General features: G+C 31.7%; 12 protein-coding genes, 2 long non-coding RNA genes, 1 other non-coding gene and 2 pseudogenes across 17 annotated transcripts; 11 read left to right on the top strand and 6 right to left on the bottom strand.

Annotated features, from left to right (window-relative positions):
* Positions 1 to 11,059: 11,059 nt before the first annotated feature.
* LOC101208932 (peroxidase P7) lies at positions 11,060 to 13,147 on the bottom strand. The gene is made up of 3 exons (XM_004136784.3): positions 12,876 to 13,147; positions 12,222 to 12,413; positions 11,060 to 11,825 (listed from the first exon to the last, which is right to left on the bottom strand). The coding sequence occupies exons 1-3, from the start codon at positions 13,077 to 13,079 to the stop codon at positions 11,277 to 11,279; spliced, it is 945 nt and encodes a 314-aa protein (XP_004136832.1). The 5' UTR covers positions 13,080 to 13,147; the 3' UTR covers positions 11,060 to 11,276.
* A 10,545-nt stretch (positions 13,148 to 23,692) lies between these two features.
* LOC105436083 lies at positions 23,693 to 33,884 on the bottom strand. Its single transcript, XR_969996.2, has 4 exons — positions 33,477 to 33,884; positions 26,755 to 26,899; positions 24,336 to 24,408; positions 23,693 to 23,943 (listed from the first exon to the last, which is right to left on the bottom strand). It is a non-coding gene; the product is annotated as an uncharacterized LOC105436083 (long non-coding RNA).
* On the top strand, positions 28,311 to 31,198 carry LOC101218282 (F-box/LRR-repeat MAX2 homolog A). The gene has a single exon (XM_004136983.3). It carries the CDS (start codon positions 28,767 to 28,769, stop codon positions 30,912 to 30,914), a length of 2,148 nt encoding a protein of 715 aa, XP_004137031.1. The 5' UTR covers positions 28,311 to 28,766; the 3' UTR covers positions 30,915 to 31,198.
* A 6,361-nt stretch (positions 33,885 to 40,245) lies between the features above and the next one.
* LOC101218044 lies at positions 40,246 to 43,617 on the top strand. The gene is made up of 4 exons (XM_004136982.3): positions 40,246 to 40,460; positions 40,976 to 41,906; positions 41,996 to 43,198; positions 43,294 to 43,617. Exons 2-4 carry the CDS (start codon positions 40,986 to 40,988, stop codon positions 43,321 to 43,323), a joined length of 2,154 nt encoding a protein of 717 aa, XP_004137030.1. The 5' UTR covers positions 40,246 to 40,460; positions 40,976 to 40,985; the 3' UTR covers positions 43,324 to 43,617.
* A 1,050-nt stretch (positions 43,618 to 44,667) lies between these two features.
* Positions 44,668 to 49,232, top strand: LOC101217807 (trihelix transcription factor ASIL2). Its single transcript, XM_004136981.3, has 2 exons — positions 44,668 to 45,695; positions 48,757 to 49,232. The coding sequence occupies exons 1-2, from the start codon at positions 44,918 to 44,920 to the stop codon at positions 48,768 to 48,770; spliced, it is 792 nt and encodes a 263-aa protein (XP_004137029.2). The 5' UTR covers positions 44,668 to 44,917; the 3' UTR covers positions 48,771 to 49,232.
* Positions 49,233 to 52,033: 2,801 nt separating this feature from the next.
* LOC101208687 (protein LIGHT-DEPENDENT SHORT HYPOCOTYLS 10) lies at positions 52,034 to 55,269 on the bottom strand. The gene is made up of 2 exons (XM_004136783.3): positions 54,418 to 55,269; positions 52,034 to 52,430 (listed from the first exon to the last, which is right to left on the bottom strand). Exon 1 carries the CDS (start codon positions 55,033 to 55,035, stop codon positions 54,466 to 54,468), a length of 570 nt encoding a protein of 189 aa, XP_004136831.1. The 5' UTR covers positions 55,036 to 55,269; the 3' UTR covers positions 52,034 to 52,430; positions 54,418 to 54,465.
* Positions 55,270 to 62,279: 7,010 nt separating this feature from the next.
* On the top strand, positions 62,280 to 64,783 carry LOC116404996. Its single transcript, XR_004218041.1, has 2 exons — positions 62,280 to 62,408; positions 63,698 to 64,783. It is a non-coding gene; the product is annotated as an uncharacterized LOC116404996 (long non-coding RNA).
* A 6,917-nt stretch (positions 64,784 to 71,700) lies between these two features.
* On the top strand, positions 71,701 to 76,746 carry PPC2 (phosphoenolpyruvate carboxylase 2-like). 2 transcript variants are annotated; one of them, XM_011660231.2, is made up of 11 exons: positions 71,701 to 71,851; positions 71,982 to 72,177; positions 72,299 to 72,687; positions 72,851 to 72,935; positions 73,079 to 73,301; positions 73,524 to 73,627; positions 73,746 to 73,833; positions 74,071 to 74,225; positions 74,585 to 75,583; positions 75,730 to 76,116; positions 76,193 to 76,746. In XM_011660231.2, the coding sequence occupies exons 2-11, from the start codon at positions 72,007 to 72,009 to the stop codon at positions 76,487 to 76,489; spliced, it is 2,898 nt and encodes a 965-aa protein (XP_011658533.1). In that variant the 5' UTR covers positions 71,701 to 71,851; positions 71,982 to 72,006; the 3' UTR covers positions 76,490 to 76,746. The 2 variants fall into 2 exon arrangements, with proteins under 2 accessions (XP_011658533.1, NP_001267665.1); NM_001280736.1 differs by lacking the exon at positions 71,701 to 71,851 and having other exon boundaries at positions 72,007 to 72,177; positions 76,193 to 76,489.
* Positions 76,747 to 77,801: 1,055 nt separating this feature from the next.
* LOC101217569 (heavy metal-associated isoprenylated plant protein 28) lies at positions 77,802 to 78,681 on the top strand. Its single transcript, XM_004136980.3, has 3 exons — positions 77,802 to 77,908; positions 78,007 to 78,082; positions 78,166 to 78,681. The coding sequence occupies exons 1-3, from the start codon at positions 77,903 to 77,905 to the stop codon at positions 78,522 to 78,524; spliced, it is 441 nt and encodes a 146-aa protein (XP_004137028.1). The 5' UTR covers positions 77,802 to 77,902; the 3' UTR covers positions 78,525 to 78,681.
* Positions 78,682 to 79,158: 477 nt separating this feature from the next.
* Positions 79,159 to 82,667, top strand: LOC101208446 (14-3-3-like protein D). Its single transcript, XM_004136782.3, has 7 exons — positions 79,159 to 79,389; positions 79,956 to 80,262; positions 80,335 to 80,422; positions 81,027 to 81,136; positions 81,241 to 81,389; positions 82,116 to 82,171; positions 82,250 to 82,667. The coding sequence occupies exons 1-7, from the start codon at positions 79,317 to 79,319 to the stop codon at positions 82,250 to 82,252; spliced, it is 786 nt and encodes a 261-aa protein (XP_004136830.1). The 5' UTR covers positions 79,159 to 79,316; the 3' UTR covers positions 82,253 to 82,667.
* Positions 82,668 to 83,457: 790 nt separating this feature from the next.
* LOC101207959 (bifunctional riboflavin kinase/FMN phosphatase) lies at positions 83,458 to 88,918 on the top strand. Of its 2 annotated transcripts, none has more exons than XM_011660447.2 (11): positions 83,458 to 84,264; positions 84,372 to 84,468; positions 84,562 to 84,751; positions 84,837 to 84,967; positions 85,845 to 85,914; positions 86,874 to 86,939; positions 87,049 to 87,200; positions 87,293 to 87,370; positions 88,047 to 88,180; positions 88,322 to 88,414; positions 88,523 to 88,918. In XM_011660447.2, the coding sequence occupies exons 2-11, from the start codon at positions 84,405 to 84,407 to the stop codon at positions 88,655 to 88,657; spliced, it is 1,113 nt and encodes a 370-aa protein (XP_011658749.1). In that variant the 5' UTR covers positions 83,458 to 84,264; positions 84,372 to 84,404; the 3' UTR covers positions 88,658 to 88,918. The 2 variants fall into 2 exon arrangements, with proteins under 2 accessions (XP_011658749.1, XP_011658748.1); XM_011660446.2 differs by having other exon boundaries at positions 83,459 to 84,264; positions 84,385 to 84,468.
* Positions 88,919 to 89,870: 952 nt separating this feature from the next.
* On the top strand, positions 89,871 to 89,960 carry LOC116405336. The gene has a single exon (XR_004218539.1). It is a non-coding gene; the product is annotated as a small nucleolar RNA R32/R81/Z41 (small nucleolar RNA).
* Positions 89,961 to 103,677: 13,717 nt separating this feature from the next.
* LOC116405109 lies at positions 103,678 to 105,943 on the top strand (annotated as a pseudogene).
* A 1,710-nt stretch (positions 105,944 to 107,653) lies between these two features.
* Positions 107,654 to 108,648, bottom strand: LOC116405309 (60S ribosomal protein L21-1). The gene is made up of 2 exons (XM_031889394.1): positions 108,344 to 108,648; positions 107,654 to 108,112 (listed from the first exon to the last, which is right to left on the bottom strand). Exons 1-2 carry the CDS (start codon positions 108,578 to 108,580, stop codon positions 107,855 to 107,857), a joined length of 495 nt encoding a protein of 164 aa, XP_031745254.1. The 5' UTR covers positions 108,581 to 108,648; the 3' UTR covers positions 107,654 to 107,854.
* A 2,838-nt stretch (positions 108,649 to 111,486) lies between these two features.
* LOC101209578 (dirigent protein 22) lies at positions 111,487 to 112,351 on the top strand. Its single transcript, XM_004153907.3, has one exon. It carries the CDS (start codon positions 111,566 to 111,568, stop codon positions 112,145 to 112,147), a length of 582 nt encoding a protein of 193 aa, XP_004153955.1. The 5' UTR covers positions 111,487 to 111,565; the 3' UTR covers positions 112,148 to 112,351.
* Positions 112,352 to 113,982: 1,631 nt separating this feature from the next.
* Positions 113,983 to 114,854, bottom strand: LOC116405171 (annotated as a pseudogene).
* A 2,538-nt stretch (positions 114,855 to 117,392) lies between these two features.
* On the bottom strand, positions 117,393 to 118,416 carry LOC101208313 (60S ribosomal protein L21-1). The gene is made up of 2 exons (XM_004140385.3): positions 118,120 to 118,416; positions 117,393 to 117,888 (listed from the first exon to the last, which is right to left on the bottom strand). The coding sequence occupies exons 1-2, from the start codon at positions 118,354 to 118,356 to the stop codon at positions 117,631 to 117,633; spliced, it is 495 nt and encodes a 164-aa protein (XP_004140433.3). The 5' UTR covers positions 118,357 to 118,416; the 3' UTR covers positions 117,393 to 117,630.
* Positions 118,417 to 121,896: the final 3,480 nt, after the last annotated feature.

The following is a 121,896-nucleotide window of genomic DNA, read 5'->3' as shown; positions in this document are numbered from 1 at the left end:
ATGGTTTAATAATCAAAAAGAGGAACAGTTTATTTTATTGTTATTTTTGTAAAAAAATTTAATGAAGGTTTAGATTTACAGGGTATAAGGTTAAAGAGTATCGAATGCATCCTAATTTTTTTTTCTTTATTTGCAGTGTTACGTTGTCTTTTTTATAGAAAAATCAAAATCTAAAAAAACAAACTAATTAGGTAAAGACGATAAGGATGAGAGTATGGTTTCATTTTTTATCAATAAAATGTTGAAAGTTTGGTTTTTTCTTTTATTTTTTGGGTTAAATTGTAATTTGAATCCTATGATCGGAAGAAAATTAGACATAAAAATTAGAATTATGTCTGTATAATTTCTAATTAGAATTTAGTCATTACGTAACCTTTAAAAAATAGTTTTTTAAATGGTTTTACTATTTACGAATATTCTATCATAAACTATATATATATATATATGAAATTTTATTATACAATGAAACTAAGTTCAAATTTTCAAAATTATAATGGACTGTTTTTTTTTTTTTTCAAATTATATAGATCAAAATTACATTGTTTTTTCAATTTATAAGATGTATTTATATCATTTTCCAAAAAAGGAAAAAGGGTTTATTAAACAAATTTTTAAAACATAAAAAATATAATTTTGGTCTAGGTCCTAAAATCGTTTTTTTAAAAAAGTTGTTAAGAAAACAAATAAATACGAAGATATAAATTATTTAAAAAAATTCCCAATCATTTATAAAGTTTCAAATAATAAACTTATTTAACACTCATTCCATCTATTGATTAATTTGTTTTGTTATCAAATTTTAAAAGTGCTTTAAAAAATTAAGCAAATCTTTTAAAAACTAATTAAAAAAATATTTATAGTTTTAAAAATCTTGTTTTTTTTTTTTTTTAAGTTTTGGATGAAAATTCAAATGTTTTTTATTAGAAAAGAACAAAACTAAAATAACAAAGTTGGAGGAAAATAACAAAATCATTCCCAAACAAAGTCTAAAATTATTCTAAACTAAACAAAAGCTATGAAAACTAAAAAATAAAATAAAAAAGTTCATTCAATAATTTTTCGATGGAAAGTTTATTGGTTTATAATATATATTTACTTTTTCCCTCTGTTTAAAAGGAGAAATTTATGGCCCTATCATAATATACATCATATCAACCATATATCATGTCACATAATGAATTGAGGTATAGTTTTAAGTTTTATTTTCAATTAATTCTTATATTTCGAAAGTTTTATAATTCTACCCTGACTTTTTACACAAAAACTCAGTTCGTTTTAATTTATATTGATTTTTTTTTTAATATAAGTAATAAATATATTTTTTTTGATAATCTATTTATTTTTTAAAATTAATTTTATAAAAACAGGTTTGTTTGGTTCCATTTTTTGTTTTGTTTTTCTTAAATAATAAACTAATTTTTAAAATTACGAAGGAAAATTGAAAATGAAAAAAATTAAACTTAAATAAAAATACATTCGGTTTTTTTTAAAACAAAAAAACAAAATCAATTACCAAATAAATAAAAACTACAATTGAAATGATTATCTAAATGCCTAAATGATATTAATAGAATAACATTAGTTTCTACCAATTTTTGTATTAATATTAAAATTAATTTAAAACAATATTTCATAGTTGTTTTAAATTTAATCTTAGTCCATACATATTGTGAAAAACATTGTGAAATGGATAGAGTAGGAAAGATTTTATATAAATAATAGAAAAGGTAGGAGTAACCCCACACGTTAAGTTAAACCAAAACCTTACTTTTATGAATTAATTTGAGAGTGTTGAATTCAATAGGCTTTAGTGTTGGGTTAATGTCAAGCCCCTCATGCAAGTGTGTGCCTAACTTAGTCATTCAATCTTAGTCCATATATATTTTCAATATTCAATCTCTCTCACGATATTAAATTTAAATTTCATCAGCATATAAATATATATATTTTTAATCTATTTTTTATGAGTTCACCGTCTATAAAAAGCGAATAGACATTTTAATTGTACAGAGAGTAAACATTTTTTAAAGTTAGATGTGTGTAAAATAGATAATTTATTAGTTTGAATAATAAAGAAATGATGGGGGAAATGTGAAAAGGAAATTGATAAGAGTGGTGGTGTGCGGTGGCTCCCCAAGGAAAAAATGGGAGTTTGTCGTTTAGCATTGGACGCCAAAATTGATAGAATTTCCCTCAAACTTCTTCAAAACTAAGTTTGAACGGTTGCCTAATGACACTCGAATATTGGCACATGTTGACTTTTTTTTTTTTGTTTGCTTTATTTTTTCTTTATAAAGTTATTAAATTAAATATTAAAATAATAATAACAATTGGGCTACCATTAATCAGTGAATAAAAATCTCAAAATAATGAAAATGAAGCAGCCAGCTCAAAAATGTGGTATCACTGCCAAGTGGGGGTTGGCCAATGCCCAATTCAGATATAAACTCCCAATATTTTAATTACTATAATCTACTTTCTACACGGAGTATTCTTATAAGATGCAAACTATGTACATATTACTACACTTTATTAGATATGACGCTAACATAAGTCATAGCTCACAATAAATAATAGTGCTATAAAAAATATGAGATTTTCCCCATCTTAAGGTTAAATTTTAATATAATTAATCTCAAATCATGTATTAATCCACGTTTTTGTACTTCTCTAAGTATTTCTTTAAATATATAATAATATTCCATGTGCTTTATAACATTGGTATTCATCACATAAACTATTTACTTATTTTTCTAAGAAAAATATATTATTATACAATGTTGGATGGTTGAAATCATGACTTTTTTGTGGATCAAGAACGACATAGTAAGAACGTTGAGAGTTGGATGTTTGTGAGTTTATAGAGATCGGGTGGATATAAAGACTACGAAGTAATGAATTTTAGTAGTCCACTTCAAAAAGATGTATATATATTTCATTGCTCGTCCGAGTCTCCGTTCTCCATACTTTTGCAAGATTAAATGGATATGAGATATTTGTTTGTAAAGAGTGAGATTTTTTTTTTAATAAAAAGTAATCTAACAATTAACGTTAGTGTTCCCCTGCCTTGGAAAAAGTTCTCTAATACCATAAAAAATGATACTTACTTTTGTTCACACTATGATTTTATATTCATATATATGTATATATTGGGAGTGGATCCTTTATCATCTTTAAGAAGCCGCTAACATGAAAAATAATCAGTTGATAAAAACAATATACATACAACAACATTATTATTGAAACATATATAGACAACAACAAAAGTATATATGCTAAAAATATATAATATATGTTATTTCTTCAACCAATTAATGTCTTAATTAACATTTCAAACAACATATTTGAACAATTAAATGTGGACACAACATAGTCAAATTAAGATGTGGTATGATCTCCTAATTAATATATATAAGGTTTCCTAGTTTCTAACCTTCAATTTCCATTGGATACAAACTATTCTAATTAGAACATACAATATTAATACTACGTGCTATTTACTTCAAATAAATAAATTCATAGTATATATTATATGTTTCCATATATGTTTCCATTCCCTGGAAACATAAGTTTGCAATCATAGGGAAATGGCATATTCATCTTTAATTTGAGGGGTAATTTTAATTTTCCATTTATGATTCAATCAAAATGACGTCGTTCAAATCAAAGATTCCCAAACCAAAGAAAATATATAAATAATAATTATTTTGGTTTAATATATTATGAAATAAAACCATTATCTGTCTGACCTTTTCTGAGGCTTATTTAATGCTCATCAATTATTGGTAATATATAATTAGACAAAAAAAAAAATAATTAATTAATTACAATAGATATTAGATGGATGGGAATGGGATATTTACTATCCAAATGAAAATGAATGAATGAATAATAAATAAACAATGGTGTGAGATATAGATAAGTTAATTTATTTCCTTTAATATAATTTTTAATGTTTTGGTCAGAGAAATTATTAGTTGACCCATTCTTATTTTAAGTTTAGATTAAAAGGGAAAACTTTCACATTTGAGATGTTGAAAAAACTAACCAATCAAAGTCTGACTATTTATACATTATGCTTTTATATTTATGACATAGTTGATGTTCTTTTTGGGTTAGAATATTACAATTTTCTTTGGGTTATCGTGGAATTTAAGCCTATGTCTCTTTTTAAAAATTAACCAAAAGCGTACCCTTTTTTTATATTAAATAAAGTTAGAGGCATTTAGAAATACAGTATATCACTATAATTAAATTCAATTTATTTTAAAAAATATAATATCTCATGTAATTACCTATAAATGATATAATATTAAAAGTTTTATAATTACATACATTTTGTTAACATAAATCACACTCTTAAATAAATTAATATATAAAATAGTATACTACAAACTAAATATTAGTGGGTACAAATAGTTGTATGATTTATAAATGTATATATCGAATATAAATTTTAAACTATAAGACCAATTTATTTATAAACCCTAACAAATATATATAAGACCAAGTAAATATAAATTTTAAACTATAAGAATCAATTAATTTTTTTCCAAAGGTATATCATACTCATTCTCATTTAAGTATGGATACCATATATAAAAACTATATGACTTAAACGTCTAATTTTATATAAAATAGTGCTCTCAACCTAAAACACTGACTAAAACAAGTTCCTAAATTTTAGAATTGTTTAATAAAAATATGTATAGTAGATCTTAATAACTTACTTATTAGATTTAAGGTGGATTTTTATGTGTAATAAGACCACTCGCTATCACTATTCAATATTCTTTTAGAATAAGTATGATTAAAGTTGGAGATTCGATTTTTTAAATGAAGTATTCTATTTTGACAATAAAACTAAAGTGAAGATCGAAGAAAATACCGTTACCTACTGCTAAGCTATGTTCATTCTCAAAATTTTAAAGTATTAAATTAATTAATTAAACCTCCTCTCTCACATGATTAATGGTTCTAAATTATAGAAAAGAATAGAAGAGAAACAAAAAAAAAAAAAAGCATTAGCCTTCTCAAATGGGCTTTCTTGCGTACTACAAATTGGCTTGTGGTATGCAATGGGCTTTAATGGGCTCAACGAATATACTCTCCAAAAGTTGAAACATTACTTAAAAGTACTTGCGTGACCATTTTAAAATAATAATGAATTACATACGAATCATTTTTAAAAATAGTAAAATAAATTCAAATATTGACACCGAAAATCTTTTATAATTTTGAAAATTTTCCATGTCCAAAATTATAAAGAGTTTTTATTCAATGGATATTTTTTCAAATTTAGATGTCATATTGATTTTATTTTCCAGTGTAGGAAGTGGTTTTGTTATTCTAAATATAATCTAACGTAATTATTTATAACATGAATTCCATTTCATTGATGATTGTGAGTTGAAGTCTCACACTATCCTTCAAATATACCTAACTGTTATCCACCATTTTTTCCGAAACAAAATCATTTCAATTTTGACTCTATAAAGTTATTCATCATTTAACACCATTCTATACATTAAAAACAATATAATATTATACCCGACATACATTCAAACCTAAAGAAAATAATTATTTTCTTTCTTGATAAAATAAAAACGAAATATTTAAATTATAGATCTCCCCATCATTAAAAATACATATTTTATGTTAATTGAGTTATGTTCGCTCTGACAAGTTTAAGTTTATAGCTTTATGTATTAAAATTCATTCATTTACATGAGTACAAATATACAATAATCATAATTTATATGATATACATTACATCAAAACGTTAAACTTCTAAAAACTGATGGATATTTCTTTTTCAAACAAAAATAGTATTTTATCAGATTATAAGGATGACGTTACACTTGATCAAATTCATAAGATACGGTTTAGATTCATCCCAGGCCCATGAAATTAAATTGCTTGGACTTGGTTGAAAGTAAGAACTAAAATCTATCTGAAATTGGGTCCATTTGATGTTTGATGTTTAGATTTTGTTTTATTTCTTTATGAAAAATATATACTTAAACTCATTGTGAATTTCTCACATTCAAATTCATTCGTGACACTTTTGTCTGGAGCGAGTGTATTTTAAAACCATTTCTTTTCTTTCCTAACGAAAGAAATTAAGGTATAGAAAGATAAATGTAGTTCAGATTGTAACCATATGTTAAAATTGCTTTTTGTTGTTGCACTATAAAAACAAAATTGTGTGAATCACGTGCTACTTTTAATATTAGTGCGGGGGACCAATTGGAATCAATTCCAAAAAGTTTATGGCTTCTCATTGGTTGTACCCAAACTTTTAACAAAATAAACAAATAAATAACAACACAAAGTTGTTAGCAATTTAATTTTATATGTAAGTTGCTTTTCATTACGATTTTTATAAGGCCAAACAAAACCACCAAAACTAACCACACTCAAACCCCTAATCATATAAGACGAGAAACTTTATTAGAAACCATAGATTTCTCTTATTTTTCGAGAGATGTGACAAAAATAAACAATATTAATAGCGTTTGCAACATCAAAGACCTGCAAAAAAAAAAAAAAAAAAGTAGGATAGAGTTTAACAACTCTCCTATATAAAATCCAAAAGACTTCCTATAATTATCCCTGCATTATACGAAATGGAGCAAACTTAATTACACAAACTTTAGTAAAATGTACTAAATATAATTATTGTTTCAATCAAATACTCGAACTAAAAAATTATAACAATCAACTCAAATCTGTAGCAGTAAATATTATAGTTTTTAAAATTTTAAATTTAAATAACATTATGCAATACTTAGGTTTGATTGAAAATTTCTTATGGTTCACATATCTTGTAAATGCATGAGTGATTAGTTGATTAATAAAACACGTAAATGTGCTCAATCGAAACAGGTTTGTGGAAGGTTTCCCCTAAAGTTTCTAAATTATGCATAAAATAAATAACGATGGAATAAGTAGATACGTAACTATAAAATTAATGAAAAATATAAAATAATTATAAGATTGAAAGTAAAAAAAAAAAAACTATAATATTTTGTTTTTTTAAGAAACAAAAAATGATAAAAAGTAAATAGAAAGCAATGATTAAAATGGATGGGTACAAAATGATCACATGCATTTGCCCAATTGATTATAATTGGTAGAACGTGGAATTGACCAATTGGTTATAATAAATAAAATCGACATTATTAGGTGATGATAATTTCCACTTAAGTGGTGGAAAATTCATTGATAATTACAAAAAACTCCCTCATGCTTAATTCCCATTGACTATATATTATATGATACCCTCCAATGATTGTAGCTTTCAATGCAAAACATTAATAATTGATCAACAAACGTGCTTTATTATTATACCCCCAATAAGTGCTCCATTTCAGGGGTATTAATGTAATTATCCCAACCAACAACCATTTTTCTCTTTTATTTACTATATAAATACTTTGTCTCTATACCTTACCTCATTTTTATCCTTCCAAAATTTTAAAAATCATCTTTAGACTATTGTATTTGTTAGAATTTCACATATTCATTCAGGACAACTAGATAGTTTTAACTAAACTATTTTTTAGTTCAAATCTACTAGGAATCAATAAATAAAAAATCTAAAAAGTATAAGAATAGAAAATAAATAAAAGTATAGTTTTGAAAAATAATAACTAAAATAAATCAAACCTAAAAAAATAAAATAAAGAAACTAAAAGAAGTATTTAAATCATTATTTGAAAAAAGAAAAGTTCATTAATCTGTTTTAATCATTAAAGCTTCTTTTTCTAGCTTCTTCTTCCTTATCTATATAACTGTTTAGAAACTCCGTTCTCTCTCACCAACACAACAATGGCAGCCGAAGAAATCCTCCCACTTTTTGATCTCTTCTGGTTTCAACGGGCTATATTCTCCAGGAAACAGCATTTAAAAACCTGCTTTCAAAGTCCTGTAAAGCAAGTACTGAAGATGAGATCTCAAAGCGAGTATCTTCTAAACTCCAAGGATTTCCCACCACCCGAAACCGCCCTTAACTCCAACCAAAAGCTGGAAACCATTCTTTCGGGTAAGGTAACGGAATTTGGGGGAAACGAAGAAGGACAAGCGACGAAGAAGAAGAAGAAGAAGTTGGAAGGGAATGAAGATAAAATTAGAAGAAAGAAAAAGGGGAAAGGGCTGAGTAAGAGTTTATCAGACTTGGAATTTGAAGAGTTGAAAGGATTTATGGATTTGGGATTTGTGTTTAGTGAAGAGGATAAAAATGATTCAAATTTGGGTTCAATAATTCCAGGGTTACACAGATTAGGGCCCAAAAAAACAGAGGAAAAAAGGAGTGAAAATGGGGTTTTGAGAAGGCCATACTTATCTGAAGCTTGGAAAGCTATTGAAGAAGAAAATGAAAAAATGATTTTGATGAAATGGAGAGTTCCAAGTTTAGGAGCAACTGAAATGGATATCAAACACCATCTCAAATTCTGGGCTCATACCGTCGCTTCAACTGTCAGATAACACCAACTTTGTTGGTAACTTTTACTTTTTCTTTTGTTCCAATTTTTGTGAATGGTGTTATAAATAAATGACAAAATTTACGTTTTACAAATTTTATAATCGTGCTAATTTTAGTACAATAATTATATGGATAGTTGAATGAATGCCATGTGTGAATTTTTATTCAAAGTTAAAATTAAACTTTTTAAAGTTCGAAATACACTTCAAAGTTTAAGGATATTTTGTATATTTTAAACGATAGGAATGTATTCTTTCTTTGAAATTAAAAATTCAAATCTTCAAACTCCTACTTGCCATATTACAATAAACATTAAGTAGAATTTGGATTGTTAAAATCACTCAATTATTAAGCTTGACTTAATTGGCAAATGAGATTTATGGTATGAATCTCTCATCCCAACTGTATTAAAAAAATACATGAAAAATTCTTAATACTCTATGTATGAAAGAATTCTCTCCTTAATCCCGATCTTACACGAAATAATGAGGTTTGAATTTACACCCATGGTAAGAATTATGCAAGAAATTGGGTGTAGAATTTATGAATGGAAGGATGTACAGGGTGTGTACCCGTGGAGAATTTGAAGAATTTCTCTCAGAAATTGAAAAACTTCCTTCACAAAAGTTGAAGAGAATCGAGTACGAAAGGTTCTCGAGGGCTACTGGAGAAGAGCAAATTCAGGAAGGATTGCTTAGGCAGTTTTTCTTTTTTCTTTTTGGTTTAACAGAGCAATTGGATTTTCTGAAATTTGGGATTGCAGGAGGTAATTTGGGAACTCTGACCTATTGAGTAATTTAATTTAAAAGTAGTTAATGAGTTTTGTGGAAGAAATTTTTAGAGGTTTTGAGGTTGGATTGGATGAAATCGAAGCTTAACATCTTGAAAGAAGCTGCTGAAAAATAGAGACACTTGCGGAAAGTTGGTGGGCCGAAGGAAGAAGATGATGTATGATATCTTTTGCCCGTCGTTAAAAGATTTATTTATTTATAATTTTTTCAATTTATGTTTTTAAATTAATTTGAAGCTATTTTTTAAAGACTATTTTGGAACTATAAGATGTCTTACCTCAAAAAAATATACTTTAGAATAAATTTGGAAGATTTAAAATTGTTTTTGGGCTTATTTGAAATAATTTAAAGAATAAAAACTTAATTATGTTATTTTAGGGATTATTTAGAGGTTTAGGAATTGACGAGCTGTTTAAGCCCTTTTTGAACTGAATAATCATCAACCATAACTTAAATAGATCTATCTACACCTTAAAAGATATAACTTGAGGAGTCATCCAAGTTCATCACTGCATAGGAAATCATCAACCATGATATAAATGAATCTATTTGCATAATATAAGCACAATATTTAATTATATTGCAGAATATGACCTCCAAATTAATGGTCAAATCAAACCGAACAACGACGATCATATGTCTAACAAAGAATCTAACCAACACTCACAACTTTTCTCCAACGCACAATGAACATACATATCAACATTTAGATGAAGATCTAGAAGAACTATCTCTCAATTAATTTTCAAAATAAATCTTACTTGATATTCTAAATTGATTCACTTATAAAAGTTTATTCAATTATATTACAAAATTAAAACGTTAATCACACAATGTTCACATAAATTGATATATTTATAAAAATTAAAGGTTTAAGTTGACTCAATATAATATTAAAATTTAAAAGGGTAAAGGAACGTTTCTTTCCGCTAAAATATACGAAAGAACGTGAATTGAGTTAAGAAAATTCCAAATACAATTTAAACAAAAACCACTAAACTTTAGTCATGGATAGGAAGTCCTTTAGTTAAAGTTTTTAAAAAATTAATAATAAGTTTTGGTTGGTTCGATTATTTTTTTGTGAATCGATGAATCATATCGACCCATAATTTTTATTTTTATTTTTATTTTTTTTATCTCAACTCAATCCAAACACTATAGATTGAGTTTCAGTTGATTAGACTTTTCAGATTATCGATTTTCTTAACACCCCTATTCATTATGTCACCTACAAAAAATTATACATATCACTTAATAGTCGAATTATATTTTACTCGATATTAAATTTTCTTTTAAGAATTTTATAATTTTAATATTTTTTTATTTGATTAAAGGGATTATATTGCATGAAGATGACAACAGTAACCTCCACTGTATCTATGAACTATCCAATCTCTTATTTAATAAGAATGTGTGAGAGCAATAAGTATACAGTTTTCAAAGTGTTAGGAAAATTTGTATACAAACATATCCATTAAGGGAGTTTACTAACACATTTTGACCCATTAAAAATACTAATAATGATTAAGTCAAATTGATTAAAAATATAATTATAGTGTGATTACAATCAAAATTGACTCGTTCACATATGTATGTATATCGTATATGTACTTCATACAATAAAATTTGGTATTTGTATCGTATACATACGTCAAAATAATTAATTAATTTAAGAGGTTGTTAGCAAGAAAAGAAAATAGTAATAATAATAATAATAATAATGAAATTAAAGGGGTGACTTCAATATATAATTGAAGAGAGGAATGAATGAGTCAAAGACTATAAAACAAGATTAGATTTCATTACTTTTGGCATTTAATCCTTCAATTGGTAGAGAAATATTCTACAACATACGTAGAAACCAAAGAAAGTAACTCAAAATAAGTAAACTTTTTGTCCTATTTTTCTGTGTAAAAAGCATCTTTATTATTTTGTAATCAATTAACTATTATATAAATCTGATCTTACTCTTTAATTAATAATTCATTTAAGATTAATTAATTAACCACCCTACAATTTTTTCTTATCTCAGTGACTGTTCCACTTGGAGGACCAAGATTTCCCATTTTGATCATCGCCTTTATAAAATCCGATTTGAAGAGATTGGGATTTTTACTGTAGGTCGTAACCAACGCATCTTGTGAACCACCATTGAAGAGTTCTTGGTCCGAATGAAACAAACCACGCTTATTAGTTAAGTCAACGTAATATTTGTTGTCAAACATGGTATTGGTTGAGTCAAGAGGGGCTAAGTTGCTGTCACCACCGTTAAATGGGCAGTTGGCTTGCCTCTGGGTGGCGAAGGTGGCATCAATATTGGTTTCATTGTAGATGCGAGTTCGGAAGAATTGACATTGGCCCATGCCTATGGTGTGAGCACCCGAGAGGGTTGTCATTTCACGGGGGGTGAAGCCTTGAGCGTTAAACATTGATATTAGTGTTGAGAGGCTAGAGGATGGTCCTGGAAGGTTGTTGTTTGCTCCGCTCTCGCTCGCTGTCCTCGAGTCCTTTCGACCAAGTGGTACAGCCCAATTTGGTCCTCCAAGCTACAAATTAAATTTTGTAAGATGGATAAAAAACCGTTAATTGCGAGTTGTTACAAAATCACATTTCTAAAAAATTACAAACACATCTTCGTTTATAATAAATTGTTTTCGTCCGGCATTATTGACAAAATTATACAATTGTTTCTTTCTTTGTAGAATGTACAAAATAGTATTATTTTCTCTTATTCTATCCATATATTGCATGAAAAATAATAAAGAAAAGGTCAACAATATATTAAACATTTCAAAAAATATATAACTATTTATTTTATAAAAAATACTTTTTCAATTTAATAAACAAAAATAGTCGTAATCTTATCTTACATAAAACAGTTTGCTATATATATATATATAAAGGGTACGTTCAAAATTAAAAAATAAAGATATGAATAGTACCAAAACGACCCCATCACGCGTGGCTAGAGCAAGAATATCAGCACATGAAACTGTTGCATTGCAAGCAGCTTCCACTTGAGTTTTAATGTCGTCAATTACTTCGAACCCTCTAGCCGAGTTTCTATTTGGAAATGCATTTTTTTCACCTCTAGCTGTTGGAGTATCATCAAGCAGTATAGAAGCATCACAACCCTGTATTAAAAAAAGATATTAGGAATCCATACACTTTCAAGCACATGTGTCTGATTCATTTAACCTATTCTTTTTTATATATATAGTCTTATTTGTTTACAATTCTGTTATTCATTTTTATTTTAAAAATAGTACTTTTCCACTTATATATTTATTTGTATTTTTTATATGCTTGCTATCAATATTTTTATATCCAAACCCAAATTCAAAAATTAAGAAATTTGTATATGTTTTTTTTAAAAAAAATTCTTCCTTAAAAAGTTTAACTAAAAATTCAAATTATTATTATTTTTTAAAAAGTAAACTATAATAAGAAAGTTTCTTTTTAAAAAAACAACAAACCTAAATATGTACTACAAAAATAAAAACAAAATCTTGTCTTCACCATCCAAAATCACTAGTCAAAACAAACTCATAAAAAAAACACACACACACACAGAAATAGGGTTTTAATCGTCGTACATTAACGAAGCAATCGTGGAAGAACAAACGAAGGATGGAAGCTCCAATACGTTTTTCTTTGTTAACAGCTTTAGTCATACCAGCACGAACAATAGATTCAAGTCTAGGACAACTTTTGGAGTAGAAGCCAGAGGAGAGTTGCCCATTGACAGAAAAAGCTAAAAGAGAAAGAACAATGAAAAGATGAGAAATAATAGACGCCATCAGGGAACAAAGATGAAGAACAGAGAATATGTAATATAAGAAGAAGGTTAGAGTGTGAGGATTATTTGGTCTGAGAGTTCGATGTATTTATAGAGAGCAGAAATAATATTCAAATCTTGATACAAACTCATATTATTATTATATATGAGTATTATTTGAAAGAAAGAATATAGTGTGTGCATGTGAGGGAGAGAGAGAGAGATAATGTGGGATTGTAAAAGGGTATAAAAATTCAAAGTTTGCTGCTAATAAAAACGCGGTTTTCTCCACTTCATAAAATTTGTTTGGTTGTGAGGGAAATAGCAGAATTTTTGGAGGTGAAAAACTATGAGTATCATCAAATCAAACAATCCAAGTTGGAGTCTTGACTTTTTCATTTTTTCCTTTTAACAAAGAGAAAGGTTTGAGTAGGAAGACCCCCCCTATTTGCCCAATCATGTAGAAACCTAACCATATATTTGTCAACTCAAAAATATAATTCATATAACCTAAAATAAATAGAGCATTATTATATTATCATCGTGATCGTGAGTAACACTTCGTAGCAAAAGATTCTACCATGCACCTAAATCTATTGTTAATAAACTTTTGAAATTTTACTGTATTTACAAATTCTTTTTTATTGTGTCATATTCTCTTGTTTACCTATTTGGTAACATATTGAAGCCATGACCTTTCAACTGATTTATATCAATAGTACTGATAATAATAATAAAAGCTTATGGGATAAAAGTATAGTCTGTAGGTTCTTAACTGCACTTAATTACTTATAAGCTAAACAATATAAATAATTAAGTTTCCATTAGTGAAATCAAATAACAAATTTAACAAACACTTGATTTAAATTATACTGAATACACCTTTGGACTTTGGCATAACTCAGCATTCCATACAGTATTTACATTTTTTCAAATATATAGTTTCTACATGTTAACTTCGTAATGATAAATAATAAATCTAAAAATTAAGTTATACAAGCCTATCTAAATCGTGATTTAAAAGAAGAAGAAACAAAATAACAACTAAAATTATCAATAAATTATAATAAATATTCAGTGTACAAAATAGATTAAAAAATGCATAAATTAAATATTAGATAATAGCATTACCATTTTAATGTACCCTAAGTTAGATTTGTTGGGCATGGACTATGTGATCAAATTAGGCAAAACAAGATCCATTGGAGTAGAGTGTTCCATTAACTCCATGCCTTATTTGGCCACCAGAGAGTTTGTACAATATCAATTCTATAATTTATTAACTCTTTATAGTTCTATGATGAGTTAGCAACTTGAGTTTTTATCCCAAACGTCTCCGAATTCTATCATTATTTCACTTGTGAAAGGTTTACAAATCGATATGAACATAATTTAAAAATAAGTTGATGAAGTTTAAATTGATCATCCCATCTCAATTGTGTACCAAAGGACTAATGTGGCGCTAAATATATTTATTAGTGTCATGATGTGTTTGTATATATATATATGTTATAAGTATAATAAGCATAGTTTAGAATTAGAATGCATATCATTTTTTTACATCGAAAATTAAATACTAACATCTTTATTTGAACAGAGAGAACATTTATGTTTGTTTGAGTTTTCCATATTTTCGTATATATTTTAAACCTTTCATCTTTATACAATATCACACTAACTTAAAATTTAAGAAAACTTTTTTAAATGTACCAAAGTTATATTTAATTGACATTTTCTCAAAATCCTATCACAAAAGATGTTGAATCAATGTCGATCCACGTACATTTAATTTATATATATTTTTAAAAAAGATCATAACGATATTTGATTAGAGAATATTAGAGAATGATTAACACAAGGAAGAAAAGAATTTTGGAGAGAGAGAATGAGAGGTTTTAATTGGGTGTTACGTGTTGACTTAGCTTGTTTCATGCACAAAAAACAAATTAAGTATCAAAGAAAGTGGCATTTAGAAAAAAAAAATGTAGGGACAAAATGAATAGTTTTAGTTCATAGAATCATATCCAATATGGGGTGGATTTGGATTATTATTATCATAATGTTGAAATATTGCATTATTTCTTACATTCATCATGGTTGTTTGACATGGAACTTTGTACATTGAAACAAGATGAACAAGATCTCACTTTTTAGACAAAAAAAACATTGCATATTATGGTAAGAAAAAATAGAGATCGTCATTGGGATTTTAATATACATACACATATCATTAGACAAGAACCCAAAAAGGTTTTGGGTTGTATACACCAGAAAGATTGTTTTGAAAGCTGTAAAATGAAGTTGTTTAAGGTGTTGGAGTTAAAGTTGAGTTGTGAAGTTTAAAGGTAATATGTAATATGTTGAAATTAAAAAAAAAAATGTTTTTATGGTGCTAAGTGTTGTTGTAAGGTAGAGTTTTCCAATCAATGTAAAAAAGAGGAAAAGAACAAAATAATTTTTTTTTATAACTGTGAAAAATTATAATAATAAACACAGTTGAAGTTGAGTTATTTAATACATAACTCATTAAATCATTTTACCAAACCAAACTGCGAGATTTTAATCATAGCTGAAGGAATGGGCCAAAATTTGCATTTGTTTTTTTTCCTAGTGGAGAAAATAAATTAAAATTATTATTACAACACTTATTGAAATGTAAATTTTGTGTTAATTATTAATTAACAATTTTATAAGGTTTAAAAAACTTGATCTCATGAGTGAAAGATAAGTTTAACGTCGTATCATCTAACACTCATCTTTTACTTAATTATTTGTGAGATTGTTACATGAAGAAAACTTAACCAAATAGAAATTATATTATTAATGATATTATCTTAAAATATCGAGATTGACTCAAAAGTTTAAACTAACGGGTGAATAAAAATTCGAGATCATATTTTTTAATAGGTTATATAATTCAAATCCTCCTAGCTACTTCTATTGTATAAAAAAATTAACGTGTCAAAGGGAACATGATTGAATGTAGTAGACGTAGATGGAAAGAATAATGTTATTTCTGATCATTGATTGGAGATTAAGGCAAAGACTTTATAGATGATTAAATAATATATATATAACATGCATACAGAAATCACATTAAAGTGGACCAAAATGCTCCCCATGAACAAAAAAGAAAAGAAAAAAAGTCAAAAATTGAAGCAAAGTCTTATTCAAATTATATCCAATTAGTATAGAGTGATCAGTTTGTATTGTGTCATTTTCCTTTTAGAAACCAACTAATTAAAATTATGGATGGAATTGGAAAGTGACAATTATATATAATCAGCTCTATACAATCCAATTTGTACCTAATCCATGTCTTTAAAATAAGTTGTGACATAGCAAACTAATTAGGTAAAAGGATGATTCTTTTCCTTCATTCCATTTAATATGAAGAAAAGTTGAATCACAATTTTTTTTCTTTCAAGAAAAATTCAAATTTAAAATTAAGTTAGATTTCCTTCTTGCTTTCTTATCAAGATTCCATGGAAGAGTTGAATTCTAAACTAAATTATATATATATAAAAAAAATTTAAAACTATATTTTTTTAATCTTCAAAACTGGACTTGGTTTTAAAAAATATCAGTAAGAATTAATAGATTAACAAATTTAAAATGGAAATAATTAAATTTATATAATTTATTTTAAAACCTTAGAAAAACTACAAATCAAACTATGAAAACTCGTTGATTGTTAAAATTTAAGCTTACAAGGGTCAATTATAAGTTTATCAAAACTCAATTTAAAGAACTTAAAAAGGAAAAGAAAAATCTTCTATTTGTTCTTAAAATTAATGTGAGAACACAGTAGGATGAATTTGAATTTGAGAAGAAAACAACCTAAAATTAGGAATAAAATCTTTACCAAATAGATTTTGATACTCTACATTTCAATTTTGTATTAAGTTAGATCAGAAACAATGAAAGTTTGTAATTTAAAACCTTATTATTTATTGATTGACAAATTCATGGGAGATGGATAGTGGATCGATAAAATAATTGAAGATTAGAATTATATATATATATGAGATGAAATATGACATTTTCTTTCCATTTCAAATCAAGTGAGATAATTTATTTTTTTAGTCTTTATAAACTCTTTTTTGTCATTTGACCATGCAACCATTGAATCTTTGGTTCCAACGGAATATAAAAAGATAAAAAATTGTCAATTAAATTTAAAAATATGAAATATACGAGAAGGTTAAGAGACGTATAAATATTCATCAAAAATAAAAATACAAACTTATATCAAATTGAATTGTATTTGTAATGGTATTTTTTTTTAATATAAGCATGTAAATTTTAAAATTATCATAATTTTTTTTGAAAGGCAAAAGTTAAGAAAAAATGTTGGAATCAAATTAATATATAATTATGGTTTTAGATTTTCACCTTCTTGTCTTCTATTTTCCTTTTTCTCTGCTCATTTATTTACGTGATTTTGAATGAAATAATTATAAATTGGTAAGATATATTTATTTAAATTTTGAACATAGAGGACACATTATATATAGAAGCTTGACCAATTCAAGAAAGTATTTGTTATTGAATATTTCAAACCACACTTCGATAAATTAAAAGGAAATTATATTGAAATCTTGAGAGATCCATTATTATTATTTTTATCATTTAGATATCATAAACATATGAACATAAGAGGACGCATAAAAACAATATGATATTGGGAAATTTTTATGAATTTATTAGTTTTCATAGGTTTTATTTAAAAATAGATTAAAAACTACTTTGTGTTTTTAACTTTCTTTCACAAAACTAACCGTTTGTCTCTAGAGTGTGTAACAAATAAATAGTCTTTTATACTTTCAATTTTTTTGAACCTGGTGTCAAGTTTTATTGTTTAGGTGTAGATTTTGTATTCTATAAAATGGTTGAGTCTCTAATTAGTTTGTTGTTTCATAGGTGGAAGAAGTTTTGTTAATTTTTCATACTAATTCCTATGACTTTTGTTGATAGGAATTTTCGATATAGATTTTTTAAAAGATGGTTTTCCTCTTTTAATTTCTATCATTTGCAGTATTATACTTTTAAAGAAAGTTACGTCTCTATAGCAAAAAATAAGATATTTAAAATATGTCACACATCTTTTCCATCTTATACATATAATACATTTTAGTGTATGAAGTGTATCAATTATATATTAAAAGTGTATCAAATGTATTCATACTTTTTTAAATATATTTCATACGTTCATCTTGTATTTTTATTTTTATTTTTGGAAAAATAACAAGTCTCCATTATCAACCTAATTTTTAAAACTTATTTGGTTGAAACAATCAATCATAAATTTGATGGAATTAGGTAAATACTAATAATAATAATTTTTGCATGAAAAAAAGGACACCAATTTGAATATATTTTTACAAAGAAAAAATGCTAAACAACTAAAATATATGTTTGCATTATGGATGTAAGATTAAAAAAAGAAAAGAGAAGAAGAAAAAATTGGATAGCAACGTCAGAGTCAAAGGCGAAACCATTATGGGCCAAACGGGTTTAGGGCGGACGGCTTGTTGATGGTCGCACGATTTTCCGGCTGTACATCGGTTACGGTGCTTATGCAATGCAACCCCAATTCAAGCATTCCAATGGATGACACCAATTAATCTCTTCTTTTTAGAATACCCAAATCATATGGTCACATTGAATCCTTTTTTGGTCGAATCTAAATTGGAGTTCGGTCAAATTTAGTTCCTATCATACAAGTTTAATTTAAACTTTAAAAAACTTTTGGTTGGAGTATTTTCTACGTTAAAATCATGAGTACTTATCTTTAAAACTCATGTTTATATCCTTGTTTTTCACCTACAACGATTTTTTATTTCCTTTCATGACACTGAGTTTTCTCTTTTCTTGTTTTATTTTACATAAAATAGGTTAGTTAATTAATATTGAGTTTAAAAAATTAAAATATAATATTTATTTTAATAGATTATTAATAATCTATTAAAATATTTATCTAACTTATTTTACAACAAAAAATTATTTAATGAATACAATTATTTATTTACACAAATTATTAATTAATTTGATGACAATAGATTAACTGCATTTAATTGTTAAACTAAGATTAATTAAATTTAGTTTGTACAAAGATTTATTTTTAAATAATAATAGTTTATTACTTTATTGTATTTTTAATAATCAAGCAATTATTTCTTAAGATTAGTTTTACTTTATATTACTTGGTTCATTCAAAACATATAATATGTATAAGATCTTTTTTTAGTAATTCTTTGTTGATATATCATACTCCTATCTCATTTTTTCATATAATATATTGTATTAAAATATATTTTCTTATAGTATTTAATTAAAATTGAAATTGCTAACGATAAACTTAATTAATTATAACCATGATTCAATATTAGATTATAATTAATATTAATTTCATTAAATATCTTGATGGATTAATTGTAATTATCATTTTTCTAAAGAAATAGTTATCAATTAGTTAATTTTCAAGTATTTATAGTTAAAATGATTCCTGAATCCAAATGAATTAATTTTTAGCAACATATTTTTTAATTAATTAATCTATTAAATTTATATAAGTCTTTTTCTGTTTAACTTCATAAAATAAATTCAAACATACATTTTTTTCATAAATTTTTTATAGATTTTTCATCCACCACCAACCGCCAAACACAGTTATCTTTGATTTCCAAAGATCTTATTCTATGTATTCCATTCTTGGATATATTTTATTTCTAGTCATCTATACAACCTTAAATCAAACGACCTTTAATAGTTTAACCAATTCCAAAAGTAGATTTATTAAAAAAGAATTAGTTCAACAAACATGGGTAAAGATTTAATGACATGGTTGAAACTTCAACTTTGAGAGGAAGTAATAGATATTGAATAAGAGTTAAGATAAGTTTAATTTTGATAAATAGATTTTGGAGGAAATATTTTAAACCTCCTACAAAGGTTAACCTATGCTTTTGACTAGTTATACTTTAAATTCAAAATAACATTTTTGGAGTAGGGAAGTTTAAACCCTTGAATCCCTTATTTCATATTACACTAAATTGAAATAATAAATAAATAACTCATGAATGAGTCAGCCATCTAATTTAAATTAGATGTGCTGTACTCATTTTTAGTAGTTATGTTATAGCTAATTATATATATATATAATTCACTAAGTGAAGCCTCAATTTCAAAACCCCATATTGAAGAAAAACTCAACCATTGATATAGAGTATGGGGTGGATCTGTCCATGGACTTATCCCTTGAGTCCAACTAATTTAATTTTGGGCTTAGTTATGTTTCTACTTAAATAAATAAATTTATATATATATATATATATATATATATATATATATAAATTCCTCCTCTAAATAAATAGATGTATATATATGTAGCTATGTGCACATGAAAATCTATACGATACATGAATACTATAAATTAATAATCAAAGAGAGTTTAGCCCGAAAACAGGCCACTGGTTAAAATCTATTGTCCATTCATACTGAATAAAACTATTAAGTTACCCTTCTATGATCACTATTTAAATAATGAAAATCAGCTTAATAATTAAGGTTGGTTATCAAAAAAAAAGAAAAGAAAAAGGCTTCACAATTAATGGTGATTTGAGGTCTAAGTCCAGCAGAATCGACAGATATCTAAGCCCAAGCATAAAAGCAACTTTATTTGGGCCAATCAGTATGTTACGCGAAGAAATAAGAAGTGATAGTAGGGACTCTGGAGCAAGAAAGTCATTTCATATCTAGAAATATATTTAGGACGTTGCTGCACTTATTCTAATAAAGGTTTGTTGGGTGAAAAATATTCTCTTAAAAAATTAAATTATTAGTATTTTTATAATTAGAATCTATAGATAAATAATGGCAACTATAGAAAAAAACTATTCTTGGTTGCTGGTAAACTCCTGTCAAAGGGAGACTCTATCACTTATATACTCTATAGCTAAATCTAAATTTAACTCTATCTTCAAATTCTATTAGGACTATAAAAAAAAGGCTAATGTAACATAGGTGCAACCTAGACTAAGGTGCATTTAATTATTGGCCTTTCAAATTTGGGGTGTTACAAAAAAGATTAAATGGCCTTTGGAAGTAATTGATGGAGACATATGGTTGTGTCGTCCATCCCAATTTGCCAATAGATAAATATGTGTCGTTTTACTAGAATATACAATCTTTCTATTCTATTCTATTCAACCACCAAAATCCCAAATCCACAACAATTCTATACCAATCCATATAAAGTTGGGTCCCAAACAATTATAAGAACCTAATCCTAATAGAATCTCACGATCCTAAGGATAAGGTTGCAAAAATTTCTCCCAAGTACCAACTACCCATTCAAGTGATTGAATGAATGCCATTTTTCTAATATATTTCTGTCCCATTCATCGAGCCACACGTTTCATAAGATGATTTATTAAATAGTTAAAGCATAGTGGATAAGTATAATGAACTGTAAAGTGGTATAAAGGAAAAATTTAACTTTCTCAAAAACAAAAAGAGAGAGAGAGAGAGAAGGAAAGTTTTACCATTTCAAAGGGAAGCCACGTCAATCTGGCACATAGGTTTACGGCAAAGGGAAGCCATCAATCAGTGGTCAATTCTACTAAATAGGAAGCGAAGTCGAAGAACATTTTATCACTTCATGTACAGAAGTAAATATTTGAATACTATTTTTATATTTCTACTTTTTGTTTTGATTCATTGTTGTATTTGTATTGCCAAAACAATCATCTTAGTTTAATTATTTTCATCCTTAAAAAAGAATAAAAACGAATGTGAACTTTAATAAAATGAATTATAGATGAAAATATAAGAATCGTAATGAACATTTTTCGAGTAAATAACCGAACAGAATTTAAATCAAAGTATAAGGATGAAAGTAGTATGTAAATAAAAAAAAGTCTATCATTAAGATAAATTATAAAAAATGCAGCTAACTATAGGTATTAAACTTTTATAAATTTTAAAAATACACTCAAGCTTTACAAAACAGTTTAAAAGTATCCCACATTCAGTTTTGAATGTATAAAAAGTTTCAAAAATACCATTAAACTAAAAAAAAAAAGTTAAAAATCTACCCTCACAATTAGTATCAACCGAATTAGTTAACTTCTCGTTGCAAAATAACTCTAAATTAAAATATCTCTATCATTAGTATAGTGATAAATTTATTTGAAGTTAAAACATCAATTAAAAAAATTACATTGACCTTGTTTGAAGGTTTTGTTCAAACAAAAAAGATTTTATTAAATGAAAAGATACTACGTGACAATGAGATTCACAAACTCGAAGGGGCTCAAGTTCTTAAAAAGGGAGTCGTTGTTTTTGGAAAAATCTAGATAACAAATGAATAAATTTAGAGTTGGAAAATACTGCTTGTAGGCTAAGAAAAAACTCAAAATTCAAATCATTACCAAGCACCATGAATATAATTTGTTTTAAAATTCATTATTTTCAAACTCAACAAAACTTTAAATAAATTTATAGCTATACTTAGGAGCGTAAGTCCAACCCGAATCACCCGACAACTCGAATTATCCAACTGATATTATATGAATTGGGTTGGATTAGCTTAAAATGTGGATTAGGTTGGGTTGAAAGTTGAAAAATTCGATTTAATCCAACCCAACTCGATTTAATAATATATATATAAATCTCGAGTCATCTCAATGTCACTAAAACCCTAGATCCGATAACTAAAGAAAGAATTCTTTACTCTCGAGACATCATAGGAAACAATGTATGCAAATCCAACCAATTCGAACATATGAATTGGATTGAGAATATCTCCAATCCAACCTAACTCGTTTACATCTGTAGATATACTAAACATAGAGATTTTTATTTGAATTATTTTTGCAACAAAATATTAAGGATTTTAATTTATATATTAGTAGTGAGCATTTTAAATATTTTTGAAATTTTTTAGTAAAATTAAATGTAATTTGAAAATAAAATTTGAAGGTTATTCATCCGAAACTAACTATAAAGATATTTTAATTTTTTTTAAAAGTTGGAGTGTTAAAATGGAATACTTTTTACAAGTTCATGGACAGTTTCTATAATTGAGCACTTTATCATTATCATCGGGCATTACATATAAGGTGGAAAAAAACTCTATATTCCGTTCTAGGAACGACTAAAAATAATGAAATGATGAATATATTTAAACTCTTTTTTAAAAAACAAAACGAATATATTAAAACTCCATAAATTCAAATTTAACCATCATTAAATTTCCAGGATCTTCATAATAACAATTCAATTGATAATGACATCACTAAACCATGACTCAAGCTGAGGTGTAAAAATATCACATCAAGTTGGGTACACAAAATCCCAAAACCAATTGATCAGAGAGGTGTTACGTTAGAACCATATCATTTCCGTTACATTCAGTCGCACGACTTTCACCTGTGTATGTGTGTATAATGTTGTCCTATCTTATCTCACTAAACATCGACAAAAACAAGGAGAAAAACAAAAAAAGGCGTAGTTTCCACTTTCCATACTGATCTTATTCTTACTATAAGAGCTTTTGAAAATAAATATAATTAACTTGCGGATTCTAGCTAGTTAAATAATAAATTCATCCTAAAAATTGACGAGGGCATCAAGCATAAATAAATGCACTTTTCATGAATATATGAAGTAAAGAAAGTTTCATGTGCAGTAAATGTACAAAAAGAAAAGCAAATACGATTTGACAATAGAGAATGTAATCAGTGCTGTTTTGATAGGGATGAGTCAATTCTCAAGAAATAATTTTAAAATTAAAAATAAAAGTATCAAGCGTAGGGGGAAGCTTACCAACATAAAATAGATAATCCAATCCACAGAAAGATATGTAAGGCCCACACCTTTATCTGGAGTAGCACAAAACCAACTTAAGCAGTCAATTTTCGAAGCAATAAGGATGCCCACAAATCACTAACGTATACCACATATTATCAGTTGGATAACATAAAATAAAATTAAGAATCCAGCAATGACCACCCAACATGAAATTTATTCGAATGACCATCCAAATTTAGTCTACACTCTAAAAGCCAATCATTCAAATAACTTTTCCCTGTTATGGATGAGTATAGAATTCACTATTGCCTGTTAAAGATGCTTTATAAAGAGAACCTACTTTAGATGCTCGGCTCCTCCCAGGCCAAAAGCATTGCGGCAACAAAGCACCTTTTTAGTCCATATGATCTTTATATTACGCATTCCATCGGACATACATACAGATATTAACATAAGTCCGTACCTCAAACAAAATGCCTATCCAAGTGACCAAAGCCCAGCGAAGCATACATGTGTTGAAGAAGTTTCTTGAAGTTCTACGATATAATTTAAATTATTTATAAATTAGACTTTTCTAGAATTATCTTAAAACTATGTAAACAAAGAAGTGATCTAGAAATATTCTAAGCTTTTTTTTTTTGTAAGCTTCAAAGAATTCTAGAGAATTCCTCTCGATAAGAATCAAGTTACAAAAATATATCGTTTATTTAGAATTAATCCATCTCATGTTTAAAGTTGCTTATTCTCACCTAAGGATCTATTGTCTATATATAAATAGAAGATATATCCCTATTTGTAAATTAGGAAAGAAATGCAAGAAAAACTAGAGTTAGATAAATATAGGGTGAATAAAAATGAGTGAGGGTGAATATTAAAATGTTTTATGTAAAAAAATGTCCATGCTTGATTTGTTCCTCTCCCTTCTTTTGTGTCAATTTCTTCAGCATGTGAACATATTTGAAAGTAAAATGATAATTCTGTCCTACTATTACATGCATGATGCTAATTTAATAAAGTTTCACCCATGAGAGAACTGTAATTTAAAAATGATAACAATTAAAAAAAATCCAACATTTCATTACGTATTCAGCTACCAACAATTTTCAGCTAGATAAACAAGCAAAGTTGCCGCTTCAGTTTGTCCTCAAGCTGTTTATATCCTACTTTTCAGTAAGTGTAAACAATTATTGATTTTTAGTACAAGAACAATTACGACGATATATGAAAGAAAAAAAAAGTACCCTATTTTAAGAAAATCCACCAAAATTTTTATTTGTTCGTGATACCAGATGGAACATAGGCATTTTAGAAGAAATGGTGGGGGAGGGGAAAGACTATAGAGAGATGAGTAGAGGTGACAAACAGAGAATGTGCTCGCTGTCCAGAAATAAATCAATCAAAACTCATGAGGAAGTTTAAGACTGATTTGATGGCAACCATTGTGGGTCAAGAGATAGAGTAGAAAAAAATATGAATTCTAATTTTATCTCATCAACTAATATTTTTAAAGCTTATGTTAATTTTTAAGTTTTACAAAAAGGAAGCAAAATGTAAATAAATGGTCCTTGTAATTTTGCAAAAAAAAGTTCGGAATTTGAATAATCAATTTTTTCGGCTAAACCATGAAGATACCTTTCACCCCTTTGATTAAAAAATATCTCCATGCTTTCAAAAGTTAAACTATTATCCATATCTGTTTATCAATGTTTAGAAAATTGTCACTGAAGTAAAAATCTATCAGAATATTGAATGAAAATGAAATTTGACATTGACCTAGATTTTAGTCTTAGTTTTTGTTCCAAGTCATTATCACATATTTTCAAGTTTCAATACTCAAAAGTTAAAAAGTTAAGGGACATTCAGGACAGAAAATTGAGTCTTAAAGTCTAACAGAGAAAAAGACTAGAAGATTAAATCCAATAGAACGGTAAAATTAAATTATTTAATACCAGATTACGAAGCTCAATCAACTTATATATCCCTAACATATTAATTTTTCATGAATATGCTCTCAGACTTGCACAATGCACATTGTTAATATGTTATGCATAGACATCAATTTTCCGCAAATTTAGGGGAATAAGAACTCATGCTTCCAAATACGAGTCCCAACTGAGTTCGTTGATTCAAACTTTGAACCCAACAAGACTCTACTTGACCGCAATCTTGACAGTAATAAAATGACAGTAAAGAATTGGGAAACAGACAATTTACATGCTCGCGGATAAACGAGAAAAGAAAATCCAAATAACATAGCATCAGCAAATGGCTCATGTGCTCTGCTCTTGCACTTGGTTGACCTCCACGTACGGAATCAATTAATGTTGGAAGTTTCAAGGCTTCTTGATAGCAGAGAACTATATGGCGTCTAAATAGTGAAATTCCTCATTTTACATATTTTGCCGAAATACGCATGTAATGGTTACATTGTCCAGAGTACTCTTAAATTATGATTTATTTATATTCCAAACTTTCAAATGTTTCATTTCAACCTTAATTAAATTTTGAAGTATGGTTCAAAACCATCATTTTCGAGATTTTTACGGAAAAAATTTGCTGGCTTGGGTTAAGGTTAACAAATTTACACAAACACATGCTATCATCTACTTCCATTCAATCTCTTCGATTTTTTGTTATTCTATTTATGACTTTTTTGTTAACCAACCCTCAGATTTACTTCTGTATGTGTTTAAATAGTTCACTTAAGCTAGACATAAACGAACATAATATTTAAAAATTTAAAATTTCAAGCATTAAAATGATAATTTTCAAAGTGTAGGATAAAACAAAAACAACTATATAGTTCAAGATACTTTTGATAACTTAACCAAAGCTAATTGAACCGTAAGCTTCAAGTGAAAAGTAAGTTTTGAAGATGTTACCAAGTTGCAGAGCTTGATATTTATATATCAGATGCTTGCTGCCGCTGCCTGTTCCATACAATTGGCCATTGGCAGTAGAACAATCCAAATCCTAGAAGGCAATAGCTAACTTACAACCATCATGATTTTTCGAACAGGGCCCAACCTGGGTTTCAAATGAAATCAAGTAGTAGAAAGGAATGAAAAAAGGGTATCAAATTCAAAAGCAGTACTTGGAAGCGACTGTAGAATTCAAAGTTGCTGTCACAAGGAATAGAATGAGAAATTGGCAAGTAACGTTTTTCTAGGAAGAGTGACTTTTTCCTCTAAAATATATATAGGTTTGTGCACTAACAAAAACAAAAGGTGGTAATTGTATGAAACTTGAAAGTGGCGATTCTGACTGCGAAGGATCATAGACTTTAAGTTTCAGTTGATGGAGAGTTTAGAGCAACAGGCATAATTAACAACAGACTATTTGACAGGAAACTAAAAGATTTGTTACAAGATAAAAATGACTTAAAATATAATTAAATTTACATATTAACATTTTAAGTGAATTGGTATGAAATATGTTGATCAATAAATTTACGTGCTAAACTAAGTATTATAAATTGATTTTCATAGTGTATAATTAAATTATCTAAATTATAAAAATATTCCTGAATTTAACATTTTTAAAAAAATTTAAGATATTTTTTAAAATTTTTGAAAGCGTCGTGCACAAAACAGATTCCATTTAAAGCTAACAAAAAAAATATTTTTCAAAACTTTTAAAACCCATCTTAACGCGAATGCAAAGTTTAGGAATATTTTTTTGGAATCTAATCTTAAATTTATCTTTATCCATTAGTTTAAACTAAGAAGCATGAACACTCATACTTGGATAACATCTGGATACAACACAAACATGTGTCGGACACTTGAAGTGTCGAACACTTAGACACAACATAGATACATGCCGAACACTTGAACACTCTAATATCATGGATACCTATTGGATGCTTGCTAATCCAACAAATGTATTAACATGCATAGAACACTTATTGAGTTGACTAAAAAGACATGTATATAATAATAATAATAACTTTTGAACATGAAATACATCAAGCTAAGTCTTTTGAGCATGTAAATACATCAATTCATTTATTGTGAATTTTTTTTTACTATACAAATAAAAGGGGAGTTTGTAAAAATAGCAAAAAAATTATAATAATAGAATTCTCACTCTAACTTTCAAAATTGCAAAAATAACAAATTTAAAAGCAGATTATCATATGATTACTATCATATTTGCCAAATTTACAATATGCAAAAAAAAAAAAAGTGTTATGAAATGTTTTTATTCAACAAAATTTGTCATGTAATGTAATTTTCTAAAATAATATATATTTTAAAATTAAATATTTTAATAAACTTGTCATTGCTGTGTCCTATCCTAAAATTTTAAAATATGGTGTGTTGTTGTGTGCATGATGTGTAATCGTACGGGTGATTTAAGGTTACTTTGACAAAAAAAATATATAGATGAACGGAAATATGCAAAGAACATCACACAAGCACTAGCCCACAAGTCGACTAAAATGTAGGTTGTCGTAAAAATTAGAAATAACCTAGTAAGATTAAATTAAAATTCAAACAATTATTTGGTTTCAAGCTTCAAAGATCTGATTCGGGAGAGTCGGTGACAGGGAGGTCCCATCCAAACCTGGATACAGGGTAGACACAAGATAAAATGTACAAGTGGACGAGTTTACCCTCCATAGTGCACGCACGCGCCAGGAAAGATCGTGAGGAACCACTTCCTGATCCAGATACATCGTATTCACGTGGCTCTCTCCGTTGCTAAGACAAACCCACCAGTTCCGATTACTGTATCTTCCTGCTCGTCTCTCCTTCCAAACGAAGGAGTGGTAAAATTCACCAGGAAAGAAGAGACTTAATCAACCAAGAAGGGATGCTATGATAAGCGAACTGCAGCGATATCAGCGAGGAAGCCAAAAGCACGCGACCAGGAAAAACCATAGACAGAAATGGCCAGAACTTCCATAAATGACTTGCCGGACGTTCTCGTATCGAACATACTGGCGTTGGTCTCCGATACCCGGACGAGGAACTCTCTGTCTCTTGTATGCCGGAAATTCTTGTCTTTAGAGAGGGCGACGCGCTTTTCACTCTCACTGAGGGGAAACGCCCGAGACCTCTACGGAATTCCGACGTGCTTCAGATCTGTAACCCACTTAGACCTCTCTCTTCTCTCGCCGTGGGGACACGCGTTCCTCTGCTCGTCACCGGATCCTGATCTCCTCGCCCACCGCCTTCGCGGCCTGTTTCCATTAGTCACTTCTCTCACTGTCTATGCGCGAACCCCAACTACCCTTCAGATTCTCGCACGTCAATGGCCAGAGTTACGCCACGTTAAGTTGGTTCGGTGGCATCAACGGCCTCAATCCGCTCCTGGGGAGGACCTCGCCCCCATTTTCGAACATTGTCGATCTCTATCCACACTGGACCTATCGGAATTCTACTACTGGATCGAGGACATTCCTCCCGTTCTCGTGGCCAATCCTCTGACAGCCCGATCAATTTCGAAGCTAAATTTAATGACAACGTCTTTGACTGATGGTTTCAAATCGACGGATATAGAAACCATTACCGAGGCTTGCCCTAACCTCAGCCAGCTTCTCATGGCCTGCACGTTTGATCCCAGGTATTTCGGGTTTGTAGGAGATGAAACTTTGTCCGCTATAGCTACTAACTGTCCAAGACTTAGCCTTCTTCACCTCGCTGATACTTCGACTTTGGCGAGTGTCCGAGGAGACCCTTCCGCCGATGGTTTCACCCCAGAAGACGCAAGGATTAGCACAGCTACTCTGATTGAGCTATTTTCCGGGCTGCCATTGCTTGAGGACTTGGTTCTGGATGTTGCTAAAAATGTCAGGGATAGTGGACCGGCGCTAGAAGTCCTTAATACTAAGTGCCGAAGATTGAGGAGTCTTAAGCTTGGGCAGTTCCACGGAATTTGTATGGCAATCGACTCGCGGCTTGATGGGATTGCCCTTTGTCAAGGGCTTGAATCGCTGTCGATCACGAATTGTGCGGATTTGACAAATATGCGTTTGATAGAAGTTGGTAGGGGGTGTGTGAGGTTATCCAAATTTGAAGTGAAGGGATGCAAGAAAATTACAGTGAAGGGTTTGAGAACAATGGTGAGTTTGCTCAAGAGGACTCTTGTTGACGTAAAAATTTCTTGCTGTGAAAATCTTAATACCAAAGCGTCTTTGCGAGCTCTAGAGCCAATTCAAGATCGGATTAGTCGACTTCATGTTGATTGCGTATGGAAAGATGTAGAAGAATGCGAACTTGAATACGATACTGCAAGTAGTTCGAATATTGACCCCGACGAAGTTGATGAACTTACCCTGCCAAGCCATAATGCCGATACTAGTAGTTCAACGGATGGTCTCCTTGAGGATGGAAACTATGGTGGATATACAAGAAAAAGGAAGAGATCCAGGTACTCCACCGACGCTGATTGTTCCTTGTCCATACAATGCAGTGGTAATGATTTGTGGGGCAAGAGATGGGATCGTTTGGAGTACCTGTCTCTTTGGATTGGAGTTGGTGATTTTCTAAGTCCATTGGAAACAGTTGGTCTAGATGATTGCCCAGTTTTGCAAGAGATTCAGATCAAAGTCGAGGGAGACTGTCGAAGAAGGCACAAACCAATGGATACATTTGGTTTAAGCATCCTTGGGCAATATCCTCAGTTAGCAAAGATGAAGTTGGATTGCAGTGACACAACAGGCTATGCACTGACCTGCCCATCTGGCCAGATGGATCTCACCTTGTGGGAGAGATTCTTTCTGAATGGAATAGGTAGCCTAGGACTTACAGAGCTCGATTATTGGCCACCACAGGACCGGAGTTTCAATCAGAGGAGCCTATCGCATCCAGCCGCAGGGTTGTTAGCAGAATGTCTCACTCTGAGGAAGCTATTTATACACGGAACTGCTTATGAACACTTCATGAATTTTCTCCTTAACATTCCATATCTTCGAGACGTACAACTTAGGTTGGATTACTACCCTGCACCGGAGAATGATATGAGTACAGAGATGAGAGCTGGCTCTTGCAGTCGCTTTGAAGCTGCACTTAACAGCCGCCAAATCCCAGATTGAGATCAAATATAGCCGGCGCTTGTTCTAGTTAGGAGGCAACCGTATGGCTTTTGCTAGTTCCTATTTTAGGAATTAAGATACATCACTTTTTTTTTCTCATCACTGGTTACTTTGAGATTAGCTGTATCACTTTCACTTGTGATTTCACAATCTTTCATGGGAGGAATCCATTAAACTTAGTGCTAATGTAGATGTGTGAGAAATAAACAAACTCCTTAGTCCAAAGATGTTTACTTTTTAATTCTGCACCCATGAATAAGAGACAATAGATTTAAAAAGTGAAATGTTGAAACAGTTTCTGGATCTGAACTGGTTTAATATGTAGAAGCCTCTACCATAATCTCTGCAAAAACAAATCTACTGTAGGGGGTCAGAACGGGAATATCTACTCGCCTACAGCATTCTAGGATGTTGTTCTAGTTCTACAAAATAACAATTAGGATATGATCATGTAAAGACGAATTTATATATGTAAAGCCCGGCCGGAGATTCATTGTATAACATGACCTTACCAGCCTTTTGAGGCTTGATTAGTCTCTACCTTGAATCCTTAGTTGCCAGTAGACTAACATCCCTAGAATAGAGAACTTGGATGCTATTCTAATGCAAACCTGCTGGAAAAGTATTCTTCCTCAACTGGAAACAGCTCAAGACAACCATTCAACCATTTTGAAGTTCCACAAATGAGGAAATCTTCCTAAAGGTGTACGGACGAATGTTCAATCAACTCTAATATTCTTACTATTACCTGAATTTTAAAAAAGATAGACTTGGCTTTTTGTTACCCAAAATCTAGGGACCCACTTACAGAAATGGTAAAATCCAAGCGGACAAATACATATAGTATGAATGAATAAAAGAGTTGATTAACATTAAATATCTCAAAATCTTAGTATATAGACAGCGATTTACTTTACAGATCTTTCCCAAAATTCCTTCAGAAGTCGAGCAATCTGACGGTAGGAAAGCTAGTTGAACATCCTCTATTGGTCAGGCAAAAATGTGTCCATGAGTAGGAAATATTCTTAGAGATACATGCAATGCTCTACATTACTACTACTGCTTTCTAAAACTAGTAATGTTTGATTAAAAAACGAATAAAAAAAATTAGAGGACCCAACACTACAGAATAGAATAAAATTCAAATTAGTAATTGATATGAGCTAGTAATAAAAGCATTTTTCATTAGAAAAAAACAAAAAGAAAATTAACATAAGACTGCCCCGATCTCCATGCTACCATAATATTAGAATATTCATTAACTTGTTAATGTTGTCCTTATTGGACTAACATTTGGTGATGCATTTTTTATTTACTTATATTAATTAGTATTTCGAACTTAAGATCTTCAAAAGACGAAAATTCGTGCCATATCTTTTTTCCATCCTTTTCAATTCAATAATTGGTGCTGTCTTCCAAGTACGGTGTGGTAAAGGAGGAGATCAAAACTGTGAACCACTTGTGCAGTATCACCCTCTTTTACAGATTTGTGATTAACAAGTTCACAAGAGCAGTTAAATGGGCATCTCCCAAAAGATACGTGGCACTGGCACAAATCAAAAGAAAAGACAAGCTCCAACTGAAACAAACGGATGCTGCAAAAACTGAAGAGGGAAGAAAAATCTGATTGTTTAGCTAATGACGTGAACCAGAAGTACATGGTGTTGATTTTTCGCATTCCGGTAAGACTATGGATTCATTCTGACTCAGATAAAAGTTAAAATTATAGAAAGCAGAATGAACCAGTAAACGATTAAAGTAGGAGCCAACGGAAATTTTAAGTTACATCTACAACATCGAAACTATGAGTATGATGTATACCTAAAACTCAGCTATTGTATGGTTATCATTTAGACATCGCCCGGTCTATAAGAAATATCTGGAGAAAACAGCTATGACTTATGGTAAGGGAACTCGCTGTCAGAACGAATTGTGTTGGCGAGAAGCAGCACACATGAGACACCAAATCAGAGAAAACTTATATGGATAGAAGTGAAGATACAAGATGACTAGAATCCAGAGTCCAGAGTCTCTAGACAGATGGCATGCATCTAAATGGATGATTCTTATCACAAAACTCTTCAATGCTTTGATGGTCAGATAATCCCTGTGGAAAAACTTGTCTAAGTTTCAACATCTTTGCCACCAACAAACTTAGGGAAGTTCAGGTTAAAAAGATGATCCGAAAGCAGTAAACAACAAGCAAAAGATCAGAGAGCTCCAAGCATAAAAACAGCTTCAAATCGTCGGTGACATATGCTACGTTTAGACAAAACTTCAACTAAACACAGATTTCTTGGTTCACTGTGAGTATGTTTATAGTGGACCGATTATTTCCTAAAATTTGAATTCCAATGGTAACGATACAGTAATAAACAGCGAAAGTCACCAATGTTCAAACAAAAACATGAATGTCGATAAACCTCAATCTCATCAGATTTAGCTGACACTTCTCAATAACCATTGCTAACTAGCACGACCTTCAATTCTCTATAGCTAAAATTCGTAACCAATAATAAATTAAACGATTTGATTCTTCGAAGTAATAATAAAAACTCATACCTCCAGCCATGGTTAAGTTTCTGAAAAGTGCCGATTCAGAAGTTTGCCGCCAACAACTAATCATCAACGGATCGATACTTCTGAATCGAAATCCGCGTCGATCGTCAATCTTATCGCATCCCTTGGGATTACGATTGAACCGAAGATGAAGATGAAGATGAAGATGAAGATGAAGTTGCTGATCAGCGCCTATGGCAATTGGTAATGCTTTTTACTCGCAGAGTATGAGAGACGGAAAATACCGTTCGCGCTTTTTTTTTTCCTCCGCGTTACGAAAGTAATGTGCAAATATAAATTTGGGTTTTTTTTTTCTTTTTCAAATTATCTTTTATTATTTTTTTATGTCACAAGAAATTCAACCTTTAATTTCAATGTTTTGTTTTCATAAAAATTCTAATGTTGGAGTTGATAGTTTATGGATCTTGAGTTATTTTGTTATGGAAATTTTGGTTAAATTAATTGTTGATGTTTTTCTTTTTGTCAAAAAATAACTCTAATGGTATGGTCGTTTTTCACTTGTATTTAAAGATTCAAAGTTTCACAGACAAATTTTAGGTACACTAGTTGGAAATTGCTCCATGATGCTCACAAAAAAAAAGGTTAAAAGTTGGACGGTGAAAGTTTATCGAAAGCAATCACTATAGGTTGGTTGGTAACGATTATCGAGAAAATGGTCCCGCAAAGTTGAACGCCAATGGTTATTGAAAAACAAATGACATGCATCCTTGAAAAAAGTCACCGAAAGTTTGGTCGGCGTTAAGAATAAAAAATGTTGTTGGAAGTTGGCCGACAACGGTTGTTGAAAAGTGGTGACCAAAAAACAATGGCTAGAGTTTGTCGATGTTGGTTGTCAAAAAATGGTGGTCGAAGGTTGATCGGTGACAATCGCAGGAAAATGAGTCGACTGATGTCGGGCTCCTAAAATGGCGACTAAATGTTGGTTGGTAGCGGTAGTCGGAAAATGATGATAGGAGGCTTCGTTAGTATAGTTCTAGAAAAGGGTACCAAGAAGTTGTTCAATGACGATCATAAAAAAATATTGGTCATCAGAAGTTGGTTGTCAACGATTTTCAGAAAGTGGTAGTCTAAGGTTGATCGATGGCAATGTCGAAAATTGGTGACTGCAGGTTAGTGACATCAAATGTCATAATTTGGTCTACAACTGTCACAAAAAAACACTCGTCAATGGTGGATGGTAACTATTTACAGAAAGTGGTAGCAAAGAGGATTGTTTATAGGAGGTTAATGAGAAAATAATTGTTGAAAGTTGGTCATCGACACTATGAGGATAGTCAATAGTCGATAAATATTCTCAAACAATGTCCACTAGAAGTTGACCAATGGTAATTAACAAAAAATATTATCGAAAGTTGGTCAACAACTGTTGCTAGAAAGGGGATGCTCAAAAGACGATGACCACATATCACATATTATCGACTGTGGTTGTCGAAAAACAATTGCAAGAAGTTGGCAAATAGCCATCGTAAAGAGACGATAGCTAAAAGTTGGTCAGAGACATTGTCAAAAAGCAGATGAAACCCGTTTAAGATCAATCGATGGTCAAACAATAGTTGTTGAAAGTTGGTCGGTCATGGTAATTGCCAAAAGCATCTTGGAAGTTGGCTAGCAACAGTTGCTGGGACAAATGATTGTCGAAAGATAGTCATCGACAATGACTAAAGAAATGGTAGATTAATAAAAAACGATCACCATAAATGTTTGTCAGGATTGGCCAACAAAAATTGTCATTGATAGTTGTCAATGTTTTTTATACAAATTATAAGAGATTAGCTATTAAATACTGATAATTCATTTCTCAAAAAATTGGTTTTAAGTGTTTGTGGTAAACCAACTTATTTTATAAACTTGTCATTACAACTTATTTTTAATTTAATTAAACGATAATACACAATTCAACCACACCCTGAAATTTTCACATTGATCACTTTTTATGATTGCAAAAGCAAAATCCCAAATGAGACATAATAGGGAAATTAGACTAGAAGCAAGTTTTTAGTTTTTACTCTTTGTTTTAAAAAATAGAAAAAGCTTTAAAAACATGAGTGGAAAAGCAAAATCCCAAACCAGTATAAAAGAAAGGTGATGAGGAGCGCTAGCAAACATCGGGGTAGCAACTACATCATTTTCAGATATCAACTACACGATCAATTGAATGATGTTTCAACAAAAGAAATTGCCAAACGTTAATCCAAAGTTTTGCATTGTGGAGGAATATAATGGGAGTGATGGACAAGGGTTTGGAAGTATTAAGGAGATGAGATCAATAATATCAGTGACATTCGTTTATGATGTCAGAAAGTATTTGTTCTAATTTGTTCTTAATTTTTGTCAAATCATATGCAAATACAAGGTAATTGCTTTCACTAAATTTAACTACCATATTAGATTAGAAAGCAATCCATTAATTAATCAGTGCGTAATGTATCATTCTACCATTTTGATTACACTTACTTTCACCTTATACATGTATGATGCTGTTGTATGTTGTATTTTCTACTCCTAAGTACAACTATATGTATATAGTATGATTATGTTATGTTATGTTTTCTTTTCTTTCTTTTTTTTTTTTTTGCTAAAACAATGTATTACAATTATATATTTTTTTCAAATACACTGTATTTTCTAATTATAATGGGTAGCAACATTTTAAAAAAATTGCAAATATAGTCTTGACTTGGACTCTGAATAGCCTGGTAGCATGCATGCCAACCTCGAACGTTTGAGCTTGCCGTATGTCATGAGAGCATGTTTGTCCAAGGTGTCGTTGTTTGCCCCATGGCCATATGTTGAACATCCTGAAACCACCTTATCTTTATGCTTTGTACTTAGTTTAGTCATTCACTTTCATTTTGTCGTCGTTGACCTAGAGTGTGATGTTTCAACATTTTCATATGCAAGTTTGTTAGAGCTAAAAATGTTTAAAATGTACTATAGGGGAGACGTAGTTGTTCAATCTATGACCAAGTCTTGTTGTGCTCTTTGTATTCTAATTTTTTTTTTTTGTTTGCAATTAACGGTCTTCAATGTTTTATTTAACGAAGTTTTTAATGTATTTCTTTTTCACCTATCTTTTATAAAACTAATTTATCTCAAAACTTGAAGGGAGGCTACATTGTACTGCGAGTTTGTTCGCGATTTTCAGATTTCATACAGCTGACTTGTTCGTCGAGCTAGAACAGATGTCGCGCAATCACCCGTCACGTGCTTGAAAAGTTGCGATTGTGACACCACACACCCTATGGCTGCACACCTTGTGCGTGACGTGCATTAGATAACACTCCCATCTATGAACAAATATTATGAATATCACTCTTCTTTTGAGTTTTTTTTTTTTTTTAACATGAAAAGATGCATTTTTAGACCATAATTTACCCTATCTGACATTCTCTTATCGAGTGTCTTGGGCTTCAAAGGATGTTCCTTTTTCTTTTCTTCCCTTATGTTTTGGAGTTAGGGACTTGTTTGGTGGTAGTCGTGGGTTCAATTGAATTGTTTTTATGCATTTTTTAGTACGAATATTACTCTATTGATTTTCAAATCATATGATTAGATGATATGAGGTCTTTATGTATTGAAGGATATTTATTAACCAAGGAGCAAGAACTCTCTACTATCATGATTAAATTGTATCTCGATTAAACATTGATAGCATGAAATATTGTCTTTACCTTTTTATCCTCTTTCCCCATTTTCCTTTTTTTTTGTCTCCAGTAGACTTTACAAAACTTTTGTTAAGTTAAACCAACAATCAAACTGTATTTAAATTTTATGGGCTATCTTTGATCTTTCAAAATCTCAAAGGATAAATAGGTATCAACTCCAAGTTTTTATACCATAGGATAGTAGCGTAGAAGATTTGCAAGATTTGGCCAAACTAAAAAATAATAAAAAGAAAGAAAAGAAACGTAATACAAGAATTAAGACATCTAGTGATCTAAGCAAAGTTAGAGACTTTAAGTTTTCACCCTTAAATTATGTTTATATCTGCGAATAAACACATATTTTTGTATAATTCACAATGCTCATATTTTATAATGGAAAGGTTTGTGTACACTATTTTATTGACTCTATATTAAAAGTATTAAAAGAAAAAAAAAGTTGACTTTAGGATGTATAGGAATAAGATTCTCTTCTAAAATTGAAGTATCTTTAATAAAATAATTATCACCATATGCATAAAAAGTATAGTGATAAACTTAAAGTCAATGGATTTTTTTATGTCCATTTTGAGATGGTTATATAAGTTGTATAGTGTCAATCAGTTACCAAATTCCAATTTATGAATTTTGAATATTTTATAAGATAACAAAATTATACATATCAAATATTAAAATTTTCATCTCCATATTGAAAGATCATCTTAAGATAAATTAATAAATGGTTTATAATTACTACGATGTATTCAACCAAAATGTCACCCGTTTGGTATATTTTGGTTGTGAAAAATACATTATTGTTAGAGTTAATCATTTGCTATTATTTACTATTGGTTTATTTAACTATAATAGTTTACACACCAAACACATGTATCATTATAATCTAAACCAAAATATCCACATCTCAAATATAAATATCATAACTTAGAATTATAATAACTCACTTCTCGTTTTAAACGCTTTTAAAAGTGCAACTTGAAGATATTTTTCAAATATAGATTATAAAACAAAGAAGTTGAAAAGAAATGGGAATGTTTATAAATTCAAACTTTTAAAATTTAAATAACTATTAGGTCATGTGCTGATATGGACAAAAATGAAAATATCAAAATCCTCCCTGAAAACAAATCTTAATTTTGTATTTTAAGCATTAAAAAGAGATTGGAGCATGTAGTCTAAATATTAGATTAATGCAATACTTTATAAAAATCAATGTTTTGAATAAATTTTGGTGAAATAAAATCGTAGAGAAGGCTTGACTTTGGAGTATTTGGACTTGGTTCAAACTCCACACGAGCACATTACAAATTCCAAAGTTAGCATGTGAGAGTGACATATCAAACGCGTTTCTCCTTTTTATATAGTACGAATTAATTGTCCATCACATGATCATACTCCACATTCAGCAACTTGCTCTTAAATATCTTAAAATAAATATACACATATATATAGAATACCAAAATTATTTTGAGTAGGTTTCAATTATTGTTTGTATTATTTTAAACTATTCACTTGTATGGTTGATATTAAAAAACTTGGAGAATTGTTATGAATGAAAAGAAAGAAACTATTAAGAGTAAAAAGATTCACGTGACTGTTGTTAGTATAATAATTAGATTTAAAATATTAGTATATGTATATATAGCAACATTTTAAATCTTTTTATAAATATAATCTGTTAAATTCTAACAATTATAGAAATTTAGTACGGTTACTTTTTTATTTATATAACTTTTTAAAAATGTTGTTATATACTTCATTATTACTTCTAAATTTTATATCTATTCTAATTATTCAAACATTATATTATTTGAAACTAGAAAAAAAAATATTGTTATGCTATAGCAGGGAGAATTGTTCATACTTCATTTTTTTATTGCTTACCATCGTAACACTACAGTGGATTCTATAAAAATGAATTAATAGATTGTTTGGTGACATATAAAATTACAAACAATAGTTTTAGATGTATTATGACAATGCTAAAAGTGATTCTATTATAGATGATTAAGATCATTGTTAAATTTTATTTTATAGTAAAAAATATCATTAATTTTATTGTAATCAAACACTAGTGTCCTAAATAAAATTGTCATACACTAATTTGTCATCCCAAATTTACACTAAAGATATATAAGAGAAAAAGAAATCACTCTTAATACTATAACTAAATTACTTCGCTAAATGTTATCCGTCTCTATTTGAAAGACAATAACTAGATGCAACATATCTCATATCTCTCCACGAGATACAACAATTTTTTTTGTTCCCATGTATTTATATATGTAAACTGAAATTGAACATAGGTGTATGACAATATTTTGTAAAATTTAATTTGAAAATATGTGTTGAGCATTTATAAAATTGTGGTGGAACGTTTTAATTATATTTTGGCATTTGAAATATTATTGTATGATATTTATTATTATTATTTATTTTAAATGAAAACTATATTATAAATTATTTATTTAAAACATTATTAGATTTAGTTATTAGAAAAAATAAACATTGAATAATTTATTACCAAAAATCCTATTCTCACCTAAACTTAATAGAGAATTTGATAATGAATGAGGATATCAATACCTTAGATTAGAGGTGAGCAAATCAAACATAAAACTTACACAAATAACCAAAACAAAGAGTAAATATCAATCGGCTAATGACTATAGAAAATTACAAATTTTAAGTCGAACTGATTCAAATAAAATCGATCTGACAAAGGATGTGTAAACGATATTAGATATATATTTTATTTTACTTTACGAATAAAGGTGTGAATTTATTATGGTTGTAATATGAAGTAATATAAATTATATATAACTCAAAAGAAAAGAACAAACAAAAACAAAAGTTCAGTAAATGCGTAGCTTCGTAAGTTTTAAACAAACCGACAATATAACTTTGTAATTTTGTAATTTAACATTGAAAAGAGAACTTTCCCCTTACAAAAAAACCATACCTTTTATTTTCCTTTCCTTCTTTTACGAACAAACTGTCTTCTTCCATTAAATATGAGTAAATTCCACTCTGCCATGGTCATCCCCGGTAAGTTCCACACTGACCCACATACTGCTTTCTCTCTCTATATGTCCCTTTCTCTTTATTATCATCTCTTTAATTTTTAAATTTCCATGCATGGTTTGGTTCAGATTCTTGGACAAAAGTTCTCTCTCTCTCTGTCATTTCATTTCTTTCGCAATTACAGCTTGTATTCCTTCGCTGTCTACAAGGAGTAGTAGATCGAACTGGTTCTTGGGTCGGTGCAAACTTAAAAGAGGCTTCTCTATCTTTATCCGTAATTGCGGTTAGTTTCTTTTGCTATTCTTTAGCTTCTTTAATTCGAAATTTATGAACATAGTGTTGTGGGGGCTTGTTTGTTAACTGACGTTTTATGTTTTATGTTACTGTTCTTGTGCAAGGTGCATCTATTATCTAATTCCAATTGTGTATCTGATTTTTTATTGGATTTCATTTTCTGGGAGCGTGTTATTTTGATCATTAAGTTGGGTTTTTCGAATGGTGAGTTCAGAATGAATATAAGGTGTTTGGTGAACGGATTCTGTGAGTTCCAAGATTCATTGGAAGTGGGTATTTTATGGGTTCCTAATTAGTGATGGAAGTGCATCATACATCGTGTGAAATTTTGTTTAGAATCTCATTTTGGTCATTTAGATTATTGAGCTTAGGCAGAAACTTTACTTTCTCGTGTCTATTGATCAGTGGATCAAATAAAGATCTAAGCTGGGGTTGTTTTTGAGCACCTTCAACAGCCCTTTGTTACTTTGTGCAGTGTTTTAATATAACTGTGGTCTTCTTCAGGATCAACCTCATGATTTCATTAAGGAATTTGATGGAAGAGAAACAGCTGGATTTTAATCAACCTCTTCTTTCTGTGAGGCGTTTTACATCTACAGAAACATCATTCGAGACTAATGAAAAAACCAGACCCGAATCCAAAATTCCTCCTCTTCCTGTTTATAAATCAGAATTGAAATCTGGTCCAGTGAGGATTCCTGGAACTGTTCCTTTTTTGTGGGAGCGAACTCCAGGTAAACCCAAGGATGAAAGCAGTACAAATACTCAGATTTGCAAACGGCCTCCACTTGTCCCGAAACTCCCACCCGGAAGGGTCCAAAAAGTAAACCAAGAAGTTCATACTTCTGTAAATGCGTCATTAGATGAAAATGCCAGAGAAGAAGTTGAAGAGATGACCAGTTGTAAGTCAGGAAACGACGATGAAGAAGAAGAGGAGGAGGTTTACAGGGATGCAAATGATAGATTTTCTCGATCAGAATCCTTCTTCTTGAATTGTAGTATTAGTGGAGTGAGTGGATTAGATGATTCAGAAATTAAACCTTCAGAGGCCTCCTCTATGGATCCACATACTCGTGATTTCATGATGGACCGATTTTTGCCTGCAGCAAAGGCAATGGCATCAGAAACGCCTCCACATACTATTAGAAAACAAACTGTAAGCACCGAGCGGCCTAGGGAAGTTAAATTGGTGACAAATAGGGATAGGCAGAGTCGGCCAAACCTGCATGTTCAGACAAAACATGTAAAAGAAATATTCATGGAAGAAAGTGATGATGAAGATGATGATTATGATGAGTCTGGATACTCTTCCACTCAGGGATGTGGTTTTCTTCCTCGGTTTTGCTTAAAAGGTTCATTTGGTTTATTAAATCCAGTACCTGGAATGAGAATGCAAGCCACTTCGGTGCGAAGAATTCGTAATAGCTCAATTGGGGTATTGTCCTCTTCTCTTATTATTTTCATTTTCGTTGTAACCACCATGTCAAATTTCTAACTGTGCAATCTGTACTATTCGAAATCCAGTGTTCCAAGGATGCTGTAAATGAGAGACGACAAATTCATGGTCAAGGAATAACTAAGCAGCAGCTGGAAGAAAATGCAACTAAATCCAGCAAAAACCATGGCAAAAGTAATATTCAGGAAGGCGATGCATTTTCTTTATACAGGCATTTGCAGGATGAGGACATGTCCAACTACCCAAATGAACCTTCCCAAGCTGTACATGACAATGTAAATCCTTCTCTTGATTACGCTGGGAAGGCTACCAAATCTGTGACAAATGAATATAATGAATCACGTAGAAGAAGCCTAAATAGCTTTCAAGCATTACTGAGTGACGAGTCGGGTTCAGCCAGTCCTGTTGAGAAAACTCTCTACATAGATTCTGTTCACAAAATTAAATCTCCACATTCAAGTTCAAATTCTTTGGATGTGAAAGGGATAAGTTACAGTGGAGATATGATTGATGATACTTTTATTAAAAGCACCGAAATGAAAGAACTGTGTACACTGGATTCTGCAACCCTAGATGTCAAGAATATGAACACGGTAGGTGAAAAAAACATTCCGAGACCTGACAGTTTGAAATCTTTGGATTCCTGCTTGCAAACTTGTTCCGATATATCATTGTTTAAGGTTAAACTGGATACAAATTACTCCAGGCTCAAACCAGAACATACTCAGGATGCTGCAAAGTTGACAAGCTCACGATTTGCAAACAAGAAGTTTGATCTGGAAAACCAATTTCCCTTGAAACCAAGCAGCCGATGCGATTCCAATGATCTCACTAAAGATAACACTAGGAAACAACCTGAGAAGTCAAGTTATGAAGGGAATAACGTAACTTTTCCAGAATATGGTAAGAAGCACGAGTTGGATGATGAAAAGATTGGCCCTGTTGAGGCCTCCTCTGATCTGAGAACTTCTGAAGGTGCTACCAATGGAAAGGATTCAAGAAATGAATTTCCCAAGAGGGTCGGTAATGGAGATGGTTCTTGCAATGGCTATTCACAGTTAAGGCTGCCTTTTGCTCCACCTCCACCAAAATCTCCATCAGAATCTTGGTTGAAACGGACTTTGCCAACTTCTTCAAGAAACACATCGTTTTTGCAGTCTTCTTTTGCAATGCGAGTTAACCCCATTTCCGTGACTACGTCTCCCAATCACAATATGCATTCTACCGTTAGAAACCCTGATACCAACAACTTGCATCTACAGTTTTCAAAGGTAATGGAGTGACACTGTCTCTGATGTTTGATACTTATTTTTAGTTAGCTGCCTGAATCTTGTAATTATAATGCTCACAATTTTCTTTCCATCAGGAACTGCTGTCATCTATACCTGAAGTTTAGAATAATGGAAGATGATCTCCAAATTTCACTTGGCTGTGAGTATGCTTCACACCCAGCTGGGTTTTGATAAGTTTTAAGGTCCTGAAAATATCATCCTCACTTGAGGGTTATATTTTTCCTTTCTTTTTTTACATGCTTCCAGTATCGGTGTAAAAAATTACTGTAAATGGTCATTTGTAGACAAATCTGATCAGTTGCATGTTGTAAATGTTAGTCATTCCTGTAAAGAAACAATGATGATCCGTGATTTATATGGAAAATAAAGGAGCCATATATTACTTTTACAGATTACAATATAGTGCGAAATGTTTTATGAAGAACTTTTACTTACCCGCGTTCATGTGTTGCTGTCTTGTGTTTTTTCAAAACCTTGTTTCTCCAAATTCATTCATTTAGAGCTCCACTTGGTTCCATACCCAACAAAAGGTTAGCCATGTAGTCAATAAATGTTGACTCATGCACCAAAACAGTGGACTTTGGTTAGCTCGGTGGGTCAACAAAAGTTAATGGAAGAGGCAAAGGGCTTAACTGAAAGTATTGGCTGTTCAGTTTGAACACTCCAGATAGAAGGAATATACAGCTCTTATAACCAAACTACTGTACAGTAATCAGATATCAAGAACAGAGCAAAGATAAACAGATGAGAAAGAGAGAACACTTGAGTTTATATCGATTGCCATCAAGTTTGATCTAGGTTCACTGTTAGTCAATATCATTGAATAAGTTTCAGTAGCTCAATACAACAATGCAGTTGGCTTGGAGATGGATCAAAGATGAATTAGAAGCTTGAACTCTTCGAATACTCCATCAACAACCAGCTTGGACCAACTCAGAATTCTTCACTTTCACTCTCAAACATTTCCAAACCCTCAAAAGCTTCTCAAAGAGAATTTGTATGGATTCAACCTCTTCTTTTACGCGAAAGCTCTCCCGACACTCTTCTTATGTTGTTTGTTAGGGAATAATATTTTTTTCAACTATTTAACTCCTAACTCATGTTTATGGCATCAGAAGAGACACTTTTTCTTGTAGGGTAATCATATTGCTCTCAAATTATAAGGGCGCAATAAAGAAAACTCAATAAAAAAAAAAAGGGTAAAAGGTCAAGTGTAATATCGAAACAAAAGGAGTATCTTTTTATTCTATGAAATTTTAAGTTAGCTCATAATTAAATAAGAGCAAATTACAAAAACCACCTCTTAAAATCGAACTCAATTTGAAGGTAAAATTACAAATAACACTGGGTGATTTTTGTAAATTTTCCATTTAAATAATAATCCAAAAGTAAAGGAAGTGCAGCAACGAGTAAAAAATTCAAACATTAACTTGTAGCGCCGCGCGCTCGAGGCCAAAAGAAAAAACCAACCAAAGCAATGAGGAAGCGGAAGGGCAATCGCGCCAATGGATTGATCCAAGTGCCGCTTTAAACCAATTCCTTCGACACGTTCGCTTTCCACTACACTTCACCGCTTTCCTTTCTCTCCCCAAATATTACACTGCCTTGCCTTCCTTCCCGCATGCAAAACCCGCCGTAATCACCACCGCCGCCACGATTCCCCACCAGCCACAGTCCTCCCCTCTCCCCCTCCTTCTCATGCCTTCCACCGTTCCACTTCGCGAAGACTCTTGGACTTTCGACCATACTTCCACTCTCATCCATGCCTGGGGTCAACGTCATCTCGATTTGAACCGCGGCAGTCTTCGCCATAAACACTGGCAAGAGATCGCTGATGCTGTCAACTCCAGCCATGGCCACGACAGGAAGTTCTTTCGTACGGCTATTCAGTGTAAAAACCGTATCGATACGCTTAAGAGGAAGTACAAAATCGAGAAGGTGCGAATTCAAGAATCCGGTGGTAAGTACGTTTGCGCTTGGCCGTTTTTCTCATGCCTTGACGATCTTATAGGGAATAGCCACAAGGCTTCGACGTCGGTCTCCGTGTCTAACTCTCAATCCTCACCGGTTACGTCTCCGAAATTGTCGCTGTTCTCGAAGGTCCCGGTTGCTCCTCGATCCGTAACTAAGAAGCGTCGTTCGACTCACGTTTATAGGAGCTTTTGCGACTCCTACCTTCGTCGGGATGAGAACTTGAATGAGGATGAAGGAAAAGATGGCTTAGATTCTGATAATTCGCTCTCGGGTTCAAGTTTCAAGGACAGAGAGGTAGGTTATAGAAAACTGGCCGAGGCAATAAGGACGATTACTGATATTTATGAGAGAGTGGAGGCAGAAAAACAGAGGCAGGTGTTGGAATTGGAGATGCAACGGATGCAATTCATGAAGGATTTAGAGTATCAGAGAATGCAACTTCTTTTGGACATACACCTTAAGTTTCAAAAGATCAAACGCGCCAGGCGAGCTTCTGAGGCCGGTTAGTGCTTAGCTTCTAACTTCATTTGTCACTTTCTCTATCCCTTCTTGCTTTGTTTTGCTTTATTTCTTGTTGTCGTAGTAGCGAGGTAACTTTAGATTAAGATGATTTCCCATTAGGTTTGTTTCTTCTTATGTTTGCTCGAATTGCTATAGATTAGAAGTAGACGCACCCCATATTCGGATATATTTCTGATGAAAGAGCAGTATGTCTTCGGCGTATACTTGTAGAATACGAATAGGTGGATCAGATTATTTCGTGGCTGTATGGAGAAAGTGTTATAGGAGTAATAGTTGTTTGAATCAAAATTTCACATGATTGGTTAATGGGTTGGGAGGAAAATGAATCAAAATTTGGCATCACTTGCGCATAAACTCTGGGTTTGGCAGTGTTATGAGGTCGTACTAGGGAATGGAACTGTTGAGCCTTCTCAGGGTAAGCTGATTTTTTCGTGGAGGGAATATTTGTCTTCAATTTTACGGTTATATCATCTTGGTTCTCATGATTCGAACTGTTTGAGTCTCAAGCTTATATAAAAACCTTGATCATTGCTGTGAAAAATTTTCATGTAAGGTTTTGCGAGGCGCACTATAGAACTAGAAACTTATTGTTAGCGGTCAAATTAGTTCTTTATGCAAAACTGAAGGACCAAGTGACAATTAGAACATTCGAGATTAGATTAAAGATGAAACTGAAAGTTAATGGATCAAAGTAGGTTTTGAAGAGATTTAAACTCACGTTTCCACATCCCAGGGATGTAATGATGAATCTTTTAAGCATTCTCCTTTTCATTGTGTATTTAGGAAAATGAAGGTGTTTTATCAGAGCTCTGTTCGGTGATTCATGATTCCCCCAACATTTTCATTTTATCATCTAATGGCCTAGTAGTTAGAATAAATTTCATGTCCTTATAATGTGCCCACCACCCTCTTCTCTTTCCGCTAATTTTAATGGTGCATCCATAAAATCAATTATTTCTCTTTCCACGTGAGTGTCATGGGAGCTTAGCTGCTGGGAATAATCCACGGCTGCACAGTGGGAAGGAAGGATTCTTATGGTCTCTTGGGTTAGGAAATAGCTGAGAATGGGAGAGATAGAGTATATGTTAATACGGCCACGTTTCTCATTTTTACTAGACCGTTCCTTCACCCTGTAACTGACAAAAGGAGAAAGTGAGAGCTGTTCTTTCTGCCCAGCTTTGTCATTTTACCAATCTGGGAGTGTTAAGGGAGGACATATTGCATCTATGATCTAATGGCAACACTAGAGGGAGTTGAATAGGGTTGTCTACCAATTTTAATTTTGCAATGCAAATCAACAAGATAAACCTAACATGCAATCTAACAAATTGAAAATAAACTCAGTGCAAAAGTAAAGCAAGTGTAGGAAAAAGATGACACCGAACTTATAGTGGTTCGGCAATGTGCCTATGTCCACTCTCCAAGATTTTTGGTTTTTGAGAATATTCTCTTCCAGTGAGAACAAAACCTACACGACCCTCTTTTCTTTACCTAGGTTAAAGCGAAACCCGGATCCTTTTCAATCTAACCAATTTCTTTTTCACAAACCTTAATAAAAAAAATTCCAATAAAAAACTAAACAAAAAGCGATCCACCTCTAAATAGGTAAGATTCACAAGTTTTGCTTCACAACACTCCAACCAATTTTCTCTCAACAATTACGCTTACAAGAATTTGATAAGAATGAGAGAAATTTTAGCCTTTTGAGCACTTGGATGATGGATCAAAATTGAGTATAGTTTGCTGGAATTTTTCTCTTAATTTTCAAGAAAAGGTGGCTAGAAGAATGAATGAATGATTGATAATAAAAAGGGGGGTTTAACCTCAACCATTGGATCTAGGTTAAAATGATGGATGGTTAAGATTAAATGGGATAGAAAATAAGGGATGGAGTGTAGAGAGCTTCACGATTTTCACCTCTCTTTTTTTTCTTCTCTAAAATGAAAATCCACACGTTGCAAGTTTATGTGGTTCAATATTTTCTCTCTTTTTTCTCCTTTTCTTTTCATCTCTCTCCCACAACTCGCCACATTTCATCTTATCGGTGATCCATGTTTTCCACGTTATTGCCATGTCATTGACCACATCAAAGCTAATTTTACAATCTTGACCCCATCAAAATTAATTTCCAATCTACTTTTACTCATATTTTTGTCTGTAGAGCTTCGATTTGAAAAATTCAAGATGCATCGAAATCGTTTTTTGAACTCTACAAAATAATTACTTTAAAACACTAAAAATCATTAGTACCACAACTTACGTTTGTTATCATCAAAATATTTGGTTTGATTGAAGCCCTAAAGCTAACAACGGCGTGGAATGGAAACTTGTTTAGGAGTCTATAGACATATGTCAGGTTGATGATCTACCTTGATCAGAACTGGTAGGAAGAAATGATTTTGGTTTGGCTTCAGACTGAAATTTACTACCTGGCTTCATAGTTTTGACCTTTATGATGAAAACAAGAGAGAAACCACTGCATTTCAAGTTTTATGTGCTGTTCTTACATTGCAGGCGAGTTGCATCAAGCATGCAACAAGAACATTAGTAAAGACAAAGGGTTAAACATTAACTATCATGAAGCTGTATTAATAAAGCCCCACTTGCTCAATGTTTCAACTGCTCTTGGTTTCTCCTACTTCAAAAATTACATATTAAGTACTGATTTTTAAATTTTACTTCCGTTCAGTCTGTCAGATATCAGATGCAGAGGTCTTTTTTTTTTTTTTTTTTGTCGTGGACAACTAGTTCTTCCTTAGCTATACTTTGTGAAGAAGTTGAAATATTAACGATACTGCATCTCTCCTTCATTATAACAGAAGAGAAGAAGATTCTGACTCAGTTCATTTCTAATATGTTCTCTACTAAAAACAAGATTATGCATGTTATTGGTGAAAAGTCATATGAGTTTGTTGATTGCTTCTCCATGGATTTGGCAAAAGGGGGGGAAAAAGTTTCTCACGTGTTCTTGATTCATGACTTGCTTTTTAAATATCATACAAAGGGGTTAACTATCTCGTGCCTGTCCATTTTTGTTTCAGATTGTTACACGTAGCCAACGGACCATAGTAAAGACTTCTTCATTATTTGAAATAATGAAAGAAGTTGTTTTCATCTGAGGAAAATGAAAAACCCAAAGTAGTAAAGACGTCGATGTTTATTTCTTTTGTGAAAAACACACATGCACAGCACAGCCTTGATGCAGGTCATGATTTCAGCTTAGTTTCGGGCGGAGGATCTGGTGGTGCTGCCTGGCAATGGAATGAACAAGTTTTTGGATTAACCATCATTTCCTCCCTTTTTGTGAAGTTTCCAACAGTTTACGTTTCAGTAATTACTAATGTAATCACCTGCTTATTTTGTTCATCTGAATCAGCTACCCAAATATACACATATATATATATTCTATATATATATTCTATATTTCTCCCTACAAGTTCTGTGCATACTATATGTATTTTATATGTATCTATGTAGGTGTGTGTGTGTATATATATATATATATATATTTACAGTATGTGCATTTTTTTATATTTAATCTTATTGTGAATATCTATTTATATCCTCCATTCTGACTATTTTAGAAAATCATTTGTGCAAGACTTCTTGGTTTTTTAACATAGACAATAAAGGAATTTTAACTAAAAACCTAAATGTCGGTTTTACTAGGGTTTAAATTGATGTTAGCCTTTTATTGCACTTGCAAATGGATGGTATTATTGTAAATGTGGCAAATATTGTCATGTGGGAAAGTGGCATGTATTATGCCATAAATATTACGCTAGTTCCAATAGAGCCTTATATTTTTTAATCGTTGTCATAAATATTACACTAGTTCCCAATAGTCTTCTATTTTTTAATCGTTGAGTGAAGCTTGTTTTGGCTTTGAACTTTCAATTTTAGTTTTTATATTGTTAATTTTCTTTTAATGAAAATTGGTTCAATATGCGTGATAATTGTATATGTAGCACATGAAATTGGTTTGTATATGCAGCACATGAAATTTGGCAAGACTTAAAAAGTTCATGCTCAATTACCATTTGTTCTTCTGTTTGTAAAATTGAAAGCTATTACGAGAGTAGTTATTATAGATAGCTGTCATCACTGGTAGGTGTCGTCAACTAGTCACTAGTTGTCATCTTTGGTAGCTTTCGGTTTGAGTATTGTGTTACAATCTGAGAAATAATAATATTCATTCAAAGATATGCTTTGCATTTTTTTAAAAAAAATGGCTAGTTATTAAGTTAATATTTGCTACTTTTCCAAACTATTCTTTTGTGCTGTATGTTTTCAATTTTTTTTAAAAAAAAATTGTGCTATTTGATCTCCTTTAAAAATTAGTGCGCCAGTAATTGAAGTTATTGCATATTAGAAAAATAGGTTTTACTAAGTATTAGGAAGAAGATATCTGAAATTACTATGGATTTAGCTTAAATATTTTCTAATTTCCTTATTTATATAATATGAGTAATTATTTTAAATAGTAAAATTGTAATAGTTTTATCATTAAATATATTTATAAATTAGTTTATTTATTTTATTATATTTAAAAACAATTTTGTATTAATCAATTTCTGGAAACAAAAAGTTATATATTTTTTAGTTTTAATATTGAAAAAACTATTAAAATATAAACAATAAAATATATAAACTAATAGATTAAAGTAATTTTTGTAGGTTTAATCTTTAAAAAATAAAATATTCATCAAACATAGTATTAATTTTTAGTTTTTAGTTTTTAAAGATGAAGCATATAAACAGGTTAACGAAAAAATTAGGAAAAGGGATTGAACAATCAATTAATTTAATTTCCTGTAAATAAAATATCTCAAGATAAATGGATGATCTAGCTGGAATATTCAAATAAACATAGTGGTTATATATATATATATATATATATATATATAATAAACATATAGTGGATTAATGTATAGTAATTTGGAGTCGTTTTCAAAGAAAAGCCTAAATTGCTTTAGGCTTCCAAAGTCCAACTTGTTGGTTTCTATAGGCCACTCTCTCTTTTCCACAAAGCTTTATTATAGACGAGACACCAACATTTTTATTTCACTTTTTTTATTTTCTTTATTTTTAACACCACAACATTATTCTTCCTATTTAATTATCTGTCCAATAATTTTTTTAATTCAATCACGAATGATGAATGAAGATCAAATATTCTTTGATATCAAACAGATGTGTGCATTTCAATTACCACTCAACTAAACAATAAATTTTATTATTAAAATGATGGAAGCTAAATTTATTTGATTTCTATTTTTAATAATCGTGTTTATAAATACTGGTTTTGTTACCTACTTTTTAAAATGTTTAATTAACAAAGTTCTAACAAAGCTTTGGAACTATATATATGTCTGTATGTGTAAGAAATGGTTAAGACTTCTTTGAATACAAAGATTAATTTAACATTGGAATATTAGTTATTATTTTGGTTATTTTGATAGAAAATAATTTTATTAGCCTAGTTTTGGGTTGATTCTAAATGAAATAAGTGAGAGAAGTCATAAATCACCAATATCCAATTCTAAAATAATTCACTTAAGAATCATTATAAGGTTCAATTATTAGATACATATTGTTTTAAATCAGTCTAGCTATATATGCTACAATTTGGAAGTGTTATATTATTGATATGAATTGAAATTTTATGACATTAATGTCAATTGCAAAGGTAATTTTCTTAGAAGGCTAACCCTTGATAAAAGCATTTCTACCACTTTTTAGTAATATGCTTGTTTGATGTGTAATGTAATATAGTAATAAAAATGGAAAATTAGGTCAAGGAGTGTCCTTGATTTTTAAACATTTTAGTACAAGAAGAGTGAAAGAATTTGAATCACAAACCTTTTGGTAGTTTACATATTAGGTAAATCTCAGTTGAGTTATGTTTAATTTTGACTTAAATTTTTTATTTTGTATCAGATGATATATATAGATTCTTAAATTTTCAACGAATAAACTAAACACAATGTATTGAAAGTTCATGAACTCTACATGATACATAATTATCAAGTTTTAAAACCTTCGAAATTATGTCAAAACCCTATTTGATATAACATTGAAAATTCAATAACCAATTATAGACACATTCTTTAAAAAGTTCACATTAATCTCTATTAAACACTTTTGAAAGTTCAAGAATCAAATAGACATGTCAAAGTAAACTTAACTCAACGGTAATTAGTATAACCCTTCCTTCTTTTAAATAAGAGGTTTGATTTTCTATCTCCAAAGTCTTATAAACACAAACTTTAAAGAGTTGAATAACGTTATATTAACCTAATTTAAAGATTTTTGTGATGAGACCAACTAAAAGTACAGTACATATAATTCAAATATGGATGCTCATGCTAATTAAGCAATCTCTTAATAGCCATTACAAGTTGCATAGAAAGAGGCAAAAGAAAGCACAAATTAAAGGATATAAAATAGTACAAACCAAGCGTGCACACATATTACAAAGCTCAGCCAAATTTAAGTACACATTGAGAGTTTTGTGATATATCAAAAGCTGAAAATTGAAAAGGCACAAGGGGGAAATGAAAACTCTCTGATCATAGAGGTACTATTGGCTTTAATAGAATTTGATAGAGATTCTATCCCCCCATCCACAAAATATATTTTATATTTTATCTCATCAAAGTTCTTCTCTCAGTTCTTCACTTGTCCTTGGTCCCCTTCATCTAATATATATTCTCTGCAAATACAAAATATAATAATAATGTCTAGCTAGTTAGATACAATAGCTGAAAGGTTGAAAGAAAAAGTTGGTCATACCCCAAGAAAAACCAAATACAAAATTAAATCATTCTAAGCATGTTTTTAATAATTTAAATCAAAAGTGTAAAAAATCAAGAATATTACTTAAGATGATGAACATGGTCAGAAGACTATAATTATTCAAATCACTCATCCCTACACATGAAAAATGTGTCATGAAGCAAATGTGAAGATTATCATATGGCTAAATATATACTTGCAATAAACATATATCCTACCAACAACAAATAACCTAAACTAAAAGTGAATTGTAAACTAAATGATCATACTGATTCATTGACCTAATTCTCCCCTGCATTAATTAAGTGTTTAATAATGCTTCCAAGTCTCTTTTGCTTAACAACAATATTTCTATCACCATACAATTGACATCAAGTACATGGGATAACTTTAAAGTTAGAAATTCGATCTTCTTATCCGCATATAAACAATACAATATTTAAAATAAATATGAATAAATTTACTTTCTAATAAACAACCAACATATTTATGGTTATATATATACATATGCATGTGTAAGTATTACCTTGAAGATAACTCAATTTTAGTTAAGACATAAAAATTCTCGATTAAAGATAAATAAGAGACAAGAAAACAAATAAAAAGACACTTTAATTTGGTGGAAAACTTTAAATCCACTAAATTATAATTGAGTACATGAATGAAAAACCATTAATAGGGTTTGCATTGGAATTAAAATAAACCCTAGTTATAACCTAGTTGTTGTTTTTTAAAAACCAAATTTGTAGAAAGGATCCAAAGAAAATTAATTTAAAGGAAATTTTTGGGGAAATGAAAAGAAAAAAGAGGGAAATAAGGAATATCAAAAGACTTTCAAGTCCAAACATTTAGATGATGGAATATAAGTCAGTGACCCACAAAATCTAATATTGGACAAGAAGCAAATCTAGACATAGTACGAAGGTAAAACTTAAATTAAATAAAATTTCTATTCCATATGAGTTTCTTTTCAAACAACAACAGAAAAATAACACAATACAATTAGTGGTTTATTAATTTAACCATTAAAATAATAAATAATTGCCAACGTGAACTTATATCGGTAAGTTTTCCAGAACGCAAGAGGTCCCGAACTACTTAAAGAGACCTTTTCAAAATAATAATAATAAATAACAAGGTGGCTCATATAATGCAAATAATGGAGATTTGGTTGGGACAATAATCATAGATTTTAGAAATAGAAGAGATTACAAGAAGATTAACCAATTAAAGCCCTATAATAAAGCACAACTTGAAAATCACTATTGCAAAATTACATTAGAAGGACATGATTTTTGTCATAAGACCAAGAAAATTGACTTAATTAACTATTTTCTTAAAAAAAACATATCTCGAAGAAAAGATCACATTTTATTGAAGAAATTAAAAGAATCAAGTATATAATCACAATCCTCGATGAAAACACTAAGGTCTAGAAACGCATGAGTTTGCTTATCTATCGGAGAACTATCCAAATAACCTTAAATCACACTTTACTTTACCATTGATATATTATAACCTAAACTCTATGTCATAGACATATAAAGTTGTATGTAATCATATGTGGTTATTCAGATAGAGTACAGAACACATCCTAAAATCGATAAAAAAAAAAAATTGAAATAAACAATGATCATAAAGCCAACAATTTCAAGGATAATAACTCAACCTCAACTACTTTTATAATATAGATTATCACACATAATATCTTTTCCTAGCAAGATGTACTAGAGGATAAGAGGAATTAGAAGGTGTAGCTAGAAATATTAATTAGGTTAACACATTTATAAAACCTTCGTCATATCTTAAATCCAGAGTAAATTTTTATCAATTAACATCAACTCGCATGATCGAACAAAAAAAGATGTCACATAAGTATTTAATATAGAGTTAAATTTAATTACCATATATAAATACTTTTGGGAGAGGGAGATAGGGTTTGATAGAAGTGATCAAGGCACAAAGTGCATCATGGAGGTTGAGCTAGAATCTTGATCATCATGACCTCCTGATCCCTTGGTTTGACTAATAGTAGTCTTCTTCTTCTTCTTTTTGTAAGGAATTCCTCTTGCTTTAGCTTGACATTCCCTAACATCCCTAAGATAAACCCTAATTGCACCACTAGCAAAAGGATTAGTCTCTTGAGAACCACCATTTTCTTCATAAGCAGCTCTTAATCTCCCAATTAAAGCATCTAAACTTCCCCAAGCTTGTCTTAATGGACAAGTACAAGGGGCAGGTGGCTCAGGCTGTCCATAAAACATACAACCTTGAATATGAACTTTTGTTTTACCAAATTGATCAAGGTACCTTAAAAATTCCAATACTTGGTTGCAATTACAATGAGAAAGAGGAACTGGTGGCCTTTGATTCTTCAAATATTGGCAAAATGTGTTCCAATCTCTTCTTTTTTGTGATTCATATCTACTTGGGGTTGTTGATCCATGAGTACTTCCACCACCAGAACTTGATGAAGATCCTTCTGAAAAATCTTTGCTAATTGATGATCCTTCAATTGACATTTTTTTTCCCTTTCTTTCTTTTCCTTTTGGGTTTGTATTGGATCAAAATGATAGAACTTTATTTTGCTAAATAAGGCAAAATGTTTTTGAATGGGAAGGTGAAATGAATAGAGAAGAAGAGTGTGGGAGAGAGTGGAAGAAGATGCAAATCAAATCATGGAGCTATTGAATAGACATGTTATGGGCCACATTAACTTGCTTTCTTTTTTCTTTTCTTCACTCTCATTCATCTTTTTCTTCATATACTTCAATTTTGTATTTTGTTTTAATTTCCATTCTCTCTCTCTTATTATTCATATAGCTTTTGATATTTCAATTAGAAAAACTTGGTTATAACACATGTATGATAAACATTGAGATAGTCGCTCTTACCATTAATCAATTGACTCAAAAGCTTAAATTAGTAAGTAAAGACAAATTTAGACATATACATTAACTAACTGTTACAAATTAATTACAACAGGCAAATTTAAAATATTTTCATATATAACATAATACAAACGAAGTTGCAAGTATACAAAAATTTAGATCAAGTTTTCAAACACTATATCACTAATTAAATACTTGAGAATATATTTCAAACACGCCCATAATTAATTATTAACAATAAAGATATTAGGTTAATTGCAATTATTCATAAATTATATTAATAAATACAAAGATAGTAGAGCTTTTTATCCTCTAGGGAAACTAGACTCGTGGCATTCATATAATTAAATTTGGCACTAAATCAAATGGGTTTTATTTTCATTTTTTAACTTTTTAGTCTGGTAATACTAAATGTCCAAATTAATTCCTTAACCTATTGTTAATTAGTTGATGTCATAAACTTTTCAAAATGTTACAAAGCCTTTTTTCTATATATGAATTTGGACAGAATGTTCAGATTTGTTAATTGGCATGATTTGATAATTACATGTAAATATATTTTGCCAAATATTCTGAGAAATTTCTTTTATTTATAATTCTTAATTGGCATGATTTTGGGGGGAGAAAAAAGAAGCCAAAAATGGAGGGTCATGTTAAGATGGAAGAAAATTGAATGGGCAACCAATCTGATGAGGAGCCCACCATCAAAGATACTCTTTTCTCATCAAATTCTTTCAATGTTACGTTTAATTCATCATCAAATCTGAGCCCTCAAACATCTACCTGATGGTACCATTTTTTATATTCTCACCAAATTACCTCATCTCTCACCTCATCACACTCTCTGATCTTTCACTCTCTCTTCTACTCTTTATTTCTCGTACAATTATATATATAATTTGGTTATCTATTCTCTCACTTACAAACTATACACCAACCCCAACTCTGTTTGAATTATTTTTGTCTGAAACATAACTTCAACAGTGATTTTTAAAATCACCATCAAATATTTCTTGGGTTTGTCATCATACTGCTCTCTCACTAACGACATCTATATGTTTCTTCCTATCACTTTATGCTACCCTATCAAACCCTGTTTGTAGTATATTTATGGTAATTAAACGTTCTAACCTAAATACCTCTTCAAGGTTGTAATGATTTACTTCTTCAGTTTTTTAATATCTACTCCATCAATTTTAATATAAGGTAATGATTTGGTGTTTTTGAAATACGTTTTTAAGGGTTTAATTTAAAAAAATAAGTCGGTTTAGAAGAAAGTGAAGTGTTTGGCAACTACTCGATCAAACTAGTTTTTTTTTTTAAAGTATTTTGAACAATTACTTATATCAAAATATAGTTTAAATAAAAAAAACGAGTTCTTTTTTCTTTTAATAAAAACTTCTATTTCTTTAAGTTAACCGTAAAACATGAAACTTCAAGATTCAAAAAAACCGACTATAAGAAATTAGGTTACTTTTTTTAAAAAAAATACATGGACATTCCTTTAGCATCATCATCATTATCGCTTCATTAATATCAAGAAAAAGTGTACATGAAGAAAGAAAAGATAAAAAAAAATGGCTAGAGAATAGTCCAACAAACCCAAAGTTAGGTAATACAAAAGCATGAATGTTTAAAGCTATAGTACAAACATCGTAGTCAGAGAAAAGTTTAGCACTGCTACTCGAGAGTCTCGTGAGAGATTTAATGTCTTCCCATAATTCAAATCCTTCAACATTAGGCCACTTAACGTAGAACTTACCTATAGTTTTGAGAAAAACAATATGGACATGAACATTATTTGGTTGTGCTAACATTTTTTTTGGTTGTTTAAATAATATATAAGCAATCCGTATTATGTAAAGATTGTACTCTTCCATTATATAATTATTGTCTCTTTTCTTGTTAGAGTACGAGTGTGTTTCATTTTGTTTACTTTATGGCTCAACACTCTTATTCTACAAATACAAAACTGAGTTGTTTTTATTGACAAAGTCAATTTTTTAAGGGAAGATTACAATATATAATGAATATAAAATTTCAGTCTATCGTCATTATACATAATTTGTAACTATGATGCATCTTCTAACCTAATAAATCATAGAGAATAACTTTAAACCATAACATGATCTTTTACATAGCCTTTTTTTTTAAATAAAAGATATAAAACGAGGCAGTGCCCATGATCTCACCTATCATTGATCAATCTTCTTCATTTCCAAAGAAGATATGAATGTCAAATTGATGGAATCACAATAATCATGTAGACAAAGAAAAATAATTGAAAAAAGGTAGTCTTTAAGTTTGGATAATTATCTTGAGTTTGGTTCATGAGTTCTAGAAGTATAAATTTTTTATAAAAATAGACTCATTTATGTCACTAAAGTTTTAAAAATAAGTCTAACAAACAACTTTATACTTTTATTTTAAATAATTATATGACATTTTAATTAGAAGAATATATCCTCTCTATATAAACATAAAATTCTTTTAGGAACTCAATTAGTACATTTTGAAAACTTGGAGACTAAAATGGTCTATATATTTTTAAAACTTAGAGATTGAAACTTGAGAACTAAAAATGTAGTTTTTTTAAAAAATAAAAATATCTCAAAAGAACGTATTAAACCAGAACCGTACATGAAACTTAAGTCGATAGAATAGAGGCAGGGTGATAGATATATTATTTGGTAAGAGATTGGAGAGTAGAGGGAAGTATAATAATAGAGTGGAGAAGAGAGAGAGAGAAGTGAAAAAGAGTATTATTATTTGGGTGAAGAAAAGAAGGGAAGGATGAAACAAATATGAAGATTGTCGTGATGTAGTTTTTGGCCAATCATCAATCATCTTTCTCTCCCTTTGTTTCTCCTTCATGTGTCTTTGTTACGTCCACATTTTTGCCCCCAAACACATCAAAAATAATGCCCTCCCAATTTCACTGAATTATCACTCCAATTATTGTTTTAAAACAGTTCAAAACATTCTTCTCACTCACACAAACAAACCTTTCAATTATCGATCTTCCTATCAAACATACCTAACATCTAAAGAAACTAAGGCTAATTTAGGTTAATTTACTTTAAACTCGTTTAAGGTTCAAACTAAATAGTCTTGTACCATTATTAATTAGTTCTGATGTTAATTAATTAACATAACTTAGTCAAGTTTTAGGGTTTATATATTGATATTTTTCTAATTTCGTAATATTGTTTTGGTTTATGTACTTTATATTTTGTTTTATTTAATTAGTTCATCACCCATTTTAGTTCCTATAATTTCAATAAATCTTAAATGAATCAATGCAACAATTAGTTTTTTAAGAAAACAAAAATATTGTTAATGTATGACTATTTTTAAGTATGGATTTTGAAACCATTAATCACATGTCTTATTTAAATTTTTTACATTGAAATTAATAGTTATTATTTAATGAATTTTGAAGGACTAACGTTTAAGATTGTTGATCAAAATTATATTTTACCCTCATGCTCATTAATTATATACAACTTTTGATTTATAGTAAGTATGATATTTTAATTAATTAATTAATGTTATTAGAACTTCATATTTTTGTGATTGAAATTTGGACAAAAAAAAAGACTAAAGTTATTGATAGATTAGAAAACAATTTTTCTTTCAACGAGAATCCATGTTTTTGCATGATGATCATTTTGATCTTGTGGTTCTTTAGGAATCCAAAATTTCCTGTTCTAATAATCCTTTCTTGGATATAATTATAGTCACGTTGTCTTTTACTTGGAAATTAAATCATTCACTATTATTTTGCAAAACCCCCTTTTTTACCCAATAATCAACTCAATGGTTTTTCTTAAGTCTAAAAGTTAAGTTAGAATGACCAAAATCCAACCATTTAAAATATGTTTTCTCACATGTTAACTAATTCTTGGGTTTTTGGCAAAATAATACAAATGTACTTGTCCAACCCATCAAAATGGTTTAAAAAAACCATGAATTTGTTCAACATTGAAACAGTCTAAAAAAGTCGTAAGTTATAAAAAGATTACAGACTTTGGTTTTCAATTATCTTAATTAGAAGCACTTTAATTAAGGTTTAGTGTGAAAACTCTAATTAAATTCTTTTTGTAATCTCTAGTTGGAGGGTGGGTAAAGACCTAAAGAGCGTGGGCAGTTAAAAGTTTTGAGAGAGTGTTCTTGTAATTGGGGTTGTGAGAGATAAAATTATTATATGTGATTGTAGCAATTTTTCATGTGGTTTTTCTTCGAGTTGAAAGTTTTCCGCATAAATTTTTGTATTGATGATTTTTATTGCTTTCCCTTGATTTTCAATAATTTTTTGCTTTTTTCTTGCGGTAGAAGCGGGAGGTTTTTTTCCAGTAAAACTAGAATTTAAACCTACATTATATTACAAATTCTAACATGTATTGATATTTAGTTTGACTTTCTTTTTCTCGATTGATTCAAAATGTTTTAGTTCACTAAAGTTGGCTCTTATTCGTTGATAAATTTAATATTAGTTTTCAGTTATTACACTAAAACTTAAAGTGCTTCTAACCCAAGTCGTATCATTTTTTTAAAAATTAGTAGTTTTCAATAGGTTAATCTATTTTAAATGCTCGTACTCTAATAATCACCAAATCTTCATATGTATCGAGACGTCACCCGTATCTAGAATTTTTATTGATGTAATTAAGGTTACGTTTGAATTGATTATTGAAAAAATGTTTTTGAAAGAGATTTTTATTTCAACTTTTCTTTAATTATAAAAGTTGTCAATCATCTCAGTTTTTTTTTCCCTCAAATCAATACAGTTTTAAAATGAAATAAATACTTTAAAAAGCAAGCACACTGTTAAGTTCAAGATATTTGACTTAAATACCAATTATATGGGTATGGGTTCTAGCATGATACATATTATTTTGTCTACTCTTTAGGAATATAAACTCTTACAACTTGACTTTTTGTTTGTTTATTCAATATGATCAAAAGTTCTTTATACCAATAATACATATGTTGTTACCTTTCACTTGTATACCTAAATGATTCTCCAACAATATGTAACGGTTTTATTATGATCCATAGTTGATGAAAAGATATCAAATTTTATTAATATCATGTAATACAAATTCAACGAGGCACTAGTTAAAGTTGAGAGAATCCATGTATTTCTAAACCTAAGCTCCAAGATCATAAATAACATAAATACGTACGAAGAATATACAAATAATTTAGTTATATGCTTGATCATCATCCTTATCCGAAATAATTTAGTTAGGTGTAATTAGAAATAGAAAGATATAGATATATAGTACAATTTGGAGTAACCCTAGAAAATTGGAGAGGGGGTGTATGATACATATGGTACGTAGGGTTGTTTGAGAAAACCCTACAAAACGAAAGGGATTGATGGATTATTTGTATGAAAATGATATATCTTATGGAATTTTACTGATATTTCTTCTTTTGATCAATCATCCTGCAAAAGCCTCTTGTAATACTCATCAATGTCCTTTATATTTATATGTATGTAAGTCAATGTCCCATTATATTCACAAAACACCAATTCTCTCTACCTACAATATTTTTCACTAAAGTAATCATATTCTCTTTTTCTTTTTTCTTTTTTCCCACCTTTTCTTCTTTTCAGTAAATGGAGAATCGTTTTTAGTTTTCTCTCTTTAATCAAATTCAACTCATTTATATATATATATATTATATATATATATATATATATATATATATATATATATATATATATATATATATATATATATATATATATTCTTCGTACTATTTAGACTCCCTTTTATAACTATATAAATTATTATTAAATCTCATATATGATAGATTTTAATATAAATTTTATATAAGCAGTTTATTGAACTCGGAAATCTAAAGGAGAAAAGTAATTTTGAAAATTGAAAAATAAAATATTTGAATTCTTATAAAATCTAAAAACAAAATATACACGTCTTTTAGGATTTCAAAATTTAGAAAAATGCCACTATCACATAAAGAATTTGAGGTGAAAAAGAAAAATTATAAAACAAAGCGTGAACCAAATTTAAAGATAAATTATAACTCATAAATACTATTTCGTAGAAATAGATAAAAACAAATAGGCCTATTTAAATAAATAATTGTCCTATTTAAATTAAACCTATTTATATTATTTTTACCTCTAATTATTTTTAAATTTAGCTCCGAATTTAATCCTTTAAAAACAGAATTTTAAGTCTTACTTTTGACAAATTTGGAAAAAGAAGAAGAAGAAGAAAAACTGAATTTGGATAAAAGTATAATTTGGAGAAGCCGCCACTCTGAACAACGTTTTAAGCACTTCTCGTGCTTTCAACAATTCAATTAATCTGCAAAATAATAATTGAACAAATGCTTTAAGAAATTGATAAATTTTTACCCTAAATCACCAATTAGTCCATTAAAAAAAATTGGTGAGTCAATTACTCAACTTAATGTTGAAATAAATTAATAAAGCAAAAACACATTCACTCATCCCAACTTTCTAATGGTGTCACAAAATTGTTAAATGTCTATTAATGACATTTAATTAAAAATTGTATAGCGTAGTTTTAAAAACTTTTGAAAGTTAGATATGTTTTAACACAAAACACACCATATACCATATAGATGGATGTTCAAGTTTAAAGTTATTTTTTAAAAGCATTTTTAGAACACAAATACACAGTTTTGAATTATTTTGTATAAATTAAATAATAATAACAATGCGACAAATAAATCTTTGTCTTCTTATCAAATATAAATGAAAACCCTACAGAGTCATATAGGGTAAAAGTACCAACGATAATGTCGAAGAGAGAAGTTTATAGAAGACGTGCATGTCACGTATATATCAAATCAATATGTTGATATTGAATATGCATTAATTTCGAGTATAAACACTTTAAGAACAACCGAGATTGGTATAAAAAGCTATGATAAACTTTGTGAAAAAAAAAAAAGGCAAATAATGTTAGTGGTTCATGTTGCAAATCCCTTGAAGAAAGGTACCCTGCAGATTCTTCCTTATTTTACTCGATGGTATTTCCATTCATATTTTGAAGAACGATCGAATCTATATATACAATATATATATATGTGTGTGTATGTATAGGACTTTGTTTTCTTTCTTTCTTTTAAAAGGGTTTTGAAGGACAACAGAATTAGAATCTTATTTCCACAACAAATTAAATTAAAAAAAAATCTCTCCTTTCAAATAATTATGATAAAGAGCTTCTTCCCCAATCACAATTTCATGAAAGAAGTTGATGAAAATCTGTAAATTATGCAAAGTTGTGTCTGTGGTTTATCAATTAGGGGTGACACCAAAACGTGCCATATATAAACAATATTATGGAGTGGAAATTCATACGTCAGGTTATATTTAAATTATTGGTCCTTTTAACTTAAGTTGTATATCCTACTTAACCACTGTCGATGATCGGAGCTTATAATTAGAGATGTATTGTCCTGAATGATGTGGGTGTCTTTTGAAATTAAAATAAGTCGAGTCTAGGTTGGATGAAAGTTTAATCGTAGAACTCAATAATACTTAATATATGTTTATTATGTCATGAATCCTACAAATATTATTTTATTTATTTTTATTTAGTTTATAGATTTTAGGGTTTTAGATATCAATTAGTTTTGTATTTCTACTTAAGCTGATTAGTAGTAAGTGATTCATTATAAATCATAATGATTAGTGTTTTCCTTAGTTTTATGGATTTTTTTGTTCATGAGTATGGTTTTGTTAAATTGAAATATAAAGAGGAGTTGAGAATCACGTATGTTGATTGTTTTAGTCGGTTGGGAGCTCGTTAAATTTTTTGAAAAATTCTCTTCTAGTATTATAATTTCCTTCATTTCTTTCTATCATGGGTTGTGAAATTGCGTTTGTAAATTTTTTTAATAAAAAATATATCGACAACTTAAATTTTGAAGTGCAATATGATATTAAATATGCATATCAATCATCTGAAAAGATTGTCACTAATAATAATATTTTATCTCTATCTATCCTAATAGCATGAATTATTTATTTTTAGTATTACCGTGGAATTTGTGAATGAGCTCTTTAATTCAATATAAAATGATGAAATAAATTAAATTAAATACAAAGGTTAAGAAGATGGGATAGAGCAAGGTAAAGCAAAAAAAAATATATATATATATGTATATATGTGTGTGTAACAATTGCTAGGGTTTTGCATTTTCTTTAATTTCTCTCTTATTCTATTTCCCTTTTCTGTGAATGGTTGTGTTATTTCTTCTTTTTTTTTGTTTTTGTTTGAAGTGACGTAAACCAAACTACACAAAAACCTCCTCCAATACAAGATTTATTAACCATGGGAAAAAGCAAGACTCCCAAAAATCTCTCAATCTTTTGAAGAGAAAAACGATTCTACATAAAAGGAACCCCCAAAAATCAGTTAGATGCAGCACGAGTGATGTAATGGACAACTTGGTTCTATTTTCGATTACAATAAGAAAAAGAAATCGAGAAGGAAACAAAGAGAACCATACACGGCTTCCACTTCATCAATTGAATTTTTCAACTCGGTAAAATATTCTTCCTCGTGATTCAGACACTTAACAACTCGGTACGAGAGGCATCAAATATACTGTTGCAAGACAGCGATCTGTTCCAAGAGGTGTCCGTATTCAATTTCTAAAAGTTTCGACAAGGAGGGGTCCAGACACCATGACTCGCTCTGAGTTCTCAAACAAAGGAGGATACTTCTTGAAGCTCTCATCAAGGCCACCAATGTTGACATAGGTGTTAGATTCTCCAAAAAAAATTGGGCGATTGAAGGCCTCTCCTCACAAATTTTGATAGTATTTCTATAACTCGAGAGGATGGATAGGAAATTAAATAGGGTTATTGTCCTTAATTGAAATCCAATTGGGGTTGTTGGGCAGATATAAATAGGATGAAGTTTGGTGAAGGACACCCAACCCCACAAATCTCTGCCCTTTTCCTTTTCAAATTGATCTCTCTACCTTTCTCAACTAAGACACTTTAAATAATGAATCCTAACTTTTTGTTTTTCTCTTTCTTTTTCTCTTTCACCTCTCAACAAAAAAAAAAAACAAAAAATGCCCAACTTCCCCTCTCCTCCTTTCTCTTTTTCTAATCCTCCCTTCCAAATTCAACTTTTAAGTTAGGGTTCCATTCGAATGATGTATTTGAAGAGTAGTTGTCTCACATTTAAAAAAAAAAAGAGAAGAAGATATAATGTTTGTTGAGAGATTGCAGTGTTCTTCTAATTATTAAGGTCTACGAGGATTATTCTATGTAATTGTCACAATCTTTTACATAGTCAAGTTTTTCGTGTCCTTCGTTTTTTTCTCTAATTTAGTGCTTTTTCTCGCTCGTTAATTCTTGTGTTCTTAGTTTTCCTTCTTTTAATTTCTTAGTCATTTCTCTATCTATATCTCTTTATTTTTAAAATTTTGTGAATAGATGTGTATTTTTTTTTTTTTTTTTTTGTGTGCATGCACTTTTTAATTAAAGGTAAAAGTGCTAAAGTCTTTCCAATATAATTAAAAGAGAAAATAATCTTAGAATAATTTATATAAGGTTGAAAAATAAAAATATATATTTATAATTAGGTTGAAAAAGTGTAAATATTTTTGGAGGTGGTAAAATAAATAAATATATATATATATATATATAAGGTTGGTTCTCATACATCCAGAAACTATTACAAAAGTAGTTGCCCCTATTATACAATTTTTTACCCAAGAAAGTGGTGGTGACCAACAAAAAAAGGAAAAAGAGGCAATGCATCACTCTAATAATCCAAATCTAAATTTTGTCCTTTAATATTTAGACAAATTCAGGGCCATTTCAATCATGTCACTTGTTTGCAACTTTGGATACGATTGCACTCTATTTGATACAAAAGTAAAAATATATAATATCATATCATATTATATAATATGTCCTTTCTATGACAGTGATGGTAAAAACTTTTGGTCAGAGTAAATTAAAAGTTAAAATTAACTCTTTTTTCTTTTCTTTTCTTTTCCTTTCTTTTCCTTTCTTTTTAATGTTTGAAGTAGAGGTTTCATTATATTCGTACATGTGTTATTTTCTTGGAATTGGATTTTCCGACAAGTCGGGTTATGGGAGAGGAACGGAGAGGGCGACGACATGTCGATGATACTAGCAATGTGCTAAGTAAACAGAATAAAGATGGGTCAGCTTTACTTGTTGGGCTTTGTTATTATTTTGTTGGAGGCCCAAAAGTTTTCCTATGAGTTAGGTCCAAAGTAACTCTCTCTCTCTCTTACCTTGCTAATTATTTGTTTTCGGAATATCTTTTCTCTTTCGATCTTTATTTTTATTTCTTTTAATTAACCTTGCGCCTTTTTATATAGATTGAAAATTATAAATATCTTATTTTTTAATATTTTTTTAAGAGTTATTATAATAGATACTAATTTTAAAAATAATAATTAACTGTATATCAATCTTTTAAAATTTTTACAATATACCAAAGGCTATTAGTTCGTAATTGATGGTGTTTCACAAATTTTATTATATTTGGAATGTTTTAATTGTTGTTATATATATATATATATGAACATTTTGAATCTAATTGTTGTATTTGCAATTGTTTACTTCATGAAAATTAACACGCTTTAAGAAACGTGTGATTAAAGTTTGCTTTTAAGAATATATATACGGATCCTCAACTTAGTTCGATTTTGACGAGCTTTTTCAATCAAAAAATTTATTTAAATCCTCATTTTTTTTCTTCAACTACAATGTATGATGTCCGATTTTATATTAAAAAATCAAACCAAAATAGGGGAATGATTTGAATATATTCAATTTTTTTCTATTTTTTGTTGCACTCTTAACGCGTATCAAACTTGGAATTAGAATGAAACTTATAGATAGCTTAACTATCTAAAATTGTATATTACTAACTAATAAGTTAGAAGTTTGAATCCCTATGGTTCGTGTTCAATTAAAAAGGTTACATATAACTATGGACATACCACATAGTTTTTGTTTGGGTGAAATAGTACACATTTTAAAAGTTAATTAAAAAAAGAAAAAGGACTTTTATAATATAAAATAAACTTTAAAATCAAGTCACTAAAGATTTAAGCTTTTGTTATTTATTTATATTTTGTCTAATAATAATAACTAAAGGAAATAGAGATTGATTGTAAGTGTTAAAATATAGAACTCTCATACACTATTAAGTATTATTTCTTTTACTAAAAGTTAGATCAAAGCTACCCACCAAAATTTGTTATTTAGAATAATGATTCATTTTTATTATATGTATCAGAGATTCGAATACTCCCTCTCACATACATATCAACTACACACAATTTCCTATGGGCTTGATTTCATATTTATAAACCATAAGATTAGTTGATAATTGTAGTTATCTATAAAATATTAAGTTGACTATAAATAATTAATTAATTTATGAGCATATCTATGGTTTAAAAAAAATTTAAAAAATTATCTTAAATGGTAAATATAAGTAAAAATTTTATGAATTCATTCCGTATTTTATTGGTTCTATTAGTTATGTAAGATAAAATAATTTTTTTCGATATTTATAAATATTTACCATCTCTAAGAAAATATATAATTACTATTTTATAATGTATTTAAAATTCTATATTTTAAAATTTAAAATTCAAATAAACAATAAAATCATAGGAAAATATTGTTTTGAAAATAGATGCGATTTGTACCACAAGGTTCGAAAATAATTTTAAGAAACAATAAATCTAAAAATATAAAACAAAGTTTAGATTGGAACTAAAGGCATCTTAAACAGTTATAGGTGTTTCTTTTTAATTTGCTAAAAGAACAATCATGTATGATTTCAATTTTTTAAAAAAAGATTATAGATTAAACTAATGTAAATGGATGATTGTGTAGAATAAGCAATTTAAAAAGGGAGGTGGTATGTTGGCATTGGCAAGGCAGTCCAACCAAAACAAACCCATGGGCGCCGTTGGAATTTGGCCATCGGCAATTTGGCATTAAGTGAGTGGCGAACCCAAACGCCTATGCATGCGCATGGCCTTTTTTTGGCGCATGCTCTCTTCATCTCACTATCAGTATTATATTATTAACTTACACACACCTATTTATTATTTCCAACTTTTTATTTATATGTCAAAATTAACCTACCTCATTCCTTTTGATATATTCTTTAATTATCACTTGCTAACTTTTTGCTAAAAAGTTGTCTTCATTGATCAGTTTGTTCCAGCTCTGTGTAACACTTAGAGATTATCTGAAGTGAAAATAATCTTATCAATGGAGTAATGGAAGATGAAAAGAAAATGAGATCTTAAGATATGAAAACAACGAAGAAGATTATTAGATCGAAAACAACGATAAAAATTGAATGAGTTTTATATTACAAATTATGATCAAAACACAGTTTAAAACTTTTTTATTACATTACATTACAACTCTATATTCCTATTATAGCCCCGCCATCAAACGCTCCTTCAAATGTTTCTCTTATATATTAGTTGTCCATATTCTTTTAGTGTAAGAACATAACCAAAAAAGAAAGTGACGTAACAAGAACGAATGGTTCTTTTTTATTTCCTCTTAAATAGAAAATATACATCATATAAAATTTGTATACTCAATTTTCTAAAACGGAAACAATTTTTAAAACACAACTTCTTAAAAAATAATATAGACAAAAAACTTAGAAATAATAGATGAACATTATATTTATAAGTTTAAATTTTAAAAAAATAATAATATTAACTTTTTTTTTCTTGTTATCTACTCTTTTTTTTAATGTTTTAAAAAATAAATCAAAATTTGAAAACTTAAAAGAATTGGTTTAAATGTTAGTTTTGTTTATGAAATTTGACTAGATGAGAATTTGATTGAGCTGCAAAGTATATATACCTAACTAAATATTTCATTCTCTCCAAAGGAATCAACCCATGGTGGAAAATAAATAATATCCAAACTGTCAATGTCAGTTACTTTCATGTTATGAGCAATATTATAAACTATAGTTTTATATATTAACCATTAATTTAATTTAGACAGTCACTATAGACTAAACAATGACATTTAATAACTATTTAATAATTCAAGTTTAATTATCAAAACAATGAATAAATAAAATGATTATTGAATTAAAGATCTATGGGTTTGACTTGAAACTCAAGCTAGGAAAATAAGTCAGTCAACTTCTTACATATATGATAAGTTGTAATCATGTTTTATATTCTTATATTTAGAGGTTGAACTATTTAAATATTGTTAGCTTAATTACATTAGACGTATATTATAGATTAATCTTAATATTAGATTATATATGGAAGTGTATTAAAAGATTGATAATAACTATTGGATGATTACTGTCTTCCTCTACCAAAACTTCGTATATCTTTAGTGTGATAAGAATAATTGAGTACTTATTACTTTTTGTACATTGGAGACTATGACCGTATATTTGAAACTTTGAAAGTTCAAAATATTCTTAAAACAAAATTTAATGATTTTCATTTAAAACTAACTGTATATATAATTTTTAACTATTTTAAAAAATTTGGTAAAAAGATGTAAAGTTCATGAACGTTTTTTACAATTTAGTTTTTTAACATTTGTATGTTTAAAAAGTGAGAGATTAATGTTGCATTTAATAAATTTATTTGAAATATGGTCACAACTCTATACCATAGGAATTTCACTTTCCTTAGTATAGGTAAAATTCAAGTTATAGAAATAGCAAAGATTCATTAATTACGAGAATGATAACTCGTAAGACATAATGTGACGAAATGAGTAAATTAAAATTAAAATTACAAAAACTAAATTAAATATTTGAAACTATAAATACATAATTTCAACCACAAACCATATATTTTCCTCCAATTATCTTTAAACTAGAAAAAGCATTCTCTCATTTTCTTCATTTTTCTTTTCAAATTCATTATCATTTTGTTTAAAATGTGCTTTTTTTTTTAACCGAATTTTAAAACACATAAATGTTAAATTGATTAGTTGAACTTTGGTCACATCCATAAAATGAAAATTAAAATCTTTCATTACTTTTCTTACAAGTTCTAGTTTTTGTTTCAAAACCATCATATAGAACAACTTTAAGATGATGTTGAAATGATTCAAAATTGAGTTCATTCATTATATAAAAAGTGACATATTGGACTCTCATTAAATTTATATATACATATATACATAACAAATGATAAGAAAAATAAAATAAAATGTAGCAACAATGATTAAAATTTAAAGAAAATACACCAAAATTGGAAGCTTTATTTGAGGAAGTTGATAATGTAGAAAGCAAATGATGTCCATCAATTGAATATGCCTCTTCAGATGATTAAAAGCTAACTCCAACGTGAAAAAAAAAGGGAAAAAAATGAAAATGAGAGAAAATATAATTAAAAAGCAAAGAAGAAAATATTGGAGTGCCCCTTGACATGGTGGAAAGCCATTGGCTCTTTTTTGGATTTACATTCTCATCTTTAATCACCACATAAAATTACCAATAATAACTATTTTTGTATAACATAAATTAAATAAAAAAAAATCAATAATGTTTGCATTATTAATTTTTAGTTTGTTGTTTTCCAATATGCAAACAAATGAACTTATGAACATATAGTATTTCATTTTCAAATTACTATTCATTTTTCTTTCCTTTATTTTGACTATTAGCTATAAAGTTTTCATAACCTAATTTTGTTTTTTTGAAAATGTAATGTTTTACCAAGTACGTAGGTATATATATATATTTGAAAGGTCTATCAAAGAGTGATAGTGGATTTGAGTTATTGATAAAAGAATATGAGATGCCAAGAACATAAGGCATAGTTATAGTGAATATCATAGTATATGGGGAAAAAATATGGATATATGATATGATATCCTAAAGGCACCCACTTAAAAAAACTATGAAAAAAAAATATTCTCTCATTCTTTAACCAATAATAGGAAGAAAAAAGGAATTATAATGTAAAAGCTTTGTAATTTATGTACATCAAGGAATAGAATCAACCCTAGATGACATTAAGTATATGTAGAAGAATTTCCCTTTTTCTTCCACTATTTTTGGTTTAATGAAAGGATATCCAAATTTTGATGCTCATTTCATATATATATATATTAGAAATAAATGAATTAAACCTCTAAAAATTTTAGGTAGGTTGAATGATTTTTATTTTAACGATTTTAAAGTAAACTTGTTTGTTTATAATTTGAAATACAATACTCTTCCTAGGAGAGTATTCTAGTCTTTCATAATATTTATATTAATTTTAATTCAGAAAGGAATGAGGTTCAAGGTGTACATTTGTTTGGAGAAAAAATAAAACAAAATAAGCTAATTTGAACTTCATCGACAAGTTCTTGTATTTAAGACACCATTTTTAGTCCTAAGTTAACATTTCACTTTGATCTTATATTGTACAATTGTACTATTGTGTAAACCAAATTATGGTTTTTTTTAAAGAAAGTTTACTTGTGTATTTTGAAAACTTTATGTTTAGATTTTAAGAGGAAGGGATAACCATTTCACCAATAATAATTATTTGTAGTTTTAAAATAATACTTTAAAAATATCTTGATCGATATATTCTACAAACTTTCGATCTTAGAATTTGGTAAACAACAAATTTAGAACAAAATCAAATAATAATTGGAAAAAAAAACAAAAAGAATATATAGCTAAAAATAAAAAGGAAACAAAATTGAGGGTTAAAACTCAATCATATTACATAAAATATGAATATAATTTAGATTAGAATTATGGTAATTGATAGATTGATAAGAGCATTTATCTGTGGGAAGAATCCAACCATCGCGAATCCGCATATTCGCTTCCGTATTAAAAGCAAAATGCTACGTGGCATCATTCTACGCACATTCCCTAAACACAAAATTTTAACTTTATATTAAACTTATATGTATAATATATGGTTGAAAAGCCATGTCACCCTGTCACTTGTCACCCGTGGATTGTTTTGTGTTGACTGCCTTTACCAACAAAAACAAAGTTTTCTTTTACATCAATATTTTAATTCAACCATACCTCAATTTCACATTTGCACTCACAACTAAAATCATTTGAATAGCTTATTACTAGTTTCTTTCTTTTAATGAAAACTAAATTAGATATATTTATTTATATACTTTGTTTTGTTTTTATTTGAATAAAAATTAAAATTGTAGAAAATAAAAATAGTGGAGGTCGTTATTCGTGAATATATATAATTTTATAGAAAAAGAAGGAAAAAGGAATTTGTACGTCTATAAATTGGAAGCTATAGACAGGTGTCTCACTGGAAACTCTTTTTCGTCGCTTGATTTTCTTTGCTCGTGAAAAGAAAAGAAAAAAAGAAGAAGCATTTCCAACTTCTTCTTCTATCTTTCTCGTGTGATCTTCTTCTTTATTTTTCTTCTCAGGTAATGGATTTTCTTCCAATTTTATATTGTCGATCATCACGAGTTTTCACTTTTTCATTATTTGGTTGAGTTCAGTTCAGTTTTTGTATATCTGGCTCTTACTGATTTGTGGTTGAATTTGTGAATAAAGGGGGGGAGTAGGATAGAAGGAGGAGATGGCAGCTGTTAAGAACTTGGAGAAAATGGCTTCTATTGATGCTCAATTGAGGCTTCTTGCCCCAAGTAAGGTGTCGGAGGATGATAAGCTGGTGGAATATGATGCTTTGTTGTTGGATCGATTTCTTGATATTCTTCAGGATTTACATGGGGAGGATCTCAGAGAGACTGTAATATCTTCACTCATCACCTAATTTTTGGTTTATTGATTTTGATTGAATTTCATAATGAATTAGTTTATGCATTAATGGATATTTTATTTTATTATGTTTTTTTGATGTCGCGGAATAGGTTCAAGAGTGTTATGAGTTTGCAGCTGAGTATGAGAGAAAACGTGACCCAGAGAAATTGGAGGAACTTGGGAATGCTTTGACAAGTTTGGATCCTGGGGATTCTATTGTTGTAGCGAAATCTTTTTCCCATATGCTTAGTTTAGCTAATTTAGCTGAGGAAGTTCAGATTGCTTATAGGAGGAGGATAAAGTTGAAGAAAGGTGGCTTTGCTGATGAGGCCAATGCTACAACCGAATCAGATATTGAAGAAACCTTCAAGAGACTTTTGCAGTTGAACAAGTCTCCTCAAGAAGTATTTGATGCTTTGAAAAACCAGACTGTAGATTTGGTTTTTACTGCTCATCCTACTCAGTCTGTTCGTAGATCTTTGCTTCAAAAGCATGGCAGGTTCGTACCATGTTTAATCATTACTTGACTTGCTACAGAGAAAGGACTGTATCGTTATGTACTTTGCGACTGAGAGAGAACGAATTGTGTATTTTTAGAACAGGGAAAGGGGACATTGTTTTTTTTCTTCTAAGGTACCTCTTGGTTTTGTGTGTTTTTCCAGGATTAGAAATTGCTTGACTCAATTGTATGCAAAAGACATAACTCCTGATGACAAACAAGAACTTGATGAAGCTCTGCAAAGGGAGGTATGTTTTTGCTGTCACAGGGAGGTGCTTTTCTTTATATTTAGTAGTCATGGGTCAATGTAGATACTCAACGCTTCTGGATGTTGGCAGATGATCCCTTGAGGAAGTAATTTCTCGCATCTTATGTGTTTACTCTCATGCAGATTCAAGCTGCATTTCGTACGGATGAAATCCGACGAACTCCTCCAACGCCACAAGATGAAATGAGAGCTGGAATGAGCTACTTTCATGAGACAATCTGGAAAGGTGTACCGAAATTCTTGCGACGAGTGGATACTGCTTTGAAGAACATAGGAATTGATGAGCGTGTTCCTTATAATGCTCCTCTTATTCAGTTTTCATCCTGGATGGGTGGGGATCGAGATGGTATGTTTATCACAGCAAAAACTTGTATTTAGTCATCCTTTTTATGGACTATTCATTATGTAATAGTGCATAATGCATGCTGAATCATACCATTTTTCTGAGTTCTCTGCAATTGTTAGATTAAGAACGTCTGAATATGTTTCTCTACTCTCACATTTTCAGATATATGTGCCTCAATAAAAAAAAAGTGACAATAGTTTCTAATGCGGGTATTTGTTACAGGAAACCCCAGGGTTACACCAGAAGTAACGAGAGATGTTTGCTTATTAGCTAGAATGATGGCTGCTAACTTATATTTTTCCCAGATAGAGGATCTTATGTTTGAGGTATAGCAAGTAACATTTCAATTAAATTTCACAGTTTCAAGTTTTAGTGTGCTGAATTTCTTTACCATTATTTTTCACTTACATTCTGTTTTTTGTTTTTGATTCTTCTGTTTTTAAGTTATCTATGTGGAGATGTAGTAGTGAGTTACAGACCCGTGCTGAAGAACTTCATAGGTCCTCAAGAAAGGATGCAAAGCACTACATAGGTAAGTTGGATTTTGTTTTAAGATTGAAACACGTAATATGACTTTTATCTTTTGAAACTCTGAAAACTATGTTTCATACTTGATGAATTGTATTCCTTAATACTACTTAAGATATCAATATGCCAAAAGAATGACTACATTCTGTAATATTATTTCTTGGCATGGTTTTGATTGGACTGATATCCAACCTCATGAGTCCACTAACCTTGGGTGGCTTTTCACACTTTATGGGTGCAGAGTTTTGGAAACAAATTCCTCCAAATGAGCCCTACCGTGTTATTCTTGGTGATGTACGAGATAAGTTATACAATACACGTGAACGTGCTCGTCATTTATTATCCAGTGGAATGTCTGAGATTCCCGAAGATACAACTTTCACCGATGTTGAGCAGGTTTTTCCCAACATATATCCTTAGGTTCTATAGTACTCAAGCAGCTCGATTGACTTATAAATGCTAATTCAAATTGACATCTGCGATGAATTTATTTGAACTATTTAGGCTTCGTCTATAAGTTGAAATTTAGCTGGAGCTTTTGACCATCATAAATGTTCTTTACAAATTAAATGCACTTAACAGTAAAATTTGAAATGTGACTAAGAGTCTATTTGAAATGATTATAAAAGTGCTTAAAAAGAATTTTTAAATATTAGAATTGTGTTTTTAAATGCTTGAAAAGTCTAATAAAATAATTTTAGTGTTTTCTTTTTTTCCCATTTGCTAGGACTGACATACTTTCTTTTTTCTTATAGTTCCTCGAGCCTCTCGAACTTTGCTACAGGTCTCTTTGCGCTTGTGGCGATAGGCCAATTGCTGATGGGAGCCTTCTTGATTTCTTGCGGCAAGTTTCTACATTTGGGCTTTCACTTGTAAGACTGGATATCCGACAAGAATCAGAAAGACATGCCGATGTCATTGATACTATCACTAATTACCTAGGCATTGGTTCATACAAAGAATGGTCAGAAGAACAAAAGCAAGAATGGCTACTATCTGAACTCAGTGGCAAACGCCCTCTTTTCGGTCCTGATCTTCCAAAGACAGAAGAGACTTCTGATGTTCTTGACACATTTAGTGTCATTGCAGAGCTTCCTTCAGATAATTTTGGTGCCTACATTATCTCAATGGCAACAGCACCGTCTGATGTGCTTGCTGTTGAGCTCTTACAACGTGAATGTCATGTGCAGAAGCCATTGAGGGTTGTCCCATTATTCGAAAAACTTGCTGATCTTGAGGCCGCTCCCTCTGCAATGGCTCGTCTCTTTTCAATTGACTGGTACAGAAACCGAATTGATGGTAAGCAAGAAGTTATGATTGGGTACTCGGATTCAGGAAAGGATGCTGGTCGTCTCTCTGCAGCTTGGCAGCTATATAAGGCCCAAGAAGAGCTCATCCAAGTGGCAAAACAGTATGGAGTTAAGCTCACAATGTTCCATGGCCGTGGAGGAACTGTTGGCAGAGGAGGGGGGCCTACTCATCTTGCTATATTATCTCAACCTCCAGATACAATTCACGGTTCACTGCGTGTCACGGTTCAAGGTGAAGTTATTGAACAATCTTTTGGGGAGGAACACTTATGCTTTAGAACACTTCAACGTTTTACTGCTGCCACGCTCGAGCATGGTATGAATCCACCTGTTGCTCCGAAGCCAGAATGGCGTGCTCTCTTGGATGCAATGGCAGTTGTTGCTACAGAGAAATATCGCTCCATAGTTTTCCAAGAACCCCGTTTTGTTGAATACTTCCGCCTAGTAAGTGTTCTTATTCATACAATTGATTAATGGATTTAGAAGTGCAGGAGGATGATAAGCAATTATCCGTGACTATTAGATTGCAACAATCACAATCATTCTTCTGTTTAAAAAATTAACCAATTTTCATTTCTTTAAATATGTAGGCAACACCAGAGTTAGAATATGGTCGAATGAATATTGGAAGTCGTCCATCGAAGAGGAAGCCTAGTGGAGGAATTGAATCACTGCGTGCAATTCCATGGATTTTTGCTTGGACTCAGACAAGGTTTCATCTACCAGTTTGGCTTGGCTTTGGAGCAGCATTTAAATATGCTATTGAGAAGGATGTGAAGAATCTTCACATGTTGCAAGAGATGTACAGCCAATGGCCTTTCTTTAGAGTCACAATTGACTTGGTTGAAATGGTGTTCGCCAAAGGAGACCCTGGGATTGCTGCTCTGTACGATAAACTTCTTGTTTCCGAAGATCTATGGTCATTCGGAGAGCAATTGAGAGCTAACTATGAAGAAACTAAAAACCTTCTCCTTCAGGTACTGTACATATATGTTTTCTTCTAACACTGAAGCTTTTGCAAGCCAATTAAGCATTTTACTGTTAAATTTTCAGGTAGCTAAACACAAGGATCTTCTTGAAGGAGATCCCTACTTGAGGCAGCGACTCCGTCTTCGTGATTCTTACATAACCACCCTTAACGTTTGCCAAGCGTACACGTTGAAGCGAATCCGTGATCCAAACTACAACGTGAAAGTTAGACCTCACTTGTCAAAGGAATACCTTGAATCAAGCAAATCTGCTGCAGAACTTGTGAAGCTCAATCCTCAAAGTGAGTACGCCCCGGGTTTGGAAGACACCCTCATTTTAACGATGAAGGGTATTGCTGCTGGCATGCAGAACACTGGTTAAGATGAGGCTATGCCATGTGGATGCAATGTCTACGCCTGTTTTCCTCCATATACATAGATGTATATCGGTCGTGTTGCCATGCTCTTAGGCCACCCTCTAATCAGTCTCTTTTGTAGTAACTTATGTAATAAGGACTTCTGAGTTTATAATAGTTGGAAATGCATCAAGTATCAATCTTTTTCCTCATGTAATGTGTGTTTTGGCTCTTCCTTTTCCATAAATCCATTCACAATGCCAATTTCAAGTTTAGAGAATCATTGAATTCCAAAGATCTTTTCACATCCCAATGCAATAGTTCTTTCTCCTATTTTGTCGATGCTTCGTATTGACATAATAGTTCTCTCCTAAGAGTAGCTTTTAAAGATTAGGAGTGACTTCCATCGACCCAAAAAACAATTCTTTCCATCTCCTTAGTAACTTTCAAATTCAATAAAAATCTTCGGATTTAATTTATATGTCCTCAAATCTAATATCTCATAACCATTGGTTTTCAAGCAATTGCTATCAAAATTTGTGTTAGTTTTACAATGCCAACTCGATGTGACCCATGTAAATATAAAAATTTAAAGATATAACTTTTTTCGAGTGAAAGTATGATGATAGTTTGAAGGAATTGACAAGTTATATTGTATTAATTTCAATCAATTTTAATAATCAAGGAATAGAAATGCGATTTTTCTAAGGGAAAAATTGTAAACCAAAGAATGGCAACATGATCCACCAATGGCGCTGTGGCATGTTCATCCATTTGCTCATGTTATATTATATTCCAGCTTCAACATAACTTTCAAAAATATAATTTGATAAATAATAAATTAACAATATGCACCAAGTCAACTCATTGTTTATGAAAATTTTGAAGATTGAGTCGGTTTGATTATAAGCTAAACAAAAACTTGAATATGTGGTAAAACATAGAATTTAGTATCTAATTTTGAAATTAAATAATATTTAAATATATAGTAACATTTTAAAAAATTTATAAATACAATAAAAATTGATCTATAATAAATTTTAAAAGGAATAGGATCTAACACCCATAAATTTTTTAATTTAAATCATGGTATGTGATGTGAAATCTTAATTATTCGGATAATTCTTCTCAAAATGTTTTGAAATTTTTCTTAATTTTGAATCAACAACCCATTAAAGTCTCTCCCCCATAAAGGAAGTATATAAAAAATAAATAAAAAAGACTAAAAAATGTAAGGTCGGTGCATCGAATACACAAACTTAGAAAACAAAAAGAGAAATAAATAATGTGCATACTAAACAACCAACATTACCTTTATATATAAACCCAAGTTTTGGTTCTGTTTTCTCATACAAAATTCTTTTTCTACAACCTCCGAAGAGATATTTGAACATTTTAACTAAGTGATCATTTTCTTTCATTCCCCACTAAACCAAACTATGACGGTATATGCAAACCTTGGATCTCTCTCTCTCTTTTCTTACCAATTCTTTTCCTTATGTGTTTTTAAGTTATCACAGTCTAATCCTATTGATTTCTTTAGACTTTGGAGCTTCGAGTCCATATGGATTGTCCCGGTTGTGAAAGCAAAGTTCGAACTTCACTCCAAAATTTAAAAGGTACAACACTCTTTTATTTATATTTTGTTTTTACAAATATAAAAAATTGGTGTAATTAAAACGTTTGGTATGGTTGAACGTAGGTGTGGACAGCGTTGAAATCGACATGTCGTTACAGAAAGTGACGGTGATCGGGTGGGCGGAGCAAAAGAAAGTACTAAAAGTGGCCAGAAAAAACGGGCGTCGAGCGGAGCTTTGGCAGTTACCCTACAACCCAGAGCACGATAACTGCAGTGATCCCTATCCCCAACATCAGTTAAATGGGCCAATTCAAAACTTCTATGGGCCTCAGCCCACTTCCACTTACAACTATTATAAGCATGGGTACGATAGTCACGATCAGGCCCATCATCTGAATTACTCCACACATTCCAACATCTTCGGCCGCCAAACTGGCTCCGTTTTTAGCGACGAAAATGTCAATAATTGCTCTATTATGTAATATATTTCTTATAAACCTAAACATTAATCATCTATCCATTTAAATCTTGCATTTTATACTTTTTTTTCTTTCTTTGGTGTAAAATTTATAATTGTATTAATAAAGTTTAGAAGGTATCGATAAGGCATCAATGAAACTAGGTTGTGTTGTTAATGGACTCAAGAGTTAAATACCCACAAATGCACTAAAAATCTTTAGACATCATCTATTTCAAGAAGTGAAGAACACACTTTGAGGAGCATTAAAATGACGAAGAAAGAAGCAATCATTGGTGTGGGACAGTATTGAAATTCAAGGAAAGTAGGAGGGTCTATTGGAAAATGCATTTAGTTTATGAATAGGAATTAAATTGACTCTACAAAAAGTAAGAGCGTGGATGGAGAATTGGTGGACCGTGAAACGTGGCGAGAGATAATTGGTGAAAGAGAGAAAAGATTTTTCTCTTATAATTATTAGGAAAAAGAAATAATGATAGTATACGTGGCGCAGAATAATTGGAGAGAAATTTGGGGGAATTATCTGTAATACGCGGCTAATTTGGATGTCAATTTTGCAAAGACCAGAATCTTTTTGAACAGCGAAGAAGAACAAATATATACACATACGTAATAATAATAATAAATAAATAAATAAATATATAAGAGAAAAATTTGAAGGTTATATTGTAGTGATATTGTTGGTTTCTCCATTTCTGTGGGTCTGACTCTGCCTCTCTCTTTTCGAGCCAGAACCACCTAAAGGAAAACCCACACACTGTATAGCAAACCCTAATTCTTTGGTCACAGATCGTCCATGGCTTCCACTAAAGAACGCGACAACTTCGTTTACATCGCTAAGCTCGCTGAGCAGGCCGAGCGTTATGATGGTTTCCACCTCTTCCTTATTTTTTTTCTCTCATTTCTATTCTTATGCTTTTTTTTTTTTTGTTGTTTTACTTTTCACTCTCTCTTTGCTCAGATCGTATTTCTTTTGCTTATCTGCTATGTTTAATTTTGTGTTTATGCTTTTTTACTACGGATTTAAGTCACGATCGCTTGCCTTTTTGTGTACTATTTTCGGAAGTGTTGTTATGTTTATCCGTTTACACGATCTGTTTTAAATTTATGAAAATTTAGTTTGCTTATAATTTTGCTACATTTCTATTGTTTAGCTTCTCGAGTAGTATATATATATATTTTTCTTGATCCATTGATTTATACTGTTTTTCTGTCTGATCTGTTTTATTTAATGGAGAATACTCTTTTTTGGCGAAGCTTGGTACTTCATTTTCCACTCATACTTACACAGACTACTTGGTCATTGTTTTATCTGTAAGCACAAAGCAAATTGAAGTTTGTTCCTGTTCTGTCTTTGCTTGTCACACGACAAAACTGTGATTGTAGTTGCTTTTGGATGATAGATGGTGATTCTGATTAATTTTTTTTTTTAAAGAAATGGTGGATGCAATGAAGAATGTTGCAAAGCTGGATGTTGAATTGACAGTTGAGGAAAGAAACTTGCTTTCTGTTGGATACAAGAATGTGGTTGGTGCACGGAGAGCCTCGTGGAGGATATTATCATCAATAGAGCAGAAAGAAGAAGCTAAAGGAAATGAAACAAATGCTAAACGCATCAAAGAATACAGACAAAAGGTTGAATCAGAGCTCTCTGGTATTTGCAATGATATCATGATGGTGATTGACGAGCACCTGATTCCATCGGCTTCAGCTGGGGAATCAACAGTATTCTACTATAAGATGTGAGTCTGTCCGTTGATGGTTAGGTGCTTGACTACTGGACACTTGTGAAATTTAATCATCCTTCATTGCAGGAAAGGAGACTATTATCGTTACCTTGCAGAATTTAAATCTGGTAATGAGAAGAAAGATGCAGCTGATCAATCGATGAAAGCATATGAGGTGGGCATTCTTTTCTTCCCCTTCATTTTCATATGGATCAAGTGCTTCTAGCCTTCTGCTCTTTGTCTTGCTGTATTATTTTCTATTTATTGATCTGTCCGTGGTCTCTGTTTCTAAATTGTGTTGATTGTTTGTGTTGTCTCTTCTATTATACTGAAAAAGTGTTTTTTCTCTCTCTTTTTTTTTTGCTTTTACATGTTTGGGTCACTTCTGGTTTATCATGTAAGTATATGCATGCTCATTTTTGGAGATTACGACTATGTACGTTCTTCAGCAGGAGTCTGGATGATAATTGAGATAATTACATGCATTGATTTGCTTAAGAGGAAACTGGCATTCAAATTTGCTTTTGCTTGTGCTACCTACACTTTTCTGATTATAGAAGCAAATTCACCAACATATCTTCTCTTTTCCCGGGAAAAACTTGTTCAAAATAAGGTTTACAGGATGTTATTTGCCAGAAGGCTTTTAATTGGATTACTTGGAAGTTGGAATGATAGGCCTAAAATTTTGATTGAGAAGCTCTATTGAACTATATAACTCTCTTCTATCGATACATTTCCTGGCCTTTACATTTATTTTGCTTTCATCTGGTCTGTTACAGGCTGCAACCAGCTCAGCCGAATCTGAGTTACCCCCTACACATCCTATCCGCTTGGGGTTGGCATTAAATTTCTCTGTCTTCTATTATGAAATTTTGAATTCACCTGAAAGGTATGACTATTGTAATGCTAATATTACCAGTAAACTAGCAGAGATTGTCCCAATTGGAGCTTTAATTTCATCGATGTTTTATATTGTGTTCTTTTTCTGTTTAGGGCTTGCCACCTTGCAAAGCAAGCTTTTGATGAAGCCATTTCTGAACTTGACACCCTGAATGAAGAGTCATACAAAGATAGCACCTTAATCATGCAGCTTCTTAGGGACAACCTTACATTATGGACTTCTGACATCCCAGAAGATGGAGGTAAGGGTGAAAATCCATAAACTTAGCCAATACACAATTAAATGTTTCATTGTGTGGACTCTATCTGATTTCTATTCAATTTTATTGCCACAGCTGTATGGTTGTTATGCTTAAGCTACATTTGGTGTTCTCCACTCTTCATTTAGCTAACTAACAGTTATTGGATATTATACTCTGCACAACAGTTCATTTTGCTTGTTAACAAATGAATTTTAAATGTTGATTAGTTGATAGCTGTATATTTGTAATCTCTATGGTTGCTGATAAAATGTACCCACCTCTTTATTACATTGGCCTGCTCCATTGTTTATTAAATTTGCCCAATGTATTCTCATGTGGTTTTTTAGATAATCTTTGCATTGTATGCAAAAGAAAACTGGATAGGAAATAGGAAAAAAAGATGTGCTTGAAAGATAAAATATAATATATAACTATCGTGTGTATGTATGGCGTTTGTCTAGCCAGTTTATGGTCAGAGTTCTCTGTTTGTGTGGTTAAAGAGAACGTGTGTGTATATTTGCCTAAAGTTACATTCAGGATGTCCTCCGTTTGAATCAATTTCTTCTTCTACATACACTGTCTAGGGACGATAGCAATCACTTGGTCATTTATTAATTTCGTTAACATTTATTTTATCATAAAATTCACTATAAGCGATCCATTCACCATCTTATCAAATTTACTCTCTCCCTCTGTGTTTTAACATGTGATTCCTCATTGCTACAGATGATGCCCAAAAGATCAATGGAACTGCCAAGGTTCCCGGTGGTGACGATGCCGAGGTGAGTAGCTCAAAACTGTTGGTTTCAGTTAGTCAGTCACGTTTGATTTATACTTAAACCATTGTTCATCTGCTGCAGTGAAGCGGATAGCATCTTAAGTGGCACAAAATCTTGTACTCTGGAGATGATGGATGTGACTCGGATAAATCGCCCTTAGTGTTTAGCATAAGGAGGGTTCATTTTATTATCTTCCCTTTGTTCTTCTCTTCCCATTTTCTGATGCCCCATTATTGTGTGGTTTATTTTTGAGTATGATGTCTGGACTTGTTTGGTCTCTAATCTTTGCATTCCCACAAAGCTTTCCCTTCTCAGTGGATGGTCAATAGGTTGTAGGGGGAAACTACTTGAATTGTCAAATGTGTCTTTTATCCATCCTGTTTAGATGAAAAAATGCCATTGCCCAGATGGAGGGTTTCTATTGAAGCATTATATATATGTATATATATATAATGTTTTATGGTCAACTCTTATAAATATTTCTTTAGTACACTCTCAATTTTCTTTTGTTTTTCATCAAAACCGGGTCGGTATTCAGCTTTGGTAGAATATAAAAAAGAATGCATAACATATCATGCCATATTGACTAATGAGTTGTCTCTACTTTATGCAAAAAGCCACTCTAGGTTGATGTTGGAGCAAGAACTAGCTGTTGTCTCTACTAATAAATGAGAATTTGAGTAGAGGAAATGAGGACTAGTAGATGGAGGAATGCAAAAAATTCTTTCTCCAAAGCTTCAAGAGGGAAAAGCGTGTGCTGTATGAAATTTAAAAATGCTTTAGGAGTTATCTTGAGTAATAATGAAACATTTTCTAAAATGAATTATTTTGTACATGTTTGTGTTGTGATTTGATGGGGAGCAGGGATGTGAAAAATGATTAGAACATTCTTTACAGTACGTGAAGCAGGAGGGCACTATTTTGACTAATAGTGACAATATTTGCAAGATGCTTCCCATTCTTGTTGGTGCATCGAGTGGCACCATTTAGATTGGAATAAAATGTGGAATCATTCCTTTATGCTTTCTCATTCCACATGTTATTGGAATAAGCTTTTTTTTTTTTTTTTTCTAAATGCTCTTGATTTTCTATAACCCTTCAAGAGTTTACCTATGAGTTTATTCAATTTGTTAACTCCATTGCTAAATTCCTTTAGATTTAAGTGAAGTAGTTTTATGAAACTTCTTTTATTTAAAGATCGAACTAAAAACTTGAATTAATTAATATTTTCAATCACAGACAAAATTGTACTAGAACAAAAAAAAAGTTATGTTAGTTTAGGACATTTACACTTTTTTTAGTTCAACAATATTGGAATGAGAATTTGAATATCAAAACTTTGATTGAAGACTACGTAAAAGAATATACAACTAATTTGGAAAATGGTCATAAATAACATAGGAATATTTTGCCTTTAAAACTAGAATCTTTTTTTTAAAACTCCTACAAATATTTTTTTATCTTAGCCGAGGTCGACCACCAAAATTTGTACGAAAAGTTAAGCCTTTTCATTTTATCAATATCCATTGTTTTGAGTTTTCTAGGTGAAATCACATAGTAAACACCAAGATTCTCCTAATTTTTTTCAAGTATTATATAATCTTTCAAACTTTATAGCAAATCATATCTCCAGTTATATCAAATTTTCAGTTTTATTTCTAACAATTTTCCAACAAAAGTTTCGAAGAAAAAAAAGATTTTTATTTATTATTATCACTATGTTATTTTAAATGAAGCAAAGTACTGAATATGGAGGACACCGTGAACGCTGTGATCATTTTGATCCGAAGCAACTTTAACATTCTAATCTTCGAGAAAGCAGAAATTGTTAAAGCGAATTGATTCAAATCCAACAAAATTTCTGCAGTTGCCAAATATTAAGCATTATTCGCATCAAATTCAATCGTTGAAATCCACCATTTTCGTCTTTTTTTGTTCTTCAATCTCTACGAACAACAATCTGTCCTCTGCTAGCCTAGATGACTGGAAATATCCAATTCCACTCCCAGCTTGCCAAATTCGTCGTTTTTTCTCTCTCATCTTCAATCTATTTAGAATCCTTTACATTATTGATCGAACTCTGATTCCGATCATCGGTATTACTCCCTCCCCACTAGCTACTTTGTTTCTCAATTTTTATAATTGCGTTATACTTTTCATATCAATGCTTGCTTCTTCACTAATCTGTTTCATCCACTGATAGTTCTCAATTTCAGACTTATTACCTTCAGTTGCAATGAGTTTCGTTAATGGAGTTTCTGCTGTGATTCTCGATCTCGATGGAACCCTTTTGGACACTGGTATATAATTTTCTTCTTTGAATTTAGGTATTTATCTTTTTTCTTGCTATAGTTGTATGTGTATATGAAGTAACACTATTGTATTGTGTTCAGAGACGGCGACAAAAGATGTGTTGAAGGAATTTTTGGGAAAGTATGGGAAAGTTTGGGAGAAGAAGAGAGAAGAGGAGAAGAGATTGGGGATGACCCAGAAAGAATATGCAGCTGCAGTTGTTAGGGATTATGGCCTTCCATTGACACCAGATCAATTTATTCAAGAAATTACTCCTATGTACAGGGAAAAGTAAGATTCCTGGTCTTATGTTTTGTTTGTTCCTTTGATGGGCATCGTTCTTTTTTTTTTCATTTTATGTTGAAATACTCTTCAGGTGGCCTTCTGTTAAAGCACTTCCTGGTGCTGATCGTCTTATCAAACATCTTTACTCTCATAAGATCCCGTTCGGGCTCGCTTCAAATTCTTCAAGTGAATATATCCATGCTAAAATTTCTTGTATGAAAGGTAGTTTCTGCTTCATATGGCTAATTAATTCATTCATTTGTCTAATTGATAATTTGTAATCTCTAACTCCAGTTTCATGTTAAAAAACAAAAAAACCTTAAGGGCTGGGGAGAGAGCTCCCCCACCCAAGAAAGTAATTAACAAAAAGCTTTCCAATATAATTATTTTGATAAAGTTACTGTGGTGCAATGGATAACGGATCCCTTTAGAATTTAATTATCAGGGTATTAATTGAGGAGATCGTGCTATCCACCTCACAAAGCCAAAGGATTAATATATTTAGTGATGGTCCTTTTCTGATGCACATCTTTTGCTTGGTCTGGGGTTTAGCTTTAGCATACTCCTTTGTCTTCCTTTTCCAGTTATATGATATGATTAAGTTCCCCCCACTTTGTAGGGTCATATTCTTCTGATTCCTTTTCAGAAAAGCACATGTATATGTAACAAATGAAATTATTTTGTAACAGTTCTCACTCTTTTTGACATTCTTTTCTTTTGAGGTTGTCTGTGATGTGCGGAACATATCATGCTTATTTTGACTAATTATACCTAATGTCGTTTTACTTTTTTTTCTCAGTAATTGCATATCTTACAGCTTTCTTCAATCTTCAGCTATCATAACTCATTCTGAGATGGACTAATTTAGGAAGTAATAATGGCTTTCTAATTCCCTATTGGTCGTTGGAGTGAACAATATTCTAAGTGGAGTAGTGGGAGTTGCATTGATTGTTTGCTTTGACTTCTTTACTTTGATGGTCCTTTTTTGTCTTCATTTAAACTTCATGTTCTCTCGTAACATAACATTAGCATTTTCTTACTGGCCAGCTTGTTCCCATATTTTGGTTTCAAATTGCATGATATCTCTTCTTGTGTGCAGGTTGGAAGGACTGGTTTTCTGTGATTCTTGGTAGTGACCAGGTTATTGAAGGGAAACCTGCTCCTTATCTGTAAAGTCTTTTTCTTTTGCACGAACCATCTTAATGAAGAGAAAAAATTGTCTCATTCCATCTTTTAGCCATTTTCATGAGATAAACTGGTGTACACTAATCTCTCAAAGAATACTCAACTGCTCAATAATCTCAAAAGGAAGACTTCAGCCCTATTTATAGGAAAAAACTAAAGATTACAACCTAGCTTTACCCACATTACCGTAAGGGTAAAAGTTATAAAATGGAAGCTAAGACAGAGTATAACTCTTACCTAGAAGAAAATGGTTAAACAAAAGAGTAAAAATACTTAACTAAAGAAACTTAAAGAAGTGCCCAAGAACTCCCAAGAAATACAAGATTAAAAGGAAATACAACAAGATTGCCTAAAAGACATTACATCATGAACTCTGTTGAAAGTTTAAAAGCTTACATTTAGTCACGTGGAAATGGGAGTCTAGGAACATTTTTATGTCCAATTATTGCATTCTGGAATTCAAGTCATACATATTTAATACTTTCAATGTAAGTTAATAATAAGATTGTCTTGTGGATTATCGGTATCTTTGAAACCCAAATGCTAAAGGAAATGGTAACAATCAAATGAACATAGAATTTATCTTTGGCGCAATGAGTGATGGAATTAGCTAAATCCATGAAAAACGAAGGAAATGTCTGAAAATGAGAGAATAAAACTTTTAGTAAATTGCAAAAGAAAGTTGAAAATTGCTTCCAATCCATGCCTTTCGAAGCTTACTAAAGGAAAAAAAAAAGGTTAACTGACAAACTAACTAAACTTTAGTAATGTGTTAATCTAAAAAGGTATGCTAGACTTCTAGTTAGTTAGCTATGGCGAACTACTTCTCCTAATTAATTTTTCGACTAATTTCCTTCAATTGTTAAGTGTATGTGGTTGATGTCACTTAAATTACGTGTTATTCTTTGACTCTATCTTCCTCTAAACTGTTTTTTTTTTTTAGATTTGAAGAGGCAGCAAAGAGAATGGGTGTAGATGCTTCTCATTGTTTAGTTATTGAAGATTCCTTGTAAGTTCGAAGTTCCTTTTTACTATAACTTTTTTTATAGAGAAAATACATAGTGTGGCAACTGCATCTCCGCCTTTTGCCTTTCTCTAAACAAGACATATTCCAACAGGGTTGGCGTCAAAGCAGCTAAAGCTGCTAAGATGAAGGTTGTAGCTGTCCCATCCCGTGGGGGAATTGAGTGCTCTTCCTTAGCAGATGAAGTGCTCAATTCCTTATTAGAATTTCAGCCTGAGCTGTGGGGTCTTCCCTTATTTGAAGACTGTATGAATCTGTTTATTTTTCTTGTATTTTATTTTATCAATAGTCTTTTATTTTCTAATCACCGTCTCAGTTTTTTTACATGATAATTTCAGGGGTAGATGGAACCTTACAAATTGATCCAATATATGTGAGCTCTCAATACATTAATACGTCCATGAGTGAAATCTCAGGTTTGTGAGTCTGTATTTCTCTCATCTGGGCTGTAATGAATGCATAATCTAATGAATTATGATTGGGGATAATCTGTTTTACAGTCATTCAAGTTTCAATCTTCAAATATTGTACTTCCAATATTTGTTAGCATGTGTTTTCTATCCCAAAACTAATTGGTAAGGAGAAAAGTGGCTTCATCTATCTTTTATAAACATTGTGAATTTTCTCTACTTTTCCAATGTGAGATGCTTAACCTGCCTCCTCAAAATGGTGCCTCTTTGAGTTGACAATTTTTGGTTGGATCAAAGTTCAAACACAGTTTGGGAGATAGCATATAATTAGATGATATAAAGTTTTATCTCAAAATCAAAAGGTAAGGAAAACAGGAACTTCATCAATCTCATAAACTCTTTCAATGTAGGATCTTCAACTTCTAGTCTTCAGTATCTTGTGGACCATAATTTGCCCCTTGGAATGGAATGATGGCCATAACTTAAGTTCAGATATTATTTTCTGACCAATTTTATACCGCTTTTCAAGCTTTTGGGGTTTCTAAAAGAATTGGAATAAACTTATGCGACATCTGCTTTCTAAATTGCTTGGTTTGACCACGGGATCTGAAAAGTTGTTCATGTGGTTGATTTGATTTTTCAGAATGTTGTAGATCATGATGAGTTTAATGCATGGTTTCAGAGGATGCATCAATACCTGACCAAGTTTTTGGAACATTCTTCGGTTGGGCTGGCACTGGCACGGCCTGGACCATCAAGGTTGTGGTTAACATCGGATGGAATTGCAGTTCATGTACAAAAAAGAATAGGATCTGGGTACTTTACATTCCTCCATATTCAAAATTTATATCATTTCAAGTTTGAATTGGTTTTTGAGTTGCTTCCAATTACATATGATAACTCTATTCAATATTCAAGATTATCTAATGTTTTTTTTTTCTTTCTCATTTTTGGCAGAAACTATGGTCAGTTGATAGCTGTGATAGCAAAATATTTGAGCAGCAAATGCAATTCATGCTTGTTGGCTACATCTGCAGATTGAATGGCAAGGTAAATATTAGAACAAATCTATAACAACGAGTAATATAAGATTTGTAACCAACACAATTTTTATGTACATGTACCTCAAGCTTCAATTGATCAAACTTATGACTGTAGGATCTTACAAATATGGATGTGAGAGAGATTGAAGAGTTCAAGTATATTGCCAAGACGTCACTTGACCGAACTATGTTTGTCAGCCATTCTTGCACATCTCTTACTGTAGAAGGAACTTCTAGCATTAATGGATGATATAGTTTGTAATCTACCAGATATCACTATGTTTCTTTGAAGCCATCATTCTGGTTCATAGCTTATGTTCTTCATGTGGAGAAAACGCAGTTAGTTCGGAATCATGTATCATCACTGGCTCAAATGATGTTTATTGTTATCATTCCTTTCTTTTCCAAGTAGATACTATTCCGATTACAAAAAAATCAAGTGGACAAGATGAACAATTGGTATGGTTTCTTTAATTTAATCAGAGTAACCACTCTAATTTAATGTGATTTAGTGATTTTTGCATTTAAGTTGGTTTCATTACATGTATATAAAAAAGTATTTAAATAAATATAGCAAAAAAAATTATATTTTGTAAATATTTTTAGGTTAACTTTGATAAATTTAACAAATCATCACAAAGTCAATCATTTTACACATTTTCCTTTTCTTTTCAGTTTTTTTCTGCAATTTATCATCTTGGAAATCATGAATGTTGTTTTTAATCAAATTAGTGTAGCCAAATCTAATCGATCACGTAGCCAAATGATCGTGTATCAAATTTTTTTAAAATTTTCGAAATTGTTCTATGTGCAAATATTTGGATGGTTTATTATATATATTTTTACCAATTTTATTATTTACAATAATTTTCAAAAATAAATACACCACTTTCATTTCTATTATCAAATCTAAGAAATTACATCACTCTCACTTTTCTATTTTCTATAATATGTATAATACATCTAAGTCTTTGTTTTTTTTCTATTTACATCCCTTTTATTATCAAGTCTAAAAATATTGTAAAAGAACTTTTATTTTGAAAAATGGTTGACAAAATATTTATATCATATAACAAATTTCAAATTCCATCAATAAACATCCATAAATATTTTAATTTATTTTATTGTTTTTAAAAATATCTCGTTTTTCTTCTTTTTAAATAATAAATAGCACAAACATTTTGTGATAATTTATTAGGCCATAAAATAGCTTAGGCGAAAGGAAAGAAGAAAAAGAATAATATAAAAATTGTAGAGAATAGTGTTAAATCTGCAACCAAACATCAAATTAGGGCATCAAATTTCGTCGCTATATAAACCTCTTCCTTCTCCCCACTCCTCATTCTCCCTTTCGGCTATACGCACAATCTCTCTGTTATTTCAATTCCTTACCTTTTACATTTCTGTTGTCTTCAACTTCTCTTCTCTATTATTTTTCTTGTTTGATTTTATTTTGGGGATTCCGATGAAAATGATGAAGGAGAAAAAGATTGGATGATGACCCATGATCTCAAAAACATCCTCTATTTCGCTACGTTCTTTCTGATTCATCCTTTTATTTTTTTCCCCTTACGTTCTTTAAATCCTTCGGTTTTATGAATTTTTAGAATTTAGTTTGGTAACGTTCTTATTCTAGTTTGTTGTTTCCTTGGGTTTGAAGTGTTGATTTGTGTTTTTCAGATCGTTCAGGAACTTATTTGCGAAATGTTTGATTTAGAAACCATTGCTGAACACAAAACAGTAGTTTTTGGTTTTTTTATTTAAATTTCAGAAAATGGTAAATGAATTTCATGGTAACTTCCAAGATGGTAAATTATATTTGAAATTGAGATCAAATGATGGATATCAAGAGAGATGGACTTGTAAGGTAGACCTATGAGATAACATGTAAGCTGCTAGTGATGTTATTTGAAGGAAGATATGAGTAAACATTGAATTATATATTACATCTGCTTTGAACATGAAATCGCCCTAATTTCGCTGCAGATTGTAATTTAAATATAAAAAATTGTTCAAATCAAATGTGATAATAAGTTTTGTGTATTTATCATGACTTCATTCTTCTCTTTCTTTTGCATTAGGAGGTAAGGAGTTGAAATCTCGATGATCTAAAAAGATGTAAAATTAAATAAATAGATAACAAAAGAAAACAGAAATATACATATAAGTATTGGTCATTTACAAAGAAATTTGATTACTCCTATGAATTTAGTTGTAAAAATGGTGGGGTTAGTTTTAATAACTAAGAGGAATCAGTACAATTGCGAGAATCAAATATTTTAAAGTTTGGTGGGTTATCTTGTGAAAGACAATTTTGAAAAAGTGTATGAGTGATTAAAACATGGAAACTGATAAGAGTTAAAAGACAATCATTTCCAAGCAATCTTGAGGTTTTTGCATTTTTAAAACTAGAGGTTGCTTGGGTTGTAAGTGGTAACTTCATCATATGTGAAGAACCTATTATTAGGTTGTAAGTAGTAACTTGTTAAGATGTAAAGTTTGATGCTAATTGTAATAGGGTATAGCCTATCTTTCTCAAAACTTCCAATTTAGTCTAAAGAATCATATTGCCTATACCATACTTTTTCTTTTTAACCAATTCACACTTTATTATTACACACATAACATTTTCTGTGTTCCAAAATTACAAATTTCACTTTCATTAATTTTTTTTAAAATTTAAAACACAAAACCTGTTTTACATCTAATCATTGAGTTGAGTTGTACATTAGATAGCAATTGTGTATGTCAAATAGATATGTTTAGATTATTGATATTAGGACTCGTTTGATAACGTTTATGTTTCATTGTTTCACATTTTTAAAGAAACATAGTGTTATCTTTTTATCGTTTGCAAATTTTAAGAAACATTTATAAAAATTAGGTTCAATAGTTTCTCTTAGTTTCGTTCTCACTTTATACTATTTGTTTGAGATGGTTTAGTTCATTCTTTGTTGTAAAGGTATGTTTTGACTTGACATCATTTAAGACAAATGACTTGAGTTAGAGAGAAAATGCCAATAAAATTTGTGCACCCTACAAAAAGAATGCACATTATTAGAGTATTCATTTGAATCACTTCTGTAAGTGAGAATTAAAAAGTAGAAGAGTGAAGATAACTTAAAATGGAATGGATACATCAAAATAAACAAAAATTTAAAGTAAGAAAATAAAAAATGGAAGTAAAAGGATGCTGTTCGCACGAGATTTCCGGAGAAATTTAATTCGTGGACTTAAACTTGGGTTGATGTTGTATTTTTGTTGATTTGATGCGATGCGGTTCAATCTCTAGAATTTGATCCTCTGATTCTCTCTCAACTGTATGTCTACGCTTGATTTGGAGGAAGCGGAGCACGTGATGTTCTTGAAGTTTGTTGAACGTCTACGCTTGATTTGGAGAAGCGGAGCACGTGATGTTCTTCAAGTTGGTTGAATGCTTACGCTTGATTTGAGGAAGCGGAGCACGTGATGTTCTTGAAGTTGGAGTCTTGGAAGAAAGTTTGTATCTTCAAAAAGCTTTAATCTTCGAGGGTGGTCAACTTCAGAAGTTAGGGAGTCTTCTAGCTCTTGGAAGAATTCTCTTTTAGATCTTCTAGAGTCAAAATTTTCCAACCCCTGCAAATGAAGAGAATTCCTCTATTTATAGAGTTCACTGGTGGGCTTTATGGGTTTGAACTTGGTTGGTCCCACTTGGTTGGACCAGACCCCATGGGCTCAACCATATGGACTTAGGTTATATTTAGTCTTTGGGCTCAATTAAGCTTATTTTTTTTGCTTAATTGAACTAAAATGATTAACTTAATCCAACGATTAATATGAAAACATGTGGCATTATTAGAATGACCAATTTATTTATTTTAACTCTTTAATTTGGGGCATTTGTCAATTTTAATTAGTCCCAAATTTAATTATTTGTACTTTTCATCATTAACTTAATAAATGATGTGTGGCAACTTGTGATTGGTCTCAAAATTTCTTATTCAACAAATGCCCCCTTTTCGAGATTTATGCACGTATATGGGTGAATGAATCTCGGAAAAGATAAATTTGAAGTCAAAGTACGAGCCTTTTTTTTTTTTTTTTTTTTTACTCAATTCAGCATATCAAATTAATCAAACTATGAATTTAGTACGTGAGTTTGATTTAAATTTTAAAATAAGGGTTGGAATATGGCCAAACCTTAAAAAAAATTCAAAGTTTTATTTCCCACTTAATTTTATTTTGAGGGGAAAAAAAATTAATATGATGATTTTTTTTTTAAAGTAAAATTTGGAATATAACCAAAATTTTAATTTTGAAATAAGGATAAGGTTTCTACCGTACCTTAATTTATCTTGGGGATGCATAAGAATTTGGAATGACCAATTTTAATTTGAGATAAAAAAATCAGGTCCTCAATCTTAGGTAAAGTTGGATTTATGGCTCCGATTTAAATTCATGATAAAAAGGAGGTCATATATGCAAGTTAATTTAACTTGAATTTTGAAATTGAGAATATTTATATATATATATATATATGTATATATTTTTAAAAATGTTGAAATTTTTAAATATTTTAAATATCTCAATAAAAGTTAAACTTGAGATTTATCCAAAAAAAAAAAAATAATTTAAAATAAAATAAGATAATTGGATTATCTTTTCTTTATATATATATATTTTTTTAAAAATCATTCCTATTCCTTTTAGGAATTGGATTTGTTTTTTTTTTAAAAAAAATAATTAAATATCATTCCTAATCCTTTTAGGAATTGGATTTGTTGGGCTTATAAATAGACTCATACCCTACTCACTTATACCTCATCCAACGCTTATTCCTCATCAAATCGGCAGAAAGGTATAGAAAACTTTTCTTCTCCCTTTCTCTTTTTTTTTTTTCTCTTTTTTTTTTTGTGTGTGGTGTGTTTTTTTTTTTTCTGTTTTGTTTTGTTTTTTTGTTTGTTTTTTTTTTTTTTGTATTTTTGTTTTTGTTTTTGTTTTTTTTTTTTGCAGGAATGACTTTGTCGAGCTTCTTCTAGGGACGATCGGGCTTCTGCCGTCAGATCTATCGCCCTAGTAGGAGAGATCGACTCTGTCATCGTCGGGCTTCGATCTTCGTTTGCAGAAATGACTTTGTTGAGCTTCTTCTAGGGACGATCGGGCTTTTGCCGTCAGATCTATCGCCCTAGTTGGAGAGATCGACTCTGTCATCGTCGGGCTTCAATCTTCGTTTGCAGAAATGACTTTGTTGAGCTTCTTCTAGGGACGATCGGACTTTTGCCGTCAGATCTATCGCCCTAGTAGGAGAGATCGACTCTGTCATCGTCGGGCTTCGATCTTCGTTTGCAGAAATGACTTTGTTGAGCTTCTTCTAGGGACAATCGGGCTTTTGCCGTCAGATCTATCGCCCTAGTAGGAAAGATGGACTCTGTCATCGTCGGGCTTCAATCTTCGTTTGCAGAAATGACTTTGTTGAGCTTCTTCTAGGGACAATCGGGCTTTTGCCGTCAGATCTATCGCCCTAGTAGGAAAGATTGACTCTGTCATCGTCGGGCTTCAATCTTCGTTTGCAGAAATGACTTTGTTGAGCTTCTTCTAGGGACGATCGGGCTTTTGCCGTCAGATCTATCGCCCTAGTAGGAGAGATCGACTCTGTCATCGTCGGGCTTCGATCTTCGTTATCACCAATTGAGCTTCTTCGTTTTTTTTTTTCTTCTTCTTCTTATTCTTCTTTCTTTTTGTTTTTTCTTCTTTTGCTTCTTTCTTTTTTGTTTTCTTCTTCTTCTTCTTTCTTTTGTTTTTTTTTTTGTTTTTCTTTCTTTTTGTTTTGTTTTTCTTTTTCTTCTTTCTTTTTGCTTTTTTTTTTTCTTTCTTCTTCCTTCTTTCTTCTTCATCATTTTCTTCTTTCTTCTTCTTGCTTCTCCTTTTTTTTTTCTTTCTTTCTTGGTTTGTGTACTAGGGAGAAGATGAAGATGAATCATCTAGCTTGCGACACCTTAGAGCTGATGAAAATGAATTCCATCGGCCGGGTTGCGACACCTGTTAGATGATAAAGATGAATACTCTCAGCTACGACATATAGGAGAAGATGAAGATGAATCCTCTCGGCTATGACATATGGGAGGAGATGAAGATGAATTCTCTTCAGTTGCAGCACTTGGAAGAAGATGAAGATAAATCCTCTCGGCTATGACATATGGGAGAAGATGAAGATGAATCCTCTCGGCTATGACATATGAGAGAAGATGAATCATTTTCGATTGCAGCACTTGGGAGAAGATGAAGATGAATCTTCTCAGCTATGACATATAAGAGAAGATGAAGATGAATCATCTTTGATTGTAGCACCTAGAAGAAGATGAAGGTGAATCCTTCCGGCTACGACATATGAAAGAAGATGAAGATGAATTCTCTTTGGTTGCAACTCCTAAAAGAAGATGAAGATGAATCTTCTTTGGTTGCGACACCTGAAAGAAGATGAAGGTGAATCTTCTCGGTTGCGACTCTTAGGAGAAGATGAAGATGAATCTTCTCAGTTGCAATTCCAATGAGAAGATGAAGATGAATCCTCTCGGTTGTAGCACCTAGAAGAAGATGAAGGTGAATCCTTCCGGCTACGTCATATGAAAGAAGATGAAGATGAATCCTCTTTGGTTGCAGCACCTGGAAGAAGATAAAGATGAATCTTCTTTGGTTGCGACACCTGAAAGAAGATGAAGGTGAATCTTCTCAGTTGCAATTCTTAGGAGAAGATGAAGATGAATCCTCTCGGTTGCAACACATAGGAGAAGACAAAGATGAATCCTCTCACTTGCGACACCTTAGAGCAGATGAAGATGAATCATCTTCGGTTGTTACACCTGAGAGAAGATGAAAATGAATCTTCTTGATTGCGACTCCTAGGTGAAGATGAAGATGAATCATCTCGGTTGTAACACATGGAGGAAGACAAAGATGAATCCTCTCACTTGCGACACCTTAGAGCAGATGAAGATGAATCATCTTCGATTGCAAAACTTAGAAGAAGATGAAGATGAATCCTCTTCGGTTGCAATAAGCTGAAGATGAAGCAGAGGTTAAAGCTTTAGCATTGCATGCATCTTCTTCAAGAGGCAGAAACGATGTTACACTGTCGTTTTCATCTTGGAGAGGCGAAGGCAGAGCTGCCCGATCGTCGTCCTATCAAAGTTGTACCATCGTTATCCTCTCAAAGAGCTGGAGCTGCAGCATCGATGAAGCCTTCAAACTTGAATATAAGGAATCATCAATGAAACTTTTATGCTTGAATTTGAGGGATCATTAATGATGCCTTTGAGCTTGATTTTGAGATTCTTTTTTTTTTCTTTTTACATGCACTCAACTTGTACATAGTCTTTGCACGGAGTTTGTACATCTTCAATTTATTTCATCTCATTGTTACTAAAGATGAACATCTTGAATTTAGGGATTTGCCCCCAATTTGTTATGATTCCTTAGTAGAGATGAACACCCTTTGAAGAAAAGAATTAACTCACGACGTAGTTCAAGGTTTTTTTTTTTTTTTTTTTTATAATGGTGGACTGAACTTAAAGTTTTCTTTAAGTTGCCTACGTACCCTTTATAATGTAGGGATCAAGTCATAACGTAGTTCAACTTTTTTTTTTTTGCTGGACTGGGCTTAAGGTTTTCCTTAAGCTGCCTACGTACCCTTTATAATATAGGGATCAAGTCATAACGTAGTTCAACTTTTTTTTTTTTTTTGCTGGACTGGGCTTAAGGTTTTCCTTAAGCTGCCTACGTACCCTTTATAATATAGGGATCAAGTCATAACGTAGTTCAACTTTTTTTTTTTTGCTGGACTGGGCTTAAGGTTTTCCTTAAGCTGCCTACGTACCCTTTATAATATAGGGATCAAGTCATAACGTAGTTCAACTTTTTTTTTTTTTTTTTTTTTTTACCTAACAAAATTAAGCATAAAATTTTTTAAGAAATTTACCATTGATTGGGCCAATTCGTAGTCCGTCTTGATCAACGATCTTGTATGCGCCATTTGTATAAACTTCTTTAACAATGTAAGGTCCATCCCATTTAGGTGTGAACTTATTTCCTGTATGCCTTGTTGTGATGATCGGTCTCCTTACGGCAAGTACTAGATCACCGACTTGAAAGGAGCGAGGTTTAACGTGTTTATCAAAAGCTTTGGACATTCTCGCTTGATAACATTCCAATGCTTGCTGAGCCTCTAATCGCTTTTCGTCAAGTGCTTCTAATTCTTGAAGACGTAACTTCACATTATCTTCGGTAGTCAATCCCTCTTGTACTGCCATTCTTAGTGACGGAATTTCCCTTTCGAGAGGAAGGACAGCCTCCACACCGTAAACAAGCGAATATGGTGTAACCCCTGTAGGGGTGCGATGAGTCGTCCGATAAGCCCATAATGCCTCGCCGATCTTTTCTTGCCAATCCCTCTTTGACTTGGAGACAATTTTCTTTAAAAGATTACACAATGTTTTGTTGAATGCTTCTGCTAGTCCATTCGCAGCTGCGTTGTACATGGATGACTTATATTGCTTGAATTTGAATTTTTCACATAACTTGTCCATCATACTATTGGAGAATTGCTTTCCATTATCCGTCACGATTCGATGTGGAATACCGTATCGATAGATGATGTGTGTTCGAATAAAGTCTGCCACGTTCTCCTTCTTGGCTTCTCTCAATGAAATGGCCTCAGCCCACCTTGAAAAATAGTCTGTTGCTGCTAGGATATAAGAATGTCCTGCTGATGATTTTGGTGTAATGGGGCCAACCAGATCGAGTCCCCAAGCCTCAAAAGGCCAAGAAGCCACAGTTGGATGAAGAGGTTCTGGAGGTTGGTGTATGAAGTTTGCATGGTATTGACAAGGCTCACACTTCTTCACATAGTCTATTGAATCTTGGATCATCTTAGGCCAGTAGTAGCCCATTCTTCTTAGCTGGAATTGAAGCTTTGGTCCCGATTGATGTGCTCCACAAACACCTGCATGTACTTCCTTTAGAGCTTTTACCGAATCTTCCTTTCCGAGACATCGAAGGAAGAGCCCTTCAAGAGAACGGCGATATAAAGTTCCCTTGTAATAAATGAAGTGTGCTGCCCTTCTTCGTATCTCAATTTTATGACGAGAATCCTTTGGAAGCTTTCCATGTTCAAGATACTCTATGATGGGTTGACGCCAATCTTCTTCATCAATCAAATAGGATGTTGCCATGTTCACTTCCTGACATTCAGGCCTAACTGGGGGTATAATCCATCGTTGACAAAGTGGTATGTTCAGAGTTACATCATCTGGCATGGTCAAGGCCGTGGCTAAATTTGCCAATGCATCCGCTCTCTTATTTTCTACTCTAGGGACATGTTCTAACATCACATTATCAAACTTTTCCATCAATTGTCGAGCATAAGCAAAATATGGCTTCAAGTCTTCATGTTTTCACGTCATATTGAAGCGAGAGTTGATTGATTATCAATTTTGAATCACCATAGACCTCTATGAATGACACTCCGATTTCTAATGCTATTTGAAGGCCAATTATCAAAGCCTGATATTCAGCCACATTGTTTGAACACAATTCGGAAAGTGCAAAGCTATAAGGCAACATATGCTTCTCAGGAGAAATGAGGACAATGCCTGCCCCCGCACCACTTCTTCGAGCTGCACCATCGAAGTACATAGTCCAAGGTTCCATAACTTCTGTGAAGAAAACCTCATCGTCTGGTAGGTCATCACATAACTTCCAATCCGAAGGAATTGGGTGGTCTGCTAAAAAGTCTGCTAGCGCTTGTCCTTTTATCGCCTTTTGGGGAATATAGACAATGTCATATTGTTGGAGTAGAACCGCCCATTTGGCTAAGCGTCCAGCGATGATTGGCCTGGATAGAACATACTTTATAGGGTCTGCTTTTGCCACTAGATGAACCGTGAAGGCCTGCATATAATGCCTCAACTTATCAATGGCAAAGAAAAGTGCAAGACACATCTTTTCGATAGGAGAATAGTTAACTTCAGCCCCAATTAATGTTCTGCTTAGATAGTAGAGAGAACGCTCCTTTCCCTTTACCTCTTCTTGTGCCAGTAATGCTCCTAAGGACCTTTCTTGTGCAGCAATGTACAATATTAGTGGTTTGTCAGGTACTGGAGCTCCCAGCACTGGGGGAGTAAGCAAGTATTTCTTTATGCTATCAAAAGCGTTCTGACAAGCTTCATCCCACACAAAATTTTCTCCTTTTCTCATCAACTTTTGAAAAGGTTGACACCGACCGGCCAAGTTAGAGATGAACCTTCGGATGTAAGCCAATCTTCCTTGGAGACTTCTTAGGTCATGCAAACTTTTAGGTCTTGACATCTTCTGAATGGCATCAATCTTGGACTGGTCTATTTTCGATCCCTCGATGCCTTACAATGAAGCCAAGAAATTTTCCTGAAGTTACACCAAACGCACACTTGAGAGGGTTCATCCTTAGCTGATATTTTCGCAAGCGATCAAACACGACTTTTAGATCCTTCAAATGGTCTTGTCGTCTCTTTGTTTTGACTACAAGATCATCAACATAACATTCAACATACCTGTGCAACATATCATCAAACACTTTTCTGCATGGCACGTTGATAAGTAGCGCCGGCATTTTTCAATCCAAAGGGCATCACCTTGTAACAGTATATTCCCTTTGGAAGTTCTGAAAGCTGTCATTTCTTCATCTGAGAGGGCCATCCGTATTTTTGATTATATCCAGAACGACCCATCCATAAACGACAACGCCTCGTGTCCAGTAGTTGCATCAAACCATGGATTTCGGTGATGGGCAAAGGGAAAATCATCTTTTAGGGCATGCATTATTCAGGATCGCGAAAGTCTACACAAACGCGAAGTTGTCCATTTTTTTTTCTAACAGGGACAATGTTTGCTATCCACGTTGGATATTTGACCTCGCGAATGAATCCTGCTTCGATCAACTTGTTGACTTCCACCTCGATTTGAGGGATAAGCTCCGGTCGAAAACGTCGTTGTGCTTGTTTAATCGGTCGATATCCGGGTTTAATTGCAAGATGATGGACTGCTACTTTTGGGTCAAGTCCTGGCATCTCCTTGTACGACCACGCAAAGATGTCCCTGTATTCGGTGAGCAAACTCATATATTTATCCACCTCTTCATTAGAGAGGGACGCACTAATGAAAGTCGGACGTGGTTCCTCTATTGTACCAAGGTTCACCTCTTTTAGCTCGTCTACAGTAGATTGACCACCATCCTCTAAACTTTGTGGGGCATTTTCTGCGTCTTCTTCATGAGTTCCAGTCTCTGATTCCTCAATAATGGTGATGTGATGACATGAAGTTTCACCTTCCCCTTGTTCCGACCCTTCTTTTTCAGGATTCGTTAGTATAACATCATGTCTTTTTACCTTTAACGAACCTTGACTTGTATTGAGAGTAACAAAAGTTTTTCTTTTCATGCGAGAAGGAACGTTGCTATGAATTTCTCCATTTTCCTTTGTCTCGCAAGGAAACTTCTTACTACGATAATTATCGACATCTGTATGCTTAATTCGACGCCAAACTTTCACACGAGACATTGGTTCCTTCTTCTTTGTATCTATGTTGGAATCAATGTTGTCGTGTGATCCTTTATCCCCGAGATGATTAAAAATCGGAGCACGGGGTGCTTGTACATTTTTCTTTTTAGACACACCTAGCCTTTCAAAGGCTGATGGTCTTGTAGTTGTCAAGGCATGGCATGTGCTTTCTTCCTTTATGGGAGTCGTAGTTAGCCTTCGAAAGACCGAATGTCTCTCAAGGTTTGGTACTGACTGGAGCCTTTCTCTTTCTGCCTCTGTCATGCTTAGCCTTTCAAATACTACGGGACGTGCAACAGATGGTCTAATTCGATCAAATACTGAGATTCTCTGATTATCACCTTCTTTTACGTCAGTATTGTCATCCTCCTCTATAGTTATATGATTGATGTCAACCACTTTTTCCTTCCCCTTTTTAGTTATACGGATCGGTTCTGGCGACTTGTATCCGAGTCCTTTTCTCGACACGGGTATAGAATGTCCTTCCCGTAGAAGCTTCTTTTGAGTTGAGGAGAGCTCAGGTCGGTCATGAATTTCCAAGCTTTTAAACTCGGTGTGAGCTGTGAAGTCATAACCTGCTTTCGCCATCAATTTGTAAGCCCTTGGGGTCGAATCCGTCTTTCGTTCGCCTTTGGGGCAAGTTTGCTTCCACCAGATCTACCTTTACCTCCTTGCTTCGCTATCTTAGTTAGTGGTGTAGTGAAGCTTTCTTTTATGATTTCGATGTCCCAACTTTCAAACCTTTTGGAGACTCCATGAATGGTGATTCGCCTTTCTTGCGCCTTGACAGAGGGACATAACGCAAAACTGGTGTGTTTGCAGCATTTTCATCTTCAAGATCATACCCTTTGTGTTGCGAGTGTATGCTTCACCCTTTCCAGAGTTAAAGGTTCTCGCACTTTCATGTGGTTCTGTGGTTGCGAGTGATTTCAGTTGTGAATTATCTTCTCCTTTTGTAAGAGGGGTTTCTGCAGGCAAAACTTCTAAAATATTATTATTCTTTGAATAAAACTTTGCATCTGCGAAGTGAGACTCAGCTTCTGAGAATGGATTAGAGTCGGCTTCAACCTTCTTTACACCGTCCTGATAAAATTTGAAGCACTGATGCAGTGTTGAAGTTACTACTCCGTTTCCATGAATCCAAGGACGCCCTAGTAACAACTTGTAAGTAGTCCTTGAGTCTATGACATGAAACAATGCACTGGCCTTTAGGTCGCCAATTATGAGTTCTAACCGTATCATGCCTATTGCTCTTTGGCTACCTTGGTTAAAACCTTGAATTACTAGCTTGCTATTTGAGAGCTCGTCCATCAAGATGCCTAATTGCCACATAGTCGACTTTGGCATTATGTTGACAGCTGAGCCATTATCAATGAGGATTCGATCGACTCTCTGTTCTCGAACGTATCCAGAAACATACAAAGGTCTATTATGAAGTTTAGATCCCAACAACAAATCCTCATCTGAGAAGTCTATAGACATACAATAAGAACCACTCTCATATGTCATAGTCGGAGTACTCGAACTTGATGCTCTTGAATTTAGCAATGCATCAATAAGGATGGTTTTGGTCTCTTGAGGAAGTGATAATAGATCCTCTACATTAAACCTTGAAAGGTCTTTTGATACTCCCTCTCCTTCTAGTGATCTTGGAGGGATTATTTCTTCCTCCGTTGTGTTGATAGCATGACACGCAACGACTTCTGGGTCTTCATCCTGATGATCACAAAGGAAGCTTTTTGGAAGGAAGTCTGCCAAGGTCACTAAGCGTTGAGGTCGAGAGAAATTCATGTCTTCATTATGTACGAGCTTAAGCTTATGAGTCTTCTTCTTTTTCTTATTCTTTTGAGTCTTATTTCCTCTTCTATAGTTTTGGTAAGAGCGAGACTCTCTTTGGGTCGGGATCGACTGTCTTTTCTTTCGGTGGGTCACCACTATCCACCCTTCATCGTCTTCTTCTTCGATTGGTCTTTTCTCTCCTTGAGGATCCTCGTATGAGATTTCCTGAAAGAATTGGACAACTATAGGCTCAAAGGTCCCGAACTGGACCAAGCTTTTCCTTTGCTCAAAAATCAATCTCGACGAAGAAGCCTCAGACATTATCGTCACTTCAGCGTGGTTTGTTTGAGCTACTTCCTCCAAATCTAGCTCAATCCTTTTCTCACGAGCCAACCTTAGAATTAGCTCCTTCAGCACGAAGCATTTCTCTACTGGATGACTGATGACCCGATGATACTTGCAGTAATTGGGATCATCTACCTTTCCTGCTTGCTCAGGTCGTTTACATTCTGGCAGCTGGATCAGCTGCTTCTCTAGTAGTTGCTCTAGCATGTCAGCGATATCTGAATCAGGAAATGGGTAAACTTTTTCCTGCCTTTCTTTTAAAGTCAGACGTCGCCTTTCGCTTCCATCATCCTTCTTTTCAACCCTCGCTTCCTTTCCTTTGGAGAATTTCAGCGGGGTTGTGTTTACGACCATAGATTCTTTCGAGGTGCTTTTCACTATCTTTTCAGCACCTTTCATCTCTTTCTTATCTTTCTTTACTTCAGGAACAAGAAAATCTTTAGTTCCTCTACTGGCGATGCTCAACTCCATATCATGAGCTCGAGTTGCCAGTTCTTCAAATGTGCGGGGCTTTATTCCCTGCAAAATGTAGAGGAGTCCCCAGTGCATGCCTTGGGTGCACATTTCTACAGCCGACAGTTCGGTGAGCCGATCTTTACAGTCAAGACTTAGAGCTCTCCATCTATTGATGTAGTCGATGACTGGTTCTCCCTTTCTTTGTTTCGTATTTGTAAGCTCCATCATGCTTACAGTACGCCTGGTGCTGTAGAAGCGATTGAGAAACTCCTTTTCTAGTTGTTCCCAACTCTCAATGCTTTCTGGCTCCAGATCAGTATACCATTCAAAAGCATTTCCTTTCAAGCTTCGAACAAATTGTCTGACTAGTTGATCTCCTCTTGATCCTGCATTCTCACATGTTTCGACGAAGTGAGCAACGTGCTGTTTTGGATTGCCCTTTCCGTCAAACTGCTGGAATTTTGGAGGCTGATATCCAAGCGGCATTCTCAAGTTGTCGATTCTTTTGGTGTATGGTTTAGAGTACATGAAAGAAGTCTGAGATGGGCCTCCATATTGTGCTCTGATGGAGCTTGTGATCATATCTTGTAATTGTTGAACCGAGAGAGAAGCCACAGAAGTTGATTGTTGTTGTGGCTGATTTTCTTGTACCACGTTCTTCCCTTTGTCATCAACTTTAACGACAGGAGTTTGACTCGATTCAGCAGTTTCACGAGTCTGCATCTGCTCCTTTAAAGCTGCAATTTCGTGGTCTCGTTCATCAACAACCTTCATCAGGAGATTAATTTTTCTCTCCATCTCCGCCATGGCAGTCTCGACTGCTACATCAGCCATCATGACGGACATCACATCTGGGTGTGCTTCTTTCAGTGACCTGCTAGAGGCAGAATCATAAGCATTATATAGAGGATTTTCCTTGATGACAATTCCAGCTTTAGGAGATTCCATCAATTGCTTCAGGATGCTCTGCGCGATGGCGGAACCTTGGTCTTGCCCTTGGATGATCCCCTTGGAACGACTACGGGTGATAGGTCCCGTGTAGGTGTCGCTTGCAGCTGAAGATTTGGATGCAGCTTTCTTTGATGCCATTGATTTGCTTGTAGATCTAGATGATGAGAGAGAGATGAGAGGTAGAGATGGTCCCACCGGGCGTGCCAATTTGTTCGCACGAGATTTCCGGAGAAATTTAATTCGTGGACTTGAACTTGGGTTGATGTTGTATTTTTGTTGATTTGATGCGATGCGGTTCAATCTCTAGAATTTGATCCTCTGATTCTCTCTCAACTGTATGTCTACGCTTGATTTGGAGGAAGCGGAGCACGTGATGTTCTTGAAGTTTGTTGAACGTCTACGCTTGATTTGGAGAAGCGGAGCACGTGATGTTCTTGAAGTTTGTTGAACGTCTACGCTTGATTTGGAGAAGCGGAGCACGTGATTTTCTTCAAGTTGGTTGAATGCTTACGCTTGATTTGAGGAAGCGGAGCACGTGATGTTCTTGAAGTTTGTTGAACGTCTACGCTTGATTTGGAGAAGCGGAGCACGTGATGTTCTTGAAGTTTGTTGAACGTCTACGCTTGATTTGGAGAAGCGGAGCACGTGATTTTCTTCAAGTTGGTTGAATGCTTACGCTTGATTTGAGGAAGCGGAGCACGTGATGTTCTTGAAGTTGGAGTCTTGGAAGAAAGTTTGTATCTTCAAAACAGCTTCAATCTTCGAGTGGTCAACTTCAGAAGTTAGGGAGTCTTCTAGCTTTTGGAAGAATTCTCTCTGGATCTTCTAGAGTCAAAATTTTCCAACCCCTGCAAATGAGGAGAATTCCTCTATTTATAGAGTTCACTGGTGGGCTTTATGGGTTTGAACTTGGTTGGTCCATGGACCAGACCCATGGGCTCAACCATATGGACTTAGGTTATATTTAGTCTTTGGGCTCAATTAAGCTTTTTTTTTGGCTTAATTGAACTAAAATGATTAACTTAATCCAACGATTAATATGAAAACATGTGGCATTATTAGAATGACCAATTTATTTATTTTAACTCTTTAATTTGGGGCATGTGTCAATTTTAATTAGTCCCAAATTTAATTATTTGTACTTTTCATCATTAACTTAATAAATGATGTGGCAACTTGTGATTGGTCTCAAAATTTCTTATTCAACACGCATATCCTAATTTTAATTCACGCTTCGTGTTTGTTTACTTCTTGAATTTCAAAAGAAGCTAGGTGACATATTATTAAATCTCCATCAACATCACATATTTTTATCATATTTTCATATTTTTTCCAAGTTTAACATTGACATAAAAGATGAATTGATATTCTATTATATCATAGTAAAACATAAAATAAAAAATTTAGAAAATCAAAATCATGTTGTGCAAAGGAGAGAAATAAGTTTAGTTTTTAAAGTTACTAAGTAGAATTAGAAAATTTCAATAAGAAGGCATTTTATTTCTTGAAGTAAATCAAACGTTTCAACAAAGATTTATAAGTTTCGAAGGCAATGTCTTTCTTGTTTGCTTCTATAATGAAATAGTGATAAATAAATGAAGAACTGAGAACAAATAACTCTATATCTTTTAAAAATAATTTTAATATATTTTGTAAATATAAAAAATCCTATTATTTCTTTTTGTTGTTTTCCTTTAGAAGTCGAACCACAAAGGACCCATCCACCTACGCCAATACCTTTTACTTTTCTTCTCGCCGTTTATATCAAACACAATTCATTATTAATGAAATTCCACCGTTTTAAATACTTTCAAATTCCTCCACTCCCATGGCTCCAATTCTCATCCCCATGCCCTCACCGCCGTCGCAGCTGCCACTTTTTTCTCTCTCTTCCTTACCTCCCTCCTCGCCGCATCCGACACCGTTCTGTCACCGGAAAAGCTCGGCATTCGCGCGGGAGAAGCTGAGTCATCTCCACTTTTACTTCCATGACATCGTCAGCGGCCGGAACCCCACGGCGCTGATTGTCGTTCCACCGCCGTCGTCCAATGCCTCACGGACTCTGTTTGGCGCTGTGGTGATGACGGATGATCCGCTGACTGAACGGCCGGAAATTGGGTCAAAATTGCTGGGAAAAGCTCAAGGATTTTACGCGGGGGCGTCGAAAACGGAATTTGGGCTCTTAATGGTAATGAATTTCGCGTTTGTGGAAGGGAAATATAATGGGAGTTATTTGAGCATCTTGGGGCGGAATACGATTATGTCCGCCGTGAGAGAGAGATGCCAGTGGTCGGCGGCGGCGGGCTTTTCCGATTTGCTCGTGGGTATGCTCTGGCGAAGACTCATGCCCTGAATTTCAGCTCCGGCGATGCCGTAGTGGAGTATAACGTCTATGTCTTTCACTACTAAACAAAGGATTTTCCCTCTTCTTCTTCTTTTTTTTGAGACAAATTTGGGAATTTTTTCCTTTTTCCTCTCTTTTTCTTTAATAAAGTTTATGTGGTGACCATATATTAAAGTGAACCTTAGGCTTAAGTTCAAAATATTGTTTGAGGTGGTTCACAAAATTTAAATTAAATAATAGATTTAAATTTATAGATTGGTATCTAAACTTTATTCTATTTTAGTTTTTCTATTATTTTAATTATCGTTCCGATCACCATTATTTATTGGTCATGATGGAAAATTGTATGGAGCAGCATATAAACTAATGGAATATAAAGAACATATTGGTCATGATGGAAAATTGTATGGAGCAGCAATCTTTTATAACTAATGGAATATAAAGAACATCCGTGTGGATACAACCCAACCAAAATCAAAACAAAAAGAATGAGTCATGAGTAATTGTTGTTACTTAAAGTGATCATACTATTTCTATTTAGTATTATCACCATAAAGTTTGAATTAAGAGTTATTCAAAAGTTCAGGATGTACATTTCTAATCTCATCTAAGACCACAAGTGTTTAAAGTCGAAAAAAGGGAATGTGTTTTCTAATAATCACCAAACTTCCGAACTTCATATTAGATAGAAACCAAGGCATACCATACATCACTAATTAGTCTGCACCGACATTTTCTTTCAAACTCTCATATGCAGAATCGAATGTCCAATCACATTTTTAACCACTTGAATGAGTTTTTTCGAAGCTAAATTACTATGACAAAACTCCAATGAATACACTTGAAAATCGAAAAACCCTTCACTATTTCTAGCCAATTTTATCATATAAAATGTTTGATCTTTGGAATATGAGACATACAAAGACCGTTCAATCATTTTGAAACAGAAGATTAAAACTAGCCAACATATTCAAAAGAGAGTCAATAACTCGAGCCGATCATAATTACAGATTGAAAATTCCCAAATTTTTGTGCTACTAACTTAAATGGAGAAATCACATCATCATTTAAAATCACATAACTTACAGGACAATCAATTTTCTACATGCCAATGGCCTGAATGGTTATGAATTTTGTGATATTACAGTCACCACCACATGTGTCGGCAATTTATGGCAAATAAAACTACAAGAACTAGTTAGAATTCAAATCTCTATCTCAATAACGAAAATGTTATTAAATTTGACACAAAAATAAAATAACACTTTCAAAAGGGTAGGTTTTAAAATTCCAAATTATTTGATAGTTGATTACGAAATGAACCTTATTTATAAAACATAAATAAAACAATTAAAAATTCCACATACATATTAAGGTTCTCTCAAATATAATCAATCAAGAACATCTGTTCCATACAATTATAAATGGTGTAACATATTACAATTGGATAAAATCTACAACATGAACTTATAATGGTCAAAGGATGTTCGAGAGTTACCAACCTTAATACTCCACTTTTCACTAAAAATCATTAGTTTACTATCATATACTCAAGCGAACTCCTCGTAGTTTTATTCACCGATAACAATATTTGGGAACATAAACCAAACAATAAGCAACCAAAACACAATTGATTGACATATCAAATAAATTTCAGTGATAAACATTCTGTCATTAGTAATATCAAAAAAGTAAGAATGTTTGAAACTCAAATTAGTTTTAAAAACTCTTTTTGTTATCAAAATTGGATGGTGATTAAGAATAGAAAGATTAGTTAGTTTAAGAAATATGGGTTCAATGGAAATAATCGAAACAAGAACATCTTTGAATAAACTAAAACTACAGGGTGACGAAAACTAGAAACTAAGAAACAATTCAATTCTATAAGTTCTGTTTCCAAAATTTAGAAGCATAATCTGAGAAAATTGTACCATTAGAGCAGTTGCAAAGATCAAACAAAAATAAGACTCACAAAACAAGGCAAAAGTTCAAAGAGATGAAAATTCTAATAGCCACCTTTGAGATCATTAACCACATCGTATGGAATGGGAGTCACAGTCTCCATCAGAGCTCCTTCAACCATGAACCCTGGTTTGGGGCCTTCCGGTTGCCTCTTGGTGCAGATGACTGCGCCTTTGGCCTTGGCTTCAGCCTTCAGCTCATCATTCTTCACCTTCCTCAAGCGAAATTCCTCCGTGCATCGAGAAGGCTGCACGTGCTCCACTCTCACATGAATTCTTTTCTTAATAATTCTGTTCCCGACCTACAAAAAATTCATTCCCAAAATCACAAGTTTAATACTAAAAAAAAAAAAAAGCAGATTCCAGAACCCATCAAACTAGAACATACATTAAGATTCACAAGTTTAATAAGAAAAACAGAGTCCGAAAACTAATTAAGATTCTATCAAAACCAAACACAATCTATTACCCTAAATCACCAGATTCATATACATTCTAAAAACTATAACAGATTTTAAAAAAGAATCCCGAACCTGTTTGTTGATCTCGACACCGATGGCGCGCTTTGTGACATTCCATACCTGACCTGTGCGACCATGGTAAAATTTATGAGGCATACCCTTGTGGACGGCGCCGTTCACCTTGATATCCACATAATCACCGATTTTGTACGTCCTCAAGTAGGTAGTCAAAGCAATGTAACCCTTCTTCCTGAAAGGCCTGGCGAAGAGGTCTCTGGTACGTGATCGAAGTCCATGGCCGGCCGGCATGATTGGAGCAGGAACTTTCTCTCACACTCTCTCACAAAATGAAGAAACCCTAATTGCGAGGGCTAGGTTTTTTATTGGCTTCTTTAATGGGCCGGATAAATTAAACTGGGCCCAGATAGAAAGCACAAAATGTAATCTGTTAGCAAATTTACGAATAGTCATATAACTATATTTTTAAAAAATCATAAATATAGTGACTAATATTTGATTACTATCATTTCGAACTTAACATATTATGTTATATTTTTAAAAATTATATTATTATAAACTTAATTATTTTAAATCTAATGGCTACATTTATAACTATTTTTGTAGTTTTTCCTCCAGAAAATAAAAATGGTCAAAAAAATTATTATCATGGTGTAGAGTTTAATTTTAATTTTAATTGAAACACAATACTGTGTTTTGAATATATTTTTAAGTATTTGATACAAAAATTAAGTCATTTTAAAAAAAAAAATTGATGTTTCGATAATTTTCCAAATAGTTTTTAGGTTCTAGATCTATAATTTAACTATTGTTAGACAAGTTCAAGTACTCACTAAATTTGGAAGGTTAAATTTTATCATTGGATTGTCATTCTTACCTTCATTTAAATTCTCTGACAATTCACTCAAAGGTGAGTATTTAGCTATTTTTTCTTAATTAATAATTAAAAAAAATTATTAAATAAGAATAAAATATCTCATAAACCTTCTTTTTGAATTAGCGAAGAAATAAAGATTTTTCCAAAAGAAAACCACGAACTTCATTCCTACAATTTTTTACGTCCCTTGAAAACCATGAATTGAGTTAGATAGAATACTCCAATTGCTAATAGCAAGAACTGAATTGAATTAAACTCTAAATCATCGATCAACAAACGTTCATGAACTACTCAAGACCGAACCAATTAAACAAACACAACATAGAGTTCAATTATAACTCTACACGATCAAAAAACCTAGAAGCACCCATTAAATTATGTGTTCTCAAAGCAAATAAAATCGAAGATCGGAACGATGGCAACTCACCACAGCAGTAACACCGTGGAGAACAGGATTGATGGCCCATTCACTTTTATCCTGAATCAAAACACAGTAAAACTCAAACATGAATCCCAAAACTAAAAAACTTAAGTAGTAGAAGGTGCTTAATAGAAGAAGAAGAAGAGACAAATACAGGGTCGGGTTTAAGAAGAGAAAAACAGCGAGGGCAACGAGGCGATCCGAGCCCTGGATTCATAGTGGGTTCATGGTAGAGATTGCCTCTTCTTAGCTTCTGTTCGTAAACTTCTCTAGTACCCATGTCTAGACTGAAGCTCGCACTGAAGATCTTTGTTCGGCAACGAATTCGCGGGTTCCGTCTCTTCAGTTTGCAGTTCTGACGAGAAACGGAAATTGAGTTAAACCAAACGACGAAGATCCGGGTATAATTGACCATTCATTTTCAAAGGGTTTTTAACCTAAAAAAAAGATTTAATCACAAATTTTGATCCATTGACCTCAGAAAAATATTTGTTTTTCAAATAATTTGTTTTTATTTTCTAAAATAAATTACTTTTTATTTTAGTTTCTATTTCTGAAAAAATTAATCATAGAGTATACTTTTTTAAAAAAGTTCTCATATTCTTAATCAAAATTTTTAAACAAAAATAAATTTTTAAAAAAAAACAATCTTACCTAAATTTGAGTTGGATAAATAAATAAATTTACGAATAAAAGTAGTATTTATAAACTTAATTTTTAAAAAAAATCGATACTCTTCATTTTTAATCTTATAGATCTTCAAAAGTTATTTAAGATTTTTCGAGTCTACTGCCCATTTTTAATTCAAATCTTAACTTTATATTATTAAAAGTTTGTTATAAACTATCGGAATCCTCCAAGTCTCCCTTGCTTCAAATTTGTATAAAAGTTTGTTATAAACTATTGGAATCCCTCCAAGTCTCCTTGGTTTTTTTAGTGTGAATTACTCAAGAGAGGTTTAAAAAATATATGATTTTTTAAATTTTTGAAGAGCTTAACTCAATTGCAATATGTGGATTGAAGATCAAGAAATTTTGTGTTCTAGATCTTAGATCCAATTTGTATTATAAAAATTGTTTCTAAATTTATCATTTCAATTCATCGTTAATGTATTAATGCATTGCTCTTAATAAATAATTGAGTAAAAACTAAGTATTTGAAACATAGAGCATCCTACCTACTATAGTATAATTTACATCTAAATCTACCAAATTGGTTAATATACAATGGAAGAAGGATAAATAAATTATTTGTTTGATGCCTTTTCATAATTATGAAAATTAAAACATAAAATTGTTTTTAAATGTTACCAATGGAGTAGCTGGAAAAAGTAGCATTTATTTATTATTTCAAAAAATTGATAAAAACGCATATCCTAATTTTAATTCACGCTTCGTGTTTGTTTACTTCTTGAATTTCAAAAGAAGCTAGGTGACATATTATTAAATCTCCATCAACATCACAATATTTTTATCATATTTTCATATTTTTCCAAGTTTAACATTGACATAAAAGATGAATTGATATTCTATTATATCATAGTAAAACATAAAATAAAAAATTTAGAAAATCAAAATCATGTTGTGCAAAGGAGAGAAATAAGTTTAGTTTTTAAAGTTACTAGAATTAGAAAATTTCAATAAGAAGGCATTTTATTTCTTGAAGTAAATCAAACGTTTCAACAAAGATTTATATAGTTTCGAAGGCAATGTCTTTTGTTTGCTTCTATAATGAAATAGTGATAAATAAATGAAGAACTGAGAACAAATAACTCTATATCTTTTAAAAATTTTAATATATTTTGTAAATATAAAAAATCCTATTATTTCTTTTGTTGTTTTCCTTTAGAAGTCGAACCACAAAGGACCCATCCACCTACGCCAATACCTTTTACTTTTCTTCTCGCCGTTTATATCAAACACAATTCATTATTAATGAAATTCCACCGTTTTAAATACTTTCAAATTCCTCCACTCCCATGGCTCCAATTCTCATCCCCATGCCCTCCACCGCCGTCGCAGCTGCCACTTTTTTCTCTCTCTTCCTTACCTCCCTCCTCGCCGCATCCGACACCGTTCTGTCACCGGAAAAGCTCGGCATTCGGCGGCGGGAGAAGCTGAGTCATCTCCACTTTTACTTCCATGACATCGTCAGCGGCCGGAACCCCACGGCGCTGATTGTCGTTCCACCGCCGTCGTCCAATGCCTCACGGACTCTGTTTGGCGCTGTGGTGATGACGGATGATCCGCTGACTGAACGGCCGGAAATTGGGTCAAAATTGCTGGGAAAAGCTCAAGGATTTTACGCGGGGGCGTCGAAAACGGAATTTGGGCTCTTAATGGTAATGAATTTCGCGTTTGTGGAAGGGAAATATAATGGGAGTTATTTGAGCATCTTGGGGCGGAATACGATTATGTCCGCCGTGAGAGAGATGCCAGTGGTCGGCGGCGGCGGGCTTTTCCGATTTGCTCGTGGGTATGCTCTGGCGAAGACTCATGCCCTGAATTTCAGCTCCGGCGATGCCGTAGTGGAGTATAACGTCTATGTCTTTCACTACTAAACAAAGGATTTTCCCTCTTCTTCTTCTTTTTTTTGAGAAAAAGTATTTGGGAATTTTTCCTTTTTCCTCTCTTTTTCTTTAATAAAGTTTATGTGGTGACCATATATTAAAGTGAACCTTAGGCTTAAGTTCAAAATATTGTTTGAGGTGGTTCACAAAATTTAAATTAAATAATAGATTTAAATTTATAGATTGGTATCTAAACTTTATTCTATTTTAGTTTTTCTATTATTTTAATTATCGTTCCGATCACCATTATTTATTGGTCATGATGGAAAATTGTATGGAGCAGCAATCTTTTATAACTAATGGAATATAAAGAACATATTGGTCATGATGGAAAATTGTATGGAGCAGCAATCTTTTATAACTAATGGAATATAAAGAACATCCGTGTGGATACAACCCAACCAAAATCAAAACAAAAGAATGAGTCATGAGTAATTGTTGTTACTTAAAGTGATCATACTATTTCTATTTAGTATTATCACCATAAAGTTTGAATTAAGAGTTATTCAAAAGTTCAGGATGTACATTTCTAATCTCATCTAAGACCACAAGTGTTTAAAGTCGAAAAAAGGGAATGTGTTTTCTAATAATCACCAAACTTCCGAACTTCATATTAGATAGAAACCAAGGCATACCATACATCACTAATTAGTCTGCACCGACATTTTCTTTCAAACTCTCATATGCAGAATCGAATGTCCAATCACATTTTTAACCACTTGAATGAGTTTTTTCGAAGCTAAATTACTATGACAAAACTCCAATGAATACACTTGAAAATCGAAAAACCCTTCACTATTTCTAGCCAATTTTATCATATAAAATGTTTGATCTTTGGAATATGAGACATACAAAGACCGTTCAATCATTTTGAAACAGAAGATTAAAACTAGCCACATATTCAAAAGAGAGTCAATAACTCGAGCCGATCATAATTACAGATTGAAAATTCCCAAATTTTTGCTGCTACTAACTTAAATGGAGAAATCACATCATCATTTAAAAATCACATAACTTACAGGACAATCAATTTTCTACATGCCAATGGCCTGAATGGTTATGAATTTTTGATATTACAGTCACCACCACATGTGTCGGCAATTTATGGCAAATAAACTACAAGAACTAGTTAGAATTCAAATCTCTATCTCAATAACGAAAATGTTATTAAATTTGACACAAAAATAAAATAACACTTTCAAAAGGGTAGGTTTTAAAATTCCAAATTATTTGATAGTTGATTACGAAATGAACCTTATTTATAAAACATAAATAAAACAATTAAAAATTCCACATACATATTAAGGTTCTCTCAAATATAATCAATCAAGAACATCTGTTCCATACAATTATAAATGGTGTAACATATTACAATTGGATAAAATCTACAACAATGAACTTATTATAATGGTCAAAGGATGTTCGAGAGTTACCAACCTTAATACTCCACTTTTTCACTAAAAATCATTAGTTTACTATCATATACTCAAGCGAACTCCTCGTAGTTTTATTCACCGATAACAATATTTGGGAACATAAACCAAACAATAAGCAACCAAAACACAATTGATTGACATATCAAATAAATTTCAGTGATAAACATTCTGTCATTAGTAATATCAAAAAAGTAAGAATGTTTGAAACTCAAATTAGTTTTAAAAACTCTTTTTGTTATCAAAATTGGATGGTGATTAAGAATAGAAAGATTAGTTAGTTTAAGAAATATGGGTTCAATGGAAATAATCGAAACAAGAACATCTTTGAATAACTAAAACTACAGGGTGACGAAAACTAGAAACTAAGAAACAATTCAATTCTATAAGTTCGTTTCCAAAATTTAGAAGCATAATCTGAGAAAATTGTACCATTAGAGCAGTTGCAAAGATCAAACAAAAATAAGACTCACAAAACAAGGCAAAAGTTCAAAGAGATGAAAATTCTAATAGCCACCTTTGAGATCATTAACCACATCGTATGGAATGGGAGTCACAGTCTCCATCAGAGCTCCTTCAACCATGAACCCTGGTTTGGGGCCTTCCGGTTGCCTCTTGGTGCAGATGACTGCGCCTTTGGCCTTGGCCTGGTCAGCCTTCAGCTCATCATTCTTCACCTTCCTCAGCGAAATTCCTCCGTGCATCGAGAAGGCTGCACGTGCTCCACTCTCACATGAATTCTTTTCTTAATAATTCTGTTCCCGACCTACAAAAAATTCATTCCAAAATCACAAGTTTAATACTTAAAAAAAAAAAAAGCAGATTCCAGAACCCATCAAACTAGAACATACATTAAGATTCACAAGTTTAATAAGAAAAACAGAGTCCGAAAACTAATTAAGATTCTATCAAAACCAAACACAATCTATTACCCTAAATCACCAGATTCATATACATTCTAAAAACTATAACAGATTTTAAAAAAGAATCCCGAACCTGTTTGTTGATCTCGACACCGATGGCGCGCTTTGTGACATTCCATACCTGACCTGTGCGACCATGGTAAAATTTATGAGGCATACCCTTGTGGACGGCGCCGTTCACCTTGATATCCACATAATCACCGATTTTGTACGTCCTCAAGTAGGTAGTCAAAGCAATGTAACCCTTCTTCCTGAAAGGCCTGGCGAAGAGGTCTCTGGTACGTGATCGAAGTCCATGGCCGGCCGGCATGATTGGAGCAGAACTTTCTCTCACACTCTCTCACAAAATGAAGAAACCCTAATTGCAGGGCTAGGTTTTTTATTGGCTTCTTTAATGGGCCGGATAAATTAAACTGGGCCCAGATAGAAAGCACAAAATGTAATCTGTTAGCAAATTTACGAATAGTCATATAACTATATTTTTAAAAAATCATAAATATAGTGACTAATATTTGATTACTATCATTTCGAACTTAACATATTATGTTATATTTTTAAAAATTATATTATTAAAACTTAATTATTTTAAATCTAATGGCTACATTTATAACTATTTTTGTAGTTTTTCCTCAGAAAATAAAAATGGTCAAAAAAATTATTATCATGGTGTAGAGTTTAATTTTAATTTAATTGAAACACAATACTGTGTTTTAAATATATTTTTAAGTATTTGATAGAAAAATTAAGTCATTTTAAAAAAAATTGTGTTTCGATAATTTTCCAAATAGTTTTAGGTTCTAGAATTTAATTTACGATTGTTAGACAAGTTCAAGTACTCACTAAATTTGGAAGGTTAAATTTTATCATTGGATTGTCATTCTTACCTTCATTTAAATTCTCTGACAATTCACTCAAAGGTGAGTATTTAGCTATTTTTTCTTAATATAATAAAAAAAATATTAAATAAGAATAAAATATCTCATAAACCTTCTTTTGAATTAGCGAAGAAATAAAGATTTTTCCAAAAGAAAACCACGAACTTCATTCCTACAATTTTTTACGTCCCTTGAAAACCATGAATTGAGTTAGATAGAATACTCCAATTGCTAATAGCAAGAACTGAATTGAATTAAACTCCTAAATCATCGATCAACAAACGTTCATGAACTACTCAAGACCGAACCAATTAAACAAACACAACATAGAGTTCAATTATAACTCTACACGATCAAAAAACCTAGAAGCACCCATTAAATTATGTGTTCTCAAAGCAAATAAAATCGAAGATCGGAACGATGGCAACTCACCACAGCAGTAACACCGTGGAGAACAGGATTGATGGCCCATTCACTTTTATCCTGAATCAAAACACAGTAAAACTCAAACATGAATCCCAAAACTAAAAAACTTAAGTAGTAGAAGGTGCTTAATAGAAGAAGAAGAAGAGACAAATACGTCGGGTTTAAGAAGAGAAAAACAGCGAGGGCAACGAGGCGATCCGAGCCCTGGATTCATAGTGGGTTCATGGTAGAGATTGCCTCTTCTTAGCTTCTGTTCGTAAACTTCTCTAGTACCCATGTCTAGACTGAAGCTCGCACTGAAGATCTTTGTTCGGCAACGAATTCGCGGGTTCCGTCTTCAGTTTGCAGTTCTGACGAGAAACGGGAAATTGAGTTAAACCCAACGACGACGAAGATCCGGGGGTATAATTGACTATTCATTTTCAAAGGGCTTTTAACCTAAAAAAAAGATTTAATCACAAATTTTGATCCATTGACCTTAGAAAAATATTTGTTTTTCAAAGAATTTGTTTTTATTTTCAAAATAAATTACTTTTTATTTTAGTTTCTATTTCTAAAAAAAAAATTAATCATAGACTATACTTTTTACATTTTTAGAAAAGTTCTCATATTCTTAATCAAAATTTTTAAACAAAAATAATTTTTAAAAAAAACACAATCTTAACTTTTAAAAACCAAATCGATACTCTTCATTTTTAATTTTATAGATCTTCAAAAGTTATTTAAAATTTATCGAGTCTACTGCTAATTTTTAATTCAAATCTTAACTTTATATTATTAAAAGTTTGTTATAAACTATTGGAATCCTAAGTCTCCCTTGCTTCAAATTTGTATAAAAGTTTGTTATAAACTATTGGAATCCCTCCAAGTCTCCTTTGCATCAAATTTGTGGTTTTCTTAGTGTGAATTACTCAAGAGAGGTTTAAAAAATATATGATTTTCTAAATTTTTGAAGAGCTTAATTCAATTGCAATATGTGGATTGAAGATCAAGAAATTTTGTGTTCTAGATCTTAGATCCAATTTGTATTAAAAAAAATGTTTCTAAATTTATCATTTCAATTCATCGTTAATGTATTAATATATTGCTCTTAATAAATAATTGAGTAAAAGACTAAGTATTTGAAACATAGAGCATCCTACCTACGTATAATTTACATCCAAATCGACTAAATTTTAATATACAATGGAAGAAGGATAAATAAATTATTTGTTTGATGCCTTTCATAATTATGAAAATTAAAACATAAAATTGTTTTTAAATGTTACCATAGAGTAGTTGGAAAAAGTAGCATTTTACTTATTATTTTAAAAAATCGATAAAAATGCATATCCTAATTTTAATTCACGCTTAGTCTTTGTTTACTTCTTGAATTTCAAAAGGAGTTAGGTGACATATTATTAAATCTCCATCAACATCACAATATTTTATCATATTTTCATATTTTTTCCAAGTTTAACATTGACATAAAAGATGAATTGATATTCTATTCTATTATTTTATTTCTTGAAGTAAATCAAACGTTTCAACAAAGATTTATACGTTTCCAAGTCAATGTCTTTCTTGTTTGCTTCTCTAATAATGAAATAGTGATAAATAACTGAAGAACCTCTAAAGTGAGAACAAATAACTCTATATCTTTTTAAAAATAATTTTACTATATTTCCTATTACTCTTTTGTTGTTTTCCTTTAGAAGTCGAACCACAAAGGACCCATCCACCTACGCCAGTACCATTAGAGCAGTTGCGCAGCAAAGATCAAACAAAAATAAGACTCACAAAACAAGGCAAAGCAAAAGTTCAGATAGGTGAAAATTCTAATAGCCACCTTTAAGATCATTAACCACATCGTATGGAATGGGAGTCACAGTCTCCATTAGAGCTCCTTCAACCATGAACCCTGGTTTGGGGCCTTCCGGTTGCCTCTTAGTGCAGATGACTGTGCCTTTGGCCTTGGCTTCAGCCTTCAGCTCGTCATTCTTCACCTTCCTCAAGCGAAATTCCTCGGTGCATCGAGAAGGCTGCATGTGCTCCACTCTCACATGAATTCTTTTCTTAATAATTCTGTTCCCGACCTACAAAAAATTCATTCCGAAAATCACAAGTTTAATACTTAAAAAAAAAAAAAGCAGATTCCAGAACCCATCAAACTAGAACATACATTAAGATTCACAAGTTTAATAAGAAAAACAGAGTCCGAAAACTAATTAAGATTCTATCAAAACCAAACACGATCTATTACCCTAAATCACCAGATTCACATACATTCTAAAAACTATAACAGATTTTAAAAAAGAATCCCGAACCTGCTTGTTGATCTCGACACCGATGGCGCGCTTTGTGACATTCCATACCTGACCTGTGCGACCATGGTAAAATTTATGAGGCATACCCTTGTGGACGGCGCCGTTCACCTTGATATCCACATAATCACCGATTTTGTACGTCCTCAAGTAGGTAGTCAAAGCAATGTAACCCTTCTTCCTGAAAGGCCTGGCGAAGAGGTCTCTGGTACGTGATCGAAGTCCATGGCCGGCCGGCATGATTGGAGCAGGAACTTTCTCTCACACTCTCTCACAAAATGAAGAAACCCTAATTCCCAGGCTAGGTTTTTTATTGGCTTCTTTAATGGGCCGGATAAATTAAACTGGGCCCAGATAGAAAGCACAAAATGTAATCTGTTAGCAAATTTACGAATAGTCATATAACTATATTTTTAAAAAATCATAAATATAGTGACTAATATTTGATTACTATCATTTCGAATTTAACATATTATGTTATATTTTTAAAAATTATATTATTAAAAATTTAATTATTTTAAATCTAATGGCTACATTTATAACTATTTTTGTAGTTTTTCCTCTAGAAAATAAAAATGGTCAAAAAAATTATTATCATGGTGTAGAGTTTAATTTTAATTTAAATTGAAACACAATACTGTCTTTTAAATATATTTTTAAGTATTTGATAGAAAAATTAAGTCATTTTTTTTAAAAAAAAATTAGTGTTTCGATAATTTTCAAAATAGTTTTGAGGTTCTAGAAGTGTAATTTAACGATTGTTAGACAAGTTCAAGTACTCACTAAATTTGGAAGGTTAAATTTTATCATTGGATTGTCATTCTTACCTTCATTTAAATTCTCTGACAATTCACTCAAATGTGAGTATTTAGCTATTTTTTCTTAATTAATAATTAAAAATAATTATTAAATAAAAAAAATATCTCATAAACCTTCTTTTTGCATAATGTAAAATTGGCAAAGATGAACACTATAAAAGAAGGCTTTCACAATAAAATAAAATAACATACCTTTTTAGTGTTTTTTTTTTCTCAAACTCAAACCAAAACGAAAAAAAACGAAACAAACATTTACCGACGAGGGACGAAGGATAGCTCACAAGTGTCGACTGCGACAGCAAGCGACAGATAATAGACAACAAGTGGTGGTGAACCTTAAGGGAGAGAGACACGTCTGAGGAAAAAAATAAGAAAAGAAATTTTAAAGGGAACTCTCCATGACATGCATAGCGACATTGAGAGAAGTTTAAAATTTAAAAAAGATGCAAACTTCTCCTGACGCCATCATGCATGGAGAGCCTTTAATTAGAGGGTATGGACAGACATTTATTAACGAATAGAATATGCCTCTCCTACACATATTGGTGTATTATGGAGTCTCAGTCAACTTGTATATATAAAGGTATAGAAAGATTAGATGAAACACCTAGTAATGATCATTTCCATTAATCAAATAGTAGTAATCTATTTTATGAAGACAGTGAAAAAGTTGGGGATGTTGCACGATTTACAAGCAACGATTGAACATGAACAACAAACGGCAAAGAAAGGTTTTGAGAATGGCATGCCATTAAATAGTGGTGGTGTAGAAGAGGAGGTGGTGATATGTTGCACAAAATGGGAAGATCCTCATATTGATCGTTCCAAGACAAGATAAGTTGATCTTTCCATACACTGGAAGATAAGTTGATCTTTCCACACACTGTTCGCTTCAGTTGTACCATTGGCTCGCGTTGTGCTAACGCTAGACACTTTTCCTGATTGCTTTCTTAAGTGGACCGATGTTACCCCATATTACATCGAACTCGTGAAGGACTCTATACGAGTAAGTTTTAAAATTAAGCGTTCATATAAGTTAATGACCTATCGCGTACATATATATAATCTTAATATACTTTCCTTTTGTAGCAATTTTTCGAGGATTTCACATATCCAACACCTAATCCGTTAGTTGAGCATCAGGTTCTCACCACCTAGAAAGAGTTTAGGGAAAAGAGTTTAGGGGCAGAACCCTCGTCATTTAAAAAAGTTTAGTGATCCTGAATAGGCACAAGCCAACCCACCCGCGATTGAAGAATCGTGTGTTGGATATGTGACAATTTTAAATGACTTAAAACTTACAAATGTTCTCAAACGAAAGTTTATATTTTTAATGTTCTTTAATGTTCCATTTTTATCTTATTTACATCTACAATCATCAAAGAATAGGGCTACTATAGCAAAGCAGCCCTACAGTCACAATAGTAGCGCTCACTGATCGAGTGAAGATGTAAGAGAGTAGATGCTCGTGTAAGTTTTCTGCTATGCTTGTTGTCTTCATTTTGTTTTTACATTTTGTTTACACACAATTTACTTATTATTCAATTAAATTTTATGGCAGAATCAAATACTTGTTATCTAGTCCCAACCCACGAATATGCAAAGCCAATTTTGGATAGACGACTAGGCTACTCAAAGGCCAAAGTTCTAACACGCCATTGATAGTTCTTCCTCAACTGCATTAGCTCATGAGCGAGAAATGCACGCCAATGAGATTGACAAGCTATTCAAGAATTAGAAGAACAAAATAGATTGTGGCAGAATCAAAGTCATTGAAAGAATACATAAATGATGAAGGATGATTGCAAAAACTCTCATCAACCTTGATTCGTTCATTTACTGTAAGTAATTTTGATATATATCCATACTTTAATTTCATGTCAATAATTATTTGAAAACATAAACCAAACAAATTGACATATCAAATGAAGTCCAAAGAAATTTTAGTGATAAAATGACTAATGTTTGTAAACATTTAATTTAGGCTATAATTTGCCCTAATTCCAACTCAAAACATTCTCTATCATGGGTAATATCAAAGTTTGGAAAACTCTCCTTTGTTATTGAAATAAAAACGCTAATCAGATTAAGAAATATGAATATGTGAAAACAATGGAAAGAAATTAGATGGTGATTAAGAAATATGAATATATGAAAACAATGGAAAGAATAACCTAAGGCAACAAAATTTACTTTTAATAAGCTAAAACTACACTTCCTTATGCTAATGGCCAAAACTAGAAACTAAGAAACAATTTAATTCCATAAGTTTCGTATCCAAAATTTAGAAGCATAATATGATAAAATTGTACTATTCAAGCAGTTCAAATATCAAACAAAAATGAAACTACAAAACAAGGCAAAAGTTCAAAGAGGATAAAATTTCAATAGCCACCCTTGAGATCATTAACCACATTGTAGGGAATGGGAGTCACAGTTTCCATTAAAGCTCCTTCAACCATGAACCCTGGTTTGGGGCCTTCCGGTTGCCTCTTAGTGCAGATGACTGTGCCTTTGGCCTTGGCTTCAGCCTTCAGCTCGTCATTCTTCACCTTCCTCAAGCGAAATTCCTCGGTGCATCGAGAAGGCTGCACGTGCTCAACTCTCACATGAATTCTTTTTTTAATAATTTTGTTCCCAACCTACAAAATTCATCCCGAAAATCACACATTTAATTTATATATATAAAGCAAAGTCCAAAACAGAATGAAACTTTCTCTCATCATATTCCAAAACCCATCGTACGATAGAAAATGTTTTTCTCTATGGTTTCATCTATCAACTTGAGCTGGATTGAGTTGGTTAAAATAATCAACTCAATCGTACTTGACAACGTTAGTTTTAAATAAACTTCAATAATGCTTACTTTTAAAGTTATACACATGTATATGTATGTATATACATACGTACATTTCTACATACATTAAAATGAGAGATTTACGTACATTAAAATGAGAGATTG

Source organism: Cucumis sativus, chromosome 7 (assembly GCF_000004075.3).
Source record: "Cucumis sativus cultivar 9930 chromosome 7, Cucumber_9930_V3, whole genome shotgun sequence".
Classification (NCBI taxonomy): domain Eukaryota; kingdom Viridiplantae; phylum Streptophyta; class Magnoliopsida; order Cucurbitales; family Cucurbitaceae; genus Cucumis; species Cucumis sativus.
This window is presented reverse-complemented; position numbering and strand designations above follow the sequence as displayed.

Bases quoted from the DNA above. Each gene is read 5' to 3' on its own strand.
- LOC101208932 (XM_004136784.3), bottom strand. From the start codon at position 13,079: ATGGCGTCTATTATTTCTCATCTTTTCATTGTTCTTTCTCTTTTAGCT. The intron at 12,414-12,875 runs GTACGACGATTA...TTTTTAATACAG, and splicing joins TCCACGATTGCTTCGTTAAT to GGTTGTGATGCTTCTATACT. The intron at 11,826-12,221 runs GTACTATTCATA...TTTAATTTGTAG, and splicing joins CGCGTGATGGGGTCGTTTTG to CTTGGAGGACCAAATTGGGC.
- LOC101218282 (XM_004136983.3), top strand. From the start codon at position 28,767: ATGGCCAGAACTTCCATAAATGACTTGCCGGACGTTCTCGTATCGAAC.
- LOC101218044 (XM_004136982.3), top strand. From the start codon at position 40,986: ATGATTTCATTAAGGAATTTGATGGAAGAGAAACAGCTGGATTTTAAT. The intron at 41,907-41,995 runs GTATTGTCCTCT...TTCGAAATCCAG, and splicing joins TTCGTAATAGCTCAATTGGG to TGTTCCAAGGATGCTGTAAA. The intron at 43,199-43,293 runs GTAATGGAGTGA...TCTTTCCATCAG, and splicing joins TGCATCTACAGTTTTCAAAG to GAACTGCTGTCATCTATACC.
- LOC101217807 (XM_004136981.3), top strand. From the start codon at position 44,918: ATGCCTTCCACCGTTCCACTTCGCGAAGACTCTTGGACTTTCGACCAT.
- LOC101208687 (XM_004136783.3), bottom strand. From the start codon at position 55,035: ATGTCAATTGAAGGATCATCAATTAGCAAAGATTTTTCAGAAGGATCT.
- PPC2 (XM_011660231.2), top strand. From the start codon at position 72,007: ATGGCAGCTGTTAAGAACTTGGAGAAAATGGCTTCTATTGATGCTCAA. The intron at 72,178-72,298 runs GTAATATCTTCA...GTCGCGGAATAG, and splicing joins GGGAGGATCTCAGAGAGACT to GTTCAAGAGTGTTATGAGTT. The intron at 73,834-74,070 runs GTAAGTTGGATT...TTATGGGTGCAG, and splicing joins GGATGCAAAGCACTACATAG to AGTTTTGGAAACAAATTCCT.
- LOC101217569 (XM_004136980.3), top strand. The intron at 78,083-78,165 runs GTACAACACTCT...GGTTGAACGTAG, and splicing joins TTCACTCCAAAATTTAAAAG to GTGTGGACAGCGTTGAAATC.
- LOC101208446 (XM_004136782.3), top strand. From the start codon at position 79,317: ATGGCTTCCACTAAAGAACGCGACAACTTCGTTTACATCGCTAAGCTC. The intron at 80,423-81,026 runs GTGGGCATTCTT...GGTCTGTTACAG, and splicing joins AATCGATGAAAGCATATGAG to GCTGCAACCAGCTCAGCCGA. The intron at 81,390-82,115 runs GTAAGGGTGAAA...TCATTGCTACAG, and splicing joins TGACATCCCAGAAGATGGAG to ATGATGCCCAAAAGATCAAT.
- LOC101207959 (XM_011660447.2), top strand. From the start codon at position 84,405: ATGAGTTTCGTTAATGGAGTTTCTGCTGTGATTCTCGATCTCGATGGA. The intron at 85,915-86,873 runs GTAAAGTCTTTT...TTTTTTTTTTAG, and splicing joins GGGAAACCTGCTCCTTATCT to ATTTGAAGAGGCAGCAAAGA. The intron at 88,415-88,522 runs GTAAATATTAGA...TTATGACTGTAG, and splicing joins TCTGCAGATTGAATGGCAAG to GATCTTACAAATATGGATGT.
- LOC116405309 (XM_031889394.1), bottom strand. From the start codon at position 108,580: ATGCCGGCCGGCCATGGACTTCGATCACGTACCAGAGACCTCTTCGCC. The intron at 108,113-108,343 runs GTTCGGGATTCT...AATTTTTTGTAG, and splicing joins GTGTCGAGATCAACAAACAG to GTCGGGAACAGAATTATTAA.
- LOC101209578 (XM_004153907.3), top strand. From the start codon at position 111,566: ATGGCTCCAATTCTCATCCCCATGCCCTCCACCGCCGTCGCAGCTGCC.
- LOC101208313 (XM_004140385.3), bottom strand. From the start codon at position 118,356: ATGCCGGCCGGCCATGGACTTCGATCACGTACCAGAGACCTCTTCGCC. The intron at 117,889-118,119 runs GTTCGGGATTCT...AATTTTTTGTAG, and splicing joins GTGTCGAGATCAACAAGCAG to GTCGGGAACAGAATTATTAA.